The sequence below is a fragment of the Vulpes vulpes genome, chromosome 11, assembly GCF_048418805.1.
Source record: "Vulpes vulpes isolate BD-2025 chromosome 11, VulVul3, whole genome shotgun sequence".
In the NCBI taxonomy this organism is placed as follows: Eukaryota; Metazoa; Chordata; class Mammalia; order Carnivora; family Canidae; genus Vulpes; species Vulpes vulpes.
Window position 1 is genome coordinate 75,186,260 of NC_132790.1, and position 144,179 is coordinate 75,330,438.

Sequence of the window (144,179 nt, forward strand, 5' to 3'; positions counted from 1 at the left end):
AGTTGCCCGTAACACAAGCCGCATACTGGTCATACACATGAGGACCATGTATTTGATCCAAGCTACAACAGAAAGATCAACCAATTTGAGAAGTATTAATCGAAGATTTTTGAAATCATCACCTTTGGACGGTAATAAAATGCTGAATAGCTTGAATCAGAGGTTGTAAAGTGTGTTCCCTGGACCAATAATATCAGCATCAACTGGGAACTCCTTAGAAATGCAAATTCTAAGTTTCTACCAGATGTACCGAGTCAAAAACCCTGGGGGTGGGCCCAGCAATCTGTGTTTTAACATGCCCTCTAGGTGATTCTGCTGCATGTTTGAGTTTAAGAACCACTGGTTAGAATGTTTAAAGTCAAAGAATTATGCTCAAGCTGGAGGAAAATGAAACACTATTAATTAAGTGCAAATTATTCCTGCTAGAATGCAGAGCTGGAGCCCACGAAGATCAGACCAGGTAGAGAAAAAGAAAGAAAACTGAACTTGCTTTGCATATCTGAGTGATACGCAAGTGAGTGAGGCCAAGATGCTAAAGCCGAGTACTTTTAATGGGTGATCCTTTTTCTATCTTTCTCTGAAAGCTTACCCACAGTGCTATGACTCCACATTTTCAAGCATAATTCATTTCCCAGCCTACATTGTCGTCGTTGTTGTTGTTTACCAAAACAGGGTTGTGGTATAGGAACAGAAGAATATTTCTCTAGCTTTCCTCTCCACATAATTGCTGGATTTCTGGCTTTCCTACATTCCTACAACTGCTACTAGTAATAGCTCAGGAGGCCCTTCTTGGCTATTTTGTGTCATCTGTCCTTTTCCCTCGCTGCTTTCAATTCGTGGTACCCCTAGGACAGAATTTTCTCCGTGCTTCTGCTCCTTCTCAGGTGGGGTTGACGCAGTTTCAGCTTAGGATCTGGTCAACTTGGGCATTAGCTAGATCTCTGGCAAGAAATTCTCTCTGCTCCCCAGCAGTGCTACCACTGCTGCATTTTCTCACTGCGGGATGCCACCCAGGCTCACAGGACCTTGTAAGGCAGTCTTTCTCAACCTGTGTGCTTGCAAATCACCTGGGCCTCTTGCTGTCAAGCAGGTCTGATCCGGTAGGTTTAGGGTGGGCCTGAGGAGCTGCATTTCTAACAAGCTCCCAGGTGATACTGATGTTGCCAGTCCGTAGACAATGTTTTGAGAAATAAGGTTTAGAGCAGTGATTTTTCTGCTTTCACAAGGATTTCTCCCCAGGTCTTCAACACAGCTGAGGGAGCATAGTTGTAGGGTGACCGACTGCCCTGGTTTGATGGGGATTGTCCTGAACATCCTGAGTCCTGGGCAAACCCAGGTGATTGGTCATCCCAGTAGTCATAAACCACTTGGAACAGCCCTTATCCTTCTCCTCCCTACTCTCTCCCCACTGGACACTTGTATCTTGGGCTTCTAGACTCTTTCTAGAGAAAGCTGCTTTCCCTTGAGGCTCTTCATTTCTCCTCCACATTATGCCCTACCCTTTGCCAGACCTGTCTCCACCAACCCTAAATACAGAGCTGCATTTTCAGCCAGTGTAGCTAGGTAGGCCAGGCATTAGGAAGAGTTGCCCATCTATCTTGGTATGGAAGGTTCCATTTCATGCATTCCCACAGCTGGTCAGGACTAAGAGGCCTCTCTAAGATCAATTAGGACCATATTTGACAGTCAACTCATGTGTTTTCACAGAAACTTTCTCATCCTGCCTGGTCTCTGTAGACCAAGCAGGTTTCTCTGGCGCCTGGGAGCAATGCCTGCTCTGTTTCACCTTTTAGCTGATAATGTGGATATTATCTGGAATCAGGAAAAATCAAAATCTTTCACTCTGGGGCTTGAAATACAATGTGTTTTCTAGTATTTCCAATGGTGCTTTTCTACACTGAAGCTATAAATTCTTTTAGGCAAAGCTTCATGCCTCATCATCCTAGAAATACAGCTCTGATTATATCCATCCCCAGCTAAAAACCTTCATTAGCACTGAATTTACAGCAGAAAAATTTCCAAACTCCGCATGTTAGTACAAAGCAATGGTTCTCAAAAATTTACCTTGCACCAGAATGAACCAACCATTGGGTACCACTTGACCTTGACCAAAACCAAGAGGTACTGACAAAACAGATTGCTGGCCCTGCCCCTGAGTTTCAGATTCCGTGGGCCTTGGTTGGGACCCAGGAACTTGCTTTTCTAATGACTTTTTAGGTGATACTGTTGCTGCTGGTCCACTGCATTCCACGCATCCACCCAGCTAGGGGTTACACTCCTAACACCCAGCTCTACCACATATTTTCAAAGACAACCCTTTATTCCTTGTTCATATTATATGTTTTCCCACTCTGTGCTTTTGTTTTGTTTCATTCATTTATTTACTCACTTACCCTCTTAGTCTGCTCAGGCTACTGTAACAAAACACCACACCTAGATGGCTTAAACAAGACATTTATTGTTCACAGTTCTGATGGCTGGGAAGTCCAAGATCAAGGTACCAGTAGATTCAGTTCTTGGTGAGGGCCCTCTTCTTGGCTTTGCAGATGGCTGCATTCTCACTCTATGTATCATCACATGGTGGAGAGAGAAAATGCCGGTGTCTCCTCCTCTTCTTGTAAGAGCACTAATTCTATCATGGGGCTCCCTCCTCATGACCTCATATAAACAGAATTACCTCCCAAAGGCCCCACTTCCTAATACTACCACATTAGGGGGTGGGATTTCAACATATGAATTTGGGGGGGAAGCAAATGTTCAGTCCATAATAATCATGGATTCATTCACTCAGTCAATGGCTCACTGTTTTATCAAAAATCCCCCCTCTTTATTGACATATAATTGGCAAATAAAAATTGTAAATATTTTAGGTTCATAGTGTGATTTTATTGATACACTTCATCAAACAGTTTTTTAAAGACCAATGTAACTGATCCCGTCAAATCCTCTCATGGAGCTTATGGTACAAGGTAAGAGAGAAAAAATTTACCATTTTCATTCACACAGTGCTTCAGGGTTTCCAAAGAGAACTCACATGCAAGCTCCCCTTTGATCTTCTCCAGACCCCTGAAAGACCAATGGAACAGAGATTATTTTACACATTTCACAGATAAAGAAATTGATGTCCAGGAAGTAGTTCAACCAAGGTATTGCCAACCCATGTTTTTCCAGTCCCATGTTAGTATTTTTTTCCACCCAATCACACTACTTCAGTCTTGGTTCACTGTATCCCCTCTCCCTGCAGCGCAAATTGTATTTCTTCTTTAAAGCCTAATCTGTCACTATCTCCTCCATGAAGCTGTCTGTGATAACTCTAGTTAAAATAATTTCTCCTTCCAATAAATGAAGACAACACTTTGTCTCTCTACTGGCATTTTTAAAAAATATAGAACTTCTCTTTCTAGATCCCAGTCTCCATGAGAATAGGATCAATACCTCACTCTTCTTTATGTCTCCCATAGCACTCAGCTCTTAGCTTATAGTATATGCCCATTGAAACTCTAAGAAATGAAAAAAGAATAAAGGTTGGAGATGAAAATTCTACCTACTTTCTGAGTCAATGGTTATATTCATTAGATAATCAATGAAGAATAATATATTTGAAGACAAAAGTAGAGTTCTGTGCTATCTCTATTCTCTATCTCCCTAAATAGCAGTAGGGAGTGAAGTGATTGCAGGGTGTCAGGTGTTTTGTGTTATGACATTTTGCCTTCATAACCTACCAGATAAATACCATTGCTCCTGTTTTCAACTGGAGATACTGAAGCCCCCAACTGTTTAACAATTCCCCCAAATTCAGACACTGGTGGCATGTTAGAGAGGGGACCATACCCAATTCTATTTAACCTCATGTGGCAATTATGAACACATGAAATCACCTCTAGTTTTACTATAATTTTACTATAATTTATATTTACTATATTTTACTATAATTTATTATATTTATAATTTATAATATAAATTGTCCAGCATTTATCTACATAAGAAATGAATTCATTGTAGTAATAATCTTGAGGTCATCTTTTAGTAACATAATCTCTCACCTTATTATTGCCTTGTCATTGATTCACCATTTGTTGAATCTTTTGATCCATTGCAAAAGGGGAAAGGAATTTCACTAATACCATGTGACCAGTCATCACTAATTGTGAAATGCTGGCCTGTCACTTAGACAGTGAATCTCTCTTAACAAGTGGTATTGTGTTATAACAGAACATGCCTATTAGGAAAGAGAGCAGGAAAGGTTTGTGGTAAATCCTGGAAGAAAGTGGGGATGGGGTAGATAAATCCAGAGATAGATCCAGTTCCATGAATAACCCCAAAAGGAACAATGACTTTAGCAACAACATAAAGCTAAGATATTAAAGCAATTTGTTAGACATTTACCATATCATAGAGCTGAGAATTCTTAGAGTTTAACCAAAGGACATTGCTAATGAACATAACAGGGCCTTGACATAGGCAGGTAGGAGACAGACAGCATTTGGGAAATAGATAACTCACCTAGGAGGGCTCATCCCGGGATTCTGCAGCCAAAGTCTTACAAGAGCAGAGACCTACAACATCCTGAAAACCAGATAGACACATCAAAGGTGATTGTTCTCACAAATGTATGAAATACCAAATTGCATCCTTTCCTCTTACAGGTACTGCAATATTTTACCTGGCAAGCACCTGTTAATTTTTAATTGGCAAGAGTTATTGCAAGATCTTACCATTTCATTAGCCATTAAGACAACTAACAGTAAATCTTGGCATCTAGACTTTTTTTTAAAAAAACAATTTCAATGAAACTGTTTCAAGGAATGAAGAAATTCCATAAAAATCTTCCAAACTTTTTGGATCTGTCAGGTGGAAAAAAGTTTCAAAGCACATTTTCAGGCCCCCGGAGTGTTCAATTCAGAAAACTCAAGATACGACAAATGTCCCATTTCATAAACAACCTTCTATTATTATTCAGACTGTCAGATCAGGGAGCCAGTAAAAAGTCATTCATCCAGCAAAGGATAAAAATTGGGGAAATAGATAAATATTTTCTCTAAATCACTGACGATTATGTTAATATAATATTGGCTTTGAGGGGCAGTTTCAATCACTCTGGTCCTCAGAGATAAGACACAAGCAGGGAAGCTGAACTTTTCTAAAATAGAAAACATCAGACATTTGATTATCACTGCTTCTTGGAAAGGGTTCAGAAGTGCTTCCTCAGCCAATGGATCTTGGTTCCTAGACATCTCTGCATTGGGGAATTCATAGTAAGGACAAGGATCTATATATAGAAACAAAACCTGTTGCTAATGTGCGTGCATATCAAAGGACTGGCAGGAGGGAATTGTCATTCTGTCTGGTCTAAAATGAGGTTTCTTTGTAAAATAACAGTAACCATACTAGATCATGCTTACATATTTAACTTTCAAACACAGTTCTAAATACATTTTAAGCATATTTAATCTTCACAATCACACTATGAGATAATTACTATCATTATCCTCATTTTACAGGATAAGCTTGGAAACTTAGAAACAAAAGTTCAACAACCTGCCCAAGGTCACACACCTAGTAAGTAGTGACACAGGCAGTCTGGCCCCAGAGCCTGGGCTCTTACCCAATATACTCTACTGCTTTTTCATATATATATATATACAGTGGTATTTTATATATGAAGCAAAATTATATATATATATATGTATATAAATCACACATTAAAATTTTGAGAAAATGAAATATGGAAGAAGAGAAAAGGAAGATGTGCTACTAATTTCCATAATTATCATTAGCTTTGGGGATATTTGCTTTCAATCATATTTATATGCATTTTTTATCTGTTGTAATTCTAGGATTTTGATTCTTTTCATATTATATCAGAAATATTTCCTATGCTATTAAAAGTGTTCATGATGTTTATTTTTAATACCTGCATAATATTACATAGACTAGATATATTACTCATTGGCAAGTCTCCAGTTGTTAGCTATTTAGGCTGCTTCCAACAGCCCAGGGCAAATTCAAGTGTAGGCTGTGGAGCCAGAGAGCCTGGTTCAAATGTTTGTTTCTCTACTCACTAGCTATGTAATCTTGAGCAAGCTACTCGACATCTCAATGTTTCAGTTTTCTTATCTGTAAAATGAGGATATTAGTTGGTAACTACCTCTACCTACTTGGGTTTTTGTGAGAATTAATTACAGTAATTGAAGTAATGCACTTAAACATTGTCTGCACAGGTATTAATATCCTAAGTAAGTCTGTAGTGAACATCTTTATACATAAAATAATTACATTAAAAAATTATTTCCTAGACATAAGATTACTGAGTCAAAAGATATGAATCTTTTTTTGTTCTAATATCTAATTTACATTGCCAAAGCAGTTCCAAAAAGTGTTATATAGATTTATATGCCACCAGTTATGTAAGAAGAAACGATTTTCCAGCATAGGTTTAACATTAAACCTTCTATTGCTTTGTGTTCCAGTTCATCAATCTGTTCTTCAGCTGTTGCTGTTTCTAATCTGCTCTTAAACCCATCCATTGAATTTTAAATTTGTCAGTTCATTTCTCAATTCCAGAATTTCCATTTGATTTTTATCCATAATTACCAGTAATACGCTGGAATTCCCTGTCTTCTTGCCTAATTTTGTTAATTTATTAGTCACAGATATTTTAAAGTCTATTATCTGGCCTGTAGGTATGGCTAGTGATTTTATTGCCAGACATTATGTATGAAAAATTGTAGAGATAATTTGAGCATCTGGGTGATCATGTCTTTGTCAAGTGGTATTTTACTTTAGCTTCTAACAGTTAGGAAAGTGAGATCTCTTATGGATTCTCTGCACTCTGGGTTCTCCACTTCTCAAGCCCTCTCTGTCTTGAGTCTCTGGGATGCTTTTAAACAAATATTTGCCAGATTTTATGCAGGTTTTCCACTTTCTCTCAGAGGATAAGTTGATCTAAATGAAAATAATCCATAACAGCTGGGAATGTAAATCCTTGACATTAATTTTAAAATAATTGATTAAACCTAAATACAGCTTATTTTTGTTTGAGTGTATATTCAATTGATTATTACTAAGGCTGAATGTTTTTGTTTGCAAATGTGTTATATTTCATCTTTTGTGAAATGTGATTTTAGTCTTATCTCATATGTTGACTAAATACGATTCTATTCTTATCTCATGTATTAGTTCTTAGCTGTGGAGTTTGTATGAGATACTGTTAATAATATGATTACTAACCCTTTTGTTATGTTCAAATAATTGTATCTAGCCTACTGTTTGTTTTATTCCTGTCTTAATATAACCAAACCTATTTTATCTTTACTTTGCAATTTGTTACAGCATCCTAAGCCTATAAAACAAATTCCTTTAGGCTTTCTATAGTTTGAGTTTCGCTACTTTATTATACGTGTACCATGAGTATATAAATTGATTTTTTTCAGTTAATCAGTCCATATATTATAAAATATTTTCCTTTCCCATTGAGTTGTGTTCTGACATTATGAAATATTTCATTATTATATAAGATATAATTTATTTTGACCACATATTTTGCCTTTTTATTTTAATGCCAGTATCACATGGTTTTAATTATTATAACTTTATAATATATTTTAATATTTGATAAGATTTGTCTGTCTCCATTACTTTTCTTTCTCAGAACTGATTTCTACTATTCTTGCCTACTTTCTTTTTCCAGATTTATGTAAAAATCACATTCCTCTCACCATTACCTCAAAATGTGAAAAACAAAAGACACATTATTACTAGAATTCCCATTAAGTCTATACTTTGGAAAGAATTAACAATTTTAAAAGTGTTATTTTTTAAGCCAGAAACCAATATTTTGATTAATTTAATATTTTTATAGCTCTCAAAAAGTTTTATTTACATAGGTAACATATTTCTGTTTACGGTCAGAGTTTTATATATTTTGTTGCTTTGTAAAATAAATCTCTCTTAGAGGTTTACATTTAAGCTAATGGTTGCTAATATTTATAAATATTACTGATTTATGTTAATAGTCATATGTCTGTAATATTTTACTAATTTATTGTCTATTCTTATTTTTGTTCACTTCTTTGGGTTTTCAAGCTATAAAAATATTTTTCCAGTCTATTTTTTTTTCTTTGTCTTTATTTTTTTTCTTTTGTCTATTTTTTCATTCTTTATAGGTCTTTTTTCTTTATTATTTTTTTTTCTTTTTTTTTGTCTTTATTTTTTTTCTTTTGTCTATTTTTTCATTCTTTATAGGTCTTTTTTCTTCATTATTTTTTTAAAGATTTTATTTATTTATTTGAGAGAGAGAGAGAAAGAGAGAGAGAGCAAGGATACGAGTGGGGTGAGAAGGAGTAGAGGGAGAGGGAGAAGCAGATTCCCCGCTGAGAAGGGAGTCCCTCTCAGGGCTCCATGCTAGGACACCAGGACTATGACCTGAGCTGAAGGCAGATACTTAACTGACTGGGCCACCTGGGTGTCCTGAGGTCCTCTTTCTTTAGTATGTTTTATTATGCTGATAAGGGCTTTAAAAATAATGTTTAATAACATTATTATGACAGAACCATTATGCCAACTTCTACCCCACCCCTGTTTTTAAACATATATATTTCTAGTATTTTTACATTATTTTAATATTGACTATTAGTTAAAAATATTTATTATGCTAAAAATAGTCTATTTTTTCTTTTTATCACTTTATCAGGAATAAGTATTAAATTTTATCCAATGCTTTACAAAACAATCTATGAAAATAACCATTTATTTCCTATTTAAGAATATGAAATGTTCATTAGTTTAGTTTCTAACTTTGTTAAGTTTTGCACTGTTTGGGAATACATTATTTTCATTTTTTTGCTACAATGAGCTCTATTGCATTTTTAAAAAGCATGTTAAATTATTTTAGATTTATGCTTATTTAATGCATTATTTTTCAGTGCCATTATTCCTTTATATTACATTAATAATAGTTATAAAATAGCCCTTTTTGCCTTATTTACTTTTTTTGAAAAAAATTCTGTTTGTGACCATGTTAGGCTGCAAAATATTTGCCCTTTAAAAAAGTATCTCCATGTCATTTTTCTTTAAGTATGACTCTTAAGCACCACCAAATCATAATACTTTCATTTTATTTATTTATTTTTATTTATTTATTTTTATTTATGATAGTCACAGAGAGAGAGAGAGAGAGGCAGAGACACAGGCAGAGGGAGAAGCAGGCTCCATGCACCGGGAGCCCGACGTGGGATTTGATCCCAGGTCTCCAGGATCGCACCCTGGGCCAAAGGCAGGTGCCAAACCGCTGCGCCACCCATGGATCCCCAATACTTTCATTTTAATTTAATGTGAAGATCTTTCCATTTGAATAGAAAAATTTAAGACATTTATACTTGTCATAATTTCTTAAGCTTGATTGCACTTATTTCATACTTTCTTTTCAATAATTCCTTATTGTTTCCTTTCCATTTTGTCTTTTGAACTGTTTTGTTTATTTTATCTCCTACAATTATTTACAAAATATTCTTCTTCCCATTCAACTAGTATCTATATTAAATTATTCACAACTATCCTCAAATGCATTTTTATCCAATGATTTAAAAATAAAGCAACAGCGGTGCCTGGGTGGCTCAGTCAGTTAGGCATTGGACTCTTGATTTCAGCTCAAGTCATGATCTCATGGGTTATAAAACTGAGCCCCATGTTGCGCTTTCCTGGTCACTGAGGATTCTGCTTGAGATTCTATCCCTCTGCTCACCCTCCCCTTCTCCTTCCCTACCCCTAGTTCATGCATGCACTCTCTCTCTCTCTCAAATAAATAAATAAATCTTTAAAAAAATAAATAAATAAAAATAAAGCAACAACCTCTAATGCTTTTGTTTTCTCCATCTCCTCTTCCTCACTGTGGTTATTAGTTACAGACTATTCTTTTAAAAATTTAAAAACCTCCTTTTAGGATTATTTTATTAGAAACATTTCCCCCTTAGTAAAGAAAAACATCTAGTCACTAACATCAATTCTTAATTCACTTCAATTTTACCTATATTTTATTCCTTTATTACTTCGTCTTGACCCTCAATTCTTAGTCAGCGCTAAGCTTTTTTTTGGAATTTCCTTTCTTGATTTTTTAATATATCTGAACGCTTAGTGATCTAGACAATAGCTCTTTGCAATTTTTGCAAAGTACTCTTTGTTGTTATGCCTTTCAACACCTTCCGAGTTTAAATATATTCTTCCATTGCTTTTATATATGAGCCAATAATTGGCTATGCATAATACTTAAAGAATCAAGCTTGTTTTGCTTAAAATTATGTAAAAGTTTACCTATAGATTAGTTATGAAGTTTTTCTTCTGTATCTCTAATTTCTGCAAAACAGAAATTTCATCTACTGAAATTTTCATTTAGTCATAATCTATTCTTATTTTTACCTGTTCTTGTTTAATTAAAAACAATATAGTCCCTCCTGCTATATTGTTATAATTACATTCCTAAAAAGCCTCATATTATCAGAAGGTTATTATAAAAACAATTATTTCAAGGAGAAAAGGGGCTGGGGCTAAGTAGTTTCAAATGCACAATAATAAGATAATTTCACCACCGTAATTTCAATAAATGCATTTTTATATTTCTAAGTATTTTAAACTCAAATTGTAAGTAATAAGTTGGTCTATCAAAACCAGTAAATATGATTCTCAACATTGCCAATCAAGTAATGTAGGACTTAGAGTGTAAAGTAAACCCAGATCTTAGATAATGGGTTACTAGGACCATAAAATAAAGTATCTCACAGTTTGTAGCTCTCCAAGGTAAAGAAAAATCTATAATACCAACTGATCAACCAGCCATTCAAACAAATCTATTTCAAATATTTTTATTAGTAACTGGATTTCTACATATATAACTATAGTTCTAATTATGCCATCATGTTAAAGCCAATAATAGCATATATAATGCAAATGAGGTACCTTAATGTATCCATGATGCTGTCTCCAATTCCATCTATAAAAGTCACAGGAAGTGGGAAAAATGATTGAACTTGCATATGGAAACAACCAGTTTCTGGTATACTTCATGTGCTAATATATGTTCACTGTTCCATTTTCAAAAACTGCAAGGACATCCAACAGAGTGGGAGCCCAAGAGGAGAAGACCCCATGTCTTTAATGTGCTTCCACAAAATTCCTCTTTTCTAAGCTTGAAGATCAGCTTCTAGCATTTATAATATATTTCAAGTCATTGGTGCACAAAGCCCAAGAAGCCATCAAAGGGGAAGTCTTCTGCTTGACCATTAAATTTTGGAAATGCAATGCTGGCCAGTAAAGACTTATACTCTGCTAGCATAGGAAAATCCCAAAGTGTGTCAGGGCCAGCAACATAGAAGGCCATAGGAGCATGTTAGAGAGCAAACTGGAATTGATGAAGTGGACTCTTCATTCTTTCCACTCTCTAGAATATGCTTATTTCTTCTATTTTTATTGTTGATTCATAAAATTCTTTTTCAGGTGGTTCTAAATCCTTTAAAAGTAATTCACCAGAAGAATGTTCATATACTGCAACTTATTTGTGTCTTCCCAGAAGTTTCCCCAAATTGGAATCTTAAAATATGCATATTGGGATGAAAAAAAAACAGCTTAAAAACAGTTTTGTTAAATGTCTGTTTTTTTAATTTAATGAATGATTTTAAAAATTAGCTTTATTGTTTTTTAATTTACCATCTGTTAACTCAATAAATATGAGTTCTTAAAGTTAACCTAATTGTCTTGGAATTTGCTGTTTTTGAAGCTGATTAAAGTTATTTAAATTAATTTTATTGTATATCCAGACTAGAACAAAGCATGTCTGCATTTGAATAGATCTTGGCTAATAATTTACAAATAAATGTGCCCATTTTTAAAACAGACTAATTTTGTTTATGGTCCTTAATATATATCAGTCAACTAGAGATGCAGAGATGCTGATATTAGACACTTAAAGGGATAGTATATTAATACACTGAAATTAGTAACCATTAAAAACTGACCAACTCTGTCTTTTGTCTAATAAAGAGGAAGTGTAGAGAGAATATCAACTGGAATGCTATTTCTTTTCACTCTACATTCTCATGGATAAAAGGAGTTGCTATGTTTCTTAAATATCATCCTGCCTCTGGTCATAGTTTATTAACTAAGGGTGGTCACTGGATCCAAATGAGCCAATCAGACTCATCCCTAAGACTATGAAGACAGAATGATGGCCCTTTCTCTGGGTGGCTTGACTGAAACATCCATGGTTCAAGAGCAGGCGGCAATCATGATCTGCTATGTAACTGAGGAGAAGAAGGAACTGACTGTATTGCCATGAGAAAGAGAAGAAATATGGAGAAAGAGGAATGACTGGGTTCTCTGTAGCACTTGAATGCATTTATTCCTGAAACCGCACTGCACCGTTAACTTTGTATTCCACAAAAAGCTCGTGTGCTTTTCCCTTTCTGCTTAAGCTCAGAGTCAGTTTCTATCATTTATAAGTCAAAATAACTTGAACTAATGCACAGGAGAGGAAATCTCACTGGTAGTAATGATTGTTTAACCATGGGTTGTTAGGCTATACTCCTCTCCCTGCTTTCCTTCAGATGGATTCTTAATTTTAACATTTAATTTAGCTAGTCTTTCTTTTATGGCTATTGCTTCTTTGGCTTATCTAAGAAACTTTTGTCTATCTCCAAGTAATGTTTTCCTCCAAAACTTTATGGTTTTAGTTCTACATTTAGATCTATAATCCACTGGCAATGAATTTTTGTGTATGGTATGAGGTAGGGGTCAAGGTTTTTCATTTGTTTCTGTATGGATATCTAGTTATCCTAGCACCATTTGCTGAAAACACTTTCTTTTGTGTATTGGGTTACTTTGGTGGAGGTGGAAGTTGGGGAGGTGGGGTCATCTGAAGCCATCTGAAACTAAACTAATGACTCAATATTAAAACGTTGAGGCAGACTTATTTTATTAACCTTATTAATGAGTTAAGAAAATACAAGTAACTTCCTCACTTAAAAGAATGAGTTAATAATTCATCAGAATTTACTTCTTCTATAAACTTGCATGTAATATACCTAAAATATATCTCATGACTAATAGTCAAATCTGTTTTCTTTTCCATGCTGTTGCTGGTTTACCCCTTTCCATTGTCCATATAATATGCATCCATTTATGTTCCAAATATTAAAAAGAAGCCAGGCATACTAAGATCCAGGCTAGGACTATATCTATTACATGGAACAAACTACATATGTCCAAGAATACTAAATAAAACAAAACTGATAACCAAGTCAAACCAGGTTTCAACTGCTCGCCCTGTGCCTCCCTTTTCTGTATACCATACCTAGAACTTTTACTGCCTTTTCAATTGTATACCTCAGCTTCCAAGTTGTCTCATGAAGATCTAAAAGTAATAATATTATTGTGTGTTCGAGATGACCCCAAAATGATCTCAAAATCCATTGATTCTCAATGTGCAAGTCACAGATGACCTACATACAAATCATCTTCATGACACACATAAAAATATTTAATATTTGCCCAAAACTCTGGGATAAATGTATGAGGCAACTGGCTCAGAAACTCTGAGTATCCTAAGCCCTTCCCAGGCTCTGGTGGGTAGGCTGAAAGTACTTCTAGAAAATGTACTGTAGAGGATGGAAAATCTATAGGTTTGTCTAATAAGAATTCCCTATTTCTGGAAAAGTTATCCCCAATTTATCTTGGAGAACAATACCTCCCCAAATCCCAGCCTATACAGTTTGGCTGTAGTTCTTTTGCTGGAAACTTTGAGAAAGAAGAGTGTACTTTTGTTGGAGTTTCTACATCAAGAAGAATAGAAGCTTGCAGGGACTAGCTTAATATGGTAAAGGGAAAACTAGACTAAGAATAAAGTTAAAACAGAAGTTGACACAGAAGGAAGCAGAAACAAGAGATAGTTGGTGACATTACTTGAGCAGATAGATCTAACTATGCCTTAAGCACTTCTTACACTGCATTTTCCAACTTATGTGTGTATATGTTGATGGGAGTCAGATAAAAAGTGAAACAAAACTTTCATTTATGATTTGGATTTCTGCCTCTTTCAACCCAAGTTTCCTGAATTCATATGGATCACTGGATCTCTGCTTTATTTCTACCAAATCTGAATTTATGGACACGGAGCCAAGGAATCTGCATTTTAAAAAAGCATTCTGTTTAATTCCTATACACACTAAAGTTTGAGATCTACCAGCATGTGGGAATTAGGAGTGAAAAGAACAAAGATTCCCCATCTTGATGTTTGTTGACATCAACAAAAATAGTTATAGAATCAGAACTAGAGTCCAGTTCTCTTTTCTTCCTGGTGACTTGATCTCCCCAAGGTCATGCCCCATTACGTTTTTCCCTACTCCAACAAATTTTTCATCTAAAATATAAACATTTACTAATGGCAAAGATTCTACATTTGGGCAGCATTCATAGTATATAAAAATAGGAGGTGCTTTAACAATTTTAACATAAATGTTACTAGTGAATATGTTCTGGACTTGGCAAACATTTCCACAAAAGTTATAAAAGAGAAAAAGCATTCCACTATGTGTGTAGCTGTTTTAATAGAAAAATAATTTCTTCCAAAATCTTTCAGTAAAAAATAAATATTCCAGAAATAGAGGCCATAATTCTTCTCTGGCTTTGAGTCCCCTTGGCACTACAGCAAGTCACCCAGGAGTACTTGCTTCTTTCTACTCCACTTACATTCCAGTCAATTCACTTTCTATTCCTGTTTACATCCCAGGACTTCCTCTCTATTAGAATAATAATGGCAACAACATTAACAAAAGAAAACATAGTCTTTATTGACTACTGTGTTGAAGCACTGGCATTTGCTAACTCCAGGAGGTAAATACAATTATAATCCCCACCACACGGATGAGGAAGTTGAGGCAGAAAACTAAGAGACTTGATCAAGGTCATGCTAGTAAGTAGTTGAATCTGGATTAGAATCCAGGTGGTTGGACACCTAAGGCTGTTTTGCCTACATGTATATACATTTTGTCTAAATATATATATATTCTTTTTTTCTCTGAAGTTCACTTAAAATATTATAATCTGCTCATGTTTCTTCTTTGTATTCAAAACTCATGGAACACATAAAATGGATGGGTTTTATTGTCCATAAATTATATCTTAAGAAAGTTGAATTAAAAATTTTCAATTTGTAAAGCCAAATTGCTAAGAATTTAAAGACTTGATTGTCCAATGAATTGAGTGGCTTTAAGAATATGGATGTGCCCCTGTATATATATATATATTGTGTGTGTGTGTATAATTATATATGTATTATATACACATAATGTATAAAATAATATATATAAAATATATTAATATATATTAATATATATTAATATATTAAAATATATAATATTATAATATAATATTATATTATATTATAATATTTATATATATAAATATATAATATATATTATGTATTTATATATATACAGATACATATACATTATATATATGTATTATATACATATTATATATAAAATACTATATAGTGTTTGGCCTTCACTAAAAATATGCATAAGCTATACAAAAGGGTCTAGTGTACTTTTACAAAGCCTGGGAGTATGGACTTTTAGGGCCTAGTACAAGAATCATGTGTTTAGCTGGTATTCCTTTACAAGGTAGGATCAGTATGCTTAGTCCTAGATAATATTCTGATGCTGTGCTGATCTTTATGTCCTACTCTAAATGATTTATGCGTTTTTAAAAACCAATAATATTTACCACAGAGAGAAAAATTACCTATGATCAATATAAGATCATTGTGCTCTTGAAAAATTAACAGTCTAACAAAGGAAGCATATGGCATAAGGAGCCCTCAAAAAGTGTGCCCTCCTTCTAAAACTTTAACTTCTCCTTCATCCATTAGCTCTTGAAATATTTATCAGGTGCCCCCTATATACATGAAAAGTTGTATATTATAAAAAGGGCAGTGTTATTAAGGGCTTTGCATGATCCTCAAATGATATGATGGAGTATCAGCTATAGCCTCCAGACTTTTCCTTTCCACCATGCCACCAGAGAGATCTATTATTTTTAAGATTTTTATTTTTAAGTACTCCCAGCATGGGGCTTGAACCCACAACTCTGAGATCAAAAGTCACATGCTTCACCAACTGAGCCAGCCAGATCCCCTCAAAGTGAACTTTCTAAAGAGTTCTGATAGTATTACCCCAATCCTTACAATTTTTAATGACTCCCTATCTCATATAGTAGGAGACATTTGATTGTTGGTCTTTAACCTGATTTTTATCTGTACAGGTTTTCACCCCACATGTGTACTTTGAAATGTGGGTAAGTTCTCAACATTTAATATTTCAATTTTTCATATAAAACCAAATTAGCAACTTCTCCTTAACAATTTGAAGACCAGGGGCACCTGGGTGGCTCAGTCCATTAAGCGATGGATTCTCGATTTTGGCTCAGGTCATGATCTTAGGGTCCTGGGATGGACATCCTAAGTGCCTTTACTCATACTGGTCTCACTGCTTGAAATCTCCTCTATCCTCCTTCTTCCAAGAAGAGTCTCACTTTTCCTCAGGACTTGGTTCAATTCTGCTATAGAACTTTCCTAAATCCAGCAGAGTTATTTACTTCTTCCCAAGTGTTCCCACAGCACTTTGTGCCTCTACTAGCATTGCAATGACTTTTCTTTCTGTGTGCCCAACTGGAAAACGTATTTCTTGAAAAAAAAAAAAAACTCTTAATTATCTCCATAAACACGGTCCTTAATAGAGTATCTGGCATCAATAAATGAGTTATTTATTGAATGAACAAAAAGATGCATAAGTGAACGAACGAATGAATGAATACTTCCAAGAGAGTTTTTTATTTGTGTTGCAAAATTAGATATTTAAAATAAGGGAAGTAACTACTCAAGACAAAATTTCAAAATTTGATAATGATCATGACATTTTCAGATAACACCTTTTTCCCCCCAGATAACACTTCTTAAAAGTTCCTGTTCATGGCACCCTTTCTCGGAAAACAAGTCTTGAAAAATAAAATACATACAATATTAGGAAATACATATAGAGTGGCTTAAAATTGATAGGGTGCCACAATTTTGGGGGAAGGGATATGGGGCTGTAGTACTTCATTCAAAGAGAAGTCACAGCATGCACGTCTCCCTATAATTTGATGGCCTCTCTGGCGCTTACCCTGAAGAATGGAACATTTAGGCCACGAAGGAGCAGGGTGGGATCACTTACCTAGAGAATATTGGCGCAAAGAGTCACTAAGAGTATGTTAGTCCTTAAAAGTTGTGCAGCAAAGCTCTCTACTTTGGGGCACGAGGTAGGCAGCACGATGTGGCCTCATTGTGATGATTCAATGGAGCCATGCAACTAGTCCTGGCCAATTAGGTTGAAGCCCAAATGATGTGTGTCACTTCTGGCCATAGGATTTAAATGCCAGCCTGACACCCTCTGGAGTAATCTTTATTCTCCCCATAGCAACGTAAAACATTCAAGATGGCAACTGTTCTATCAGTCTGGAATCCTGATTGAGGAGACATGGAACAGATCAACTGACTTGCAGCGGACTCACCACAACCTGGAAAACAATTTTTGTCATTGTAGATAATCAAACGCTGGAACTGTTTGTTATCCTGGCATAAGATAGCCTCTCCTAACATAACAGATTTGCTCTGTTTGGCAGAACTAAGACTAGTGGTTGGAAGTTTTAGGGTTTATAGGATTTAGGAGTTTTAGGGTAGAAAGTTTGAGGGAAGTCTGCATCAATCTTGTTCAATTTTTAAAAATGTAATGAAGTATATAAAGATGGAATGAATTACTTAGGATTCTCTTTATTTATACACACGGTACGCAGTCAAGCTTTATTTACCCTGTGGTAACTAGATAAAATGCCTTTATGTAGGTAAGTGGCGAGTTCCCCCTCACTCCCTATGCTTGCCTTGATACCCCCTGAAGGTTTGGACAAATTAAGTTCAAAAATACATTCCAACCAGACATCCATCAGGATGTCTATTTCCTCTGGTCTATAGGAGAAAAAAAAGTATTTTCTCAAATATTCTTTTGATTCCATCCATTTACTGATCCATCAAGTTGTCTTTTCACATTTTGATGTCATCTTGCCACCAAACAAATTCCTTGAAGGCCAATACTGTTTTATCCCTCCTTGGCATCTTTCTCACACTATTTAGTAGGCAATATTTGTGGTTTATCCTCCTGGGAAAATAATCAGCTTTTGACACTAGTTATTATTATTGACCATTTGCTATGTCTCCGATTTGCTTGTCTTTCAACCATTTAAATCAGATTTGGACTTGTTAAAAAAAAAAAAATCTAGAAGCAGAAATATATTACCCTAATAACTTTCAGGCAAAATATCTTTTTCTTCTGGAAAAAAAAAAAAAAAAAGGCTTACCCTAGTACTATTGAATTTGTGGCCAATTACAATATTTCATTAACATCTTAATTCAGTAAGTATTTAATGTATTCCTACTATGTGCCAGGGGGCAGGGTTTACAAAAGAGTTTATCAAGTTATGTTACTTAATGCACTGTACGCATCATTACATAATTCTGTATTATAATAGAGCCTGTGAGCTCTCTGTTCAAGACTATTTAGGGGAAAAAAAGCAAATTCAAAAGGTTGGGGCAAAATGTTCCCTTGGTTTAACGCAGGGGAGCATATCACACTTTCGATTCAGGGGACTTACTTGATAACTCTGGGGAATAAATGAGTGTGTAAGAGTGTGTAAGGGAGAAAAGAACTATCCGCCCGCCCTCTTTTTTTTTTTTTTTTTTTTTTTGTATTTCAATTTCTGTTAAGCTTCATTTCAGCCTTTCAGAATTGGAGAATCAGCTGCCTGCTATAAGAAATTGCTAATAAGCAGTAATTAAAGACTGAGAATTTATTCTTTCCATTCCGAACCTGATGTCATTCCCAGATGGAGATATTGGTACTGGTTAGGCAATTCAGCATTTTGGTAAATTAAGGCAGGAGATTTTGTGTCTCTTGGGTCCTATGGATGCAGAAAGTGGTCCAGGAAGGAAAACTTGTATTTTGTTTTGCCCATGGCATTTATACCTTATTGCTTTGCTTTACAGAACCAGGAGTTGAGGTGGGCACTTCCACCTTAGAAACCAGGGGCTAGTTCTCTAAAATAACACTAATTCATAAACTTTTTATATTCTTATATCTTTGGAATTAAGGTCTCTGCATAAAATGACAACTGAAAAAGATGGACATTCCAGGGAATCCAATACCACTGATAGGAAAGAACTGGCATATCAGAAAGCAGCATGAATACAAGCGCTATCCTCCTTTATTTAGAAAAACCACACAAAAATACAGCACAGTTGATGTGCTGTTACCAGGACTTGAAAGTAGAATCAACCACTGTGTAAAAGATAAAATAAGACTGCACGAATATGAGGATTTTCCCAGCGTGCTTTATTCATAGACATCTGACAGAAGAGGACCTAACAGAGCTTTTAGGAAAAACTGAATTCTCAGCCCACAGTCACTTTCCAGGAACTTCACTGCAAACAGTGCTCTGCGCTGGCGGGATGGAGATCTTAGCAATCTCCCTCCTGCTTCCATAGTTTCCTTCTCTCTAAATACAATTATGTATGGGGACTTAATGAGAGAGCAAGCCTTGTGTGAAAGGAACTCAAGAAAGTGCAGCTTCTAAAAATACACCGAGGAGGCTCTACAGTCCTTATTGTTACAAACTGACGTTTTGCAGTTCAAGCTAGGAACCTAACAACTACACACACACCGAAGGGGGGGGGGGGGGAGTAGACTATGTTTCCTTTCTGTAATCCCCTTAACTTCGAGTAAACAGTAGTAATTTTCTGTTGTCATACTCAATGCAAATTTCCCAAAGACGACAGAACAGAAAACAAAAGACCTGTTAGCTTCCCAGGAGCTGGGTGGGGGCGGGTGGGGGCGGGGGACGGCTGGATGAGAGGGGCAAAGTTGATGGAGCTCTCCTTGTCTCCTCGGCCTGGGGTCCTGAACCTCCAAGTCACTCCGCCGTGGCAGAGGTTTCTGAAGTTTCATTCACCTTCGGGAAAGGCTCCCTTGCCCCTCTTCTCCGCGAGCCCCCCTGTCACTACAGGCTCATCACTTGCCTCCTCCTCTGCTTCCAGCTTCTTGGAGAAACTGGACCTCAGTTTAGGGGTCCTTTCCCTGCGGATTTTACAGAAGCGGCCGACAGAAGGATACCGCTTGGACAGCCGGGCAGGGGCGCGGGGCTGGGGTCTGCCAGAGCAACCCCGCCTTCTCCTTCCACCACGTGCTCCTCAGTCGGGGTGCAGCACTCCTGGATGGGGTGCAGCGAGGGGCGGGGACAGGGTGCGGGGAGATGGACCGTGCAGACTGAGAGCGGAGGAGGCCCCCTAAGGAGAGGTCGTCTCCACCGAACAGGAACGAGAGAAAAAAAACTGGCCCGCATGCCCCTGGTGGGGCGCGATAACCCCACGCGGGCTGGGTTTGGGGGTGGGGGTGCGTAGGGCCCTCTCACCTGACTTCCTCCTCCCCTGGCACACGCACTGCAATCGCCCGCTTCTCCACCCCCCCCCCCCCAAAAAAGCTCAGCCAAACAACGAACAACAGGAGGAAGCCGCAGGCGGCAAGAGGAGGGTGCGCGTGGCGGGGCCCGGGAGAGGTGAGGGGGCAGGGTCGGCGGCGTCGAGAACCGCGCCGCGCGCCCCTCCGCGCACCCCGGGCGCCCACACTTACCCCTAGCGGCGGAGGGTCCGGTCCTCGGCGCCAATCCCGGCGCGCGCCTCGCCCGCCCGCGCCCCTCGGGCCCGCCGCCCCCCACAGCCCGGCCGGCGCGGGGAGGGAGCCCGGGAGCCCAGCGCGGCGGCGGCGGCGGCGGCGGCGGCGGCGGCGGCGGCTCGGGCTCGGCTCGGCTCGGGCTCCGGCGCTCCGTGCAGCCGGCGGCCGCCGAGGCTCCGCCGCCAGGGGGAGAAGCCGGGGCGGGCGCTGGGGAGGCGGGCCGGGCCCTCGCCGCCCCGCCGGCCAGCCCGCTCGCACCAGCTCGGCAGCGGCGGCGGCGCGGGGTCCGCCGAGCCCCCGGGCGCGGCGCGCGGGGCCGGGGCAGCCGCGGCTGGATGCGCGCCCCGGGGGGCTGCGGGCTCCCGCGGGGGGCGCCCCGGCCGCTCCCGCGCGCCTCCAGACTGCGGGCGCGGCGGCCGCCGAGCGGAGAGCGGCTCCCGCCGGCCCCTTCCCCCTCCCGCCCGCCGCCCCCTCCCCCTCCCCCTCCCCCTCCCCCCACATCCCTCCCTCCCCCTTCCTCCCTCGGCCCCGCGCGCCCGCTCGCTCGCTCGCTCCTCGCCTGCTCTCCCCTTTAAACGCCCACTTCGGATGGGGAAAGAAGACAACTTGAAGTCAAGTTGCAATTAACTTCCGCGGCAGCCGCAGCTCCGCCGGCGGCGGCCCGGGAGGCAGAAGCCGCCGCCTCGCACGTCCGACGCCGGCGCGCCCGCCCGGGGAGCGGCTCCGGGTCGCGGGCCCGCACTCGACAGCCACCGCCGCCCCAGCGCCCATGCCTGAGTGAGTCCTGCGCCTTCGCCTCCCTTTCCACCCCCCCGCCCCCGCCCCCGCCCCGTGTTCTGGCTCCCGAGCCTCTGCCTCTCTGCTGTCGGAATCGACCCAAACTTCTCCGTGGCCCCCAGCCCCGGCGCCCCGCTCCCGCCGACGTCTGGCGGCCGCGGTCCGCGAGCCCCTGCGCTTCCCCCGCGCGCGGCGGGTCCGCGCAGGGGCGGGCCGGGGGGGCGTGGGAGAGCCCCCGGGACGGGCTCGGGGAGGCCATTCATGCCTCTCGGGTGGGGGCACCTGCACACCTGCCCGGCAGACCCTGGCTGGACGGACTCCCGCAGGTCATCCGAGCGACCGCTCCTCGGAAGAGAAAAGGGGGAGCCGAAAGGAGCGAAGGGAGCCAACGGGGAAAGGGAGAGGAAGGCTCTCCTTGCGCCCCGGAGCGGGGTCGGCGGAGAGCTGCCGGGCAGCGTGGGCTGGGGAGCGGGGACGGCGCCCGCCGGCTCCGAGGGAGCGCAGCATCCTTCCCCGGTCCACCTCCTTCCTCCTCCGCCCCCCGCCCGCGCGGCTGCCTGGGAGCGGCGGCGGACGGGGCCTAGGAAGTTGGTGGCAACTTCTCCATCCCGGGGACGCCCGGCGCCGGGCGCTCAAGTTGGAGCCGGGATTTGAGAGCCGCGGCGCTCCGCGTTTTGAGGCTCCGCTGCAGGTAGTGAGGTCGGCCCGAGCGACTGCAGGTCTGAAGTAGGGCTGGGAGGCAGGAAGAGGCGCTGCCCTCCGAGCAGGGCTGACGCATCGCAGGTGCGGCCTCAGGGCCCGCACCGGGTCTCCCTCCTGCGGTCCCGACCCGAGCGTGGCGGCCTTCTCCGGGCGCTTCCCTGCGGAGGCGCCCGGGGCGGCGGAGCGTGGGTTTGGGCAACCACCGTAAGGGGGACGAGGCAGGCAGGTGGCAGGTACGGGGAGCGGCACGCGCCTACCGGGGACATGCGCTGAGCGTGACTCTTGGGATGACCCCCCAGAAGGAGGAGAGGATCTCAGGGCTTTTGCCGGAGATCTTGGCCCCGACCTCCACTGGGGCGTTGCAAATCTCACGTACTAGTGTCAAGCACAGGATCGCCTCGTAAAAGTGCCCTGGTTGGCAACTTTGACCTCTGCGCCCTTCCTCGGCGAACTTTCTCCGCGGCATTCCAGATTTCCAGGCAATTGTTGTAAGACTTGGACTCTAACGTGGTTGTATCAGAGACAGGGAAAATTAAAAAAAAAAAAAAAAAAAAAAAAAGACGTCCTATTCTCAGGAGAGAACCGTTCTACCCGGACTGGCTGGGGTTCCCTGCTTGCATCCTTGGAGGCCAGGAGACCTGACTTTTCCAAGAGGAACAGAGGAGGGGTAAGAAACAAGTGAAAGGCGACTGGTAGGTGTCAGGTTTTGTCCTCAGCAGTCCCTAAAATCAACTTACTGAGGGAGTAACGCGTGCGATTGAAACTTTATTGAAATTTACACCCTATCTAAAGTGGATTTTTCTGAGGTGTCAGGAATGTAAGATTTATTCTCTAGTAAAACGTAGCTGCAAAAGCAAACAACAACAACAACAACAACAACAACCGTACTTTAAGACCGGAAAAAGCCAAGGTTTGAGGTGTTTGCTCTAAAAACCTTTAATCGGCTGTGGGGTACTAATGCTATGATTTAGCAGCAGTCCTTTATTTCTATTGCATATTATTTTAGTGGAACAGTAGTACATTCATATACTGGCTGCTCCAGTCTGCTGGCAAACATTAGCATTCAAGCTTACATTTTTGACAAATGTGCAGACAGGAATAGCATGAATAGGCATCTTAAATATTAACAACCTAAGCATCTGTTGTGAAACAAATTTAATATATTTACTCTGTTTTTCTCACATTGTTAGAAAAGGTTATAATAAGTGCATAATTTCAACTTTAGTTAGCAGAAGTAACTGGCTGTATCTTTCACTACCTCCCCAAGTGTTTAACACAGTCACCAGACATAAGTACTTTAATTAACTTGGTTAGGCACATTGTTAAATACACTTTAGACCGCCTGTATACTATGTAAAATGTAACAGTAGCAAAATACGTATCCTATTTGTGCACATTTTAAGTGACTCTGCATTTTATAAATGTACCAGGCATGTTTATTTTTCATCTCCATTTGACACTTATTACTTCATAGTTTTTCTAATGGAAACAATATTTTAAATGTAGAGCTGTTCAGTCATATGTAATACATAATATGTAAACAGTAGCCATAAAATACAAAGCATTGTTAAATTTAAGTATGGATACATGTAACAAGATTATACAAGAGAAACAATCACTGTTCAATTTTGTATTCCTTTCTGAATAATGAGTACAAATGATGGGTGAAATAAGAACAGATAAGGATTTCCCTCCTCAAGTACTAACTAGTGCCTTAAAAATCTGTGTGGGGTGGGGGTGGGGAGAGCAAGAGGGAGAGAAAGGGAAAAAAGGGGATAGAGAAAGAAGACCTAAAGAACTTTCAAAAGTCTGAATAGTTATTTCCAGAATCAATGCATTCCTCATTTTCCCACAAGCTGAAATATGTAATAAATAATAGTTCTTTGTATGTAAAAGTATTCACAAGGAATGCCTTTTGTTTAGTTGTTGTAATAAATTAATATATTCTTTGGTTGATAATCTACAAAAGTAGTTCTTTTGTCTCCCAGCATCTTAAACAAGAACAACAACAAAACGAGTGAGTATTGGTTTATTTCTGCAGAGAAGTCTGTTGCCAGCTATATGAACCTGTGACTGGATAAGCTATGGTATGCTGAGTGATGGTTAAGAAAGGCTACATTAAATTAGCAAAGACTGAAATATCTGAAGGAGATTTTCAATTATTTTTTCATGTGACAGGTTGTGGATTGCAAATTAGGCCTAAAAGGTCAGGTGACAGGCACCTGTTCCTCATTATTGTAAAAATCTTTTGGTTACAAACACTATTAAGCTAAACACAACATGGATATACAGCAGGGACTCTATAAAGCACTCTAGTGGTTTTTCATCTGCTCTGTAAATTTCCAAGAGGGCCATACATTGATATGCCCTTTACACAAACAAATCATTTCTTCCAAGACGTGTTGTCTTGAATGACTCTTACATTAGTACTTGGGATTGATGAAGTATATAAAATAAATGCATATGACTGAATCAATCTTCAGACCATGTCTAGGCAGGTTGTTATCGAATGCAAAAATATTATTTTTTAAGCCCTTCTCCTTCCTTTACAGCCCATTGTTTATTAGCAGAATTTGCCCATGTTTTAAATAGAAATCTCCCCAAGTTGCCTTCTGTCCTTTTTTAGATGAGTTCCCACTTTAAATAATGCCGTGAAAGATTTTGCTTAATACTTGTGTATAAGGAAAAAATTAGTTGCACTATATACCGTCATAGCTTTGTGGTAGATAGAAAATGGGAAGAAACCCACGTTTTACATGAATGCTGTGAGGAAGGGTATCATCATTTGATCTTCAAACTTGCCACCTTTTTTCAGGAGAGTTCAGTAATATTTCTATTAGAATTAAAGAGTGTGATTTTATTTTTATGAATGGTTTACTTTTGGATATTTCAGACAGCAGAGTAAGCATACATACTGAACGGACCTAAGGAGCACAAGGTTGTGAAATATTAAAGGTGCCAGTTGTTTTTAATTGGCAAAGGAGGAAGATTTTTGAGCAAATTTGGTAACTCAGATTATTAAAGTCTATATTTAAATATGTACTTTGCTTTAGTTTTGTATGGTTGATGCTTATTATATTTAGTATTCATTTTTAGCATTTGTGATCAGATTACAGGATAGTCATAACTCTTGCTTTTCAAATTGATTTGGTTTTCAAACTCCAAAACTCTGGGGTGAATTTAACAAATTGGTTTACCTTTTGACAGAACAGAGTTAAGTTAATTAATAGATCAGGCACGAAGAATCATCCACGGTAGGGTGTATTTTCTGGTAAAATGAAAGTTATGTTTCAGCATGATGAGCATCAGGCTTCAGTAATCTGTTCCTCGTGTGGAATGAACACTTCCTACTTCGAGCTAGCAGGCACCTACTGTTTATTTACGCTGCATTAAACTGACAGCTCAGCAATCAGAGGAAAAATATTACTTACCTTCCTGAAGTAAATACCAGTTTATAGGTTAGTGCACGTATTTATATTCCTGTCACCACTAAATAACGGCTCTGTCTCCATTTTAATATCTACCTGTACTGTAATCCAGGGCTTCAGACTCTTCCCGGTTGGGGGTAGGGGTCGAGCGGAGTTTTTCTTATCACTTACCAGTGGCAAAACTTTAAAGAAGAGTAATACCATCTTCTTATTTCTGTCGTGTGAGAACCAGTTGAAAGAAATGCTATGCACTTTTACTTTACATATCTCAACTGTAACATCAAAACCCCAAAAGAGTCTGCAGGCCACTTAAAATAGTCATCTTAGAGCAACCTCGGGACAAATATGTTCAAACACATTGAAATGTGTGTTTGCCAAATTAGCTTTCTGCAAAGTTCTAAATAGATTAAATTATCTGATTAGAGGATAACTTTGATAAAGTGTAGTACCTTCCAAGGCTTAGATTGAATGTTTGTTGTTAATGGAGATCTGCTAACATGAGTACAAAGTGGGGCTCATCGATTGATTGATTGATTGATTGATTGATACTGTTAGCTTTCCTCTGAAAATATTCTTGCCCCTTTTGTCCTCTTGTTAATCTGCCAATCTTAAGTGAGATTTCAGCTTTCTTATGATACAAATGCATGTTTTTTTTCTTCTTAAATTAAAAGTCCCTTCTTTTTTGAGCCTCCTGGAAACATCAAAATGCTGTGAAAGTTGAATTCCAAAACTTAGGTTTAACTGGGGAAAAAAATGCTTATTTTCACTTACATTCTATAAGTAGCTCTTACACCATCATCTACACACAGTTGTCAGTTTCTAATCACATATTCCATTGACATCAAAGCAGAATGGGGTCTTAATACAGTATATAAATCAAATCTGTTACACAAGGTTCTTCTTCAGTACACCAAAGAGAAAGTGTCTATTATGGTAATTTATATATCGTTCCTAAGTGCAATTCTCAATGGTAAGTCTATTTAAACTTGATGTCTTCATAGAGTGTGATCAACACATTAACACACATTATTTAGTACTTTTGAACTTATGCCAATGGTACCTTTTGCTGTTTATTTTTTTAAAGTCTTTTTTAAGATCAGATATTTCATTCGAGAGTAAATAGATACAGATTGTGTGTATATATATTCAGGGTGAGATTTAGTAGCAGAGCATTTCTCCAGCATATTGGCCTATTTTTATTCTTTCAAGTTATTCTGTATCACTTCCACAGTTGTTGCTGTCTGAAGGTTCATAATAGAAATTCTCATCACCTCTTTCAATGGACTTTCAAGGATGTAATTCAGTTTGTGTGATGATCTAGTTTAGTTATGAGAGATGAAAATTAGTTAACTGGTACCTCAGCACTTAGGTCCCTAGATTCTGCTGAAATTTATTCAGTCCAGTTATTTGACATTTAGTAGTGAAGTATCTTGTAATCAAAAATTAAGAGTTGGTTCAGTTTCCAGTGGAGGAAAGATCTTGCTGGATAAAACATTTAACTGTCCAATATTTTATTACACTCATCACTCATTTTAGAGCCCGTTTATTGTTGCACAAAATTTTGAGTACCTCGGGGTGCAGGTCCCCCAAATGAAACTGAAATGCTTGCAGAAGAAGCAGATGTCAGGCTGCACCTGGTCGTGCCTTTACTAGAATGTCTGTGGACCTGCCCTAGCCCCCCCTCCCCCTTCTCTGTACCCCTTCCCCCCAGGTGTGCAGGAAATGGAGGGCGTTGTACCGGGTGAAGTGGGTGGACTCTACCCAGAGCTATGACCTGATTTGTGACGCACCCTCAGAACTGCAGTAATGGTCCAGCTGCTTCACAGGCAACTGGTAACACCTCATTTGGGGATGCTTCTGCCTTGCTAGCAGTGCCAGAGAGAACTTCGTCATTGTCACCTCATCAAAGACTACTTTTTGAGAGCTCTCCTATAGGGCTAGATTTGGAGAGCAGCCTCTGATATTTGGAGGGTAAGTGCCAAAAAAGTTCCTATCAGTTTCATATGGAGCAGCAGGGCTACAGCCACAGGGAGGAGAGACAGGCATTTAGTGTTCGGGGGGAAGACCTCTGTGTTGGGATGTTGCTTTTTCTCAGCTGGAGATGATTTGGGACCAAATACTAACAAGAATTCTTCAGTGGGCATTCTTCTTTGGGTGGTGAAATATGGTAGGCAGCTCCCAGGAGAAATTATTAGACCCTCTTTCCTTGAGATATTTCAAGATAAGGTAGTAATCTGTTTGAGAGGGAATTCTTTAGATGCTGTTTTCCAGGAAGCCAGGCATACAGTAGAGTTGATTGCTGGAGGTTCCTTTCTAGTCTTGCTCAATGGTTTCAGATATGCCGTTAAGAGCATGTGAATGACAATTTGGCCTTTTAATGTTTATAATGTTAAGGACTTTAAGGTAAAAGAGATTTTGTGTTATAAATATTTTATTGTGATAATTATTATAAGTAAAATAGAACCCAGTCTATGCAGATATCTTTTGAAATGGAAATAGTCTTGAATATAGCGTATCCATAATTAGCTGTTTGATGTTGAATGCAGTTGAGTTTTCCTGTTCCAGTGAACCAGACGATGGAAATCACTGGGGATTAACAAGAGGGCTATGTGATTCTTGATAGAGCAGACCTTTCCCCATTCACTGATACATTTTACCAGTGAATGAAGAACTAAATTAAACTGCTTATAGTTCTAAATTTTAAAAGAATACATAGAATTGATCATATAATCGAGGTGTTTTTCTGTTGTATTTTCACCACCTGAAATGATACCTGGACATCCTGTTTAATGTTAGACAGATTTCTCCAGACTGCGGAAGGAAAGAACAATATTTTAATAACTATTCTTTTTTAAAAAAAAAATCTTAGAGGTGGGGTTTCTTTTGGGTGGTTTAAGAGGACTCAAAAACAATTTAGAACATTATCTTAAAAGTTAAAAAAAATGACAGCCTTACTTTGTATGGAGTCATTGTATTTTAATAATACTGTATGCTTATTAGTGTTATTAGAGCAGTAGACAGTTAATTACAACCTTTTTCGGAGACATGTTAACTGTATATTAACAGTCATGTTAAAAAAGAATGATGTATACTCTTACATACAAGCTGCTGCTTGCTAGACTCTTTTAAAAATATTCTTTTAGAACGTATAGAGTCAGATTTTTGGTCCAGAATCCTCAAAATGTTTTCTACAGCAATAGAATTTTAAAACTTTTCATGGGATATACAATTTTCTCCTTGCTTTTTTTTTTTTTTTTCCTTTTCTCCTTAATTTGTAATTATTATTGACTTGGTCACTTTTGCCAGTGGCATTAGAAATCATTGCCCCTCAGCAGTTTTAGCTTCCCCACATTGTATTTTGAGATGCCTACATTTTCTTATATTCTGATGACTTTGGCCAACATAAGCCATTAAAACCGTATTGAGCTGATTTAGCACCTCTTTACACTACTTTTTGTAGAATGATTTTAGTCACTGGTTTGTGTTTTTTCTTTAGCCAAGTTATATTTTCTTAAAATTCTCTGTAACCTAATATTTAAGATACATTTGAGCAATTGATCACAGAGGTAGTTCTAAGTCTATTTCCTTTTCCAAACCTCAGCCCTGGTTTTTGCTTTGGCTTCTGGCATGGCGGAAGAACAAAGGTGACTGGAACTAGAGTTTAAAGCTGGACTTAGCCTTACTCAGACCAATGCTACTAAATTGGTTAACTATTTGAATTTCCCTGGTTAATTTGGATGTGCAGACCCTGTAACATATTAATATATAACACCTTAAAGTACACTAATATTTCCACTTTATAAATTTGTAGCTGCTGCTGTTTATTTCTACAAGGTATTAAAAGACCACAGAAAAGAAATTCAGTGTAAGATACATGTCTGTGTTCTGTAAAACAGGAGAAAGTTCAGTTAGCATCCTTTGCGCCTTGCATTTTGAGTACTCATGAAAGATTTGCTAAACTAATGATAAAATAGTGACTTTTGCTTGTGCTGATAATGATTTAATGGGAAAAGAGACTTTTTTCTCTAATTTTCTGTTTTTGCTGGGGTTATCTGAACACTTAATCTATACATGTCCCAGTTTTCTGGATAATTGAATGTTTTTCTTCTTTAACTATGTGCTCTGTCATTTTTTGACAATATTTATCCTCATTGACCTTCAGGATTAGGTGAAGAATTTCAGTTTAGGTTCATGGTCCTTGGGTGGTTGGTGTAGTAACAAACTGTACTAGAGTCAACAGAAAGCCCTCCCCTAAGGATCTTGCAGTTAGGTAGGTCACCCATATAATGGTCTTCCTGATATCACAGGACCAACAATACTACAGACTACTGGCCCATGGCTGATTGACCTCTACCTGTTCTTTACTAAAATGAGGAATTTTTTTTTTCTGGATCCCGCTGAATAAATATCTGTCATGATTATTGCTTAAAAAGAAAATTTTCATTGTAGCTATATACGTTGCTTAAAAAATATATTAAGATTTAGGGTATTTATATTAACAAAGATTTCACTCCATTCCTTACAAATGATGCTAGATTTGCAATAGGAATGCATCTAAAGCATTCTGAAAAGTTCGATGAAAGTTATCTAAAAAACACTCTTGCTTTTTAAATTTATTTTCTTTTTGAGACCTGTACGGAGCTATTTGCAAGATAGTCTTATTTAGTTCCACAAAAGGAAGGATTCCTCAAGCGGTGCACTGCTGTGTGACCTATTACATTATCATGCACATTCTGTCTCTTTAAAAACAGTCTCCTCTATTTGCCCTATTAATTGTTGATATGTTGCCATCCACGAGACAAAAATTAGAGCTGTAATTAAATAATCATGTGATGCTCCTTAGTGCCAGTGAGAGCAAACTCATTTTTCCAGGCCCTGATGGTCACTGATTATTGTATTACTACTGGCTTGCTTTATTTTTTTTAATGATTCTCTATCTGTAGATTACCTAACTACTGTCCTTCTTTTCAAAATTAAAGAAAGTAGGGAACATTCAGCCAGTTAATTGGCTACAGGTCCTCAGGGATGTAAAGTAGACATACCTTTTTTTGCGTTTGGTCACCTGGTAGTTTCTTTGGGGAGGCTACATCAGTGGTGTGGTTGCCTGCCATTTAATTTACACTGGTGTTTTGGCTGGGATGGAGGCATATGGGGAATGCCAGGAGAATTACAAAAGGAGCCGGGTATTAAAATTCAGAAATGATTAAAATTGAAATAAAAGGATGCTGCTTCTTTGCCAGTACTCTGGCAGTCATAATGACACATAGAGATTAGTTTCCACCTTCATCTTTTCCTTCTTTCTCATTTCCTCTTGTTTATTGTTGACACATTTTCCTTATGTCTGTCTCCCGTCTCTGTATCTTTTTGCACCATTATGCATTCCTACTTCTCCCTCTTTTCTTAAGCATGGAGAAGCCTACTTAACCTTATTATAACAATAACAGAATAGGCTATTAATATTTAATATGCACATGATTAAAATTTCTCTCCCTTAAACATAGGTCAGCTGTATTATTATTAACCGGCATGTAATTTTTCATTTAAAATATTCTTATTCTGCCCTTGCTGTTTCTAAAATGTAGTCTACTTTAGTAGTGATTTAATACCTAATGTTTAGAAAACTGTAGTCGGCTAGTGAGAAAAGAACTTACCAGTCATGGATAATCAATTATGCATGAATTCAAATGTAACAGATGGAATCTGGTGAGTTAAAGTTTCTCTTTGCCTTAGTGGTTTTTTTTTTTTTTTTCTTATTTGTTTGTTTGACACCTGTCTCTTATATAGAGATAAACATCTAATGGGGCATGTGAGAAATTTCCTTATATCTTTATGTTCTCCTTAAAGTGAACTTGATTTTTTAAATTGCATTTGAGGGCAGAGAATTTATGTGGTCTTAAAGATGATCAGATTCTTTTCCATCACTTTATAGATGCAGAACTTGATTCTGCTTGACTTATAAAGGGTCACTCAGCAGGCTCTTAAAAGGAAGAAGCAAGACCCAAATCTTTGTTCCTTACCTTTTTTCCACTACTCTTCCCATATCATTTTTTCCTCTTTTGTAGGAGTTAATGATAAAGGTGTCACACTAACTCTGGGTTTTAAAGAATTTCTGATGAAAACTGTGGTAGACTAGAGTTAAATTGTGTGGTATTCTTTTCAATGGTGAACAAATGTTATCTGTGAACATGTATAATGTTATGCTACATGTATATTAGATATACATTCATTCATACTTGGATGTTGGCCAAACAATTGGATTCCCCAAATCTATTGAGAATGCCCCAAGATTTGGTTTATATCCTGAACTGCGGCATATGCCAGCCACAAAGATGCCTTTGCTTGCAGTACTGCAAATTCTTAGTGACGAAACCCCTTTGTGCAAAGTGAACTAAAAAGTTGTTTTTGAGAGACTTGTTACTTCTTTGGAGAGATAAGTTTAGTTTTCATTAAATATAATGTGAATCTGTGGGTTTTTTTCAGTTGTAGAAATAATAGAATGGTATTGTCCATCTTTAAAGCAATACAATTTCTAAACAGTTACAAGCTGGTCCCCATCAAAATTTTTCATAAATATGCTGTTTGTTTCTCTCCCAAGTGTATTTATATATATAAAAAACAATACAAATGAAAATAGTCTTTACAGAATAAATAAAAATAAATGATTAAAAAATAGCCTCAAGGCTCACTAGTTCTGTTTTTAAAGTTATACTGTAGCATTATTTATCAACTTTTTCCTTCATATCAGCTGGAAATTTGCATGTATATTTATAGTCCATGTTTATTATCTAATGAATTAAATTCCACAATAAACACTAGAGTTAAGAAAGAGGCAACTACAAAATAGGTGACTGGATATGTTCTAGCAACAGCTGTACTCTGCAGCTATATTTTAGTATTTTATTTATGATTTTATACATAATAAACATGTAATTTTAATTTGGCTTCACTATGTATTCATATTCCTTAGTCATGTATCCATCAGAAAAATACATATTGGTAGTTATGAATTCAGTGAGATCTAATTTATACATGAATTTCTAATACATTGAAAATTTCATCATTAATATAAAAATCCCTAATATAAAACCAGTAAGAATAGATGATAGGAAACAGAATATAGGACAATGTTTTATGGGAAAAGATGATATATATTATTATTAAGAGGTAAATAATCCTAATTACTATGACTACAAAGTGACTGATCAAATTAAATTGAAATCCACATGGGCTCTTTAAAACCAAAAAGTTCTATTCTTTTATTTAAAAAAATAGAATCTAAAGTCTTTATACAGAGCCAATTTATAAATTATTACATTGACTACATTTATACTGTTGCTGCACATCTATGACTGTACTGCATGCAAGTGTTTGACACTCTTAAGTGCTGTTTAATTGGGAGGGTCTACTATTTCATGAGAATAGTTAATTTTTTATTCATTTGAAAACATCCAAAAAGAGTTTTTGGACTTGCGGTGCTCTTACTTGTATGTTTTTGTCTATGTTTCTTTCTCAGCTTTTGCTAACGGGCCATAGTATAGAATAAAATCTGAAAAGAGAACCATTTTCTTGCATCAGAGGACCATCAAATTACCTACTTTGGGTGGGATCTTGGTCTCTAATTACCAATCCATGTTAATTATCTTTGGGTCAGGTATTCATCATATGAATTAATTATCTAGCATAGACTGGACTGTGGCTGTTGGCGGGTAAGGACAAAGCAATGGAAGGTTGGCGGTGAGGAGAGGTTTGTTCAGTATGTTGTAGCTCATTGTTTTACTGCTTGGCATGATACTTTCATGATAATACATATCTGCCAATTTTAGGAATATAGGGAAGATTCTTTTCCTTTAGCTTTTTTTTTTTGCTTTTAGTTATTTTATTGGAATAAAATACACATAACATAAAATGTTCCACTTTGACAATTTTTAAGTGTACAGTTCAGTGGCATTAATTACATCCACACTGTTGTGCAGCCATCACCACAGTCTGCTTCCAGATCTTTTCCATCATCCCAAATAGAATGTACCTTAGTTTTTCTATTTAACTTCTCCTTTGCTGCAGCAAATTTCAAGCATTATAGTAGTATTTAATCATTGTCCAGGTGTGATGCAGTTGTTTCTGGTGGTGGCTTTCTTTCCTAATGGACAACCCCTGTCCCGTGCCTTTTGGCAATGGGGATGGCAGTACAATATCAGATGTTGCCTTTGGCTCATACTCCCCAAAATGATCTGGACAAAGATTCAGGTATGTTGTAACCTCACACTGTTCCTCCCTCCAATTAAGCCAAGAAAGATTAGCAATAACATTCGCATCACTAAGAAGATTTGGTTGATATGTCTTGGCTAAAGGTTGATTGGGAACGGTTGCTGCTGTTTGACTTCACTGGAATTAAAATCCCCCGAGCTTCTCAAGAGTATAGCACAGCTGCAGGGGCCTGTGATGCCCTGTCATTGGCTCTTGGGCATGGACAATGTGAATACCTCAGTTCCGCTTAAGTGCAGGACCTAGTCTGGAAATAAGTTTTCAACTGTTCAAGGGGAAACCTACTTGAGGTTGGAGTTTTCTGGGAGAAAAATTCATGCTCATCTATGTTGAAAAAAGACTTAGAGGAAACCGGGATGGTTCTGGCTCCAGCAAATAACAGACTGGTTTTAGAGTTTTACTTCCCATGTGTAATTTTGTGGTTAGTCACTTATGTCTGTGATGATAAATCATATACCTGCACAGGATTTCTGGCACCTCAGTAAATCTCAAACAAGTGCCCAAATGCTAATTTATTGTGGCTCCTCACACAACATCCCTGTTTCACCAAATCAATGACCTAATAGCTTGCTCCCATCTTTTTTGTTTGTTTGATACAAGTAACTTGCTGCACATACATTCCTTAAATTGGAGGCAAGTGCTGGTTCCTAGAACAGTCTTAAGTTTGCCACGTGACCCCAGGATTGGATTAAAAAAGTTCACTTTGAAGATGTCCTAGCAGGTATATTTGACTTCCTATCAATAAAACATTAGCTTAACCAGTCGATGCCAAACCTGGATGTACATGGGAATCACCTTGGGGATGCCTGGCTCCCACTCTCGGCCATTCTGATTTTTTTTTGCAGTGGGGTGCAGCCTAGACATCTGGATTGTTAAAGGAACTCCTCAGGTCATGTCAATGTGCAGCAAATTTGGGAAGCCACTGAGCCAACTTCAGATCCTGGCACCCGGCTTTACTTCCTAAGAGTGCAAGAATATTTCTAAGAGATTCTTATGAGCACTCTCTCATAAGAACAGTTCTTGGATTCCTTTTCCTGTGATGACCTTGTGAGAAACTCCAGGAATACAGACATAAGTATACAGAATGCTTACAGATTTGCAGTTTGGAGGGAGACAGGTAGACACAGAATGTCACACCGAAGGACAGGTAGTGTGATGGAACACCAAAGGAAAGTAACTAACAGCTGGAGAAGGCTTTGGACAGAAGAGGCGCAATCAAGCTGCATATTAAAGGATATGGTAGGAGGGAGGTCCTCAGGTGAGAAGGGGGAGGGAGGGCACTCCAGAAGCAATGGGGAAAAAGTGTGGCAACTTGAAACTGTCAAGAGCTTTGGTAATAATATCAACACTGGAGGATCAACAGCAATGACAGGAATCCTTCTTATCCCTAGTCAGTTTTGGAGGTGAGTGTAGATAGAGATATCAATTTTGATGGAATTACTACCATTGTGCCCTGTCAAGGTTTTGATCCACACTGACATCTATGGAAGGAAAGGTAGCTTTTAAAAATTTTTGCTCAAATTTTTGCTAAAAAATATAGTATTTCTGGGTAAAAGGGCCAGATATCCTGTCAAAGTTCTAGAAGCCATCTATAATGGCTGTTCCTTTCCCTTATCCATTACTCCCCAAACTAGCTTAAGCATTGGCTTTTCTTTGCTCAGTTTTAATAATGACCCCTGTCTACTAAAGCCATATCTACAGACTACCAGTGGGATTTACATCCAACCCTAGAGTAATCAGGAAATAACGTTTGATCACTATCAGTCTGGCTATAACTGAAACCTCACTTATTAGGGGAAAAACAAAAACAAAAACCCTTAAGCCCCATATTTAGAGTCCATTATCATCTCCCTTTTTTTCTCCCCTGAAACATATCCAAGCCTTTTGCTGTTGTTTTCTGCAGTACACCATTGTTTGTTTGGTATCTAAAAGCCGCCCAGTTTGAGTAGGCATCTACTTTAAAATTTCCAAAAGAGCCATTTCTAATGGCAACTATGCTTCTTTAATTCAGGATGGAAATGAGGGTGGGATATGACTCTGTGGTTTTTAGCTTCACCTATGAGCTATTTAAATGTTCATGGAAAGCAGCATTTGAGGTAAATGCGTATTATTCCAAATGTAAAATAGGACCCTTTCAAATACAGACATGCCTAGAAAGTTGTCTTAAAATTGTGTTGCAGCAGCACACAAGCCTCATTCCATGTAACTTTACAGATCTACTGGCTAATTCTAAAACGGAAAATGATTTCAATTTGGACATCATTAGAATGTCTGAAAGCCATTCACCACCTCTAAGACTCTTCTTGGCTAGGTCCTGGATTTACTTAGGTGTCTTTTATAGTTCTCTGGGTAAGTGCTGTCCAATAGAACTTTCTGCAGGGGTGGAGGTCTTCTGTCATCTACGTTGTCCAAAACAGTGGCCATTAGCCACATGAGGCTATTGAACATGTGAATCAGGACTGAGGAACTAAATCGTAAATTTTATTTAATTTCAGTGAATACAAACTTAAGTGTTACAGCCACGTTTCCCCACAGGTTTACCTCCTGCTCACATCGGCAGACTCTAAAAGGAATTGTCATCGCATTTAGCGGTAGAGGCTGATTGCAGGTGACACCGTGAGCTTTTTGCCCTATATTGCAAGGACGGTATATGCATTCCTGGTAATATGTCAATGAGGAAGACCGTCTCTGCCCTCACAGGGCTTGCAGTCTAGGATGGGAAACATTTATTAAGCCAATAATTACTCAAATTGTTAATTGATTAAGACTGTGAGGACGGTTAACAAACGGGCAATGCAAGAGGCTCTGAGAAATGGGGCCAAACCTTCTTGTGACATTAGTCAGAAAGTTAATCAGAGTTCCATTTATTCACTGAGAAAGTAGAGCCTGAGGCACCTTCCCTTCCCCACATTCAATGCTGGACCCAGGGCTCTTAGAGTAGGGCAGCTAACATGTGCCATGCCATGAACTCCAAAGATGTGGGGTCTGTTTGATTTTCATGTATCTGCATATACTGCAAACTTCTGAATTTGATCAAGTAGATTCTCTCCTAAATTGTGCAGTTGTGATGATGTCAGTCACAGATAAGATGTGAGAAAAAGGGTGCAAATGTTTACAGGATATTGCATTTCCTCTCCAATATATGTTTTGACAAAGTTGTTTGAGTTCCAGCCCCACTTTTTTCCTCTCTGTTCTTACAAATTTGTATTTGGTCCATTCAAGAAACGATGTGGAAATCAGTCCTGACATTCCAGACAGACAAAATGAGACACATGACAGCAAAACATATGGCTCAAATAGACATCCTTATATGGCCAACACAGACCATATTCCCAGAAATTCATATATGGAAAACACCACCTGCAGCTAACGCCAAAAAACAAAGAGTTGACATGATAAAAAGAGCAATATGCTACGTAAATTGTGCTGCTCTAAGAGTGTAGAGAGATAGCCAACTGTATTTGAATTTAAAAAGATGAAAAAACAAAACAAAACATGTCCTTAGAAAGTGCTATGGTGGTAAGCATTGCTTTGCTAACACAGTCACTGGCGGAGTTGCCATATCTTAAAAGCGTTCAAATTCTAAATGCTTTCTCTGTGTATTACAAATGTATGTGCTATTCAGAACTCTGAATGTGTTTTAATGCTTTCGGATATCTGCCTGCATATTTATCTTAATATGGTGCCATCTGAAATATGCAGTAGTCCTTTCATTATTAAGTTTTTTTTTTAAATCCTGTGTATCTTTTACAATGTTTTATCTTTGCTACCTTTGTGTAGCCAGTTTGAATGCCTTCTCATGTGATAAAAAATTGATGCACTGTTTTAACTGTACATCCACATGTTAAATAGTTCATGTATTTGACTTGCAATATTTCATGTTCCTGAGGTTTTCTATTTTGATAGCTAGATTTATAAAGTTTATTTTAACTTTTTTTTTCAATACTTGCATCTTTATTGCCAGATATAAGATGCCTGAATAGAATTTATCAAAGTCTTTGCCCCTCCACCGTAATAGTTTATCCTCACGTATGCGTAGGAGGGTGATATTTTTCTCGTTATCTGTTTCTCTTCTTAATTTTATTTTAACCTGGATTTATATTGACCAATGCTCAGTGGTTATAATGAGTGTTCTAAAGAGGGAGATAATATATAGTAAATAAGTTCATCAATGTACTGTGCCACTTGGAGGGCATAAACCTTCGTGTGTCATTTTACTTATTTCTTATATACTTCTGAAATAAAGAATATACTTGAGGGAAAATCAGCATATATACGTGATTAATATATACGTAATTGTACTGTCTCAGTATTCTTTATAATAGTCATTATTAGATGTCTCTATCCTCATTTATTTAATCATTTTCCAAGGCCATGTCCCATCCTTATTACAAACTTAGGTCATGTTTAAGAATTAGCTTGTAATTCCTGGATAAAAGTTGCATGGATAAATTTTGTAGATTTTTTTTTAAAAATTTGCTGCTATTTGTCAATTTGCACAGCATACTAGAATGCACTGTTCCTACCAAAAACCAAGCAGGTTAGTGGGAAACATGTCAGGCATCACCAGTTTGAAGCAAATCTTAAAATATACGTCTTTGCAAACTCCTGATTTAACCTATCATTGCCATGGAGATTATTGATGATAACTGGTGATCTAGGTTTTCCATTTAAATACCAAACACCTTTCTAAAATAAGCTTGAGTACTTCCATCCACAATACCAACCAGGACACCTGTGCTACATTTTTGCCATGTTTGTATTTTTCCTTATTGATTGTGTTTCTTATACTTCAATTAAAAAAAAAAAATCCTCCTCATTTCCCGTTTCAGCTTTTAAAAATATGGTGTCATTTGGGCTTTTGGTAAAGATTGTCTTATATTTTCTTGTTTTTGATGTTGTGTTTTATTATCACATGTTCTTCATTTTGCTCAAGGCTTGGGTTTATATATGCCAAGATTCACGGTTGCCTTCCTCGATTTTGACTAACCTTTCCGGTTTGTGGGTGAAACTTAGGTGCCATTAGAGTGATATATTTTCATTGTGTTTCTCCTAAACTTGTTCTCCCCAGGAGGCCATTATTTCCTATACTTTATCTCCTGCTTTACCTTCTGCTTTCCTTAGATTTCTAATGTAAACAGTGTCTCTAAGAGTGTATTGGTAGCTTTAAAGAGCTTAATTTGCATATTTCCCTCTTATCTCAGTACTTGTGCTAACTTGTTGCTTTTTTTTATGTGTAACAAAATGTTTATCTGACTGATTTTTCTCTTTTCCCTACTAGTGCATTCTGAAAAATAATTCCTACCACGTTTTTGTTTTTGTTTAATGATTAACTGCCTTCAGGGTTCTAAGATGTTAGTCCTGAAACCCAAGCGATAAACGCTGCATCTCAGTTTCTAATGAGATTGTAATGTTCTTCATTTTTATAGGAACTGTATTTAATAGGTTATCTAAATAAGAGGATCATAGTTCTGTGCTAATGGCCGTGCACCTAACTGGGGGCAGCTTTCCCTAGATGTCAGAAGCACTGTCTGGTTACGACAGATGTATTCACCAACTCAAACTTTTCTTGCACCCGGTCTGAATTAATTTAGGAATGGTGGCGTCTTCTCCTTTGTGAATAACAAGTCAGATCTCTTTCAAGTGACCCAAATCTTGTTCGAATCCGCCACTATGAGCCACACGTATTTCTTCCTCCAACGTGTTCGTTCTGTGGCTCAGAAGTGAGGGAGTTTTGAACCTACCCCTGACTAGATACAGAAAGCTCTTACTCATCTTTTTTTTTTTTTTTTTTTTTTTAACGTTGGCTCATACTAGTTTGGGATTTTACCTCCTTTGAGGATAAATATTCGCGCGAGCTCTTCGGGGCTCCCGGCCTTTACGCCTGTGCAAATGTTTGTGCACCCTCCGCGCCGCTCGGGAGAGGTCTGCCCCGGTGTCCCCCTCGGGCCCCCCCCCCCCCAGGGCCCCCTGCCTGCGAGCCCCGAGCCGGTCACCTGCACGCGCGGGGCCCTCTCCCGCGGGGCCCGCGCGCCTCCCCGGGGGCCCGCCCGCGACGCTCCCACGTACTCCTTTCGGTGGCTTTTGCGCGCGTGGGTGGTTGGTGAGCGCCCCCCGCCCCCGCCCCCGCCGGCCCCCCTCCCCCCCGCCCCCGCCCCCGCCCCCGCCGGCGGCGCCCCTCCTCCCGCGCAGCTCACTCGCACACCTGCCCCTGCCGCCCGCGCGCCGCGCGCTCCCCTCCCCTCCCCGCCCCTCCCCTCCCCTCCCCGCCGCGGCGGCCGCTGCCAGGGAAGCCCCCTCTCCCGTCCCCTCCCGTCCCCTCCCCTCCGCGCCCTCCCCGGCGCGCCTGGCGGCGGCCGGCGCTGCCCCTCGCGCGGCGCCCTGTTATTCTGGGTATTGTGTGTAATAAATGTCGGGCCGCCTCACTCTAATCAAGCTCATTACAAATTCTTGCGCGCCCGGGGCCGGAAATCGTGCGCTTCCCCCCTCCCCCCCCACCCCTCCCCTCCCCTCCCCTCCCCTCCCCTCACTCATTCACTAGTTACTTGTCTTTCTGCTTTTTAACTCGCCGCCCCCGCCCCCGCCCCCTCCCCCAATCCGGCCCTCCAGCCCGGGTTTTAATCCCCGTCCCTCTTCCGCCTTCCCCTCGCACCCTGCCCCCCCACCCCACCCCACCCCCACCCCGTCGCCTTCCTCCTCCGCTCCGCACCCCCTTCCTCCTCCTCCTCCTCCTCCTCCCCCCCCCCCCCTCCGCCGCCGCCGCCGCCGCCGCCGCCACTTGCTCGCTCGCTCCCGCTCCCCGGACGCGGCGGAGGAGCCGGCCCCGCTGGGGAAGGGCTCGGGGCGGCGGCGGGCGGCCGGGAGGAGGCTGCGTGCTCGGGGCTGGGGCTGGGGCTGCGAGCGGGGTGACTCTGTATTAAAATGAGGAGGAGGAAGAAGCGGCAGCCACAGCGGCGGCGGCGGCGGCAGCAGCAGCAGCGGCGGCGGCAGCAGCAGCGGCGTAGGGGGCTGCAGCCCGGGCGGACGCGCGGAGCCGAGCTGGGCACGGCGGCGGCGGCGGCGGCGGCGGCGGCGGCGGCCGGGATGAGTCAACTCGTGATCTAATGGGGGCAGAGCCGGCCGCGCGGGGGAGAGCGAGCGAGCGAGCGAGCGAGGGAGAGCGAGCGGGAGCGGCGGCCCCGTCCGGGGACTCGCGCTCACACGCACGCACACACAAACACACGCACACGCCTCCCCCCGGGCCGCCCGGCAACCGCCGGCCTCGTCGCCACAACAGCCGCAGCCGCCCTCCGGCCCGGCCCGGGGCGCGAGCCTGAGGCCGGCGCCCGCGGAGGACGCGCCGGCGCCCGCGCCCGCGCCCCCGCCCCGCCCCCGCCCGCCCGCGCCCGCCCGCGCCCGCGCCCCCTGCGTTTCGGGGGACTCCGGCTCAGTTTTGCCGGGCGCTGGGCGTCTCGCCCCCGAGTCCCAGTGCCATTGTGGTGCTCGTTGTTTACCCCGGACTCTGGCTGAGTGAGCGCTCGGCGACTTTTTGGGGGGGAGGGGGCGGGGAGTTCGTCGCGGAGGCGGCGGCGGCGGCGGCGGCCGGGGGTGCCTGCGGGTTCCCTCCCCCTCCCTCCGCTCCCCTCCCTCCCTCCCTCCGCTCCCCTCCCGCCCCGCCGCCCCTCGCGCTCTCCCCCTACTCACTCGGCTCCCCGGGCGCTCGCAGCCCCGCGTCCATGGGCAGGGAGAGGGTCCTCGGGGCTGCTATCAGCGAGGGCCGGACCCAAAGTGGCCTCTCAGTGCCTTCCCGGGGCTCTAGCCGCGACCTTCTGCCCCCCCCTCGCTGCCCCTCGGTAGATGCCCTGGTTGCGGGGTGCGAGGCTGGGGGAAGAAAGTTTAAGGTTTGTTAATCATTAGTCGCAATTGTTGGGGAGGGGGCGGGGGCGGTCGGAAGGGAGGCGAGGTGGCCTTCCCCGCTCCGCGGTCTCGGGCTTCCTGGGGAATAATCTCGCAAGTGACAGCCCGAAGTAGACTTTCGGTCCTCACGCCGCAGACCCGGGCGGCGGGCGGGAGCCGGGAGCCGGGAGCCGGGAGCCAGGGAGGGAAGCGAGGGCACCTTTTTTTTTTTTTTTTTTTCTCTCTTTTCCCCCCTTTCCGGGAGACCTTGTCCGCAGTGATTTTTTTCTTCTTCTTTTTAAGAGAATCCTCAGTCACCACCTCGCCTCCCCAGCATCACCACAGTGTACAGCTCATAACGCGTTTTGCTTTGTTTTTACGATTTTCCCCCCAACGAATCACTTGTCAGATCAATTTTATCTTCTCCCTCCTCCCTACTTCCCACTCTCCCCTCCTCCCCCATCGAAAACCCCGTTCTCTGAGGTTAGACGTTTTACAAACCATATATGTTGTTTTTCGAATTGTGATTTTTTTTTTTTTTTTAACCCCCTCTCCCATGGCTACTCTTCTAGACGTTTATTTCTGCCCTTCCCCCGCTTAGGGGGGCGGGGGTAGGGGAAGAGAAAAATAATACAATTTCAGGGGAAGTCGCCTTCAGGTCTGCTGCTTTTTTTTTTTTTTTTTTTAATTAAAAAAAAAAAAAAAGGACGTAGAAAACATCAGTCTTGAACTTCTCTTCAAGAACCCGGGCTGCAAAGGAAATCTCCTTTGTTTTTGTTATTTATATGCTGTCAAGTTTTGAAGTGGTGAGTTTCAGGTCGGTTTTGCTAATTTCACTCAGTAAAACTGCAGTGTTTCTGTTTCTAGATAGTACTTTGCTTCTTTGTCTCTTTAAAAGGTCACAGTGAAAGCTTGGCCTGGATCGTGCCGGCCATATGGAATGGATAAGGGCACAATCTCTTAAAATGTGATTATGGGGTTCTTCGGGGGCGAGTGAGGCGATTCAGCCAGGAACTCGTTGAAAAAGATCCCACATTGCAAAAAAAAAAAAAAAATAGGTTGTTGAAGCTGGAATTTCATGTTTTTTCCTTTTCTTTTTGGAGGAAATAATAGCTGTGTCTGAGTTCACTGTTTTATTCAGTAATTATCATATATAGACATGGTTTATGGACAGGGAAATGGGATTTTGAGAAAGTAGCCTGCATTCTGTATGCCAACCAGACGTTACACTAAAAGGCGTTTTAAAATGTGTAACTCAAAAGAAACTCTTCAGCTTGGCATCTGTTGAGACTGTAGTTAGTTTCCAGGCTGTCAGTCCAGCAGGCCCCGTGGAGGCTGCTCTTTGCAATACCAAACTGAGGTTTGGTGAACTTTAGCCTTGGGCATAGAGTTTAAATGAGTAAATTGGGTGTTTTATGTGCATGTAATTTTGCTTTATAATGTAAAGCTTTTTACAAGATGACTGAGTGTTTAATAGACTCTTCTAGGTGGGTATTGGAAGGATAATTTTGCATGACCTATATGATGTTTTGATTGTCAATACATTAACTAAATTATAATCTATCACTTTCATTTGCTGTACAGCTTATAATGCTGTTAAGCCTCATGACTACTTAATATGTTTTGTAGCATTAACTTTGATGCTGTTGTCTACACCACCACCACCACCACCACCACCCCCCTCTTTTTTTTTTTTTTCTCAAATTGCCCCACGGGTTAAGTATTTTCTTTTCAAATCATATGTTTTAAAATTCATCTTCTGCTCTAGGGTAAGGCAACCAATTTCAGAAAAAGCAGCTCCATATTTTAATCCACACGAAACATTATAAACAGTGTTTTGAATAAGTTAATAATCATCGCTCTCTAATTTTGGCTTTAGACTGTAGTTTAATATAATGGAAAAGAGTAATCTTGATAAAAAGTGGTTAAAAGAGGAACATTTATTGTTAATGAACCTCATAACCAAAAACAGATGGGACCTCGATCAACGGTAAACCTTTAGTTCTCAGCGTGCCACCCTAGAGTACAAGGATAAATAGCCATTATTTCTCAAACTTTATAGTTCTTCGATTGGCATTCTTAAGGTTGCTTTTAAGCCTACAGATTACCATTGCTTCCCCCCACCCCCTTCACTTCTTTGCTTGACTATAATGGGCAGAGTAATCTATGGTTAAACAGGGAAAAAAATGCTTACAGAAAGGCCATGCTGATACAAACTGACTTTCAACAAACAGATCTCAATAGCTTCTTTGGTATAATATATATATTTTTTAAAGTACAAGATATGTTGAATTACCAGAGAGCTGGATATTGGGGAGCTCCATAAAGTACCATGAAAGTTTAGAAAATAATTCTACCGAACCTGCTATTACCAGTTGCAGTTAAAACTGCATTTTAGAAGTGACTTTGATATTGTACTAATTGCTTTATTATAAATATCAAAATTGATGTCCAGTGTATAACTGAAAACAATTATCTTTTATATTTTTTCTGAAGTCAGTTAAGATGTTGACTTCATTGGGTACCAAGGTTATTTTTAAATGTTAGTTATTGTGTTTTACCAAAATCATCAAGATTTTTTAAAAAAGTGAGTTTGGCCCTTCAATCTAATATGTATATCACAAAGTATTTTCAAGTTTTTTGCTGTTTAAACAAGTTAACAGTATTCTGTTACTAAGGGACACCTAAATATCAATGCTAAAACACATAGGTTGGAATGCTTCAGCATCTGGGATATTAGAAGAAATCCTACATTTCTTTCCATTTTCTTAAAGGTGATGTGATCCAATCACATGTTTGAACCAGGACTTGAGTAGATCTTTAACAGGTCATGTAATTCTTGAAACTTAAACAGTAGAAAACTTTTTCTGTGAATTAACCTGTAAAGCCAATGAGGTGTTTAAAAAGCAGTTACTTGCTACCTTTGCTACCTTCTAGTGAGGTAGTGTTTTGAGGTATACATATATATATGTGTGTGTATATATATATATATATATATATATATATATATATACACACACACACACACACACACACATATATTTTCCTCATAAGAATTAAACTATATGTAAAAATGTAAACATGCACTTCAGATTTAATTAATATTTTGGACTATGATAATCTTCCCATTCTTGATTAAAGGGTACTATTGTGTTCTGTAATGAGTTTCTAATTTTTAAAAATTGGGACTACATAAATATGTTGTTTTCTTTTTAGCTACACTTGTGGTAATTCTTGTTCTAAAAGTAAGCCCATTTCTCCCAACTTAGTTTTGTTGGCAGGTGACGGATCACCTTTTTATTCTAATATGCGTGGCTATAGTTTCCACAAATTATTCTGTTAACTTGAATGGAAATGTAATACTGTTGTCTAAAAACATAGTAATATCTGCATTATATGATTTGTCTAGTTAAGCAGTTTTACAAGTATGTTATATTTGTGGAGAGAAATAGCTACAGATAAAATATTTGCTCGGTATATCATCTATTACATAAGGGGGAAAGAGAGAGAGAGAGATCCCCCACCCAATTATAACATGTCTTCTTTTTAAATTCTGGCAGGTGATCTTTAGAGGGTAACTGAGTATGGATCATTTGAACGAGGCACCTCAGGGGAAAGAACATTCAGACATGTCTAACAATGTGAGCGATCCGAAGGGTCCACCAGCCAAGATTGCCCGCCTGGAGCAGAACGGGAGCCCACTAGGAAGAGGAAGGCTTGGGAGCACAGGTGCAAAAATGCAGGGAGTGCCTTTAAAACACTCGGGCCATCTGATGAAAACCAACCTTAGGAAAGGTAAATACCTTCCAGCCAAATCCTGGAAAGCTGCAAGCCCTTGTGTCTACTCAAGGCCACTTTGTGTGGGGGGTGGAGAGCAGAACATGTCTTTGTATATTCTTTTCCTTGATTCCCTTTCTGATGTGAAATTAGTTCCATTCCATGCTGCAGTGTCAGTCATGCTTAGAAAGTGTGGGCTCTGGGCTTGAGTGGAGCACCTTACCCTACTATATAGACTGGAGTCATTGGGTGTTTGGATGATAAGGACTGAGTGAAATATAATGGCTTTCATTACACAACATTACACATTGATAAGGTGTTACTGTGGTAGAGGATGCGTAGGTGGCTGTTGCTTAAACTAACCCCGATTAAGAATAAGACACTTAGATTGTTTGAGGACTGTCTTAGCTTTTTTCAGAGGATTATTAGTTGTAAGTCATTTTCAGAGATAACGGGAATCTTATGTGATACGATGTTGAAATTTTGCGATGTCCTATTTTATGGTTTGTTTTCTTAAGAGCAAATTTATTATTTAGTAGTGAAAAACCTGATGATTCTAGTTTATGGTTTTTGCTACAGTTGAGTATTTTTGATAAAGGAAGGGCAAACTCAGGCAAGTTTATAAAGGGAAGATGTGTAACCGTGTGACTCTACCAATTTTATATAAAATTGATGAAGTTTAACAACTTTGTGTTCAGCACTGCTATTTATGTAGATCAGTGCCTATACTGGGTATAACGTGTGTGTCTCATAATAGTCTTTATTTTGTCTCTGAATAACTGTGTTTAGGGTTCAGATTTTTCTTACATTTGCTAAGCGAAGGATAAAAATGCCATCTTTTAGCAACCGAGAATATTAAGTAGATAAAGTTAGAAGGCAGAGGAATTTCATTGTGTTTGATGCATAACATTTATCATACAATCATTTATTTTTTTCTTGGTTTGGCGAAAACAAAGAATATATTGATCCTGAAATGAACAGACACAGCAGTCCGTATTGTTAGATCTTTATCTATTAAAAATGGAAAAACAGCACTTCAGCAAATTCTTTGGCCTCTACTCATGATTACCCTATTTATTGATTGTTTGCCAAGAATGTATGCATCTTAAGAAAGCCAGGGTAAGAGCATTAAAAATATAATTTATTACGGCTTTTCAAACTGAGTGCATTAATATTGTACTGTGAAGCACTGGGGCTCTATAAAAAAGACTTTCTGACGCCTGCAAACATATAAGTTCCATAAATTCCTAAATAGGAGATTTCAGCTGTCTCTGGTATTATGTGATATTTGCACAGCAAACTTTAATGCCAGGACAGTTTTAGACAAGGATTCTACAGACTTCACTGCTCCTTATGGCAGACGTGCTGTTTACACAGGCTCATAAACCTTCAGCAAAAGCTTCTAAGACTGCCTCCAGGTTTAAATCATGTGGTATTTTTAGCATTCAGCAGTGACCAGTGCACTCCCCTTTTAATGCTGGAAGGTTATGAAGTTGCTGTAGTTGGAAGTCTTGCCAAACACTAGCACAAATAATCAGACAGTTCAGAGAAGGCTCCTGTTCAGCATTACTCACAGTATCAGGAAGACAAGGGTGACAAGTTTGCTAGAAGGTTTAGCAGCTAGATTTTTAATTAAATGATTCTATTGTCACTTTATCAGTAGCCACCTTAATTATCTATAGGGTATCTCTAAATAAAAGTCCAAAGTAAATCCAGTATGTTTCAACAGTTTGTAAAGCCTATAGTTAATTTTCATATGTCTAGGGAGCATATAGTAGAACACGTCTGTATCATTCTGTAAGAGGAAAAATCAATGCGTATGTTTTTGTTGTACTAACCCAACTCTTTGAAGCCATCAGAACAGGGGGAGGAGAAACCAAAGTACAGTAATTTCACTTCCTGCTCAAAATTTTTTTTTAAACATTGCTTTCATAGTGACTTATTTTAAAAATTTAGTTTAATTGTAGAAGGTTCTCAGCTTGCTTCAAACAACAAAATTACTAAAGCTTTTTGGTGGTGGTGTTTTTTTTTTCTTTTATTTTTCATGTATATAGTTTCTGTTTGACAGGTGCTAGATAAAAATTGGGGCTGAGATGAGAAAGCACTACTTAAGAAAAAGAGGTTGGGTGTTTTGTTTATTTGTTTAGGAAATTATGCCAAAGTACCTTCAAGCCAAGGAAGAAATCACCAGTTCGCATGTTGCTATTTTTGCTGTGGTCTTCCCAAGTCTTCTTCTGATCCCTGACAGGTTCTCTCTCTGGTATAAAACAGATGAATGAATGACAAGAATATTGGCAAGCTCTGCGGCTTGTTTTTCATGCCTAGCCTGTTGGGTACCTTCGAATGAGTTTGTGAGCTTTTCTAAGTAAACCTAAAGGGGTTTATTTGTCAGAGCTAGAATCTCTAGTGAACAGTTCACTAAGGCTTTGGTGAAGATGCACATGTAAAAATATGTAGCTGTTTAACTGCCGGCTTTTATTCAGCATAAACAAGAAAATAGAGCCTTTTTAAAGGGCATCACTGGTGTCAGTAGGAAATCCTGATTTTTAGCTCTGGTTGGTGTGCATTAGAAATCTCCAGAAGTTGGTAGGATTCTGTGAGTCCAGAGGGCAGAGCCTTATAGAGGCATTAATGTTATAGGACTAATTGGGGATCCTGGGTGCCCTGTTAAAGTAACCCTTGTCATCATTTATGCTAAAGATGATACCCTCCTGGCAGTTTGCCACAGTACAGTTCAGATGCATCTGCTTTTAACCCTTTTCCGTATATCACTGGAAGTCTGACAGTGCGCTGCATAAACACCTTGAGTACTACAGCATTCCGTGATTTCAGTTTCTAGAAGCCTCTTTTCTAACGGTGGTGTGGCCTGTGCTTATTAATCATCTGGCTACTGAGTTATTACATTGGATTAAAGTAAATAAAGAAAGAACACGTCAAATCTGTGTAGATCCCTTTATCCTAATATGTCATTACGAAGCCACTTTCCTTTTCTCTTTCTCTCCTAACACATAACAAAGATTGTTCATTTTAAAGACCTGTGGTTACTGGGATGTCTTTTTAGTCAGGTAGATTAAATGAGTAGCTGTAAAAATAAATCTTATTTATTTACATTATGCACATATTGAAATCATATTTTAAACATCAGTTTGGTTAAGTTTTGTGTTTCTTTTATGCAACTGTTTAGTAAAGATCTAATAAAAGGAAGAAAATGCTAAAAATGTTATAGTCAAAGGTAATTTGGACACAAACGGGAAAAGTTTAATATTAACAAAAAGCACGTAGGAAGCATGAAGGTGGGTTCTTCTGAAGACGCCTATAGTGAGTTCTGTTTGCACCCTGTATACCACTCACAGCAGATCAGATAAGACACTTCTCTCTCGTCAGCATTATTATTTGATCAAAAAGGTAATTCTGCATTAATTGATTTTGGAAAATGCACTGTTAATATTAAAGCAGAGCCCAAGTTATCTTGGGACCAAATTCACATCCTATTTCAATATTTCTCTTACAACTTTAAAAAATAAAAGAATGTATATGTTTGTGTGTGCGTGCTTGTATCCCTGTGCCCTGTCTGCCTTGGAAACACAGTCTCCCCTTCTCTCACTGTTGGGAAGATTTATTTTCATGGTTTAGTTTTTCCTCCCCCCAGATTGTATTTCTGAAGATTGTTGGTTTGCGTTTCTTTTTCTCTGTCTCTTTGATAGGAACCATGCTACCAGTTTTCTGCGTGGTGGAACATTATGAAAACGCCATTGAATATGATTGCAAGGAGGAGCATGCGGAATTTGTGTTGGTGAGAAAGGATATGCTTTTCAACCAGCTGATAGAAATGGCATTACTGTCTCTGGGTTATTCACATAGCTCTGCTGCCCAGGCCAAAGGTAAATAATGCATACGTGGGGTTGGAAAAATTGCTTGGCATCCTTTGTTTACTCTGCAGAGAAAGCACTGAATATTTTTATTCAAAGAACTGTAGCCTGTGTGTTACATTGGTTCCTTATAGACTGTGGGTTTAAAAAATTGGCTTAATTCAGTTTGGTTTAGTTAACACACATTTTGCTCGTGTGGAATGTCGAGGTAGATTTTTTTTTTAAATTACTTCAGCTGAATCATTAGTATGCTTATTGACCTTAATAATCTGCTCCACTGAGGACCCACAAGGAAGTGAGGAGCGTATTTGAGCAGATGGACTGTTGAGAGTCAATTTGCATTTATGACTGAATATCTAGTTCTGTTTCTTTTATTCTGTTTCTGATGGTTTTATGGGCTGTAAAGTATTTTTCAATGCTGATTCCCATTGCAATAGAGAATCTTATCTAAATCGTAAAGCCATTTAGAACTGGTTCAGCTATGTCTTATTAGAACTTCCTGTAAGTTAGGAAAATGTGGCCTATGCATAGGTTTTATTGATGGGGTTTTATTTCCAAAATAATAAACAACCCTACAGTCATTTACATAATTTCACAATTTGGAAGGCTAAGCTGTGAATATTTTCATTGACCTGCCTTTTAGAGGGAAGGGAATCATTCAAACAGAAATAACAATATTGCTTGTGGTGGGGGCAATGAAAAACAACAACGACGACGACGACAACAACCTTCTACTAGAAATATTATCTGAAAGGTAAAATATTTAGTGACATATTCTCTTTATCTGCAATAGGCCTAATCCAGGTTGGAAAGTGGAATCCAGTTCCACTGTCTTATGTGACAGATGCCCCTGATGCTACGGTAGCAGATATGCTTCAAGACGTGTATCATGTGGTCACATTGAAAATTCAGTTACACAGGTGAGTCAGGACAGCAGTTAGTTCTAAGGCAAAAGGTTCTATGTGCCTGATCTCTTGAAATAAAGCATCTCTGGTCAACCTTTGATTTTTATTTACTCTTAATGTTTCAGAAGGGTTAATCCAAATTGATTTTATTACTTTACCCCTTCTGCTTTATTTTCCTAACTTCAATGTATATTTAAAAGCAGCCTTCCCACCTGCCCCCCACCCCCGAATTTGTAGGTTTTGTGCAGGATATCAAAAGACAAGACTTTTTATATTTAGTCAATTAAATGATGCATTACAAGAAGGCATTTTACATAAAGTTTACTTAAGAGAAAAATATTTTTGCATATCATGAACAGTGCCATCTGTGTACATTTTGTGAAAGAATGCCTTATTCACTATTACCGCGATCTTATTTATTTATATATATATATTTTTTGCCATTTTAATTCGTATGAACAGAGTCATGAAAGGAAAACGGTTAATACGTTAATGCTTTTCACGATGGCTCATGAGAAAGCAGTACACCTTAAATTGTCTTCCCAAGCGCATCAGAGCAGGAAGGTAGAAGTAACATGAAAAAATAGCCACCACAGGCAGCTGATGTATAATTCATGCATCGATACAGCAGATGTGTTGTATAAAGTAATTAACTAATCGGAACAATCAGGAGACCGAGAGCAATCTCCAGATGCATCTGTTTGATGCGCAAAATGAAATCTGTCTGTCTTAAAGGAATGTTCTGCAGCGGGATGCAATCTTGTAATAATCCCCTTTCTAATCTATGTCTCAAATAGTTGCCCCAAACTAGAAGACTTGCCTCCCGAACAATGGTCGCACACCACAGTAAGGAATGCTCTGAAGGACTTACTGAAAGATATGAATCAGAGTTCGTTGGCCAAGGAGTGCCCCCTTTCACAGGTACTTAGCATAGCATGTAATAAATAATAAGCCATCGTGGGGAGCCTTGATTTGAGGTTTGATGGGGCCCCATAGTCTAAAGCAACTGGTATCTGAAGCAGGACTGTCAAAATTGCAAAGTGACTTGACCACTGGTGACTTTAAACAGGATGCTTGATTTATTCTGAACAGAGCCTTTACACTTTTTCTCCCTTGGGGAAAAGAATGAAGGAAAAGCAGCTCAGCAGAAGAGTGTGCTAGCTTGTTTTTAGATTCCTTTTCTGAGTGCTCTGAGCATGGAAGCTACATTCTCCTGAGTATCCTTACTTAAGAAAGAGTAAAGGTGGTATAACTTCCAAGAACCTTTGGTGAGGGGGAATGGCAGTGTAAGTATTAATGTAAAACTTTACCATGCTACCTAAATAAAAGTATGGTTTGGGGATATTTTGTTCATTACAAAAAGGGGAGAAAAAGAGTATTTAGTATAAACAATTATAAAAATAAGAAGTTTCTTCCCTGTAACCAGAGGTTGAGTAGTTGTTTACTGGGATTTTGTCACCAGTTTTGTGGCATTGGTTTACCTTTTTTGTTTTTTGTTTTTTTGGTTTTTTTTTTTGGTGGAATCTTTTCCTTTCCTCTGAGATTCCTGTCATATCATCAGAGATTCTTGAAATGAGACAAATATTTATTATTATCGTATTTGATATTTTACAATGAATTTTGGTGAAGCATAACTAAAACTCTAGGTAGAGACTACCCTGTTTCTAAATTTAAAACCAAACATCATTTTTGATAATGCTCAGCTGATTTCACATAAAAAAGGATGCTGTGAACCTGCTCTTAATGGGCTGCTTGTGTAGTCACTACGTAATTGTGTTTGAATGCCATCCCTCAGTGTCAAACCCAATGTGAGGTCATCCCATGATACAGTATAATTCAAGTATGATCTAACTAGATTTTTACCCCATTTTGAAGTTCTTTTTTAAGTTCAAAACGTAATTCTGAATGTTACTCTGTCAGTCACTTGAGCGTAAATCTTATGATTCTGCTATAAACATTTCTGCAGTTGAGATATTCTCAGAATGTATTTCTAGTGTAATGCTCGTGAGGGTACTAGTACCTTTGGTAGGGAGCTTGTGGGCTTTTGTGCTACTGTTTTATGGAAACTCCATACATCTCGGGTTACAGTCCCTCAGCTTTACTTTGATATTTGTTGTAGGAATAGAGCAAATGAATTAAGTTTATAATTAATTATGGCTTTCTGTATTCTTTTAAGATTAACTGTAGCCATAGAAAAAATATTTTCTATATTGCAAGTATCAGTTTCTTAGAATGCAGGGCAAACTCTTTTTGTTATTTTAGCTTATTTCCTTCTATCTTCCTTCTCTCACCCTTGGAGTAGAGAGGATGTGAATTTATAACCATCGAATAAAAGTAATTTAAATTAATTAAACACAGTTAAATCAATAGGATGATATAATGAAGCAGGTGACTCTTACATCTGGGACTTTGGGCTTTGCAGACAACTCCAGATAATATGTCACTTTGTTACTAGCGTTTGAAAATTTGAAATGTCCTAGAAATAAACTTTTTTTTAACTCCGAGGTAAAATATGCATAAACACCTCGTACAGGAATGCCATGTATCTACACGGTGCTAAATGTCCCGTTGATATTGGAAGTAAATTCAGGCAAAGATTTAAGGCATTTACTGTGAGCTGGAGAAGAAGATGCTAGTATGAGTATTTGCTGATAGAAGCAGTGAGAATTAATTGTTAAATGACCTCAACATTCAGCCAGTAAACTCTACCTCACTATAGCTTATAAATATAATTGTGAGTTTACTTAATGTTATCATGGGAAATGAATTGAATACAGACAATTATAACATTAAACAGAATGACAAAATGAAATTCGGGGCTTGGTTTTAGAGTCCTACATTGGTGAGTTTCTATAGAGAGTCCTCTGGAGGAACGTGCATCTGTGTGTTAGCTGGAGATCTTGCCGTAATCAATCATTGAGTGGCGAAACTAGGCTATAACTTCAACATCAGTTGTAATTACAGTTGTCCTTTCTTTAAAAATATCTTTTAAAAAAATGCGTAGTTTACCAGCGGCAACAAATATTTGAAATTAATTTAATGTTTAATATTATGAAAAAATACAACCTCTTCTTTTAAATGAGTGAGTTATTTTATACTCCACTGTGTCATCTTTTATTTCTTTCTCTAGAATGAGTCCATGAATCTTGATACTCCATTCAGAATGTTTTAATAATGAACTATTTTCCATTTGCTTCTTTATTTTCTTTTCTGTCATAAGTTATTAGTTAAAGAAGAGAAATCCAGGCTCTGTAAGGCCTAATCCCAAAATATATGCGAAGCTTGGCAGAACTACTCTTTCTTTCCCCTGTGGTTGAGAGATAGTGATGAAGATGGCTTTGTGAAAATGCCCAGCAAAAAAATATTGCCTCAGTCTTATACAAAATGGAACCAACATCAAGAAATGCTAAGTGTTAACACCTATTTACCCCTCTATGGGATTTTGATTTATTTACTTGAGAAAATTGAGCATACAATCTAGCATACACATTTTGCTGTACTTTAAGAATTCTGTTTAATATGATAAAATACCTCAGTAGCAAGTATAGCTGTAGGATCTCTCATGATTTGGCTGAGCAGAAAGTCCACCCTACAGACCCTGCTCAGCTCCCCTTACAGAGGTAGAGGCTAGGAGGGAATACCAGTGAGAATCCAGCAGGAATTCACCTGGGGTATCTGACAAGCTCTGCCTTAGTGCTCTTTGGAGGATTGCCCCACACTTGCTAGGCAGATGTCTTTGGAATCTTAGAACTAGGTGTTATCCTACCCAGATTCCTCCTTGGACAAATGAAGGAGCCAGTGGCCCTAGAGTTTGTCAAACTGCTGGTTAGTGACCGACCCAAAAGTCCTTTCCGAATGATAAATTTTAGAATGTGTTTTTTTTTTTTTTTTTTTTTTTTTTAGAATGTGTTAATTTTAAAATGAATGCTTATGTTGTCTTGCCGTAATGTCTGATAATATTTGCAAGGTTTTCTCCAGATGAGAAACTCTTCTTATAAGAGTGCATGTGGTTTGATTTATAACTATGCCTTTATTTGTTACTGCTTTGCTAAATCATGAATCTGCCCAAATAGATTGACATCCATCTATTAAGTTTTTGTACCACGTGTTTATTTTTGTAAAAACCTGTCAAGACACAAACACTTAGCTCCTTATGGATCTGAAGTTGGTCACTTTGTTACTCTCCCTTTTTTCAGTGGATGTGGTTGGATAAGGTGGGTGTTGTATTTTGAACTGCAAGTAAGGAGGAGAGAATAAATCAGGCTTGGGGACAAGAAAGCCTGTGGTCATGAGAACATTGAGAGTATGGATTCAGGAGGTAAAAGGGTAGTTAAATAAACATTTTGATTTATAATAAGGCATTTCATTTTCATTTTAGTTTTCCCTGAAGTTTTAGAAATTTAACTTAAGAACTGGATAAATATATATATACACTCAGTATAAGGATAGATTCATTTTGTTAAAACTACCATAAGTAAAAGGTCAGTTATTACTTCTTTCAGCCTAAAATGTTTCTTCTAAAAATGTTCAGGTCATATATTCCTAAGAAATTTTAATCTGATATGTACATTTTTCTCCACCCCTTCTCTATCATACAGGCGCACGTGCACACACTCACACACTCACGCATCATAACTCTCACATTGTTAAGGCAGTGGGTCACTTTCTACTTCTATTTAAGCTCCAAGCTCAAGTCCTACATGAAGTGAGTGGGAATTGTCATTTTTATTTTCAAGTGGCAAAATATATATAAGATATATTTAGGTTTGAACGTTCCATTGAGAAGTCATATTGAGTAGCATCGTTTTTCCTTTTCCTTGACAGCATCTAAGGATCTAATATATGTCAGATTTTTTATTAGGTATTGGCAAAATAGGTAAACCATCCTGCCCGCCCTCCTGATGCTTACCATTTAATAATACTGATTATATGAAACTTGGCAGTCATTGCCATAAACATTAAATAAACCTCTGTGGTCAGTTGATTTCCAGTCTATGTAATGCATACCATCGGAGCAACAGTTTAAAAATTCCCTATCAGGGGGATCCCTGGGTGGCTCAGCAATTTAATGCCTGCCTTCGGCCCAGGGTGTGATCCTGGAGTTCCAGGTTTGAGTCCCACATCAGGCTCCCTGCATGGAGCCTGCTTCTCCCCCTGCCTATCTCTGACTCTCTGTCTCTATGTCTCTCATGAATAAATAAGTAAAATCTTTAAAAAAAAAAATTCTGTATCAGTTATGCTATATGTGTATTAAACTGCACTTTGCATTATTGTTTTATAATTTTTAGACTAAAATGACATTTCTGAAAAATTTTAAATAAACATTAGTAATCACTTGTCTTAAGAATATCTGACATCAATATTCATATTTTGTACTTCATGTGAGAGTCTAACCCTATGAAATTTATTCACATACTTATTCAAAAATATGTATTGACAGTCTGCTGTGTGACGGGCATCCTATTTCTTATGTAGTAATATGAATGATATGCTTTCATATTTGAAATAATAATAATTTTTGTTTACTTTGATGTATCATGAGCAAGTCTGTCACCCTAAGCAGTATATAGTTTGTATCCCATTCTCAATTGAGGAAACCTGAGACATAGAGTGTTTAAATGAGTCCTAAGAGTTACACCCCTGGTAAAGCAGAGGGATGAGAATTCATACCCAGAGCCTGTGAACTTAATCCAATATCCTCCTTGGTCACATATAGATGGGCTTTTTTTTTTTTTTTTTTTTTTTAAGGCTTTCTCAAATTAATTTGATGTATTTCATAAAATACTTGCATCTCCCTGAAGTATTGGTAACTACTTAAGTTTTCCAATTGTGTTTATTCTCACTGCTGAAATTTTTCTTTAGCATAGGAGATTTGATTCTTTTGTTTGTACTCTGACTTGCATTATTAAAAGTATAGTTGTTTCTTGCCCCTAGTTTAGAAGTGAGAGGGTAGTTCAGACCACAGGGACTGACTTCTGGGATAACCTGGTATTTGAGAGGTTCCAGAAAGTTTTGAGTTTAGCAGTTCTATGGCAGTTCCTTTCTTGCCCATCCTGACACATCCTTCTGGATCAGTAAGTATAACTAAGCTACTAGCCTTTTGATTTGAGTCCCAGGGCAGTGTTAGGCATTTGCATTGGAAACATTGGGCAGTTGAATTTTTTGAATCTATTTGCAAGTAGGGACTTTAGTCAGCCACTAGCCTGATATGATGGATGAGGATGTAACTGGCCAGCTCCATTTAAAAATAGAGCGTTTCCTGTTTGAGATGTGCTTGTAGGATTTTGTACTTGCCCCTTCCCGATGTAATCCATAAATCTTGTTAAATATGTATCCTTTTTTTAAATTACAAAACTTTTCCCAACCCTTACCCTACTGACCATAAAGGAATCCGAGGTTATGAACATCTGCTTTGCCAGGCACTGATGTTCTTGATACTGATTGGATTTTATTACCATTTTCAGCAATTGTATTCATAGTGAGATCCATAAAGGAAATGGTAAAACCAGTCTTATTATATGGTTAGTAGTGTGAATTGCTGATAATTGTTTCTGTCTTCTTTTTTGAACCAGTTAATTCTCTGTCATATTAGTTATCTGCTTTGTGTTAATGCTAATATATATAGAATCTACAATAGAAGAAAAAAAATGTTCTCCAAATTTTGCAAGTTTTCCTTTTTGAATCTCATATATCAGGCTCGTTTTTAGCTGATTTAGATATATAAGGATTTTACTGTAGCTTGAAGTTCGCTCTCTGTAACCTTTCAGATATATTAATCAAAAAAGCCAAACTTAATAAAGCATCTAACTTAAAATGGATTGATCTCAAATATTTTATAGCTACTATCTTTTCACAATAGTAAAACATAAAAGAGTTTAAGCCATGCCAGTTTAGAGAGTGCTTAACAATGTGTAAGTACTTCATTTTCACTTAATAGATTTTTACCTGTGCTTTGTTTTAGATCTGAACAGGTTTCCTTTGACCTCAAAATCACTAATGCAAGGAAAATTACCATATCATGAGAGCATTTCCCCTATTTTTTTCTGACTTGCAGAATAATAAATACTGCCAAGGTTTAGAAGTAGACAAGGCCTGGAGAAAGCCTACCAAATGCTATTTTCTAATTGTTTTCTTAAAAAGTTAACCAAATCATGCTAATCAATCTGATTTTCTTGCTAAAACAGAGCTAGTTTTAGAGTGCTTTTTGAGTGTCTTTTTTGCACAATTACTACTTAAATTTCTAGTTGGGCTCTATCTGGATTTGCTTTTTAAACCTGCTTTATTTCATGTCAGATTTGGCCAAACACATTCGTAAACAAATAAACAAAAGACCTTAAATTCATAATAATCAAAACAAACAGATACACGCACCCATATTTTTTCCTGTTTCATTGGAAACTGCTTGATCATAACGTGCTCCGAGTATAAAAAACATAAGAGAGCCTTTAACATAACAGGAGAGAGCCTCAGCCCGGCTCTGCAGCTCATTGCCAATTGAAGTAAGGAACGCTCTGGCTGTTGGGACTTTTAAATCTAGACTTAAAAGTTATTTGTTCTGTTTAGCATTTTTAAAATGATTCTATTAGGAATTGTATGTGCTTCAGTTTTAATTTTAACTCATAATGATTGTAAAGCACCCTGGGATGCTTGCATGAAGGGCGCTTCAGAAATGTAAGATTGTATTGTGTTCTAATATGCAGTATTATTATGGGGTGCTCGAGTTTCATCATGGACAATTCATAAGGTTGCAGAATTCCTCATTGTAGAGAAGGTAGCTGACTTCCTTCAATAATTTTTTTTTCTTTCATTTTTACACTAAAACTTTATCCTTTTTAGCCATCATCTTTTTCTTTCTTCCTTAAAAATATTATCTTTTATTGCAATATTTTCCCATAAAAATGCTAACCTAATTTAGTTTACTCAAGGGGATTAAAGATTCAAACCAGATGATAGATTGAAAGTGAAGAAAAGATTAACACTTTGTTAGCACTATTTGAGATTTCATTCTTACCCAAATGAGAAGAGAGGGGACTTCATCACTGGGTACCACTGATTCTCCCAGGTTTGTTCCTTTCTATTGTCAATCCAGCATTTGTTCCCAGGCAGTTAAAAACTGTGGAGCTACCTGAAACAAGTATTAACTTGATGAGCCGTCACAATAGGATTTCCAGAGAGGTATTGAAACTCCTGGGTTATGTTGACATAGGACAGAGCTTGATTTCGTTTTCTTTTTATTTCTTAATGGAACTATTTCTCAAAGTGATGTATTTCTTCAACTTCATTCCGTCACTTTTATGTGAGTCTTTGTATGTCCTTGCTTTTTGCTGTCGCTTTAATGAGTGAGCTTGTAGCATTCATTACCTAGGAGTCAAGAATGTGAGCTCTGTCATCACCAGCTGTGTCAGCTCTGGGAAGTGACTCTCCATGCCTCAATTCCCTTATCTATAAAGTAGGAAGAGAATAGTACTGATTTTTCAGGATTGTTATGAGAATTATGTGAATTAATACGTGTTAAATATTTAGAACAGTTCTTAATTGTTAAAGTGTACCATAACTTTGGCTGTTTTTCTGCAACGATGGGGATTGAGAGGTTGAAATTTCACTTGGGGGTGCTGCATAGTTTAAGAAACTGCTGCTCTATAAAAGATTTTGATTACTTTTTTTGGAAACAACCAAGAACTTCTCGTGTGTAGAAAAATCAAAGGACTGTGTTATGGTCCATTCTCATCGGTGAAGACCACTTTTAGCATCATCCTTTGAATCCTTATAAAGTTCCTATGAATTTTAAGATGGAAGTGGGGGAAGGCTAAACTTTGCACTTTAAATGCTCATTTGTAAGTTTAGTAAATAAGGTACTCTTAGATTAGACAATGTCCAGAGAGGATAAAGATACCTAAGGAGACTGTCAACTGGGTGGGAGTTTGTCTGGTGTCCTTTTCTTGAACTCCTCTCATCCTCACTCCCTGCACTCAGGGCTCCATCCTGTCTTTGTGGATTCATCATAGTACTTTCCACACTATTCTGAGATAATGTGCAGACTCACTGGGCTTGATTTGCATTGTGATTAACTGTCACAAAGGGACTAAATTTGATTCATCACTGTAGTTGTGAATCTTGGCACACAGTAGGATCTCAGGAATATTCATGGAGCTGCCATAGCCTCATGGGATTAATTTCATGAACCAATAAACTACATCAGAAGTTTTATTAGTAGTATTTTATAGATACTCTGGTCTATAGTATTCCACTGTACAAAATATTTTTCCTATTTTACTTAATTCTGAATTTTCAATTAATATAACCAAGAGCAATTACTTCTGAATTTTTCTCTAAGTAACTTGTTATCCCAGGCTGTCCCGTCTTTTTGCTTATGTTGTGATAGTCTGGGATATATGTACAAATCTATATGTTTGTAAGCAGAACAGTGGTCTTAGAGGTGAGGTACAAGGGACCCAGAGATGGAAAAAATGCTGTGAAAGACCTAATTACATGTCACTGTTAAGCACAATCTTTTGAAATATATTTATATGCATGTTTAAAATTTTTCTTCTGAAAAAAAAAATAAAATAAAATTTTTCTTTTGTAATCTAATGTATATTTCAGCACAGCTAATACTTTTCATCTTGGCTCAGTTGTGTTATATTTGAGGTCCATGCTTTTTTACTGTTAGTTCCATTTGCCCATTTCTCATATTTAAAAAATAATATAAAGAAAGAAAATTTCAATAGCAGAATTAAATGATTTATATACAAAGATGTTGATGCTGCCAACGTAGTAATGCTAACAGTCTGTCCCACCCCGTATGGACTCACAATGTCCATATCTCAATTGATGTTCTAAAGTCCACATTTGGCATTGGAGACTGTTTAGAGCTATAAACACATAATGTGTAAAAGTCACCTGTATAAAGGCTCCAAATCACCTAAATTTAGGGAGAGCTGCAAGTGTAGATAACTGTTCAGCCATTCCAGAATGGGCCTCAGGGACTTGGTTTGTCCACCCTTCTGCATGAGCACCAGCTTAGCCAAAAGCACATACCTCCAGTGATGGACGGGGCTCATTATCTCTTGATGTCCAACCTGTGTAATACATTTTTGCCATTTTACTATAACTCCTAAAGAGATGATTACCAGTATGTGGCAGTTTCCAAAACTGTGAAGCATTTTCATAATATTGATAAAGATAAGACAGATTAATTTGATTTTTCTCTGTGACCTAATCCAGATGTGACATTGGTTTATATTTATCAAGTAGATACATGAAGTCTTGGTTAACAGTAATAACTAATAAAACACAGAAATCAAGGACATGATTTAGTCTTTAGCCTCCTGTGAAATCTTGGATCATATCTGAGGGGATCCATGGACCCTGTAATGGGCTTCCAGGGCTTTGTGCAGACCTAGAAGTTATAAGTTACTTTTGGGAGTATATGTGGTGAGACCTTCCAAAGGTTTCATGAGATTTCCAAAGAGAGTTTTGTGGTTCATAAAAAGCTGAAAGTTAGACTGTCTTTTCTCCCCAAGTTTCAGGTCGTAGCTTAAAATCTTAATAATTTCATATGAGGAGGGAATGCAGAGAAGGAGTATAAAATCTGTAAAGAGTTACGGAACCAAATTCTACTACAATTGACCTTTGAACAGCACAAGGTTAGCAACACTGACCCCCTGCACAGTTGAAAATCCACATACAACTTTTGACTTCTCAAAAAACTTAACAGTCTACTGTTTACCAGAAGCCTTATGGGATAACAAACAATTGATTAACACAAATTGTGCAGGTTACATATATTCTATACTGTGTTCTTACAATAAAGTAAACTAGAGAAAGTAAAATGTTAAGAAAATCATAAAAGAAAATAGATTACTGTAAAAAAAAAAAAAAACAACAACAAAACACACAAACCTGCGTATAAATAGACCCATACAGTTCAAACTTAGGTTGTTCAAGGGTCAGCTATATTTACTTTTGAAAAAAATGGATTCAAACTACTTCAGTCCCTTTACTCTGTGGCTTAACATTTTTCAAAATGCTTTATTTAGAACCCCTAGAACTGAACACAAATTTGCTATTTTTTTTTTCTGCTATGTCTAAATGCAGATACTAGACATTTCAATCTCCATAAAGGATGGGAGATCTAACTACACAAGGACCATCAGAGAAAAAATAAACACAAGCATTTCTCAAATTTGCAAGTTGGTACAGAGTGCCTAAAATTTAGAATCTTAGGAAACAATATTTGCTGTAAAATAAGTCATTGGATTTAGATTAATCTAGTGAAAAACTTCTGAAAACTTTATTTGGAGTGGTATGTTTAATAATGATGAGCGTATGTTTAATAATCACATTATAAGCAAGACACCACGGTGGTGGGGGGTAGGAACTTAACCATCCTAAAAATAAAACTGGTTGGGACATTTGCCGTGAGTACCTGCAAATGGATGATATGTCTTACAATTCAATCTTAAGTCATTGAAGAAGACCCTGTAGGATCTGTTTGGGAATACATGTAGATTTCATAGACTGTCAAAGCTGTTAGAAGGGACCTTGGAGATTATCTAGTTCAATCCCCTGCCTATTGCGCAGATGAACAAACGTAAGCCTCTATGTGCAGCTAATTTGAAAATATTGCGTGCACTTAGTCATAATACATCTTTTAACAAATATTTTCTAATTTAAGTGCTTTACTAACATATTAGTTAATTTGAATAAGAAGGTTTCAGTATAGTAAGAAAGATCTAGAATAGGTACTTCTACAAAAAGAGAGAATCTGGTCAAACGATAGTATCCTGGCCTTATGTGAAATTACTTCAATTATGTGGAAAAACCATATGAACTGTGAACCAACATTTCCTTTAAAAATTATGAATTGGATATTTAAATAATTAAATAAAATTTCTGTGCTTTGCAACAATTACATTTTCATCTTTAGGAAATGTAAGAAAATTAAAACAGATTTAGATGTGTTCTCTGTGCTTCCTTTTGTATTCTTTTGGAGCTTTGTTCTGAGATTCCATTTTTAACATGATACAAGGGTTATCTTCTGTGAAAATGCTGTTTTCAGGCACTGGGATTGATCAAGATGGCAAGAGCCATAACTATGACAACTGGAGTTTAAGTAAAATTTATAAGTGATTAGTCTCTTCTCAACAAATTGAGATTCTGAATATGCCCCAGTTGTATCTCCCAAGAGAATGGCTTAGAAAGCAATAGAGGATCCAGAGGGAAAGATTTGGGGAACATAAGCTAACATGCACAAACAGAATATTACACTTAGAAATCCTGCCATTTGCTTCTCATAAATTGAAACCCATTTCCCTTCCTTCCCACCCCCAAATACCAGATGGGGGACTACCTGTTAATTTTCAACAAATTCGCTCCATGTCACCATCTCATGTGGTGCCTTTTTTGTAGAGCTTATTTGTAGTATTCGATATCCTTTGGGATTAAAAGAAAACTCCATTTGCTGAGAATCCCTATTAAAATTGTATTTGAACATGAAGTTGATTCCATTTGATCCAAAATTAAAGTTTGACCTTTGAGCTTTTCACACACATATAAAAAAAAAAAAAAACTGCTGTGAAAATTCAGGCCATCGGCAGACAGGACATGGAGAAAGCAGAGGGACATCAGAGTATATGAAGTTACACTTCTCGAAAAATAAAAATGTAAAAGAATAGAGAGCCAGCAGTTTGACAGATTGTTCAGTAAACGCTCATTTTATTGAAAATTATAAAAAGGTGCTTAATGCCTCTGTGCCATTAATACAATACATAAAAAGGTTACTGTCAAGATTAGTGTTCCAGACCTGAAAATTAACTGTAGGGTTTTATGCATCACTCTGCATCGACTGAGAAGTTAAAGGTTTCTGTATATACATTTTACATATGCGGGCATTTATTTCAGAAAACAATTATTTTAGACTTTATGCCAAAGACATTAGCAGTAATGTGCTTTCATTTAAAACATGGACATAGCAGATATATATTACAGACAAGGTAGAAACATGAAAATCGCCTTATAGAATTAAACCTGAGCAAGATTATTTCCCTTGCTGTCTCTAGAGTATTCCAATTTCAAAACATACATTCCTTCCTACAGAAAAAGATATTCAGATTCCTTAGTTGAAATTAATTAGCATTCAGAAACCAGATAGCATGTTTTTGGGTATTCATGAGATCTCTGTTTGAAAAAAATGTTTTTAACTTGTAGAAATGTGTTGCAACACACAGATGGGAAGAAAAAGAAAAAAAAATCTCTTTAGCAAGCACTGTGTGTAAAAGGAATATTACATTTTGCACGCTCCTGATTGCTCTGTGTAAACAGTTTTTGACATCTGTCTTTATAGTTTTCGAGGAGAGGAAGACTTTGTTAAAAGAATCATTTTTATACAGCAGTCACCATTTCAGTCTTGCTTTACCTGTATTATGAAAGCAGATGGTCTGCATGTCTTTTGAATATTTATAACTATCAAAAACAATCTCTTGCTATTCACCCTTAGGCTTATGAGATGTCAGGACTGTTCTGGTTGAAAAAAATCATCCTGGGTGTTTACAGAAAGAGGATTACATTAAGCTGAAATGACTATACATTTTCCAGTTTAATATTTGTCCATCAGCTGTTTAATCGTATTTAGATAATTGTGTAAATAAGATGTTGTAGCCTTTGCCCTCTCTGCTGATGGAGCCTGAAAGCTTTAAGCATGGGTGAGCCACCATTTTGTAGATGCTTTTGCTACCTCCTCCCACCTCAGTTAAACCGTCAGCAAGTCCTCAGTAAGTTTTGATCATGATATCACAGTCCTGTTTAAAAATATATATACATAGTGCACAAAAAGTCAGTATGGAGATCAGATGAAATGCTAGGGAGCTGCTGGCTTCCGGGACAGGCTGTTTAGTTTATTAGAGTATATTGTAATATGCAAATATGGTACAGCACTTCAATTACCCTTTCAAGATGACATGGCTTTCTCTTTATTCTCCATGAGCACGCAGAGCTGGGAGGGTATTTTGGAAAACTTTTGGTATAGTGGGGGTTAACTGTTTTTTGACTGGAAGCTGAGCAATCAGAGATAACAGATTTTGCTGTGGTTGGTTGATTTGGCAGAAAAGCATGAACAGTTTTGGTTTAAATGATTGAATAACCTGATTAGCATTGTTTTGGGGTGGGTTTTTTTGTTGTTGTTAAAGGCACAACAAAGCAATTTTAAGGGTAATCAGATCACTGCCTTTCCCCAGTTGCTAAACCTTTTTTTTTTTTTTTCCCCAGAAGGCCTCACCTCTCCCTAAAACCCCTTCATTGGCTACTAAGATGACCAAGTAGAAAAATAAAATAATCTTCCTTCAGTTTCTAAATGTGTTCTAAATATATACCTACCGCGTATGTTATATTCTAGTAAGGGTTTGAAAGAATATATAATATTTTGAAAAATGATATGACCTCAACCAATTCCTTATGGGGTTTTTTTGTTGTTTTTGTTTTTCACATTTGAGGACCTGCAGTATTTGAGAGCAAAGGTTCAGAATGTTCTAACTATATCTAAGTCGGGCTTTAGAAAAATTCCACCCTTACCTTTTCACAATTAGAAAGGTTATAAATAATGTATTTGGCTGAAAAGGAAGCTCAGCCTGTGGCAGATGGTATCATTCTAGAGTACTGGGGTTTCTGTGAAGATGGCATTCTTTCAGATCGGAACTTCAGCAGACTCAGAAAGAACCGAAGCTCTTCATAGGGAGCAGACATGTGCTTTATGGATCTTAGAAAAGCTTACAACTTGGCTCCTAGGATGAGAATATTGTGTCACACTGGGGTTATGAGACCCACAGCCAATTTCTGCCAACTTTCAGATTGCGTTTCCCAACGCTGGAAGCTGTGGCCTATTCATTGGTTGGTGTACTGTGCAGCTTTTGAACTTGGGATCTGAGCTGACTTGAGTTTGGTCAGCCTGATTATTTTATTCCCTGCATACTGACATTCTGCATAGACCGGCCACTGAATAGGAAAACTTGCAATACAAGTTGTGCCTTTTTCAAAGTGCTTTGGAGAGCTTGTATAAATAGACACCGAGAGAGAGAACTGGAATAACATAACCACCGAGCACTGCGACTTCCGAGACATCTGTGTGGATGTATTTTGAAAAACCTGGGAAGGGATCTCTTGCAAATTAATGAACAAAGTTTCTTTAAACTGAGTTCTATCATGACAGCTAAAAATGATGCATTTAAAAGATTCATGTGACAAGCTGCCATTACCTTTGACCTTTTAGGAACCAAAAAAAAAAAAAAAAAGGATTTTCTGGTAGCCTGCAGTAATGGCTAATTTCAGTGACCTTTAATCCTTTGATTGATCACTTAATATGTGCCCAGCCCTGTGGTGGGTCCAGGCCTTTCGGAGATAAGACCCAAGACTCATAACAGCAAGAAGAGTGGTGGGGAGGTGCTACGTGCCAGGTGGACACCAAGTCAGAAAGGCTTTGCAGAAGTGAGGATACCTGAACTGTGTCCTGAAGGATGTGCTGCTGTTAGCCAAAGAGGGGAGAGGGCATGCTTGGAAAATCCAAGTCAAAGAAGTGGTGTATGTCTTCCTGATGCCTGCTCCCAGTAGAGGCCAGCTTCACAAGATACTGCCAGATTGGAAAATGTTGAAACTAATGGTGGAATACTTTTTTCCTTTGGTGTTTTTAGTTATCCCTTGACCCAACTTACAACTTAATTTACTTAGTATACTCTCCGTCCTCCATAAGAAAGTGTATTTGACTTAAAAATATATCACTTGAAAATTTTGATACTCTTCTGTTATTTAAAGCATAGTCTTTTGACTGATCTGAAATGTGATCATATAATAAAAGCCAGTGAGGAGGAGGAGGCAGAGGGTTGTCATAGTAATTAACATCTCTTAAGTCCATACTCGGGTATGTTCCCAGCTCTGTGCTAATTGCATAACATTCATCATTTTATTTATTGTCTATGTAAGTGTAGATACTATCTCTCTTTAGGTCATTATTTTTCTAGTAACTTGCCTAGTGCTTGGCACCTAGTAGGAGTTCAGTCGATATATGCCAAAGGAATGAAAGAGACTACCTGAAAGAATGGATTCTCAGAACAATCCTATGAAGTGAGTGCTGCCATGATTCCCATTTAGTAAGGGGGATTATGATAGAATGAGAGTCAGTTGCCTTGCACTAGGTCATATTGCCAATGTGCTACACATTTTGGACTTGAATGCAGATTTAACTATTCTCTTTCATCAGATGAATATTTAGTATGTGTTTAGTATATGTCAGACATTTGTACTGGAAAAGAATATGGAGCCCCAGAGCTGCATAAACTCACAACTTATTGTAGTCTGTTTAAACCAGAGTCTTTTGATTGACATAAGAATCCCAGGCATCTCTCCTTAAAAACATGGATTTTGGTCTGCCTACACCCTACGTATCCCCATCCTCTAGGAAAAATAATACCCTCCCTCTTGACTTTGTTATTTGTGTTATGCAAATAATAGGTGTTTCTTTATGATTCTCTCGGTTTAAGAACCAGTACTGAATATGATCTTTGAAATGCCATGTGCCCCAAAGATTTTGAAATCTCTTTCTTACCCTTGAAACTGATAGTGTAGTCAGATGCCATACTTGATTCTCAATAGGGATTTTACCACACACAGAAAATGTCCTCATGCAGTGGCCACATGAGCAGTTTAGTTGTACAGATTACTGCATGTTGTTCCAAAAAAAATAGAGCTTACCTCAAGTTACCTGAATTATGGAATATTTCCCGGCCCCCTGAAAGCACAGAAAGTCAGAGAATTTAAATAGTGGCATCGGCATGTGTCATAACCTGCGGATTAGCCTTTTGATTTACGTCTTGCTTAGGCTAATATTTACATTAATCAGAGTTTCTTAAGCACACACCACTTGACACAGTAGAAAGCATCCAGAAAGTCACTTAAGGACAGAGCCTTCCAAGTTAGGGTTAAACCAGGGCAGGAGGAAGCTTTGATGATCATGCACATATGGATATTATTTTCCACATATGGATAATAATGAACTACATAGCACTATTACATATGGGCTGTAATGTTATAAAAATATTTCAGATGGGTTGTTTTTCCACATACCATGTATTCTTCCTTTTGTCCCCCCATATATTTTCCACTGTTGGTCTACTGAATCACATTAAATTGAAGTGATCCATTTATGTATCTGTCTTACTAACAGATGGTGAACTTCTTATAGGCAGAGGCTGTGTCTTAATCTACTTTTGTATCCCTTGTACCTGCCAGGCACATAGTAGGTGTGCGGCAAAAAGCAAATTTCATATACAGAACTCATGGCAAACTGAAATAGACTGAATGTTTGTCAGAGCCTTTAGTAAAATTTAGAGAATTCCCATACATTTCTGAAAACTAAGACATAAACTACATCTAAAACTTATATGTACTATTATATTGACATTTAAGAAACTGCCAAAATGTCTAGGAATAAGAGTAATAATTTTTTAAAAATTGGACCAAAGTGGAAGAACATCACCTGTCATCCATTTGCAAAATCACCATTATCCATCAGCAATCTCAATAGTTTTATTAATGTCTGACTTTATTGATCCATTATTATAATAGAGTAAGTATGATTGAAGCTGACGGATTGTTAACTGGATCAGGTAATCTGGCTCTGGTTTTGGCAACCTTGCTAAGTATCTTTTTGTAGTCTGGACTAAGAGAGGCTCTTAGTAAAATTGCAAGCTACTGGATTAATGGCAGAGAATCACAAGCATATGAAGAATGTCTTTTTAGAGGAATAAAATGTGAAAATGACTATAATAAAGTAGAAAGTGTCCAAAAAAGAAGGAGAAAAAAAAAAAAAAAGAAAGTGCCTCTTAGGAAAGATAGCCATGTTTTACATAAATAATATAATTCTGGATTATCCTTCACTGGAGGTTCTTCAAAGATCCCCAGGAGCTATATATTATAGGAGTGTGTTCATGTTACAAAATTAACACTGATAATGGATGTCAGAAGAATCAATAATAACCAAAAGAGCTTTAAATTAGAAGTAGCTTAAAGAAGATAATGATATAAAAATACTTTTGTCTCCAAACTGGCTTTTCTGGTTGTTCCCTGCCTCCTAAACAATGCTGCCTTCTGTAAACTATTTCACCATAGACCAACTGAAGTCTGAAATGTAAGTTCTCATGTTACTCCGCATAGGAGTGGAAGAAGGATGAGTGGTGGAAGTCTAAGTATTCCTAAAATGCAGTTGGAGATTAATTGAACTGCTTATTAGGTAACATGGGCATTAAGGTTAAAAATAACAATGAATTAAATTACTCAAATTACCATATCCAAATTTTCTGGGAAGAAAACTTTTTGTTTGTTGAAAATGAGATTTTTTTTTAAAAAAAAGCAACTCAAAAATTATTTTCATTCCTGTCTTTATTTTTATATGTTACACTGTTAACTTTGTTTTCAGGGTTTTTGTTAAAAGCAGAATAAAGACAAGTAACAAAATAGGTCATTTTTTTTCTGTGGTATCCTCGAGAAATTTAGTAAGCGTGAAGTATGTATATTTTGGTTAGTTTGAAATTCAGAACTCAACTTTACTTGAAACTAGCAGTAAGACTATAGAATGTTTCTTTCTCTGAATGAGGATCTCTGTGACTAGTCAATTTTTTCCTTAAATATGGTTAGTTAACCTTTGAAGAGCGTTACTGTAGTTAATGTACCTCCAGTTGAAACCCAAATAATAGGAGTAGAAAGTGCAAGTGGTGTTTCCTAAACTTGATGCACACTCACATCCCCTGGGGATTTTGCTAGACTACAGCACCCAGAATTATGCATTAGGTTTTCAGGTGATGCCAATATTGCTGGTCCCTGGGCCATACTTTGAATAGCAGGGATGTAGAGTATAGCTACTTAACCTCGAAGTAGTGTTTATTTATGAATTGCAGTGGTAAAGTCATCTTCATGTACTTGGATTTATTGGGATCGGTGAAAGTTTGTCAGCCTAAGAATAAATGACATTGATAGAAGTTCCCTGAATACTAGAGCAAAGTCTGTTGGTTTGATAGCTTTATACTGGTCTCAGTGGGCTGTTGCTTTCTACTTAAGCATTTGATGCGCTACTTGATGAATTTTAAGAAGTTGAGGCTTTAGGCCAGAGTGCGAAACAAATATGTATTGGTACTCAGTTGATTAAAAAAAATACCATTTACACAATTGAAATCATTTTTGTGTTCCATCTTGTGCCGATATGTATTACAAATGTTTCCCCCCCCCCTCTTCGTGCAGAGTATGATTTCTTCCATTGTGAACAGCACTTACTATGCAAATGTCTCAGCAGCAAAATGTCAAGAATTTGGAAGGTGGTACAAACATTTCAAGAAGACAAAAGATATGATGGGTAAGCAAAAAACTGTTGCAGTGGTGGCTACATACCATTATGTGTCATTTGGGGGTTTATCAAAGTCACATCTAAAGCCAGGTCTTGTGATTGCCCAATTAGAGATCAATTTAGAATGTTTCTTTGAGGGTGGGGAGTGGGTATGAGTATAATGAGATAATTAAATTCAATAAATGTTTGTGTTTAAATCAGCCAAACTGACTTGGTTGTCAGACATGCAGGAAATCGAGGCGGGAGGAGGGAAGCTGTCATTTTTTAACATCTCAGTGAAGACCTAACCAGGCCTTGAATAACTAATATTAGCTGTGATTTCTCTCAGAGATAAATCATGCTTTTATGTGTTTTGTTTTTGTTTCAGAGAAAGAGAAAGTGCCTATTTTTACACCCAATTTTTAAGGAAATTAAATTGTATTTATAGTTTCCACAATTGAGATCAAGTGATTTTTATAGCTCTAATCCCCAGCCCCTCTAGATAGGCACTTCGGTGAGTGCACTGCTTTACCATCCATACCAGAGACATCATTACAACCATTTCTCAACTTTTAATTCCAGTGTAGCAGCCCATCTTTACATGTAGCTTCAGGTCAATATGCGTTATGCAGGAAATGCATTAAAAATTATCAGCAGTGTAAAACGACAGATAAAAGTTGTGTGTTGTACCTGAGCATTTAGATTATGATGTTTTTCTCCCTTTAGAGTTTGCTAGGGTTGCAAAAGCAAACACTGCGATCAAGGTTAATGTTTTAATTTCTATTAATGTTTTCTTTCACATACTTGTACCTTCCAAATAATATAAGAACGGGATGTTTAATATGCATAGCATTATGCTCTGTTTAAATCTGTTTCTCTTTCCTTCCATTGCATTCATTTAATAACAACAACAACAATAATGACTTCTCCTAAAGATTTTAAGAAACAAGAGAACCTGAATTTTGAGCATGTTTTAGCTTTTAATATTTGAAGCAAAGCCATCCATCTACCAAAACAGATTCTTTGCCTTTTATAGCTTAGAGCTGTAATGAAGACAATGCATCATTTTTGGAATAATTGCTTGAATTACTATTCCCTGTGAATGGCCCACTTGGGCTGATATCACTGGTAGAAATGGAAGGTTTCTTTCCCAATTCTTAGTTATATTTTGCATATATCAGTGATTATAGCAATATGATAAGTTCCTCTAAATATAAAGCCTGAATATTTAATAAAAAGAGAAATGATGATTAAAATCAAGCCAGAGTCTATACATGGGAAGCATGTTGTGCTATTTGGAAAAGACTCACCTATTTACATACACCAACCATGCTCGGCCTTTGCATTTAAGAGCATCAAACCAGTCTCTTCCTTGCAACAGCAAAGCATTTGACACACTTACAGCTGACTCTCAGCCAATCCACATTAGGGACCTAGCCAAGGGAGAAGCATTCATCCTGGTGGGTGATAATAAATTGCAAAATCGTGACAGTATCACCATTGTACCAGGATGACTCCCCGCCCCTTCCTTGAAAGATTGTCTTTAGCATCTGGTAATAGCCACAGCTTCTTCAAGAAACATTTGGGTCTTAGCAAAACTGGGTATACTGGCTTGCAATACAGTAAATCATTTGCTTCATTCTCTTGCAGATATGCCTGCCACACATGGTAGTTTGAATCAAATGAAGCAAACCATATAAGATACCCAGTGCTCAATACACTCAGTTATTATTACTTATCATTATGATCACTTTATTTATTACGTTGATTACTTCTTTATATGTTCATGGCTAGGTAAAAATTGAACATAGATAACACGCTGTCTTTTCCCTTTCAAACCTTTTGCCGTGAGTAAAAGTTAATATATATCATGAGAAAATACACATATATTAATTTTTTCTTTAGTGCATGTATTTTCTTAGCACTAGTTGCTATTAAGCAATCCGTGTTCTTCTAGAAGCTATTTTAAAATAGCCATTGCTTATAAGCCTTCTCGGAGTAATAAATAAGAGTGAATAATAGTTTGACTCCAAAACTAGTCACATAGACTTTGAAAATAATTAATTTTATGCCTTAAGTCTAAACCACATTATGAAATTAGACCCAAAGTACCTGAAGTAGTCCCCCTGTCAAAGTTTGTAATATTGTGCAGAAGAGAAAAGTAAAAACATAGCCATCATGAAATTTTCTTAGTTTAATTGGATCTTAAATTGCCCTGTGCCTACTGTCTCTATTTAGGAAATGGTTGGAAATCCTTATCAGTACCCATCACCATTGGCTTAACATGACTTTACTTTTGTCTACTTTAGTTGAAATGGATAGTCTTTCTGAACTATCCCAGCAAGGGGCCAATCACGTCAACTTTGGCCAGCAGCCGGTCCCAGGGAACACAGCCGAGCAGCCTCCGTCCCCCGCGCAGCTCTCCCATGGCAGCCAGCCCTCTGTCCGGACCCCTCTACCGAACCTGCACCCTGGGCTCGTGTCAACGCCCATCAGTCCTCAATTGGTCAACCAGCAGCTAGTGATGGCTCAGCTGCTGAACCAGCAGTATGCAGTGAATAGACTTTTAGCCCAGCAGTCCTTAAACCAACAATACTTGAACCACCCTCCCCCTGTCAGTAGATCTATGAATAAGCCTTTGGAGCAACAGGTTTCAACCAACACAGAGGTGTCTTCCGAAATCTACCAGTGGGTACGTGATGAACTGAAACGAGCAGGAATCTCCCAGGCAGTATTTGCACGTGTGGCTTTTAACAGAACTCAGGTCAGTTTTCTCTTTGTAATGGTTCTCTCTCTTTTCTCTCTTCTTTCTTAACTAGTCTTTTACTAATGCTTATTCTTTTCCTCTGTGCTTACTCATATTTAATCCTTTTTGTGGCGGGACCATATTGTCTATTCTTGCTGGTGCCCAAGTTTTGACACTCCTTTCCCAATCATAAACCTCCTTTACCAAGAAAGAACTATGTACAGATAGATCTTGACTCAGGAGCCTTGAAAGAATACATTCAATGTCAAATATATTTGAGAAGTTTCCTGACTTGGTCAAGGCCATTGGCAGGGCTCTGGGCTTCTAGCCTACTATCTTTCCTGTTACCCCTGTATCAAACATAAGTATGTAAATGTGCCCTGTTTAAGTTCCTCTACAACTTTCAGGGGAAAGAAAACCCAAAAACATGGTAGGACTCAATAGCAGTTTCTGCCATGTAATTTGAGCAGCCACTGGGGGAGGGGAAATACATATATGTATACATATGGCTTATTAACATAAAAGGTTTCTTAGCTTTGTCCTCTCTCCTCTTTACATTATTGTTTGCGTTCCTCCAAACATCGTTCTTTAGATCAGAAATCAGCAAATCTTTTTTGTAATAGTCCAGATAGCAAATATTTTAGGCTTTGAGGGCCATAAGAGCTGTGTCACAGTGTAGCATGTCAAGCAGCCATGGACAGTAGGTGAGTGGATGTGAGTATTCTGGTGTTTCAGCAAAACTATTTACAAAACAGGCCCCAAGGGTAGGTTTGGCCTGTGGGCCTTAGTTTGCAGACTTCTCCCTGAGATCTACATACACCCCTCCTGTTCACACCTTTGTCCTCCTGGGCAAATACCTGTGAAGATATTATCAGCAGGGAAGATGTTTAGAGGGACCTGGAAAAAGAGTGATAATATGATATGGGAAGGCCTAAAATGAAAAGTCCAAAACAAATTCATTCTATTAAATTGTGAATGAGAGGATTTTTTTTAAATCTCTTTTTTTGGAAATCAGTATGATATGTATAGTGTTTATTTTTGGCCCAGGCATACTAAAAAAGCCAAGAGAACATGTAACTTTGATTAGAAATGAGGACATTATGTCCTTTCAACTTTCTTGTTTTACCACTGTTCTTTTGTCAATTTGTTTTTTGGCCTGACTCATACTTTCCTTTCATATTTAAGTTTTTTTGTTTATGACATGATTATAAGAATGTGATTCTGGTACGAAAATAATCTAGTATTAATTCCTTGTTGGCAGTTTCCATACCTAGGAGAATCCCAGCGGTGACTTATTTTTGTCTTGCCTTAACTGGATTGAAAGTTAGGAGGCCTGAAAAAGCCTTTAACTAACTGGTGTTTATTTTCACTTTCTTTATCTGTTTTTTGTTCATCATTTGTCTTTTTTAAAGAGTAGTTGTAGAAGGTTATGTTTCAAGTTAAAATTGTATGATGTTACCTAGTTCTATATTTTTACAACATAAAAAATATGTTCATTATTAGCTGGTACATTTCATGACACCATATTCAATTGAGAAGTAATTATTTTGAAAATTAAGTGAATGAATGAATCAAAAATCAGCCTTCTAGACATCCTGTTTCTGGCAGCATTCTTTATTTTTGGAAATAGCAGTAACTGCTAGTATTTCTCAGTACTGGGCAAAAAATAGGTCTCTACATAAAAGATCAGTAAAATGCTTGTCAATTTAATTGAAAGCCCATGAAGACAACATTGACATAAACACAAATGAAATACAGATTTACTGATAAGTGTTTTAAAAATTGAACAATTTGTTATTTCTTAAAGCACTAAGGAATGTATTTTATATGGTGAAGAATGACAAGAGAGGTTAGCTGAGCAATGTGTGAAATTACTATCCATCGGCACAGTTTTTCTTCTCTTGGGTTATGATGTCACACTGTTACTCTGAAGAGTTGACCATTTGTTCTGCATTTGTTTCTCACATTGATTCCATGGATATCCCTAGGATTCATTGCTAGAAAGAAGGCAGAATTAGAATTCACTCTCTTTATACCATATTAATCTCTTTGAAAAGATAATTATCTCTGTGGTTAACATCAAAAACAGTGGCTTAAATTTTTCTGAGGGTGGTAGGGGAATGAAAAAAGTGACAGCTTTGATATCGAGCTTTCTTTATTAATAATTGCTAATTTAGAAAAGTTAACTACTAAAAATTATTTGGAGCCCTGGGTGATAGAGGGATTTGGGTTTAAACCTTTTTATTGGTAATTGGTATCTTCATTCAAAGTGGGAATATTGGTCATATTTGAAGCTGTTTGACTTAAATAAGAGTAATTTTCTATGTGTATTTCAGTGTTCACTTTTTGGGAACAAGCTTTTGAACATGGAAGCATACATGTGTTTTTGGTGGTCATACTTAAAAACCACACGCGCATGCACATGCGCGCACACACAGCTGCATTTATTTTAATGATTATACATTCATATGAATGCATGTAGTGTGTTTATTTCAAAGTGTATGCATTTCAATAAAAGCAGGTGCAGAGTGAGAGTGTATGGTGTGAGTGTGGAGTACGAAAATACACATGCTAATGCATATGTATAGACAAGGAGCTCTGCAGAGTTAAATCGCACATCACACATTTGTGTGCACTTATTACAATGTGCAGTTCCAACTCCAAGTTTTAAAAAATTAATGTAAAATATGTACAGCAAATGCAACATTATATGATACAATCAGATAAAGAAACTGGTACCCTATAAACAGTATGTTAAAACATTAATGTAATAGATAATGCTATCATGAATTAAGACTGTTTTAGTCATTGACAGCTCTGTGAAACTTTAAAATCCTAGATATCATGTTTTAACTCTTAACTATAGAATTTTATCATCATCCAAATTGGGTCTTCTAAAATCCCCCTCTTAAGACTTTCACACTTGACTATTAAAAAAAAAAAGTTTACCTTTTCTGAAAATTTATGGTGAAATTCATAAATTCCTTGTTCTAGGGACTTTTTCCCCTTCTGAATTGATGGGCATATGTTCTTTAATTGCTACTGAAGATACCAGCTTTTAGCATATGTCATTCATTCAGTTATGCCTACTTGATGTCTTTTTAATGGAAACCTATGGCTAAAAATAATTGCCAAAGCTTCTAGATTTATACTTTTCAGTTCACTTCTCTGAACTCAAATATATTCCTTTAATGCCTTTTTTTTTTTTTTTAAATAAAACCCAGAGTTTAACTCTGATCCCATTCTGTGGCTTTTTTCCCTTTTTTTCTCCCCCCCTCCCTTGTCTTTGGCACACTTTATTTTCCAGTAAAATAAAGAATGAAGATGGATTATTCAAAACTGATAACAGTAATGGACCATCATGTAATGTTTTATTGAATTTGAGTTCTGTAAATTATGTGGTGGAGAGAAATTTGCCTGCTTAAGTATAACAGAAATTGCTACTGTGTTCCTATAATTCTTCACAGTGTAATTTAAGGAAAGTCCACTATCCATATCACTATTGAATAAAAGGTAAAAAGGTGCTATTACCCCAACGTGACAGCTCTCGTTTAGCCTCCCAAGCGACAGAGATAAATGCGTCTGCTTATAACTTACTTGGCAGGAATCCAAGGTAGTAGGTGGAGTTGAAAATAGTCTTTCACCTGGACATGTGATTAAAAATTCACAAAACAACAGAGGCAGGTAGTCTTGAAGAATATTCTACGTATTTTCTTTTTAGAGACGGAGGTTTCATGAAATCATATTTTCCTTCTGAGGGCTTTGAAGTTCCATGAAGCTGATAAAATCTATTTGAATCAGTGATTATGTTCAAAGAGGAGACAAACGGGAGGCCAGACAGGCCTTTTGTTCAGATTGGCAGTCTCTTTCACTTATCTGCTGTTTTAAAGAATTCATAATTAGCTTTTGGAAGTACTGATAATATTTATTGAGGGTTTTTTCTTTCTTTTACAATTACTAATGAATTTTACTTGTAATAACTTGTAAACTCTTTTTGGAATGCAAAAAAAGGTTTAGGAATTCATCAGTAAGTTCACTTTTTAAGTGAAAAAATTAGTATTTTCACTTAACCCCTATATCATGACAGCACAGAATAATTTTATGTTTTTATATATAAGGCACATAGTGCATTATTTGAAGATGTAAAGTCTCAATGAAAAGCAGCTCCTCATTTCCAATAAATTTAATATTCATGAGTTGGTAACTTACCACGTAACACAAATTCTCAAGTTCTTTTCAGAAACAAAAATGACTGATGATTTTGTTTGATTCTGTTCAATAAATTCATTGAGAACTTATGGTGCACAGTACTGATGATATGTTTTAGTCCTGTGTTTTAGTATATTCTCTGAGATAGCAAGTAAGGTACATGATAACCTTGACGGTTTTTTAGCACGAAGAAAAAATTTTAGTAATAGGTACTTCTTACTCTTCACCAGGGGGTTTACTACAAATGACCTTGACCTAAGTCTGAAGAGTATTTTTCACTATAGGAGATAGGGAACAGAGGCCATGTATATCTTAAGTCCATAAATGTACCCATTCAAATAACAACTTGAAGAGGAACAGAACATACATTCCCATAATCAAAGTGTAATAGTCATTTTACACCTAGAATTATTTTCAAGTGACATGAATTTTTTTTGGGGGGGGGGTAATTAACATATACTAATCAAAACATTTTCTAACAATATTTTCAAGCATTTCCACCAGGGGGCACTCCCCTCATTGAAAGCCTGGGCCAAAAAAAAAAAAAAGAAAAAAAAAGAAAGAAAGAAATCCAAAGATTTCTAAAACACCTGACACTGTCTACACTGGCTGCTTTAGAGCTCTTTGAGTGTTCCAGGATTTGAAATATTGCTTTAGACCTTAACATATTGCAGGCAGAAAAATTGTACTTGCTGCAGTAGAATAATTAAGTGTAAATAAATGTTTTGCCCCTACAACACTTTATGCACATGCTTAACTGGGAAGTCATACCAACATCAAAATATGGGTAAAGGTGATTTTAAATTTTCTCCTGAAGGAACTTCTGTCTTCCACTTTAAACATGCAGGAATGACTTAATTTCATGTTAACAAGACTTGATAGAGAATATTATTATGTATTTTTTCATGTGTTTGCTTTCCTTACTAGAGTTCTCTGCTGCCTCAAACATTTTTAATAGAGTTGATACAGTATTCTGTTACTTGAGATTTATAAATGTCTAATTTCAAATTTCTGAAATCAGTAACATCCGAAATATTTATAAGATCTCTTTTGGCCTAATCCATTTTTTAAAATTACTGAACAATTAGTGCAGATAAATATCTTACGAAGTGCCATATAACTTTTCACTGAAGCCTTACCTTAAGTTAAAAATTACCATTAGAATTTACCCATGAGTAGCTTATCTTGTTCTTAATTTTTTGTCACTCATTTACAATTTTTTCCTTTTGTGGTCTGAATACACATAATTAATGTATGTAGTAAATGTTTATCAGACACTTATGTGGTAGGCATTGTACTGGGATGACAAAATGAATATTAGGTTATTATGCTCAAGGAATTGATAACATTGTATTTATACTATATACATTTCTGTCTCTTGATTTCTGTGTAGTTCATATATAATACTTTTCTGAGAACATCTTTTAATGTATAACATTTGGTGGTGAAAATTAGAGAGCAAGGACTATTTTTTTTATACCTCTTTTCAAGCATTTTTTTGAGACCTGTATTTTTCAGTTTCAATGTGACACATCAGAAACACAGTCAATCTAATTAGTTGGCCTTGTGCAAATTAAATAGCTGAATGATTGACTGCCTGTTTGACTGAATTTTAGTTAAATTGACTGGATGTTTTATTCTTGTATAAACACAGTTGCAGCATTACTTGTCAGTCTTATGAATGAAAGGACACGCACCCTTCATTCTTCAGTCACATTTTTTAATGGTGAAACTGAAAGTTCGGGTCCACTTTCTAGGTTTCGGATGCAGAGACCAAGTGAAAAACTAAAATTTACTCTCAGCCCCTGAGCCTATTTGAAGGTTCCTTTTAATAGCAGCCTATTAATTATTTTTAAAGTGGTCAGTGCTTTTATACTATCTGCACCTAAGTGTTATATTTGGGCAGTTATCCCTGAGGAATTAGGAACAAAACTAGGTTTGCACTTCCAGGAAATCATGAAAAAAAAATCCAAATGTTATCATCTTTAGGTTCAGTCATTTTGATATGACACTTTGCCTCTCCTTCCCCAAATATTCCCTTTCACTGTTTCTGCAGGGTTATTGGAAAGTGAAATTTGCAAATGACATAGAGGTCTGGACATTGTATTTGGAGTTATCTTGTGATAAACTGATATTCTGGCTAAATGTAGAAAGCAAATGTGTTTTGGTATTCCAGGCATTATTTCATGTGCAAGATGGAAGAGGTAAAGGCTGCTCAGGTCTTATCAAATGGGCAGAAAATTATTGTGATCCTTCTATTTCATGTAATTCTTTAAACAAAAATGAGGAAACCCATTCATTCTTGAAAAGCTTCTTCCAAAAATTAAAAAAATAAAATTGGTTGGCAATTAACACTCTAGTATTTGGGGAGAGAGAGACATCTTAAAGGCGTTTACTAGTGGTTTGTAAATTTCTTCTACTAATAAAGACTTCTTTTCCTTAAGAAATTCGGTAAGTACAGAATTTGATAGTATTCTTTTCTTGGGCATGCCATGATGGTTATGTATTTCAAATTTAATCAATGATTTCTGAAGTTCAAATTTCAGCCTTTTATCCAGAGGTATAAATTATAGTTAGATAGTATTTAGAATTATTCAGGATAGTCTATCTAGTTTCCTTAAATGGTAAATAGAAGGAATCTCTTGTCATTAACTTGAAAATTAAGAGATAACTTAAAATATTACCTATAAAAACGTGGCATGCTTTAGTAATAATTCTTTTTTCTAATATGTTACAATTCATTTTCTTTGAAAGTTCTACTTCTCTAGAAGTGGCTTTGTATCTTTATATATTGAGCTGTCGGCATTCCACTGCCTTTGTCTAGGCAGCTTGAGAACTATACAGTTCAGTGCTGTTGTATTATGAGCATTTCATTTATTCTTAACTTCCCTCGATCGTCTCTCTGTGAAAGATTTCATGGCAAGTTAAGCTACTCAAAGGAAGGGGACCAATTAGGCAGTTTCAGTTTGTGTTACATGTAAAGCAGATGCTTAATAAAATTAAGAATACAATTGAGGCTCTCCTCTCTACCACTTCAATTGTAACTAATATATTTCTGTGTAGAATTAATGTTTCTGTTCATTTTCTAAACAGAGTGGAGAAGGAAGGGGAAGGATCACCGCTGACTGGGCAGAGCTCAGGAGCAAGCTCACCCTGTGCCTTTCATTCCCTACAGGGCTTGCTTTCAGAAATCCTCCGAAAGGAAGAGGACCCCAAGACTGCATCCCAGTCTTTGCTGGTAAACCTTCGGGCTATGCAGAATTTCTTGCAGTTACCAGAAGCTGAAAGAGATCGCATTTACCAGGATGAAAGGGAAAGGAGTTTGAATGCTGCCTCGGCTATGGGTCCTGCCCCCCTGATAAGCACACCACCCAGCCGTCCTCCCCAGGTGAAGTCTCCTGTCCTCTTTGCCCTCCTCCTCCCCCTCCTCCTCCCCCTCCCCTTCCTCCTCCCCTTCCTTCTCCTCCTCCTCCTTCTTTTTAATGTCTGAGGAAAAATCTCAAGAAATTGGAAAGATAGATGAATAGATACCAATTTTTCTAAAAATAATAATTCATAGAGTTGCTTGAGGAGAATTTGGTCCCCAATCAGTGATTCTGATATAAAAACAATAAGCTACTAATTAGAGGAAAGAAAATTGCTTTGTGTTGCTTCCTTTTGGGGGTTCTTTGGGGGTGAAAAGTAGTCTTTAAATGGGATGTTTGTCGCTACTACTATTATTAAGTAAAGAAATACGTTAAATTCAATAGGGAAAAAAAAGTAATAAAGTCCATTTTATCCCTATGAGTTTTAGAACTGCCGTTTGAATAGTAAATAAATAAAAATAAATAAATAATTCCATTTGTATTTATGCTTTCCAATACGAAGTGCAGCTGGTACCAATTACACATCATCTCGTTTGTAATCTTTCATAATTAAGTTTAATACAATCCTTGAAGGCAGCTTTAAATGGGGCTGATAAGGAATTCCATCCATATTCCCAGAAATGGGCACATTTTCTATTTCCCAAATTTTCACAGTTTTCAGAAAAGATGAAAGTCATAATGCAGGTAACTGTATGTGTATCTATATTCTTATTTTTTTAAAGCAAGTTTTAAAGATAGCCTTATAATTATTAGAATTCAAGAAGTTGACTTGCAGTACAAATTATTAGATAAAAGTTTGATAGAGGATTAGACTTAATATATTTCTTACACATTTAATTTATTGCACATACAGCTCTTAAAAATAAGATCTAAAACTGGATAAAAATTGAATATGGAACAAAAATTTAAAGTATTCATGTAATACAATGTCTTCCTGAAGTTGTATCTTGATGTTATTTCATCAATAATAAAAAAACAAAACACAACACCTTCCCATGTATGGAAATATGAAAAAAGCTCATTCAGCACTAAAAATGAAACTGCCACAGATACTTCATCAATAAGGAATAGACATAATATTCAGCCACTTGTTGAATTTCTTAAGCTGTATATTGTAATGTTATGAACTGAATCTTGTAGAAATGTCCGAAGTCAGTTTTCTCCCTTTTACAAGTAACAGTTTGGTCTTGATGTCTAGGGCACAGACTATAAGGAAGTCATTGCTGTAATTGTGGGTAAGAAAGTCAAGTGTCTCTAGCAGAGAAGAATGATATCTATGCGTATATGTGTCTATCTGTCCACGAACACAAATATTGAATTTGATCTCCAAAGCCTTCCATAATATACTTCTTAAGAAAAAGAATGAAAAATATATATATATAGTATATAATGTATATACACACACACACACACACACACACATTTTAAGAGTGATTAAGGGAAAAATATTGTACTTTGGACTTGGTTTAACATTAAGTTTGTGGTGTTTAGAGTTAATACACCATCATTAGTTAACTTTGCTTCTGCAATCATCACAGAAGGCCTCTGGGCAAAGAGTTATTTTACTTATCACTTAATCTGCAAATACTAACAAAAGAATTGCTTACTTAAGATCAGTATGAACTTCAGCATTGAACTCTCTCTTCTTCTTCTTTTTTTTAATCTATCCAAATATTTGACTTAGTTGTGCCTTAATACAGTTTTTGTTTTCTAATTTTTTTCTGATTGCAATGCTTTTGTTTTTCCAAATGTGATTCTGGTGTCCGTGTTCGTCAAGTTTGTTCTTTAGCCACATTTACATTAATTCTTAGATGGTATTTCTTTTCATACATTATTAAGAAACTCTTGAATAACTCTCCTATATATATGTCTAAAGACTACATCTGCTGATAAGTGGGATAGAAAATATAATTTATTTTGGCCTGCATTATTGATTAACTGGTTGAGCCACCCTTAGCTTTGTTTGTTCTGAGACCAAGCCCTTAGCTGGGATATCCAGCCAACGATGAACATGTAAAGTATGTAGGTACCACAGATTCTTAGTGAAATTCTTTCAAAGGAAAAAAGTTTCTGTTCATGCAGTATTACTGGCCATCTAACTGAATTCCTAAATGATTATCTGATGTGTGTGTAATTTTATTTCACTGCTATAATATGCATCTTCAAGTATCTTAATTTGCCTTACCATTGAGAATCCCTTTGCATTACTTAATATTATTATAATAGAGCTCACAACCAGTTTGTTCACCTTTTACTCTCCAATAGTGACTTTATGAATGACATTTTAAGAAATCTTTAATGTATTTAAAGTATTATCAATGTAAAATGAGTACTTAAGATTTGGACAGATGTTTTTCAAGCAGTCAAATTAGTAATGTTTTACAGCAGTTGATTAAATTCTTTTAAAGGGGAACCAATATACTATACTTAAGGTTTTAATGTATGTTTATTACAAATTGTTAAAACGGAAGGGGAAAAAAGGACAAAACCACAAATATAGAAACAGACTGTAAAAAATTCTTTTTCAATTTTATATTTTAACAAAGAGGAGTCTATCACTGCATTTCATTTCCCCTTAAATGAAGTGATTCAAAAACATATTTTGAGACAAGTCTTCGGCTTGGATTGGACCCTGATTTCTCTCTAAAGACTGCTTTTTATTATTTTTATTTATTTATCTTTGAGTAGGCTCTACACCCAGCATGGAGCCCAACATGGGGCTTGAACTTATGACCCTGAGATCAAGACCTGAGCTGAAATGAAGAGATGCTTAAATGACTGAGCTACCCACACACCCCTAAAGAACTGCTTTTTAAAGGCAGAAGTCCCTTGTGTCTCACAGGAGACCCAGATCACCTTTAGGCCCAAGAGAGCTGGATTCTCTTCCAGGTCTTATCCTGTAGAGTTGAGGTCATACAAAAGATGATTGAGATGTCCCCCCTGGGTCAGACTGAGGACCTACACTATTGAGGAACTGAGATTCTAAATTATCTTTAAGAAGGGACTTCCTTGCTTTTTGTCAGGCTCCAAGTTTTATTCCAAGGAATATTCCCCCTAGGAATAAATTTCTGACCAGCCTCAGAAATTACTACACGTCTTAGCTGACTCTGGCATAGGTGAGATGCCTCTGGTGCAGATCTGTCTCTTGAGCTTCAGTGGGGACAACAGTGACATGAGCTTCGTCCTCTGTCTGCGGCAACAGGCTCCGGGCCTGACCTGTTTGCTGAAAGTCTATTTTCATAACTTACATGTTCTAATTCAAGAAATAAGAATATCTTGTACTTGATAATGGTTCACAGTTCTCTAACATCTTTATGCCCATGAATTCACTGAATCCTCATACCAACCTTTTGGTTGGAAAAAGAGGAGAAAACGAAATTTAAGGTTTAGTCAGTTTTCACATCCCCTATTAAGTGTCTTGTTCTTTCTCCTACCTCAGGCCACGTCCTCAAAACACAAACACTTTAGAAAGGGGAAAATGAAACTTGGGGACTTTTTCTGTTTGTCACAGATGGTGGGAAGTTTTATTTTTAGATTAGGAAGAGGAACACATATGAGAACCTTCTGATAGAATACGTTAAATGTTTGATAGATGATCCACTTTTGAAGGCTTTAGACAGCTGGGCATTTCTGAAAAGATGGAGAAAATAGCCTTTTCCAAATTTTGCTCGTTGAAAATGTTGGGGAAACCCAAGCCCTCCAAAGCTACCTGGTCCTAAAGGCTTCTTTTCTTATTATACTTAGCTAGTTTTATGGATGAGTTTATTTAGAGGAATTTGATTAATAATAATTAGGGATTATTTTTCTGGGACTTACCTGTTCTACAGATCAGTTTTAAGTTGACAATTTCTATTTAGATGTGTGCTTATTCTGATTTTATTTGTGTGTTTTAGTGTGTGACTTTTGGAGTTAAGTTAGCAATTTCTGTTTCCATAAGGACTGTTTGGAAGCCTGTAATTATCAAGTTATAACTTCTCCATGAATTACATAATGACATTTTTTCGTTATATTTTTAAATCTCTTTATGTAATTCTTCAGTTTCTTCTAAAGGAAGATGGGATATTTTATAACAGTGCTTTAGAAAGTGTAATAAGTTCATATAAGCAATGTGTAATTAATCTAGTAGCTGCACCCTTCTGCCTCTTTCCAACAAAGTCTTCTAGAATGTAATGAAACATAGGTTCAGTTATGGGCAGGAACTTAACACTTGCTAAAAATTTTGTTAGGAATCTTGGCCAGCATGATTTTAAGATCTTATGTGCTCATAAAATGTTTCCTTTTAGCAGTTTTTTTTTAAAAATACTAGAAGATTTTTTAAAGTTCATATATGGAAAATAATACTATTCCAAAAAAGAACAGGAAGAAAAGTATAAAAAGATAGAACCATGATATTCAAGATAGTATTTAATAATTTGAAAATGGGGACCATTTTCTATTACCAGTAAAAATGCCTCAAAATAGCACATTTCTTATATAACATTACCAAGAAAACAATTATAGTTTTATTCTTGACAGATAAATCCAGGTTGGATTTGTAAAATGAATGACAAAACCGTTTGCTAAAAATTAGACATTAATGAGCCAGATTTTGCAAAGGGCCACTAAAAAGCAGATCCAGCATGTCTTTAAAAAGTTAGAATTTTCCCAAATAAAGAAATCCTGTATAACATCATGACTTCAGTATAGTGCAGTAGTTTCTAAAATAAGCATTAGCATTAGACAGACTTCAGTTTAGATCTCATGTTGCCTTATGAATAAATTCTTTGTTTTAAGAGAGTTTTCTCGATTTTAAAATGGAGCAATAATAGTACTTACTCAGGGCTTTTGTGCAGGTGAGAGCTAATGTACCTGAACATGATGCCCAGCACATGAGAGACAACTAATAAATGCCAGCCTTTGTTATTATCATAATTATTATCAAAACTATGTCAAACTTTAATTGCGTTTATGTGTACATAAGTACCCATGTGCTTGCAGGGAGTTCCACCTCCATCAAGGAATAGTACATTCACCAATCAGGACCACAGTAGAGTTCATTTTGTGTACTATATATGTAGTATGTAGCATGTATATAGTATTTAGAGTTCATTTTCTAGTATGATTTGATGCATTCAGCGATCCATGAAGAAACAAAATAGAATTTTCATGGAAAATTTGTGTTCTGCTGCACAATTTTAGAGAAATATAAAGCAGACCCTAGTGCTTGTACCCCTGTCCTCACATGGGAGGGTAAATAGTAGAAGCTCCAATTCCTAACTACCTCCCCGGCGCCGCCGTAATGATGGAGTAGTACACCCTACCTTGATAAAAGCTATTCGGAAAGCAACTGCATTTATTTTACCTCCTGTGCTATTTGCGGAGAAGAGCTGAAGAGTAGTTTGTTTTGCCTGGAATGAACTACTTTATGAATTTTAATGTGTGATATAATATTAAAAGCTAAACCAGGATTAAAGAAGATTTTTTTTGTACTAAGCTAAAATAGTACTTAGTAGAGTGAGGTATAAAAGATTTTTGTTTCCATTTTTACCTGGGGAAAAATTCAGCTTTCATATTTTTGAAAAGCTGTCCAAGTCAGTTCCCCTTAAGCAATAGCTTGTGTTTAGGAAAAAATGTGATTCCAGAATTCTAATAGCTTATCTATGATAAGATACATATCTGAGCCAACAAGATGATAAAGAAGAGCTTTTCTAAATATTTTTTAAATGAGTAATACAGAGTTTCTTACTTTATATTTAAAAAAAAATTGTTGCTCTTACTTTTTTTTAATTCTTGGATGTTTCATGTGTATTTATTTTCCACTTTTGATTGTGTTGGCTACTAGGAAACAGTTATTCGATTTTTTTTTAATGATTTGAATTTCTTGCTTTTTGATTCAAGTTGTAATTGCTTTATTAAAAAAATTAAACCAAAGAAATTTTTAGAAACCAAATCACAGGGTTGAAACAAATGATTATAGCCCACCTCAAAGATAAATTCTTAAACACAGTTTTTGCGAAAGAATGAAAATTATTTTAAAAACATACTGAAACAACAAGTTTCCAAAGCCTGTTCTCTTAACCATTGCTGAGCAGACTGCTACCAAGGAACTATTTCTTCCAATGCAGTGGACTTCATGCCTCCATTTCCATAACATTCAATTTTCAAAGCGATTGAAATGGCTTTTCTTTTCTCTTTCATTTAAGCAGTGAGAAAAATAGGTATTAAAAGAGACCCCATGGGGTGATCAAATCTATCCCTCTGCCTCAAAGCAAGACCACCCCAGAGCAAAGTTGCGAATCTCACCAAAGCAACTTTGTAGGCAATTTATGGTAATGCGTTAACTCTTCTGGCTCCTAAAGTGGTATTTAGCAGATTATTGCTTCAAAGCCCTGTGAACGTTGTTAGTGGCCTCCAGTCGTTAATATACCTCCGTGAGTGCATTTGCTTTCTGGAGCCACAGAGCCAGAAGGGGGACTCTGGAAACTTGCCATACCCATCTCCAGTTCATAGGTTAGCAGTGGCAAATGAGGCCTGACCATTGGTCACTTATCCTGCCTTACTTTCTGTCTCCTTACTTGGGCCTGTGGTCCACCCATTTCACAGCATTATCCTTCCAGGGCTTCCAGGGCTAAGGGTAGTGTCAAGGTGGAGGAATCTAGCTGCTTCCTCAAGATAAGAGGTGAGTTATTTTGCTAACTGGCTAGAAGTTAGAAGGTGTGTTTTAAAGATTTCTACTAACTCTTTTAAGTGCAGAGGATCAAATGGCTTAGGATAACCTCTGCCCGCCTTTTGATACCAAATGAAGTAGATCCATAAGACTGGTAGCATGACTAAAGGGGGTGTGTCATTTCATAACAAAAGAAATCATTCATTTATTCCAAAATGGACTTCATTTTCTGTTGCGCATCATGTATGTCAGAAATTGTCCAAGATGAGAACAGAAGCCCAGGTTCTGGAAAGGATCCTAAGAAATGTGGTCCACAGTGAATCATTTGGCTGGGAGTAACAGGGTCTTGCATCTGTGGCAACTTCACATATTCACCAATTTCCTAGTAAAAAATCAACTACATAGTTCATACATAAACTTTCCAGGCAGGTTCACATGACTCCATAATAGAAACTAAATTTGGAGTTTTAAAAATTAATAATAGTATCAATAAATTTTGAGGTTAAGATTTTATTTTTACCCCAAAATTGTGTCATTTTATTGCTGATACCTGCTTATCATTATTACCAAAGGCACAGATACTAATTTTTCACTCAAGATTATTCATTTTGAATATATTTATAAAGTCACTGATTCTATAATTTGTGTAACTTACAGTAATGTTCTGTTAAATATTGTGAAACATTTCCTTATTGTCTGGTTCTACAAGTCAAAAGGAAATAGTTATATACAGGGGTGCCAGGAAAAGATGAAATAATTATACAGAACAGCTTGGACATGCACGTGTAAAATGCAACCAGCCTTTATGATAATTAAGCAAGGCACTCTACCTGTTTCATGGATGGATAGAAGATTTAAATATGCAGCTCTGCAAATGGCTTTGTTATGGAAGATTTTTTAAATGAAACATAAGAGGAACAGGCATAAAAAAAGAGTCTAAAATTAAAAAGGCCATAGTATGTAATAGCTATTAGTGATGCAATTGTCTATTAGGCACTGGGCACCCAGTGAAGATACAGCACTGGGCATTATGATTTTAATTGTGAAATTCCTTTGTTAGAATTGCAATGGACAGTAATTGGGAAACAATTAGTTTAGGGTTTTCAAGTCTTTGAAACTATTCTGTTTTCCAGAAAACTTACTTTATGGCATTCTAATTCCTGTTTGTCAGCTGGCAGTTGCTGTCTTATTACAGATGCAATCACCTGTGACAATGTGACTTTCTTAACTTAAGCAATCTGATCTCCGGGTAATAACTAATGTTGAATGACTGCACTGTTGATCACCTTGATCATAAAAGGAGCAACCATGTCCAGTTTGGATGCTGAGCCTGAAAAGCTTCAAAACAATTTGGCCAATGAAAAATGACAGTCATGTTCAAATTGTTTTGTAGGTGAAAACAGCTACGATTGCCACTGAGAGGAATGGGAAACCAGAGAACAATACCATGAACATTAATGCTTCCATTTATGATGAGATTCAGCAGGAAATGAAGCGCGCTAAAGTGTCCCAAGCACTGTTTGCAAAGGTTGCAGCGACCAAAAGCCAGGTAAGAACCTCTGTTAGGCGCTGAGAATGTTGATCCGCAACGCTTGTGAAAATTTCATTCAGAGGGGTGTCTGTTCAGTATGAACGCACATCACTGAGAGGGCACAGTCTCCAGGATTATTGACAGAGCTCTGTGATGGACGAAGCGTTGTTCAGATTCAGGCGGGAGGTACATGGTTTTGTTTCCTCCAACACCTACTCTCCAGACCAGGGATTTCTCAGGATATCTCTGGGTCAGTTACTAGTTGTTTTCTGAAGAGTATCATAAGTATAGGCAGTTTCTCAATGTGGTCGATTGTACTGGTACAAATAACTTCAATTACTATTGTTACATTATTGCTCAAATGACCTTGATTTCTGTCCCAAAATACTACAAACATAATAGTTTCTTCTGTTCCAACTCAGGCATCCACAACTATTAGGTGCACTTACGAAAACAAACTGGCACTCCCACCACACATACCTTTGCACGCTAATGACCTTAGTTTTTCCATAGATAGAAGATATATAAGCCATACAAATTGATTACAATTAGAAAAGCTGTCCAAATCTGATGAATTGTAAATGAATAGGATTGAATCAGAGAAGTTGCAAGTCCCTACCAAACAAGATAAGAACATAACAAAGGAGAGATAATGAAGTTCTTTATAATTTTCATATACTGAAAATTTATGCTCATCCAAAGCAGGGTCATCTATAGGAACAAACATAATTACTTATAAACCTTTGTTGGAAGACAGGAATACTTTTTAAAGGGCCAGAAGAATGCTAAACTGCCTTCTCCTTTACAACAATATTTGGTAACATTACCAAGGTGGGAATTTAGAGGCAGTCAAGGGCTCAGGTGAGTTTTTAACAACTTGCAGTTTTAAACAAATATATTTTCCCTATCATTAGTGAACTCTCCTTTATAAAAGGGCCTGGCTGATGTCAACTTCTGATAAAAATATACAGTTCTGAGAGTATTTACAATATGCTGCATTTACTATACCATACTTTTTTTTAGCTCTTCCTAAATTTTTTCTCTATCAGCATTTGTAATGGCACTTAATAGGGGTTTTGCTTTAGATAAGGTTGTTCTTATTTAAGTGATAGGCTGGGTGAAATACTTAAGGGATATCTTGGAAATGTTATATAAAAATGATTAAACTCAAGCTGTGGACTGTAAAAATTATAGCTTTATAGGCCACATGCCTGCCTACCCTTCAATCACTGTCAAAGTGATAATTTCTACAATAATATGTTTCTTTTATTGTGAGATTCTAAACATCAAGTGCTGTTTAAACATTAAACTGAATTGTTTATGTTAGTGCTGTACTCAGTGTGTCATACATCAGGCCACCGTAATCTCTCATGGAATGTAAAATTCTGTCATGAATCATGGCTTGTATATCGGAAATTACTGTAATTTTGATTGGAAATTACAGGGCTCTTGAAATGTTTCTAATTATGATAGAATGTTAGAGCCGCTTCAAACCTGTGTGCTTCTTCAGATGTCTTCATTTACATGCCAAGACTATGCATTAAGGAGAAATGTCCTGTTCTCACTTTACCCCTCACCCACCCACCCTGCACATTCTTGTTTTGGGCTATTTAGTCTAATTATGATGAAGATCTTGTATTCAAACGTATATTATCTTGCCTTTCTTTCTGATCCTGCATCTTTTCTGACCTGTCCAATTAAATTTATCAAGAATAACAGACTGTATTGTTACAGAGCCACTTTCTCCAAATCCCGAAAATGGATAACCAGGAACTAGGCGGGTATTATTGTAATAAGGGTCAGCCTTAAAATGAACAAAAATAAATATTAAAATTCCTCCATAACTGTCATTTAATTGCTCATCATCTGTCACTTAATTCAGTGACCTTTCCTGCCTCCCCATTTATAGCATAGCTACTTTCAGTTTGCCGCCCCTTTGCTATCTTCATTCTTTGTTTCTTTTAAATGATATCCCCAAATCTGCCCACCTGGGCTGTTTGGGAACTGTTCATACAATGGCAACAACGGGTTGGTAATTTCATGTGAGTGGTGTTCTGGTAAGTTTTTTAAACATGCTTGTTCTTTGGACCCCTGTCCTACAAAGCTCCCCATTTGTCTCTTCCAGCAGCGTCGATTGGCATCTTCTGTGTCTCTGCCAGGATGGTGTTTCCCAGAACCTCTAAAGCTATTAGCTAATCCCCTCATTACTGATTAAGAGAGAATCCTAGGAGCCAGTTGTTGGCTGTGGGGTCAAGCATACCATTAACTTTCATTCTTTCAGATAGTTATTCCTAACCACTAATATCCTGTAACTTCCTAACAGAGGATTTTTATACTTTTCTCTTTGTTATTCAGTTTAGGTGTCAGTGCTTCCCTCATTATGAAAATATGTAGAAAGATTGGCGATTACTTAAAAATAAACAGTCCAAAAAGTCTACTTATCACTGAGTGAAGGAGTCTGACTTATTAAGGGAAAGTAGTCATTTAAGTTCTCTTCTGCCAATGATTTCTGTGAAAGAAACAGGAAAAACTAGCAAACGAACCAAAAAAAAAAAAAACACCAAAAAACAAAACTTCAAATCAGACTAACCTCTTCCATGGTCAAAATTTTTAACTTCTAAAAGAATTATTTACTTCTGAGATGTATGTGCCACAGATTGTCAGAGTGAGGCAGAGGTCCCTGAAAATGAAGTGTATATGAAGAGGAGAGAGCTGGAGTCACTTTTATTTCACCCCATCTTGTTCCAACTGCTTCTGATCCTCTGGGTTGGCTTATCGACTAGCGCCATCCTTGTGCTAGACCCCACTGTGCCTAATGTATGACCTACATTTAATTCTCAGAATAACCTTTGGATCTAGCCTTATTTTCTTCAGTTTATACATGAGAGTCACTAGACTAATAAACAGTAGAGCCAATCCAAGTTTCTCAATTCTCTGCCTCAGCCCTATTTTAGTATTTCCACAGGGTTCTAGGAGCTTCAGCACTTAAGTAATAGCCGCTCTGGAACAGAGGAATTAGGGGTATTGGACTAAGTGCTAGAGGAAACGGTGCGAGCTTTCCTTTCTTCATTGACATTTTCATGGAATATGGGTTCTTATAAGCATAGGGTCCTTGGAATCCAGGCTTTTTTCACATCCACTTGGGGTGAAAGGAGGTACATGGTAGAGGACTCCGAGTAGCCTATGGTCCTATCTGTATCACTGATGTTATAATACTGAGAAATTATTTAACCTTTTTAAGCCAAAGATTCTTTGAATGTGGGAGAAGATCACATGCTACAATAGATGCAAAAGAGTTTTTAAATTATACAGCACTCGACACAAATGGATGATGTCTTATTATGTGCTAAGCAAGAGGCTCAGGTCTCTACACAGAGTAGCTTATTTGTTATCTATGTATTTATCTCAGATACTTTTCATTTTGGACTAAAAGGTAAAGCTTTAGGTGGATACCCTGAATGGCAGGCTGCATAAGCATTTTTTAAGGTCTCTACAGTCCCAGAATGTTATGAAACCAGACACATCACAGTCGTGCTATGTACTGACTAATGCACAAAGTATTTTCAGTAAAAGAAACCAACTCTGTGGATGCCACCATTTCACATGTATTATATCTTCTCTTCGATGAGTAATAGAAATGAGATTGTTTTTAACTCTCCTAGAAACGCCTGAATAAAATATGCGAATAAAAACTGAAGGTAGGCTACTTTTTGTGCTTGGGTAGGAAAGCAGGCTAATGCAAACTTTAAAAAGATGATATGCTTTAAACATAATGTGAATAGCTACAAATGAATACACTTTATATTCTGAGTATTCAAATAAGCAGCAGTTTTTCCAAGTGAATCATATTGGAATTTTATCAAACATTTAGTCTGATAACATTCAAATAATTATGAGAGCAGAATCCGCTAATTTTACTGTTTAAAAAAAATAGTTGATTTGGGTAATAACCATTACGGTATCAAGGTTCAGTTACTGTTCATTGGTTATAGTGTTTTCATATGGGAGATGGAAATGGAATTTTTTCCTTAATGGTGGCAGATGTTGGAATCTAATTTTATTCCACAGCAAACCCCCTGAGAGCTCTGAGACTTAAGGTGTATGTCCAGCAAGGGGACATTAGCAGCGCCATAGGCCTCGCCTTGTACATCGAATTGTTACATCGATTTTCATGTCTGTAGAGGTGGAGCTTGCAGATACAGTAAAGCAGGAGTAAAGGGCTTTTACAGAATGGCGCTGCATTGCCACTTGTGTTTAGAAAATGATTTCTCTCTAGTGCTTTACTGAACAGGATATTTCTTTTAGGTAAAGCAACTAGATGATGAAAATTCTATTTGACTGAACATGACTGAATATAATCTTTGGCAGTCTCTATCCACTAGTCCTGTAGAGTTACAGGACTCTTTGGCTGCTAGTGCTCCAGCTAGTTGCTAGGTATGGTTTTTTAGTGCTTTAAAAAAAAAAAAAAAGTGGATTTTTGCCTCTGCAGAGATAGCACAACCAGTGGAAGAGACCAAGTAATTTAAAGACTTTGGCCTTTTTTCCATTCACTTTTCAGCACTTTTGCCCTTGAGATTTAAAGCCTTTTGTGAGGGGGAGAGGAGTGAAGGAGGTGGAAGAAAGAAGGAAGCTCCAGTGCATCTTTTTGACCTTTGGGTTTGGAAATTCTTCCAGAGTGATTGGACTGTCTTAAATACATGTAAGATGATAGGTCACGAATCAGTGGGGCCGGAGATGGGGCAAAAAAAAAAAAGTAATTTTCATTGCCGGGAACAGGAGTGTATCGTGACAAAACCCAGGGAAAAAAAATCACGGAACCACGATTGCGCTCTGTATTACAGCTCGTTAGTGAAGGCATCCTTTATTTTGTTAGAATTAAATTACACTTCAGGGAAACTACACTTTGAAGCTCTATGCTGATTCATTCTTTTGGAATGTTCATGCAACAGACTTTGCTGCAACACGATTTCACCTGTGTAGCCTCCTATTGAAGACACAAAGGAGGCCCCTGCAGATGTGAGAGTCACGGTTTCTGTTATTCCTGGTGCCACATCCTTTTCTGGGAAGCTGTGGATGATCTTTACATCCTGTCCTCACAACCCCTTCTCTTGGGCAAATCCAGTTTTCTTCAGCCAGGGTCTGAAGAGAGAACTGCCTCATTACACACTCTCCATCTAGTGCTTGTATCTTATTTTTATTTTTAGTTATTTATTTATTTTCCGGGTAGAGGTAACTTTGGAGAGATGCAGCTTAAATTGACCTGAATTGACTTCCCTGGAGGAAGAAGGGCCAGAGAAGTACTTTGAGGGATGAGCAAGGAGAGAGGCAAGACAACCTCAGGTGTAGCCACTTTGGCAGCCTGCCCCGGTGCAATTTAACACCCATGTGGGATGTCCTGAGCTGCATTCTTGAATAAGAAGGATGTGGACTTCCATCCGTCATCTCCTGCTTAAGGTGTCCTATGTTGATAACCATCTAAAAATCTCTTATGTGTAAATTAGTGGGAATCCATATTGGATTTAATTTTCTAAAATGCAGACCTATCTTTATATTTCTAGGTGCTTGCTAAAAGGACTATTGAAAGAAGTGGTTTTAAATATACAAATATTGACATACTCTAACAGTTTAAAAGGTACATGACTGTATGTTACACGATGTTTTAAGAGCTAGTTAAACATGTGGATCAGAATATCAGCCTGTCTACATTTTAAAGACAAGCCTGTGTTTTACAAATCTAGGGTTTGATTAAGGGGGCCCAGGATTATTCAGTAGAACACTTACTTGCTTATTATATTTTGGGCTAGAAAAGCATGTAGAGGGATGTTTTTCCTTCTATACACTTAATGTTACCTATTTTAAACAAGTTGGACAGAAGATTTTCAGTTGTCTTATTGCCCCTTTCAAATCATTTAAAATTTTCACTCTTTTTCCCTTACATTTGAAATTAATTCACTAAAATCATATAAATACTTTTTCCTCATTGACTCATTTAATAAGTTAACTGTTAGAATATAGTCATAACTCATGAAGCCCATTTTCTCCATCTTGAAAAATGTTGCAAGAAAATTTTAGACAATATTTGAAAGGCATCTGTTTGTGAATATTGGGCCTGGTCTTTGAGGAGGATTATTCTATGAGGAAGTCCAAGGAAGGTTACCACAAAAGTGGGTCACTTTTAAAGTATTGCAGCACATGCATTCTAAAGTATGAGTACACCAATGATGTATTTGTAGACTCTTTTTTTAATCAGAGACCACCTTTTGTTCTAAAATATTAGTATAAATTGAAAGGTACAGAGGAAGAATATTCTGTGGAAGTTCCTCTTTCTGGAAGCTCCTTTACAATATAATCAGTTTTGCCAGGTGAAGAGTAAGTTCTTCAGGACAGGCTCAGGCATCCACAAGATAGGAGCAGGGAAGAGAGCAAACCAGTGGGGTTTAACTCTAAACAGCAGTTAATCCTCAAACTGAATGTAGCTCGCTTAAACTTAGCACATAACCATAACACTGATATAATCCTTCAGCAAACTACCAAGTTGAAAGAAAAAGTGTTTTCTCAGAAGTCTCAACAGTTGTCTTTTATGTTTTGGGTAGTAAAGGTAGGTTTTATTTTAGCTTTATCTTCTTTTTTTTCCTCATATGAGAAATGAAAATAAAGGCCCTGTAAAATGAATGAACTATGAAAATGCATTTATGCAAAATGACAATAGAAAAATAGCTCTGGAAGAAACTGCACCATTAAAATTTCACATCAATGAAAGGTGCTAAGAGAAGGGTGGAAGAACTTATGTTGCTAATACGAATCTCATGTGGATTTTTTTTTTTCTGCTCTGCCGAATACCTTCAGTATCTTAAAAAGTAACCTTTAAGATGATTCATTTTTATAAGTATAGTTGTTAAGCTTTTACACATGCAATTCTTTTGCATGACAAAACACAACAATGTCATAGATGCTCGTGTAAAAATAAATGTATATATTTTAGAGATTAGTAGAAACATAGCCATTCAGTAATTTATCATGAAATACCTTGTAAAATACAAGTTCCCTCCTCATGTGGAGTTGCCATACAATTGTTAAATTGATGAAGTTGTCTTTTTTCCTAAGTCTTCATCTACTTCTGTTGTATGTTCATAGAGAATCTATTCTCCTTTGATGGCTCGATTCAGCAACTCCAGTTGCCTTTGTGTATTTTTTTAACAATTCCCTTTTCAACCAGTATGCTTCAGGAATTGGGCTTCAACGCACTGTTTCATAAACTGCCAGCCTCCTCGGCCGCCTCACTGCCTCTGATTCCGTAAATCAGATCATAGGCAGCATGCTGTCATATAATAAGGTGTCTGATCCTTATTACCAGTTTGTTGATGCACAGACTCCTTCAAATTGACCATTGCAACACATGGTTTCCCCTGAAACTAGCTGTGATAATTAGCGTGGTTCTAATGAGACAGAATGTCACTGATCTTGTGCTGAACTGTCGAGTATCGGCGCTACGGATGGGAACTGTCAGAGCCTGCCATCTGTGACAGCGCTTGGCATATTCCAGTGGCAAGGTAGAGCATGCTCAATAGAGTATTTTCAAACAAATGGCCCTTTTCTTGATGAGGGCTCGGTGTTCTGCTCAACGGGAAGAATGTTTGCCCCAACTTTGGCCCACGCAACACCCATTTTGAGATCCAAATGCGAATAAGCATTTAAATCTCTGTTCTGTGTTACGTAAGAGAAGAATCTTTTGTTTAGTAGGTGAATTTTAAGTGGCGTCCCTTGCCCTGATTTTTGACTCTCCCAATTGCCCCATGTCGTCAGGTAACAGTAAAGAAGTCCTTGACAATACTTTTCCCAATTTTAAAATCGCCTTGTTTAAAAGAGATCTGTTGGAAGTTGGGATGGCTCCTGGTGATGAAGCAGTCTGATTTGATGGGGAGAAAGGAAACGAAAGAAATAGCTCCGAATGTGTATAGGAATACCCAAGTTGAATAGAAGAATTAAAATGGACAGGACATTTAGATCTGTAGGCTCCAGAGAGAAGTAGAGATTTTTTTTGCTAGAGTAAAAGTCCAGCGCTGCTTATCATTCCAAAATATGCTTTGTTGCTTTTTATTTCCTCCTCTCTGGCAGACCACACAGGGCTTGTTCTGAAGAACATTTTCACTAATCTGATCAGGCAGCCAAATACGCCGGGAAAACTGCTTTAATGATCCCACTAATTACCTCAAGTCAATATGAACTGTATTATTAGACTGAGGGAAAATATTCCATTAGGTCTCCCCCTTGGGAGTTTCTCCGCTTTGTGATGTCACTGAAGCCTTCACCCTCTCGCTTGTAATTAATTTTATTTACACACGCAGGCACGCACAAGGTCACACCTGCACAACCGGCGCTGGCCAGGGAGCTTGTGGCACTCCGGCTTAATCAGATCTGTCATAATTACCATTCTGCATGTTTCTGACACACGCTGTGAAATATTTCAATTTAACTGCCGCTACCAGCACAACCAGATGTAGTGCGAGTGTGGCTGCATTGGAAATATTATTCCTCAGGATAAACTCTCTCCTCCTCCTTTTTCCTCCCACCCCCCCCCCCCCTTTACAGCTAATGTGGCACAGAAGCTGATGTATCCTGTAAATCTTGAATGCAGCGCTAGATTGATAACAGGCGATTAGACAGTTTAACCACAAACAGCTTGTTCATTTTTCACAAATGAAAACCACATGTGGTGTAACTAAAATTTCAGGCCCTTTTTTTTTTTAAAGAGTTGGGGGTATGTATGTGTGTGTGTTGAAGATGTGCTTAAATAAAAATAAAATGCAATGAAAAGAAGTTAAGTGTCTATAAAAATGGAGAAGTTAACTAGGTTTTTCCAGGTTATTTTATCAAAATCCTCATCAAATCCCATCTTTCCACTTTCACCAAAACTCAAATGAGAAAAAGATTCTTCATTGGACTTTCCATTATTTTCTCTAAGGTTTAGTTTGGGTGGGAGAGATAATATCCCTTTGATCTATCCACTTGTATTTTTTTCAGTACTAAACTATTTATTTGAATAGAAGTTCTGAAAGAATATTTACTGTTGGGCATGTATAGTTTTTTAAAGGTCAGCCTCCCTATTTTTTTAAAATGAAAAGTTGTTAGTGTATGGTCATATTGCAGACAATTCAAAAACAAAATGGACCAAATCAGAAAATTTAGTTCTTGGGGATGTTTGTTGATATGCAGAATCAATCTGAAAGGAAGAGTTGAAAAACCAGTGAATTCTGTTTCCATAGAAATTTTGGAGCTAACCTGTCAGAAAGTACAGACTCAGTAAGTAACCATATAAGGCCAGAGTTATCACCAGTCTCAGAAGAATCCAGCCATAAAATAATAATAATAATAAAGTATTGGAGCCAGAAGAAGGCAAACAAGCTGGTAGAAAACTAAATTTAAGAGAGGAGAAAGAAAGGATCAGTGGTGATTTAGAATCCTACCTCTAGAGAAGATTCACCACAATCCACTTTAGAGAACATTTAAAACCATAGCTATAGCCTAGTTAAATGTCTTTTAATGCCGAATAAAATACATTCCTTTCCTTTTATCTTTACTTTTGTTTTACTACTTCAGTAATGAACCTCTCTTGGAAGCTTCCTAGGATTCTGTGGTGACTCCTGTTATCTGATGCAAGGTGCCATTTCCCATAGGCTAGTGGGTCTTTTACTCTTCTTCCCTTACTTTAGTTATTTTCCCTCTTCTTTAGTTATCTTCTCACATTAACAACCCCCTCCCCAAGAGAAAAATAAAAGCAAAAAAAACCCTTCACTTCGCAGTTTTTCACCAGGACTTTTTTCCCCCGTACCCTGGCTATTTTCTGTGTGTTTTAGGTTTGCTCCATGAAATCTTCCAAATTTGAAATTTCACACTTGTCTGCCTCTTCATACCTTCTTCTGGCCTGAATATCATTTTAAAGAAAAAAAAAAAGTATTTGCCTTTTAGTTAGAACCCTTCTCCCATCTCAGATGCTAAGCAGTTCACACTGTTAATAGCAAGTTATTAGGTCTGTTTCTTCTCAAATTCTTCATCCGCTTTTATAGTCATTTTGCAAGGTGCAGATATTGTGGAAGATTTGATTCAATTCCCACCTCAGTGATCTGCCACAACACTGTTTCCTGTTGAATACAGGTATCTCCAAAAAATAAAATAAAAAATAAAAAAAGAATACAGGTATCTTCTCAGAATCCTTCTTAACACAAAGGTGGAGGCACCAGTGGTCACTAATCATTAGCTCAACCCACCGTTGCTCAGTCACTTGTATTTTAGGATTCCCAAGAAGAGATTTGAGATGCACAGCATAGTTGTATGGGGATGAGTCCAAGAAATAAGAAAAGTGAAGATAAAAAACAAAAACAGAAATTATACCTTATAACTTAATTGCAACTTCCTTTAATGACCCTGAAGTCTTTGCACAGCTACTTCAAGGTATGTTAAGGATAAGCCAGCATGCAAATTGAATCACATTTTTGCAGTCATTGGTAGAGCTCACCACAGAAAGGAAACTTGACTTGTTCCTTAGCAAGGGAAAGATTTCATGAACATTCTAAAAAAACCATCCACTAGTTTTCCATGTTAGCAAACTTTTATTTTTGTATGTTAGAATTTCTTTGTTCCCAGCACACCTGGTGGATACAAAAGGGAACAGAAAGGAGAGACAAAAAAAGTTACTGTTTAGGTATTGGTATTGTATGTATGCAGTTTGAGTACAAGGGAAGAGCATGTCTTTAAATTTAATTAGACTATAAGAATCCCATTATTCAAAACAAGATCATAATTTTCTTTATGAACCCTGCTAGATCCCTATCTGATAAAAGGACAGTTTTCATGTATCTGGTAGCAGATCATAGTTGAAGATTCAGTAGAAAGTAGTTCACAAAACTTTATCCTGCCTAATGCAGTCCACTTTCTTTAGCCCTGTGAAGTTGTTCTTCTGCATTGCTTTGGATCCTCATGAAAATATACAGGAAGGAGAATTAAGGATTTGCCATTGTCCGTCGGGCCCACTGTTTGCATTTTTCATTGTTGAAATCATTCATATCATTTACAATGTAGCTCACTGTTTTATTCCAGAGTGGACAGGAATGGGGAGGGCATGTTCCTGAATGTCTATGTCATGTAAAAATAGGGTTATGGTAGCTAATTGATAAACTCACAGATAAATATATATTGTTGGGCATGTATAGTTTTTTAAAGGTCAGCCTCCCTACTTTTTAAAATGAAAAGTTGTTAATTTAGGCTGTATGGTGATATTCCAGACAATTCAAAAACAAAATGGACCTAATCAGGAAATTTAGTTCTTGGAGATGTTTGTTGAGATGCAGAACGAATCTGCATTCATTGAAAATTGAAAACCAGTGAATTCTGTTTCCATAGAAATTTTGGAGATAGCCTGGACATAAACTTCATCTTTCAGAGAAAGCACTGAGGATTGCAAAGAGTTGGTGCTCCCAATTCCATGGCTATCATGCTATACAGCCCCAGGCAAGTCACTTAACCTCTCAGGCTCTGAACTGCCCCTTTAGGAAGTTAAAATAAATAGGTTGGGTCAGATTATGTCTAATGTCCCTGCAGTTCCAGGTTCTGTGAGTTTGTTGCTGAAACAGGTGCACGATTGTGAAAGAGGGTGCTATTTTGATTGAAGGTACTGACGACAGGTGTGTTAGTCTGAAAATGAGTCACAGAGGAGGTAAGGTTTTGAATAATGAAAGGGTTTAGTTTTGAAGGGGGCAAAGTGCTATTTTGGGTTCTGTAGCCAAAAAGCATTCGTAGGTGGGATATAGTGGGGAGAATTGATTGATTGGGGTGCAGTACATGAACTTCATGTTACATAGTGTGAGGTGAGTTGAAGGTTGATGTAAACTCATCTGAGACTGGGTATTACACACCTGGATGACCTCTCTCTCATTAGCAAGGACCTAGCAGAACCAGTATAGTATAGAGATGAGATGAGCTGAATTCAGTTGGGGAATGGGCTTGGCTTAATACATGGTGGGGCAGTGGTCACCACAGAAACCATGTGACTTGACAGATTGCTAAAGAATTTCTTCCTTAAACACATTTTTCTTGTTTGCTTGTTTTTTATTTTAACTGATGCCTGAAATTCTACCTTTAATGTTTTACTGTTTTTGGACTGGTATAAGTCCTGGGAAGGATAACACATTAAAGAGGAAAACATATTCTTGGTCCATGAGAAATCCCAGGTTTGGAAGAGATTAGTGAAATAAGAAAAACGAAGCAGGGAATGACAGCTCAGTTGAAGGAATATCTTGAAGCCCATATTTGCAAGTTCATAAATTGGTACCTGTAGCATTTAATAGCTGCTGAGGACTGCCCGTTCCCAAATGTCTCCTTTAAATGTTTACCCATTTACTAATGGTACCAACACGACTGCTACTTGTTATGGGTGCTACTTGGCTGGTTCATTGATGGAGTATTTGGTGGTTTAAATGAAATGCAGATTAGCTAAAAATAAATTACTTTCAATAAGGTCAAGGAAGTGAAGGCTGTAAATAAAATATACATTCACAAACAGACAAATGCTATTAGGAAATCCAGCTCAGTCCATGCCAAGCTGTTACTGTCTAAATTGCCTTCTTTCTTCCTGGCTTGCAATTAATTTTTGCTTGTGTGTTTGGAGATTGGGGGAAGGGTAATAGCCTAATGGGTAATGATTTTATTTTAGTATTTTGATTAAAGAGACTAAATAACTTGGACCCTGGATAACCATAAGGACTAAAGCCTTATCCATCAAGCTTAATTTCTAGACAGAAAGTTGTGTTATATTTCTGGATAAATTTAGCATTGTGCTACGTATAATATATAGCAAGGAGATGGCTGTGTGGGAGTTATTTTCTACCAGTGCCCCCCCTTACCATCTTCCTGTTCACTTTTTTTCTTTCTTTAGCCCTCTATTTGACTAGACCCCTTCTGCCCTGTCCTCAAATCCTATAACCATTTGCTCTTTGAAAAGTGGTGCTGAGAGCAAGGACTATTATTTGGTTACCTCTGGTTTCCTAACTTTTGCATAGCTCCCCATGTCATTCTTTTATTCCTTTCCCTGCTGCTGTCTTCTCTCTGGCCTGCTACTTATCTGCTTCTGTTTGGGAAACCCATGTGTCTTTGGAAAACCTCATTAGTGTTCCTCTTCTGACAGACATTTCTCAAAGGATAATCTACTAATCTTGACTACCCTTACAGTTATTTGGATGGTATGAAGTTAATTAAATTAGAATATGGTTGCTCTCTTCACCATTTTATAGGGTATAAACCCATTTTTTGAATTTATAGTAGGACCAGGGAAAAACAGTGAGGAATATATATGCTAGTACAGTTGTTAATCAAAAATTTTTAAGCTGTCAAACTGTTCTATGAAGGAAATCTCCTCCAGCACTGCAATAAATTAATCAAAGTCTTCTCTCATTTTGGTCAACTTGAGGATTGGGTGAGGGTGGGCATTCTCAGCAACCATGGCACTGTTGAGATGCCCCAATGGAAATGTGGGGCTCCCCAGGACATAGTCTGGGAACAATTGTACTAGTGATTAACTATTTTCCTCCAACCCATCTCTAACAGACCATGTCCATTAGTGGCAAAAAACCAAACCAAAAAACAGGAAATCTGTTTCATGAATCCATAAATACCAAAGTTTTCTAAGCTAGGAACATATATGATTCTAGAACAATATTTGAAATATGTGTATGTGTGTTGGCATATCTATATGTGTATATACACACATGTAGTGTGGTAGGAGTTCTTAACCTGTCTCCTCCCTCCCCCAAAGGGGTCCATAAACTCGGAAAGAGAAAGATACCTTTATTTGCACTAACATGTTACTGAAATTTGACATTTTATTCAGTTATCAATATGGGCAACAAGTCATAGTAGTATTAACAATACATATGAATTTGTCACCAGTAAAATTCACAAATATTTTCATATCATGGTAAATTATTGCAGATATCTCAAAATATTATCTTTGTTCATCACTACAAAATTATAGTAGTTATCAGATCTCTCGTTAGATGTTATTTAGTGTGTTAATAAAGAAGCATTTATATTACTATATCACAAATTTTTGATAACTGTATTTCAGCATAATTGGCTTTTCTTCATAATCTTATTTTATTTCAGACATGCAAAAACATTGTTCTGGAAGGCATCATCTGTGGGCATTACCAGCTTGCCAAAAGGGTCAATGGCAAAAAAGAAACGAGATAAATGATTAGATAAATTATATGTGAGGGAAAAAATTACGTTTTCTTTTTAGTACATTAGCTGAAGAATTCTTAAATTTACCAGGGAAACATTTGTTACTTATTACTTTATAGTGTGCTTATTTTTCAAGTGCCCTTCACTTCAGAGCATGTAAGCAGGGGTTTAGATTCATTGTAGTAACATTTAAAACAACAGCAAAAACAGAAGCCTTATTGGCAGCCTTTTCTCCAACATTCTGATGCCACATATAGTGCAGGACTTTGTGAGAGGAGGGCCCTTTGCCCTTAGACTAGAGACTGTGTCAGGGGGAATTCACCTTTATATCAACTTACAACTGAGGTATAAGCTGTTTTCCCCTCACCGGATTGTAAGTGCTGGTGGAAGTGACTCCCTATTATATCTGTCTCTACATCTCCTCTTAGTCCACACAGTAGTAGGTGGCACATAGATGGCAATTAATAAATATTTGTAGAAGGATAAAATGATCCAGAAGCACATTTCATCTGCTTTCAATTTTGCCCTCACAAAACTCAGCACATTCCTAAGGGAGTCTGGGTGGGACGAGAGGGCCTCTGTCCTCAGAAAGACAGAGTAGGGTCAGACTCCTGTCCTCTTTCCCCAGGGCTCCTCTTGGAGACTGCCTTCTCCAGGTATGAAAAGGATCAGTGGTCATGAGAAGTGACTGACATGGCCTGTGCAGCAATTCCCAGCCCCCCTTGTCTCCCTTTATTGGTAAAAATTATAACACAGCCATTGTCACTTGGATCCACATGATGCTTCTAGAAATATTTATGGTTTCTTTTTTTGATGTGTCCTTGTGAATCACCAGATCAGAGTCCCTCATTAAGACAACCTGTGATTAGTAGGTTTGCATGATGGATAAAATGATGTGGGTTTTGGCCACAAAATGTGTGTTACTTTATCAGCAAAATCATAAGCAGCTCAGGAGCTCATAATGACCCTGCCCATTTGATTGTTCCTCTTAGGATATGAGTCCCATAAGTTTTACAATCCCGAATTGCCTTCCCCCAGTTTTAAACATTCTTTGTTCTCTTTCCTACAACATCATAGAGGGAAGACTTAAATTTTTAATTCCCAGCCCCTAAAATATGCATAATGGGATGTATAGTTCATTCTAGGAGATATCTGCAGTGTTTAAAAGTTTCATATAAATCAATTAAAAATGCATCGGCAGAAATATTTGTTAAAATAACCTGTAGTAAATTATTTTTGTAAGTAAACAAACTACAGTATCAGGTAAAATCATCACCTAAAAGTTGTTCATTTTGTAAGTTCACACTTTTATAAGTTTTTTTTTTTTTTTTTTTTGGCACATGGCATATGTGGAGATTCAGCAACACTTTTTTCATGATTTTGAATAGAAAAATACTGCAAAATTTTAATAGTGACTTTAAGATGCATCATGATAAGAAATTTACTTCATAACATTGCCGTATAAGAGTATTTATTTGGATTGAGGGGTTTGAGAAAAATGAAGTTTCTCATTCAGCTTCTTTAAACAATCAGATGTATTTGCTTTTGACAGAAGCCTTTAACAGTGCTTCCCTGCCTCCTTAAACCTAGTAAGCTGAGCTCAGTTTGAATGTTGTTTTTTTGAAATGCAACATCATTATGAATGCAAGTTGTTGGACTTTGCTACAATACAGGATATCTTCAGGAATAACAGAGATGTATACAGTTTCTTGCCACTAACTAAATGGTCCAGATTGTGTAGTTTTTATACCTTTCTCATTCTCCAAACTTAGTGCCACTTCAGTGTTACAGAGAATTCTTTGCTGCATTTTTACACTTACTCATTGAAGTGTGAGCCTCAGGGCATGTCTAGGCCCCTTGGGTGAAAGAAAGTGAAGAGTATGCCATTCAAAGGGCCATTTGTGTGGACATTTGTTTATGATAAATGTAATTCAGCTGAGCTGGCGGTGGCCTGGATTAAAGAAACCCATCAGCGTTAGTTCATGGAAGAAATACTGAGGGCCTGAACCAGAGCAATAGGAATGGAAAATAAGGAACTAATTCAAGAAACGTTCTGAAGGAGTAGAATTGGCAGGAATTCATGATTGTTCTCTTATAAAGTAAACAGACGAGAAAAATCAGATTTTTAATCTGAAGCTCTTTGCTATTTTTTTTATTAAAAACATACAGCTGCATTTATTTATTTATGTATTTATTTATTTAGAAAAATAAAATGCAAGCATAAGGAAGAACATAAGAAATACGTATAATCTCAATTAACTAAAGATAGGCTGATTTATGTTCTTTGTATACATACACATGTATGTGTATACATACACATATACGTGTACACACTTGTATGTGTGTTCTTTATACATGCCTGTATGTAGACATACATGCATACATACATGTGTGTACATTTATATATATGTACATGAATATGTCTTATATTTATTCATATGCTATACATACCTTTTAATTCCCTACTGAGATACATTTAAGTTATATTCTACTTTTGCTATCACAAATAATGCTAACATGAACATTATTACAGTTAAATATTTGTATACATCTTTTAATTATCATTTATTTTGGATCAGTTCTCAAAAGTAGCATTACTGGATCAAAAGAGGCTTTTGTGTTTTAAAGGTGATTACTAGACATTTCTACATTCAACATTTCCACATTGCCTTTCAGTAAGATTATACCAATTTATACTTTAAATAACAGCCTTTCAGCCCAGGTGACTGGGTGGGTGGTGATGCTATTAATTGAGTTAAACTACATCAGAGGAGAACCTAGTCTGTAGGAGGGAGATACTGGGTTCAGGTTGGGACGTGATAACTGAATTATTTTCATTAACTCCCTAGATAGTCACATTCCTTTGGATTATCTGTGTGATGATAACAACAGTAAAAATAGTAATGACATTCATCATACCGTTACTGTGTGCCCATCTCCTTGCATGAGTTGTCTCATTTAATTCTTGCAACCCTATGAATAGTGGGAAAATTACCCCCATTTTATAGAGGAGAAAACTGAGGTCTAAAGAATTTGAATAACTTGACCAAAGGTACAGAGCTAGTACATAATAGAATAGGAATTCAGGTTAAAACCCAGGCTTTCTTAACAAGTGGATCTTATAAATACAGTATGTAGAGGAGGTAAGGTCACAGTAATTAAGTATTCTCAAAGTCCAGTATGGTAAAGAGCTCTAGCAAAAGAATGGTGGGCACAGTCAGTTCAAAAGCAACTGGTCTACTATTTTTTCCTGGTACATTGCTAATTCATCTCCTTTTTTTCATTATCCACCTCATTTTAAACATTGCCCATTCTTCAAGGCCAAGCCAATATCACTTTTCATCAGTAAAGACTTCCTTGACTATTCAAACCATCTCTTGTTCACTACCACCTGGATCCCACTTGGTGTCTGTCCATCATTGACCTTTATCATGCACTGCCTTGCCCTGGTGGTTATTTTTGAATGCTTCCCAAATATACAGAGAGCCATTTCGAGGCAAGTGCTTTCAGTTAAGTTCATCAGACCTTTTTGTAATTATCATGGACCAGGCACAGAGCTGAATGTGTTCTATTTCATTTGTACCAGCCACAATCCTGCAAAATTAATACTGTTATTGCCTGCACTTTGTAGAGGAGGATCTGAGGTTCAAAAAGGTAATTTGCTTAAGTTCACATGTGTAAACGCTCTATTGATATACTGAGGTGCCTGATGATGACTTGAAGGTGAGTTAATTTTTGCATGGGCAAGAAAAAGGAAAAAGAGCTCTCCTGTTAGTGTGAAGAACAGAGAATAGAATGTGGGGAAATGTTGGGCAACAGCTAATAAATAGTCCCGTGAATTAGGATATGATTGCAATTGGGAGCAGCCTTCAGGGCAGCTATAGAGAGTGTGAGCATTTTCTCTACAATAGGAAGCCTTTGAAGGTCATTTTCAGCAGATAAGATAACTTTGGGCAGTTTGAAAGCAGAAGACTAGAGCAATGATTTTCGTCCCACCATCTCTTTTCCAAGAATGTCTCAAAGATCACTAGGAGTATTCAAGAAAGCTTAGTTAAACTTGTAACTTACCTGTCAGGAAGTTCCATAGGCTAAATTAGACATCATATTTATCTGCTTCCTGTAGGCATCACAACTCTATATGATAGCATTTGTTCTCTCATTCTTCATCAAAGCTCTAGTCATCATTGGGGTACTTTTTTCCTCTGAGTTAAAAGGAATGATTACTTAAAAGCTTTTTTGTACAGAAATTGAAATAATTGTCCCTCAGAAGTAATTAAAAAGAATGTTTGGTGCCTTAGAGCATAATTTAAGAAAGAAGGGTCCCAGACTGACAAGTCATTGATGGACAAGGGGAAAGGAGTAGATGATTCTTTATGATAGAAACAAGAATAAAATTGATGAACCTTGGGAGTGCTAAGTTTTCTGTTTTTTATTGACAGTAACTATGGAGAATGAGGAGAGAATAAATACTTAACAAAGGTATTGGGGCACCTGGGTGGCTCTGTCAGTTGAGCATCCAACTTACTCTTGGTTTCAGTTTAAGTCATCATCTCAGGATCTTGGAATTAAGCCCTGCCTCTGGTTCCATACTTAGTGGGTAGTCTGCTTGAGATCCTTTCTCTCCCTCTCCCTCTGCCCCCTCTCGCTCCCTGTCTCTCTCTCTCTCTCTCTCTAAACTAAATGGATGTATATTAAAAAAATATTAAAACTTAAGATATTAAGGTACAGTGTGTATAAATCTTAAACAGGAGCCAAATCATATTACTGAAGCTTATATAATGTCAAAAATACATCTTAGGTTGAGGGGAAAAAACAAAAAATTCTTTTTCCAAGTCCATATTTAAGCATCAGACATGTAAGCCAGATTTTTGTTTCACTTAAGCTTTGAAGAATCTTGAAAGCAGGTTAGTTTATGAAGTATAAGAAAAAATAAACATTTAAGTTAGATATCTTCCAAATCTAATGTTTTTAAAGGAAAATTCAACCTTTCTTTGGAATTCTGTTTCATTCAAATTACAAGATTATTTTCTTAATGTTATCTACAGTTGCATGCTTTTTTCTTCATTCCTCCATTTTCCCTATTCAGATTCTACCTCCTGAAAATATTCTTACTGTAAGATCTCCTTGCCCGACAACCTTTTTAAGTAAGAACCATTTTTATCTACTCTGGCCAGATTGTCATCTGATAATCTTATTATGGATCAAACAATCTGTAGCAAAAGAAAACACTATATTTATATGTGCCATAAAGTCAGTGGCTTTGAGAAGGTAGAAAAGAGGGGAACATAAAAACAATTTAATGGTGGGGACCTCTCATTATGTTATAGAATAATCTGCTTTGGCAGAGGTTTTTCTTCTGAAGAACTTTGTTTTTTTACTTGCTCAAAATTTAAGCAAAATTGCATAATAAAAATTATTTACCAATGATTCTGATTATTTAAAATTCACTAAATTTTAATGGGAGCTTTTCCTCAAATTGTATGAATATTTCTTTTTGCTAATAAGAAACCTCCAGGAAATAAAAAAGATAGAAAAACCAACCAAACTCCAGAAACTGTTTAATGTGTTTAACCTCTTAAAGACAAAGTAGCAAAAATGAAAAATTTACGAGTAGCCATTGTATGTCCTATTTCCATAATATGGAAACCCACAGATTTTTGGCTAAGACACTGAGTACCTTGTATAACCTGGAGAGAGTTTAAAACAGTACCAGTTTAGAAGTTTAAACATTGTAATAATTTTTAAATATCATGATTGGGGTCTTTTTATCTTTTCAGCAAATGCAAATATTAGAAACCATACCTTGAAAATAAATATATTTGGGGGATACACACACACATACACAAATATCCCATTTAAATATGTTTCTTTTTAAGTAGGCTCCATACCCAACATGGGGCTTAAACTCAACCCTAAATATGTTTCTTTTAAAAACCCATCTTTAAATAAAGTGGATGTGATGTGCTACTTTTAGCATGAAAATTTATTGGTACGTCTCTGTTCAAACTTCCCATGTTTTCTTTAGTAAGATCAATGTTAGCAGGAAAAGTTACCGCGCCTGCCGAGATTCTCTTCACTGTACACAAAGTAGATGTTATTAAACTGGGGAGAAAGATTAATGTATTTCCTCCTAATTCCATAGAGGAGAACATGTATCTTTATTAATGTTAATGGTGGGGACCTCTCATTATGCTATAGAATAATCTGCTTTAGCAAAGGTTTTTCTTCTGAAGAACTTCATAACATTTAAAGGTTAATATGTTAGGTAAAGAACAGTATCTTAAGATAAGCGTTTTTATTACAGGACATGATGGGATCGTTTTTATTAAATTATATGATGATTTGAATGGGGAAGAAGAAAAAGTGCATCACTTCTTGCCCTCAACTTTAATGCGTTTAATCAAATAATGACCTTCTGGAAAATAGTTAATTTTAAGCATTTGGAAAGATCAATACCACTTTGCCACCAAAAAATGGCCTAGACGATGAAATTTGATGTGTTTAAAGTATCCTTTCACCCTCTTAACTGAGTAAATAATTTAAAATGCTTTCAATATTGCTTTCCCACTGTTCTGTTTCTCACTGTTTGAAATGTGATGATTGTTCTTGAAAAAGAGGGTTGAAGTTGGTACGGGAAGCATCCGAGCCTCAAACCTGGAAGCGGAGTTGTACCTGCCTGCACAAGGCCCTGTGTGTGTGTGTCTCTGCATTAGGGTGCCCAAAGAAGTGCTGTGTGTTAAGACTGTATTTGAGGCAGAGTGTATTAAAAACATAAAAAGTGTGAAACTAGAATGCTTCTGGAATGTTAAAGGGATAGCTTAAAACACTGCTAGTCACCGTGCATCTTTGTGATATCTTTAAACCTTCATGCTAAAGGTGAAAGATTCTGCAACTCTGACAATTAGAACCCATTTTCCCCCCAGCTTATAGAACATTGATATGAAATTACCCTTGAGTGCCGACAGCTTTGTAAATAAAAAAAAATTGCCCTCTATTAGCATGTTTGTGGGCAGATTAAAAACTGTCTTCATTAGCATAAGTAACACTTACGGATTCTTTTAAAAGTAGAAAATTATTTGCTGAATGATAAATTGCTAGCTTTATAGTTAGTTGTTGAAAATGTACTCATTCAAAATGCCTGGTGTAGTTTAGTCTACAATACTGAATTTTTGTTGGAAGTACTATTTAATGGATTATGTACTTAATCCTTGTTCCTACTACTTGCTCAAATGTAATTCATGCTTTCCACTAAAATGTTTGTATCAAATACGTCCCTATTTAGATTGATTTCTTTTAATATCATATATTATTATACTATATGCCCCAGAGATTGGAACAAAATACTCCTGCAAATAACACATAAAAGATGAGGGTGAGGGGGAATAAATACAGACTATAAAATGTTTTGCTTTTTAGAACTCAAATTATCCTTCCGTTTCTTAAAATGCATTTTTCCTTCTTCGTTGCAGGAAGAATTGTCATTTTCTTTCTCTTTTTTTTATAGCTCTTGGGTTTAAAATGTATATGTAACAATAATATATACGTATCTGTGTATTGTGTGAAAGGACTTTTTTTTTCTTAGAGAATGTTGAAACCTCTTTTCCCCCGGAAAACTAGTTGTGCTCTGTGCTCCCAGCTCTGTCACAGAACAGACCCTGGAAGGGTTCTCTTTTTATGTGCGTGAGACTGTAGAGGTATAATAAATTCCATTCAGGAAAGGAGGTTACTTCTCTGACTCAATTAGAATCATTGCGCACCCCTTCTCCGTTAAAATGTTCGAAGTGAATTGACTTGAATTAATTGTTCTAAAAGGAGTGGAGTGGAAATCAGGGATTGAGTTTGGTTGGAAATTAGCAGCTGAGAGATGAAGGTGCCAGGATTTTTATTTAAATGTGGTACAACAAGATTCTGTCAGTAAAGCACATCATTAGAATATTGAGTTTAGAACTGCTAATTTTTCCTTTAAAATGAGCATACAGTCATGTGTTTCATGGACCATAATAAATTGCCATTGTGTTGTCATTGAGTTTGTTTTGCTTTTTTTCAGTACTGGTTTGGCAGTCATTCTGCATTTTCTCTCTTTCCTTTTTTCCCCCCCGATCTTACTTTTTTTTTTTTTTTTTTAATAGATCCCTCACCAAAACCAGTCAAACGAATGTTATTTATTTCATGCAGTCTTAGGTTTAGCATCTTCTGCACCATTTTCTTGCTTACGGTAGCAAGACATTTGCAGATGGTTCTTGGTTACTATAAAGTACATAACAGTATTTCCTTTGTGGCAGATGGATTTAAGACTTTTAGTTCTCAATAAATGTAGGTTTACAATACATAACTTTACAGGATTTGTGTTGTATATAACAGGTTTGAACATATTATCTCAGAATTCATCTGCATGGCATTTTCAGCTTATTCAGGGTTCATGCCAGTTTTTTTAAGTAATAGGGGAGCGCTGTGATTGATAGCAACAGCTCAAGGCGTGATTTTGAATAGAAACAAAGGGTTTAGAACAGAAGGTGTCAAATTAAACTTCGTCAGTTTGAAAAGTAGTAACATCCTGAAAGTTTTACTAATTTATTTACATGTGGCTACTGTTTATATTTTGCCCTTTTTATATGCAGTGTAATGTTGCTTGGCAAATTTACTACATTTAAACTTTAGGTTGTTCCTTGTACCATTTTAGTTTTCTGAGAATGGATCGGTCTCATTATTTTAAGGCTGCTACTCTCCTGTCTTTTCTACTGTACAGAACAGTCGTGATCTAATTTGATTTGGGGGGTAGCTCACTACTCCTACCTATGGTCTTATAATATTTCAAGTCCCAGAGACCACTCTTAAAAATGTAATTATATTCACATTTTGCAACAAAGTACTGCATTTCATTCCTTGTCTCTCTTCTACCAAGTGAATCTATACATTTATCATTTAAAAGCCAATATAGTACTTAGGAGAATCATCATTATTTGTCAGATATTACAATATTCTGACATGTTCATTGTCTTACCAAGTTTGTTTGCTCTAAGAATATCACTTAGGAAAAAATGACCTAGAAAAAGGTATTGGGGAGTTAGAAAGCATTTGGCTTTTTTAGTCACTTTGTGCAAGACATAGATCAGATTACTGTCATCATTAATAGAGTCTCAATTGATAGGATTTGAGGTAGTCAGAATATTCCAAAGTATTTAAATAGTATTAGAATGAATTAATCTTATCTTTGCCAGCATAAATTGGGAATGTGCCAGTGTCTCTGATGACAAAAGAACTAGTGTGTCAAAATGTCTGTTTTCCATTATTTTTTAAGAGATATGCACATCAAGAAAAGCACTACCCCCCTTTTAGTTCTTTTTTTTTTTTTTTTTCTTTTTGGAATACCCTTGTAGAGCTAACAGTTCCCAGCTGCACCGTTAAATATTTTTCTAAGAAGCATCTGATTTCAGTCTCTTAAAATCATCATGTCTCTTGAAAGGCTAGCAGAGACATGCTTCAAACTTATAATTCATCAAATTATTTTTAGATAAGGAATTAGAAGTATTATTTAAGGGCAGAGGTTAATAGCAAACTACTGGAAATGTTATGTTAGTCACGGGCAATTAATAAAAATAAGGATCCATCTCATAAGTATAGAGACACAGAAGTGACAATATGAGCAAAATATTTGTTGAATGAGTCAGGGCTCTTTTTCTGAAATATTTGTTAAACCAGCATGAGTGTGATTGTTTAGGAATTAGCTATCATTATTAGCCATTTTAAAAGAACTAATGATTTTCTTTTCCAAAGAACATCTGTGATCCACATGTTTTTTCACATATATCCAAGTGCTAACTGATCTGTTACTTTAAAAAGTTTCTAAAGGATTGGAAAAATTATTGGAGTTTTTCAGCTCTCTCCAAGAAGCTTTTCTTATGTGAATTGTTCTTAATTTAACTTTAAGCAAATTTTAGCTACAAGTGTTTATTTCTTTCAAAAAAAAAATCTTAGATACTCAATGTTTGGCACTTACTGCAATAGGATACAATACTAGCTAAGTACAACCCCCCCCCCCCCAACAACTTTTCTGTTCTGTTTTTTATGAACCTTCTGACATTTTAAAAGGTAAATAGAATTGTAGCAGTTTTGCTCTATTTAGGCATGGGAGCTTGTCAATTGCTATAACTGAAGAATGGAGAGAAAGGGGAGGAGGAGTCATCTCAACCATAGCTAATAGTCAAGCCTACAGGAAGACAGATATCTAAAATCTGCACAGCATCCAAACTTAGAGGTAAAGTGTAAAGAAATAGCTGAGATTTGGAAAGTATAAAATGTTTTCATGGCTCAATCCAGATAGCAAATATTTGCCAATAAGAGCTAAATAAACAACATCTCCAGGGCACTGTATGCAAGTGGGTCTCAAATACTTCAAATACTCAAATGCAGTTTGAGAGTTAATATTAGACTCCTATAAATAGAGCTAAAATATGACACATCATCATATTTTTCTGGAAATAAACATAGAATTGCCATGGTTAGAAAAGAAGCATATTCAGTGACATGCTAATCACAATTATTATTTTTTTTAACTATTATTCTCTCAGGTAAATGTTCAGTTTACTGCCTGCGCTCATAGCCTTGAATTGCACATTCAGTGGCGTTGAATAAGTGCATGATTGCATGACTATCCCCTTGTACATATTTGTTTAATTATAGGACCTGTTGAGTAGAGAAACAAATATCTCAGAAAAATTAGTAGATCTCATGAGGTTTAGCAACAGTCATTCACCCTTGGCTGGTCAGTAGTGGGCTTTGGGAAACTGATGTTATCAGCTTTCCAGCTTTCCTTTTAAATTCTCTCAAGCCATTTGGGGGAAAGTGGGCCTTATTTCTTTTCACTGTATATTGCAATTAGAAGGGGAAGGAGCATTTTCTCCAGTGGTTCAGTTTCAGATAAAGGGAAGAAAAGTCATATCACTCTCTGGTCTCACCCCAAACAACAATTGCACAACACACACAAACTCTCTTTGGCTAGTTCTAAAAATCAGATAATAGAGAAACTGCTCATTCCACTCCTGTCCAACTCATTTACTTGGAATTTCCAAGAAATTCCTTTATTTTTGGTCAAACCACTAAAGTAGAGCCTAAGAGGGAATCAGGTATGTATGACTTTATGAAGGACTTGGAAGGAGTGAGGAAGGGTAGGGAAAAGGAAGGGGTCCAGTAAAAATATGGTCTCAGGTAGTCTGTATTGATGAAGGAAGGCAGGGCAGAAGGGCATCTCCAAAGAGTAGATTGAAGGGTTGAATGAGTTGTCACTTTGGAGGAAGAGGGCAGGGACATTGTACCACTGGTAAGCCAGTCATTCACCACCCCAGCATGAGGGGGTCAGGTGAGGATATGGAGTACCTGTCCACTCATCTCCAGGTAGAGATGACTCCAGATATTGCTCCAAAGAAGTGTAGCTATTAGCAGGCAGCATGGCAGCAGAAGGCAGTTGCTTTGCCAGTGAGGGGATCTGGGTTGGGACTGTCTCCCTCTTACTCTCCACCCCAATGGCGAGTGTTCATTGTGGCAGCCGAGATGAAGGATGTTTGAGATGAAGATTCGAAAATGTTAGAGAATGTACTTGTTAGACCACTCATTTCTTGATACTCTGAGGATCAAAAATGGGGCCTTAGGGGAGTCATCAGAGAGGTTCAGGTTTTGGTATTCACTGGACATTTCCTTCTCTCTTAACTCAGGAAATCTATTAAAATTCTTGTCTGGTGAATCATATGTTGCACACTGCAGTGGGCAGGAAAAAACAGGCTCTGAGATGTCTTTCTGGAAAGTTTTTGGAGAAGTCTTCTAATGCCCATTCTGATCATTATGCTTTACACTGGACAACATTCTTGCTCACACTACTGCCTGTGTCCTTTCTCTCTGTGTCATACACACATACACACACACACATACACACATTTACACATAGTTTCCTTCCTAATACAAAAAATCATAAACTTAGGGAATCCTTTCAGAAAACAAATTATTTTAAAAATCTGTCCTATCTCTTCTTAAATACCTTCAGGCTCTCAGATGGCTGCTCATCAGACAAGAACGTTGGGCAAGACAAGAAGCACATTCAGCTTTGCCTTTCTCCTATTTCACATATTGCAAAGTCCGTGGTAAATGTGTCTTGCCCTTGGAATCTTAAAAAACATGACCCTCCTTTAAGATGCAAATCTGAACATTTATTAGAAACAGAGCCTGCCTTCTTGACAGCCACAGCTATTCTCCCTGAACAGGTTAAAAAACATTTTTTTGAGATTGGAGTGTTTGGAGCTTATGAAGAAAGTTAACTTTACAAGGTCTTTTCTTTTTAGCTCTTAATGGAAAATATCAGCCCCCCCACAGGCATGAACTGACCTATTATGCCCTTGTCTCTAAGGGGTGGTTGTGTGAGCTGTTACGCTGGAAAGAAGATCCTTCTCCAGAAAACAGGACTCTGTGGGAGAACCTCTCCATGATCCGAAGGTTCCTCAGTCTTCCTCAGCCAGAACGTGATGCCATTTATGAACAGGAGAGCAACGCGGTGCATCACCATGGCGACAGGCCGCCCCACATTATCCATGTTCCAGCAGAGCAGATTCAGGTTCGTTTACCTTGGCCAATTCAATATAGCACTAAGTAAATAGAGCTTTAAACTTAGCAGGGAAATTAGCGTTTCTCTTCTTCCCGCCAGTCTAAACATAGGCTTTAGCAAGAGATAACGATACACTGCCATCTTGCTCAGGGGAATCAAAGGAAAATTAGCACACTTTTTCCAACATGTGTATTGTGCTCCTCTTCCTTCATCTCCCCACCCACAATGTGGCAGGAACCCCCTTTTTTACGCTTCTTGTTTGCCAAGTGTGTCTTTGTTAGAATCGGGTTGTTTCTTGTGTGAGAGCTCAAATTTTGTTTTTGTTTTTTAAAAATCCATTTAAGAAATACCACCGATTCCTTAATGCCTACTAATACTGCCCTTTAGGAAAGGAATTACTGCTGTTTCCGTAGAGGTGATTTGTACAGTCGCAACTCTATATAACCTTGGATACTGTCCAAAAAGAGGAGGGGAGGGAAACCTAATTGGAATCTGGTTTCTGACTCCTTGGCCCTTCCTTCACCTTGTAGTTGTCTCCTGACACCCTCACAGAACACAGGTTAGGGGTGAGTCATGTCTGTTTGTCTTTCCTTTAGAGCCCCTCTCCCACCACCCTTGGGACAGGAGATTCTAGAGGCGTTTTCTTACCAGGCCTGCTGACCCCTGCACCGTGGCTCGGTGCTGCTCCTCAGGTGAGCGGGCACAAGTTACAAGTTACCTATACCAGCAAGAGAGGGGGTGGCATAAAGACCTGCTCCCTTGGTCAGAATTTTCAGACTTGCAAAGGACATACTATAACCGTGGTGGTGGCCAGAGACCACTGTGCCAGCGGATTCAGCCTTGTGCTTCTTAGCTGGTCATGTCATGGAACTTGTCTCCATTCATCCACTGAGGGAACTCCCCGATGAATCTAGATTGGAAAGTTCTGGCATCAGATAGTTTGTTGGTGCTCTATGGCCTTGATTTCAAAGGAAGCATATTGAATGAACTGGAGCTGTAGAACGTATTTCTGTGAAATCCAAGGGGATGTTTTTAGCTTTTCCCGTTAAGAGAAAATGCCACTGCCTTCCAGAGTCCTAAAATTCTACTGTCTTTGTTGAATCACCTGCATTATTTCTTGGTATTGCTGTGGGGGCGGGTGGAGACTATATATGTACACACACATATATATGGGTAGCTAAAACCAACAATAATAGGGTTATCCACCCACTAGGAAAAAAAAAATCCTTGAGTATGTATTAAAGATAAATTGGAAAAGAGAATCCCTTAGGATATCAAGCACTGAAATCATCAGGAAAGCCTAAAAAACTTACTGCTTGGCAAAAACAAAGAGAAAGGTATATATATGTTAAGTAATAAAAATAGTACTTGTTTGAAAAGGTAAATTGTTTTTAATAAAACTGTTTCTTAGGGGGATAAAAGGAAATGGTTAGGCACAGTCTAAATAAAGGCTCTAATATTTTGCCGCTCACTCAGGTTGATTTGCTTTGATGATAAGAATTATGGATATAGAGTATACAGTATGTGCATGTGTCACACATTTGTTATGTATAATTGTGTATGGAAATTACTGCACGTGTACAGACACTAATTACGAAAAAGTGTCTGTATACACTAAATTTAAATCCTAATCACATCTGAGTTTACTATAGACAAAACAATTTACTAGCCGTTATACGGTGCATCAAACTTTTATTTTCCGGTAAGAAGAAAAAAAAAAACTTGCAGTGTCAGCCTAGTGCAATTTGATAAGAAATTGTATGTGTATTAAATCGGAACTGACTGGTAGGAAATTCACAAACGTGAGAATCTCAGAAATCCTTCGGAGTCTTAAGGGATAATGCTGAAGAACAGGCATTTATCCATTTTATTTGGAATTTAAATAAACTTTATCTTCTTGCTCCTTGCTTTAGCCATGGATGAAATGGGGTCAAAACACAGGTTTCTTTCCCCCGCGCGGGTCTGTAGCACTCCTTTCTAAAACGTCTTTGAAATCCTTACTCCTCAATCTTCATTTAATTTTTAAAAATATGTGCTTATTCATGAGAGACCCAGAGGAGAGAGAGGCAGAGACACAGGCCGAGGGAGAAGCAGGCTCCCTGCATGGGGAGCCCGATGCGGGGCTCGATCCTGGGACCCGGGGTCACGCCCTGAGCTCAAGGAGGTAGATGCTCAACCACTGGGCCGCCCAGGTGCCCTTTCAATCTTCATTTTAAATCTCTGTTAATTATTTCCATCATCATTTGCTCTGCTGTCTTCGCCTTCGGATGCGCATCCTTCTGGTGAAGGTTGTGGCTCACATTTTCGGTGCGCTGAGTTTTCATTCCGTGAGCCAGACCGAAAATGAAGGGTGGGGAGGCTCCCCTGACCTCCGATGAGGAAGCAAGCCCCCCCTCTCCCATCAGTCACCCTCCTCCCGTCACCCCCTCCTCCATCAGTCACCCCTCCCCCATCAGTCACCCTCCTCCCATCAGTCACCCCCTCCCCCATCAGTCACACCCCTCCCCCATCAGCCACCCCCTCCATCAGCCACCCCCTCCCCATCAGTCACTCCCCTCCCCCCAGCAGCCACCCCCTCCCATCAGTCACCCTCCTCCCATCAGTCACCTCCTCCCCCATCAGCCACCCCCTCCCCGCATCAGTCACCCTCCTCCCATCAGTCACCTCCTCCCCCATCAGCCACCCCCTCCCCGCATCAGTCACCCTCCCCCATCAGTCACACCTCTCCCATCAGTCACCCCCTCCCATCAGTCACCCTCCTCCCATCAGTCACCCCTCCCCCATCAGCCACCCCCTCTCCCATCAGTCACCCTCCTCCCGTCACCCCTCCCCCATCAGTCACCCTCCTCCCGTCACCCCCTCCCCCATCAGTCACCCCTCCCCCATCAGTCACCCTCCTCCCATCAGTCACCCCCTCCCCCATCAGCCACCCCCTCCCCCATCAGCCACCCCCTCCCCGCATCAGTCACCCCCTCCCCGCATCAGTCACCCTCCCCCATCAGCCACCCCCTCCCCGCATCAGTTACCCTCCCCCCATCAGTCACCCCTCCCCCATCAGCCACCCCCTCTCACATCAGTCACCCCTTCCCATCAGTCACCCTCCTCCCATCAGTCACCCCTTCCCATCAGTCACCCCTCCCCCATCAGCCACCCTCCTCCCGTCACCCCCTCCCCCATCAGTCACCCCCCTCCCCCATCACCCACCCCCTCCCCCATCACCCACCCCCTCCCCCCATCAGTCACCCCTCCCCCCATCAGTCACCCCCCCTCCCCCAGCCCTACTTGCGCCTCCCTCCCTGCCTCTTATCTATTTGACTTCCTTCCCCGCTGCCGTGGGCCATCTGGCGGGCCTCCCTTTTGGTCCCGAATGTTTGCCCGCCCCTCCCGCCTCGGTCCGAGAAGCTACAGGTAGACCCCCGTGTCCCCCCCTTCCCTCCTTCGAGGTGGTTTCGCCCGCCGCCGCCGCCGCCGCCGCCGCCGCAGGCAGAGCTCTGACTGTCCGCTTGTCTCTTTGCAGCAGCAGCCGCAGGCGCAGGCGCAGCAGCAGCCGGCGCCGCCGCCCCCGCAGGCGCAGGCGCAGCAGCCCAGCGGGCCCCGGCTCCCCCCGCGGCAGCCCACGGTGGCCTCGCCCGCCGAGGCGGAGGACGACAACCGGCAGAAGACCCGGCCGCGGACCAAGATTTCCGTGGAAGCCCTGGGCATCCTGCAGAGTTTCATCCAGGACGTCGGCCTGTACCCGGACGAGGAGGCCATCCAGACTCTGTCGGCGCAGCTCGACCTCCCCAAGTACACCATCATCAAGTTCTTCCAGAACCAGCGGTACTATCTCAAGCACCACGGCAAGCTGAAGGACAACTCGGGCCTGGAGGTGGACGTGGCCGAGTACAAGGAGGAGGAGTTGCTCAAGGATTTGGAGGAGAGCGTCCAAGACAAAAATGCTAACACCCTTTTCTCGGTGAAGCTAGAAGAGGAGCTGTCGGTGGAGGGGAACACAGACATTAACGCCGACCTGAAAGACTGAGCTCAGAGTATTATTTTCATTCAGCAGTGCCACTGGGATTGACTACCGGAAGGAGAGGTCACCTTGTATCTCAGAAACCCTTCGTTGTCCACGGTTTGGCCAATGAAGCTTCGGAGACTTGCACAAACAGGAAAGTCGAGAAAGGATGATACAGACTGCACTAAATGTTTTACTCTGTTTTACAAACTGCTTGGCAGCCCCAGGTGAAGCATCGAGGATTGTTTGGTATTAAAAGTTAGAATTTCTGTTCACGGGACACATCGAGGTGAGGTGTGTACCCCCGTAGGCATGATACCAGTGATTTTTTTTTTTAATTTAAAAAAGAATTTTTTTTTTATTATTATTCTGGAGCCTCAAACAAGCATTATACCTTTCTGTGATTATGATTTCCTTCCTTTAATTATTTCTGTAACACTCCACACTGATCTTTGGAAACTCGCCCCTTATTTTAAAAAAAGAAGAAGAAGAAAAAAAAAAAGAGTTTGTTACTCTATTGTATGTTACAAAAGAACTATAGACTGTGGAATGCAGTTTAAAGATGACATATGCCAACAAATGCCTTGTATTATATGGCACTGCCGTAATTCAAATTTGTTTTTATTTTGGAAATAAAAGTTCACTGTAATTTTTTTCATTCTCATTGTTACATGATTTTTTAAAAAATGAAAAGAAAATGTGAAACACAATTTAGTCCTCATTATTTATTTGTAGATCCTGCAGCATCATGTTGTAATTAATTTTTTGGAAGTTTCCGTTAAATGTAATATTGCTTCTCTTGTTACCATACTGATTCTTTTCTATTTATAAATGTATTTTGATGGGCAGTAAAACAAAGTGTCTTAAAAGTTTTAAATAGAGAAAAATGTGCTTTACACAGTTGCCTATAAAAAGTGCTCTATGTTATCCAAGCAATTCATACTATAAGCTTCACTCTTATTGTTGTATGCAATTTTTACTATCATGCAAATAAGCTTAGGTAAATAAAACTAATAGATCACCTTAGAAAATTATGCAATTAATGTGAAAATAATTGATGTTTGCAATGTGTCTTCCTTTGGTTTACAATCAATTTTAAAGCTACATCTGTATAAAATTTCTGTATAAAGGTGTATTTCTTTTTTATGAGTTTATGGCTATGAAAACACCAGCTATTTTGTTACAGCTGGCTGTTTTTATAAGTGTATCACAATTTTCTTTATGCAGAAATGTTCTGATTAGGAGTGGTTATTGACTGTAACTACACAATTAAAATTGTTTGTATGGTATGACATGGTAGGGTTTGTCTGCTTATGTGAAGTAACTTTAAAGAGTCAAAGATGGCCCTCTCAGTTAGGTGCATGTTACTATTTTCTTGATGATATTTTACTGACTTTAAAAAGAGCGATTGAAAAGTCACTTGAAACACTGTAAATTTAAATCACAAACACGTGCTCATTTTTTAAGTTTAAAAGCGAAGACCATAACCTGTTGGGGGTTAACATTTTGCCTAATAAACAAGAGATAGCAGGATGGTCGAAACACCCACCAACAAAAACATAAATCTAGTCTCTAGGAGTTACATACTTAGAATGAATTCATCTGCATTTTATTTCACAATATTTAATTATGGCAACACTTTTTTTGAAGCTAATGTATAAATATTTTAAAGGCCTTTACCAGTAACATAAAGTAAGTAGGGGAAAAATGGACCTTCTGTATAAAAGCCTCTTAGCAATGTATTTTTTTAAGTCATGAATGGAATATAAGTTAATAACTCTGAGCTCATTTGGTTGTGTATGTCATAACTATAAGAACTAAATGAAGAAAATAACACACCTGGAATTTAAACACAGTCTTCAGAATTCTTGCAACATAAAACTCCATACACTCCTAGATACAAAAATGAGGTGTGCTAATGGTCATGGAATGGATTGAGGCCAGTGTTGCAGTTTTTGATTATTATTTCTTTGTATTCACTTTATCTCTTGCTGCTTCTTTTTAAGATTTCCTAGATGTTAATAGGGGTATCTGGGTTCCTTGATAGTTGGTTCTGAAATTGTCCAATCTCTTCATGCCTAACATCTTTCCAGGCACTGATGAGCTCATTGGTAGGCAACTGGGCTGCTTTAATGTTGAACTTTTACTTAAGAAACTAAAATGGCATCATTGAAGACTCCCAATTCAGCTGTAAAAGTACTATTTACTTTTGAAGCACAGCTGAACTACTTTGAAGGCAGCTGGTTTGCTCTAACAAAATTGTATCGAAAAAAAGTTTTCAATTCTTTTTATTAAATGAGAAGACAACTTTTAAACATTCTTGCTCACTTCGAGTTTGGAAAACCATTTGAGGAAAAGAAATTTAATGTAATAGAAACTAGATTTCATGTATTTAAAAAAATGAGTAGAAACTAGTGTGCCATGAAGTTTTTTTTTACCAAATCCTTTCTTCCTCTCCCCACCCCGCCCCTGGGTTTAGAGGGAAAAGCTAAAGCAAGGAGTAGTCTTATTATTTTAACCAGCCCCAACAGAATATAAGGTGCCAGAAATTTAACTTTTTAGAAGGAAAAATTGGATTGCCAATACAATTTTGCCATTCCCAATAACCTAATTTCTTTTGAAATAACATTTTGAATGCATTTGATGAGCATGTGTAAGAAATCAATACAATACTAATAATACTCTCACTTGGACCCTTTTACTTAAACAGCATCATCTTCCTAGATATGATATTTTAAGCCAAAAACAAATAAATAAAAAGCACAGATCAAAAAGCAGTGATGGTCATGATGGAGTGAGCAAAATTGTTTTCCGGGAAGATGGCACAATTTGGAGATGATTTGTTTGGGTCATCTTCCACATTGCTCCCCCAATGTCATTTAATGTTCATACCAGTCCTCTTACTACCAGTGGCTATGGTAAAACTCCTTGAGCAAGCTTCATTGTGTCCGCGTATTTCAGAAACTTTTAGAAGCTGGGCATGACATAGCGCTTTGTGCTGTTAAGACCTTAGCAGAGTCAGGTAGTTTACGGGTAATATTCAACCTTGTGCATCTGAATCTGTCATAGATTCCTTCCCTCAGCACTTTGCCACTAATTTGTATTACACTCTGTGGCCATATAATACTTGCACATTATGCAAAAAATAATGTTGACAGTATCTCCTTGGCACGTAATATGCAGAGTTGACACATAACCTTTGAAAACCAAGGTAACTAATATGTGTGCCCTAGTTGTATGGCACTTGGTTAAAATATCTGTACATATTATGTATAAAATGTGTATTGATTAACATTTAGTACTAAGGAATTCTGAGCTTAAAAGAAGTGGTTTTTTTTTTCCAAGTAGTGATATCTATATCTAACTGTGCTTATCTAAAATATATAGCTTGAGTAGAAGACATTTTCAAATGGTTCAGCATTGAGTAAAAATGACAATCCCATACATTTCATTATTAAATTCTGCCCTATTCCCTATTGTTATCATCAGCTGATATTAAGGTCCTTGATTGTCACAATATTATCAATAAATGAGGTATTCTGAACTGCCTGGTGATATTTTCAAAAAGAGCAATTAAAATGTGTATACCCTATTTCTATAGTCAATAAAAAAATAGAACTACCTGGCTGATGCAAGCCAAAAATTTGCATGATAGTGTGGAAACCAATGAAGGTCCAAAAATATTAATCACGTTTAAAAAATATCAAAAGATACTGGTACTATAGTTTACTTACAAATGAGTATTTTTGACTTTTAAAGGGGGCATATTCATATTATGGATTCAGTGTTTCTTCGGAAGCAATCCTTTTAATGTAAATACTAAATACTTGCATGTCTTTTGACAAAGGTTAAATTACAATCTATTAACATGCACATTTTTGATAAAATATAAAGTACCCTTATTTAAAAAAAAATGTGGTGAAAGGTGTATGTCCAGAATACTATTACCTGTTAAACAATACCAAATGTTAAATAAAAATAGTTTGGATTTAATGTTTAAAAGATGAGCAACATTTTTAAGCCTTTCTTACATTACCCTACTTATATGAATCATGTATTCCCAAATTTGATTTTACCAAATAACTCCACTAAAATTCCATCACGGCTTCTTGCCTTATACCAGGGTGTGTACGAAGTCCCGTTCTGTCAGCTATTTTCACCTGCAAATATCCCTATTGTGATCAAAAAGTGGGAGACGTGGGCCCCCCCGTTCTCTACGATAATGTTTGATGAGAAGATGCAGTAAAACAGTATCTTATACTTGTTGCCTTGCCAAGTAAACAAACTCTAAAGTGACCTATTTTGCACTAAATTAAACATTGAACACTGTATCTGTGCTATTAGTTGATTTTTTTACTGCTATTGATTATGTGCTTTATGTGCTATTTAAATACATTTTCATTACAGTGACAGAGTCAAATTCATGTCTTTACACCCCTATAAAGAAATGTTGCCCCATGTGCTGCCCTGATATTCCACTCACAAAAGAAGAAACAGTACCTGTCAAACGAGGATGTTGAGAACTTTCAAATATGTAATGTCTGTTAATTCATCAAGTCTGTGGCAGAGCGATGCAAAATGAGCATTTAGTTCAGAGCATGAACCTGTTCGATAGCCTCTTAATGTTTCCCGTTCTAATTTCCAGATTTTCCCATATCTCTTTCAAAGGCTTCTTCCCTTCTGAGGCCCCCTTACTAGCAGCACACTCAGATATGCTGAAAATGAGAACAGCAACATTTGTAGGATGCTTCGTTATATAAGGTAGTGCTGCAAACGTGTCTCCATTCCATTCCGAGGCTCTGACAGCAGGCTCTGAAACTCCCTCTTCAAAGACCCAGGAGGGGAAACTCAAAAAGGGTAACTGATCTGTGCAGCACTTAAGTGGCCTCATCGATTTCAAACCCAAGCCTTCTACCTATGCATTCCTGTTGCTACTTCTCCTTAATAAAAGCTTTTTCAAATGCAGAGAATGTAAAAACGTTCATTGCAATTCAAAATTTTCAGAAATCTAATGTACCGGGTATTTTACTAATATGAAAAATTCTGTCACTAATTCTGAAATCCAGTGTATGAAATATTAACCCCCAAAGTTTGCCTTCCTGGTATAAGAGCCATATAACCAAAATATTTTTTTCTAAAAAAAAGATACACTTTATTTTTTTTTAAGATTTTAGTTATTTATTCATGAGATACACAGAGAGAGAGGCAGAGACACAGGCGGAGGGAGAAACAGGCTCCATCCTGGGACTCCATGATCACACCCTGAGCCAAAGGCAGACGCTCAACTGTTGGGCCACCCCCAGGCGTCCCAAAACATACACTTTATCATAGGAATGTTCAACTATACAAAAAAAAAAGAATAATGTAACGAACCCCTGACGTTTCATCCCCAGTTCAACCATTGTAACATTTTCCCATTAGTAAGTACTTTGTGAAACTCATTAAGATGAAATTTTTATGAAAATATTCAAACTGTTCAGTGGTTTTTGCCCATAATGATATTCTAACATTATCTTACTTTTTGCAAAGTAATGAATTTTCTGATTTCTGGAGAAAATATTGAAAAGAAATTTTTCTCAGAACTCTCTGAGAATTTTCAAGAAGCCAATTTTAGACGGAGAACCTGTGAGAATTCCACAAATATTTGTAACATAAAGAAAAGAGACAAACCAGCCTCTCTTTATTTATAAACAATACGTGCTTTCATATCATTGTTGAAACTAAAGTACATAATTTTCAGTTATGCATAATAAAATATGTAATTAAGCAACATTCCATAGTGGATTAAAGAATTAAAAGCTTCAGGTGCAGAAAAGAATTTGTTGGCATTTTCTTTTTCAAGGTGGTATTTTGAGGTGTTACTTTTCATTTTCCTTTGACATCTTATACACAAATAAATAGACAGAAACAGGTGAGAAGCAGAGAAGTGAAGAATTGGCTCTACTACAATAGACCTGAAAAATAGTGAGGTAGCATATTTGCAACGTGCCCATAAAGGCTAAACTAAAAAGGACAGAAATCTTAGCTTGGGGAGAAAAAGAAAATCTCTAAACAAGGGTGTGCATTTCAAGAAATAGAAATAGCATAATAAAAAGTTAACTGCACTCGATCACTCCTATATTTGAAACTATATTAAATTAATTCATACGCCAATTGGTAGGGTCCAGTACACTTATTTTTCAAGGGAAGAACTACATTTAATTAATAATCCTGTGCTATGTACACTGAAGTTCATAGAGGCATTTGGCACCTATCCCATTTTTGAAAAAGAGTAATACATCAAACAAAATCAAACCACTCAAATGTAAGAATGTGTCACAATGAATCTGAAAATAAATTATTCTAGGAGACATTTAAGAAAAAATAATAATATGGAGATGAGATGCCACATCTAACATCAAGAAAACTTCCTATCTAGTATCTACTGTTTCATATAATGCTTTAAACTACAGTTATAATCAACTGTTTGAGAACAAGTAAATTCAGTATCATGTACTTCTATTCCTCAAATCCTGGCATAGAAATGCATGTTTGGTTAGTAAATGAATGAGATCAGACAATCTAGGAGAAATATGAAACAAGACCCATATCCCATGGACAGTCCTTTTAGTGGGGCTTTTTAAACTGACACTTGTAAAGAGCCTTTTGTTAGCCTTTAGTATCTCACAGTCCTGTTGAAATACGACATTTTTGTATTTGTGTGTGTTTTTATAGCACATCTTATTACAAAAAGAATTAGCTAAGACTTCCATAAGTACTGCAATAATATAGGACAACAAAAGAAAAACTACAACAAAATTAATCTAAAATTTGGATAGAAAAATAACAAATTGAAAGGTATGTTTGACAGAGAAATGCATATCATGAGATCCTACACAATTTATTAGAGCCGGCTACCAACATTTTTAACAGCTTTATTAAGTACAATTGACATTCAATAAAACTGCACATGTTTAAAAGTATACAATTTGATAAGTTTTCACACACACATCTAGATAGGGGTGTGTGTGTGTGTGTGTGTGTGTGTGTGTGTGTGTGTACACCCACACAATTGGGAGCACAATGAACATATCCATTATCCCAGTAGTTTCTTTGTGCCCTGTGGTAATAATCCTTCCCTCCCACCTTCCCATCCTCATTAATCACCATCCCCATGACACCACTGATCTACTTTCTGTCACTAACTTAGCTCGTATCTACTAGAATTTTATATGATAGAAGAATTCAGAATGCACTCACCGTTGTCTGCCTTCTTTCACTAAGCATAATTACTTGAAGATTCATCCATGTTCAGTTGGTTTATTATTGAGAAATACTACCTTTTGTGGATATAGAGGAATTTGTTTTGTCGATTAAGTGATTGATGGATTTTGGGGTTTTTTTCCAGCTTGGAGCTGTTACAAAGATGCTATGAGCATTTCTTTGTATGCTTTTCTATGGACATATGCTTGCATTTCTTTTGCATAAATTCCTAGAAGTAACTTCTCATACCGTAGGTATTTAAGTTTTTGAGAAACTGTTTTCCAAAGTGGTTGTACTGTTTTACAGTCCTACCAGCAGTATATGGGAGTTCCCATGGTTTCACATTTTCACCAACACTTGATAAGGTCAGACTTTTTAATTGTAAGCATTCTAATAGGTGTGTAGTGATACAACTTTAATTTGCATTTCTGTAATAAATTGCATTCCCTACTTAATATCTTTTCATATGATTTGTTACCCATATTTCTTCTTTTATGGAGTGTTTGTTCTTTTACTCATCTTTTTAATTGGTTGTTTTCTTATTATTGAGTTTTGAAAGTCCTATATGTAGTTTGGTTATAAGTCCTTTGTCAGATATGTGATTTGCAAGTATTTCAGTCTATGGCTTATGTTTTCATTCGTTTAACAGTGTTCTCTGAAGAACAGAAAAGTTTTTTGGTGAAGTTGAATTTAACAATTTTGGTTTTGTCTTTAAAATTCTTGCTTTTGTGTAATATGTAAGTAATATTTGCCTAATCTAAAGTCACATAAATTTTCTCCTCTCTTTTATTTTAGAAGATTTATAGTTGTAGGATTTATATTTAAATCCATGATCTATTTTGAATTAATTTTTACATATCATCTAGGTATCAAGGTATGGGTCAAAAAATTTTTCTTTTCTTTTTAAAATTATTTTGCATATACATTTCTAATTGTTCCAGTACCATTTCTTTAAAAAGTTATTATTTCTCCACTTAATTGCATTTGTACTTTTTAAAAAAATCAATTGACCATATGTGTGTGTGTGTGTGTGTTACTTCTGGAATTTCTATTTTATTTATTTATTTTTTTGCTCTTGATTAAACTTTCCACTGAGACCATGCTGTCTTGATTACTAGCTCTAGATGTCCTAAAAATCAAGTAATCTAAGTAATCTAAGGTCTTCAAACTTTATTACCCTTAAAAGTCGTTTTGGTGATTCTGGATCTTTTCATCCCCCTGTGAATTCTAGGTTCAGCTTGTCACTTTCCACAAAAAAAATATCTACTCAATTTTGATTGAGATTCCTTCAATTCCAAAGATCATTTTGGGGGAGAATTGACCTTTTAACAATATTGAATCTTCAGATCCATGAACATGATATTTCTCTTCATTTATTTAGGTCTTCTTTCATTTGTCTCAGCAATGTTTTATGGTTTTCAATGTATGGTTCTAGCATATCTTTATAAGATTTATCACTAAATTATTTCACATTTTTTACTCCATGCATATATTTTTAGAATTTTTTATTTCCAATTGTTTGTTCCTAGAATATAAAACAGAATTGATTTTTTTTGTATATTGATCTTTTATTCTGTAACCTAGCCTATTCTCACTTAATAGTTCTAGTAGCTTTTTTGTAGATCCCATCATATTTTCTACACAGATAATCATGTCCCATAAAAATAGTTTTATATCTTCTTTGTAGTCTAAATATCTTTTTTCTTTTCTAGAACACCCAGTACAATGTTGAATAATAATGGAGAGAGAAGATATCTTTGCCTTGTTCTTGAACTCAAATACTAACACTATTCTAAGCCACTTACAAAACAATTCACTTAATCTGCATATCAGCCATATAAGGTAGATATAGTACTATCATTATATTATTGATATTAAACTGAATCACAGAGAATTTATGTCACTGGTCCTAGTGAATATATCTCTCAATAACTCTTTCATCTCTCAAAATGTAGCTATAGTTTTTGCCTTGGCACTCACCGCTTTATCCTTACTAAAGATTCATACCCTTAACATTCAATTCTTGATTAGGTTGATAGGCTATGCTACAAGATCCTACTTGATGAAAATTAAGTTAAATATGAAAAGGGAGTAGGGGGACAATTGTGCAAAAACATAAAACTAAAGGAAAAAGAGAAGAGAGCTAGAAGAAGGAAGAAGGACTCAGGAAGAGAAGGACGAAGATATTGAGGAAGATATAGGAAGACTTTGGTTGGCAAGTGAGATTACTCAAAGGGTAAGCATACCTCCTGCACATTTCTTTTTTTTTAAGATTTTACTTATTTATTAATGACAGACAAAGAGAGGCAGAGACATAGGCAGGCCTAGGAGGGAGAAGCAGGTTCCATGCAAGGTGCCTGATGTGGGACTTGATCCCGGGACTCTAGGATCATGACCTGAGCCAAAGGCAGACGCTTAACTGCTGCACCACCCAGGCGTCCCCTCCTGCACATTTCCATATTATGAGCAAAAAAGAAATTCTGGAAACCACATGTGAACTGACTTTTTAAAAAGAGTTTATTTATTTGAGAGACAGACTGAGAGAACAAGTGAGGGAAGAGGCAGAGGGAGACAGAGATAGAGAAGCAGACTCCCCCACTGAGTAGGGAGCCCGATGTGGAGCTCCATCCCAGGACCCTGGGATCATGACCCAAGCCAAAGGCAGATGCTTAACTGACTGAGCTACCCAGGTGCCCCAAGAACTGACTTCTTTTTTTTTATTTTTAATTTTATTAATTTATTCATGAGAGAGGCAGAGACACAGGCAGAGAGAGAAGCAGGCTCCATGCAGGGAGCCAATGTGGAACTCGATCCTGGAACTCCAGAATCACACCCTGAGCCGAAGGCAGACGCTCAACCGCTGAGCAACCCAGGTGTCCCGTGACTTCTTTCAATCATTCTAGAAACACTGCCTTTTTTAAGTTCGGTGCTTCTAATAAGTGCCCTAATTTTGGAAAGAGAAAATATTCTATAATATTAGAGGGGATCTAATGGCCATACCAAAGCCCTAGATCAGACTTCTGCAATCTATGGCCCATTGCCCAAATTTGTCTTGCCACTTGTTTTATAAATAAAGTTTTATTGGACTACAGCCATGTCCATTTATTTATATTCTCTGTGGCTGCTTTTATGCTACAACAGTAGAATTAGAGTGACTGTGAAAGAGACCATATGGCCATCAAGCCTAAAATATTTACTCTCTGGCCCCTTGTAGAAAATGTTTGTTAACCTCTGTTGTAGATCATTAAACTGTACCAAAGTTTGCAAAGGTAAAGAAATAAAGCAATTTTCTGAATAACTCGTGTCAAAACAAAATAATCATTTCAGTATTTTTTAGAAGAGTTAGAGCATATATCAAGAAACTCATTTGTTCTCAACTCCAGGATCTTATTTGATGTGTACAAAGAACCTAATTATTTTGTTTCTACTAGTTACCTCATTGGCCTACACAAGAGCACAAGACTAGACATCCCACACCCTGTTGCTCACCAGTAACTCTTTTATAAATTTAGAAAATTATTGACTAGAAACTTCACCCTTTTTTGATAAACTCAAGAAGTGTTAATATTCTTGGCAAAATTGTTTTTGCACTAATTGCCACATCCATCTGCTCTGTGAGATTGATTAGACTGTGAGAGCATTTGCTCTCTCCTGCAATCAATGCTTTCCTGCCCCAACAGAAAGCTAGATCTGTCTTATTTCCATCTAGAGAAGGACACACCACTGACAACTGTAAGCTTTTCCTTTGAGGATTTGAGATTAAATTGGCACTTGGCTTGATGGCCCTTTGGGGAATGATTCAGTCTAGAGAGAATTCTGTTGAAGTAAACCAAAGCCACAGGAACTTAAATGATTCCTTTTTACATAGAGAAACTCAACCATTTCAGAAAGCTTATTTCTGTAGATCCAGTGATTGGGTACCATGTCCTGGAGAAACATTCTACTGACCATTGGAGAACCTAGGAAGAGCAAAGGGCCCTGTCCTCATCATTCTGCAGAGACTGAGTAATGCTACCAGTGTGTCTAGAGGAGAACAGCTGCAGAGCCTAACTCTACGTGGATTGGGCCCAATATTTTATTTATTTATCTATTTGATATTAAAAATACACCTATTATAACCGACTCTAGGTAAAAACATGAGGAAAGACATAAGAAAGGCTTATAATAAATATCTATCCAAAAATAGCAAGAAGCTTCTGCCCTTATGTCCTTCTTATGGACCTTGTTGCAACATCAGATTGGACAGTTATCCCAGAACCTAGGTATGTGTAGTGCAATGTCCTACATAAAACAAGCAACTTGATTTTATAGCTCAAGTGTAAAAAGATACTTGTCTCTGAAAACCCATAAAATGAATCTGGAGCGAATTTCATTAAACACAATTTTATATTTTCCTTATGATGGGCCAGGTAGTTTGACTTTAAAATCACCACTGCCAGAGAGGTAAACTAGAGCAGGAGCTCCCACATGCCTCTCTGTCTATTGGTACTTATGTAAAGTTGAGTTTTCACTGGACCAGAGGGAGTGGAGCTAAGAAAAAGAGACTATTTAGAGAAATTTTTTTTATAATGTGATATTTGTACACTTTGAAGGACTGTAACATTTGAGATCTTTGATTTTTTAATTTTTCATGGTAATACATTTCTTTTGTGAAAAGATGGTGATATATTATCAGAGAACCATTTGCTTTTTTTAAACTATTTTGTGTGATGTAATGAATAGAAAGCAAGTTTATTGAGACTACTTTTTAAAATCTTTTATTTTGTTTTACATATCCATGAAATCCTGAGAACCTTTGAATATTATCAGCAGTTCCCAAACCTTTTGGTCTCAGGAATTCTTTATACTTCAAATAGTATTAAGACTTCTATTAGAAAATTGATTAGGCATACTTTTCTATATTCCTCCTGCTAAGTACAATAAAAACCCTGGTAAGCACTAAAAGACTCCTAAGGTGGCAAGGAGAAGGCAGACCAGGTAGGGAACTCAGGACCCAAAGAACAACATAGTAGTATATTCCTTGTGTTCCCTTTTTGCTTCACATATCCCAGATACGGAGCTAAAGAAGGCAGAAATCCAGGAACACCATTAGGCATAAACAAGGTTCTGACAACCTGTTCTCTCTAGCCAGAAGAAAAGAAAAGGGGCAGCCTAGTAAAGCAGAAAACTTTTAGACAATAACTGCTCTACACTGCCACAGGAAAAACCTGTACCCTACTCCTACCCAGGCCAGCAAAGTTAAGTGGAGAGCTTAGACTTTCACTCTCAAGAGACTGTAACCAGGTGGGGTGGTGTCAAAGGAAGTCTAGTAGATGGTCAAAACTTTTATCACTCAGTAGTGATACAGCATCCCTCAATGCCAAAAATGGTGTCAGTGGATGCTATGGGAGGAGTGGTAACAAAGTATTCCTACTTCTCCCAGCCAGGCAGATATCCCTGGAGTATTAGTGGGGAGTTGGAACTCCCCTCCCCACCCAGCAAGAATGAAGAGAACCCCTCCAGATGTCAACCCCTCCAGAAAGCCAAGTGGGGTAGCAGGACTTTTACCCTCACCTGGTAATAGTCAGGAGGTATTGCCTCTTCCCTTGCCAGATCAGTGCCAAAAAAAAAAAAAAAAAAAAAAAAAGCTAACACTTAAATAAGGACTTAAATAAGACCCAAGACTCAAATAAGATCCAGAGGCTCAGTAAAATATCCAAGTTTCCGTTAAAAAAAATTCCAATCATATGAAAACCCAGAAAAATCCCAAAGAGGATGTAAAAAAGACAATCAACAGATACAAACACTAAGACTATAGAGGTATTAGAATTATCCAACACAGATTTTAAAGCAGTCATCAAAATGCTTTAATGAGCAATTACAAAGAAAAAAGTAGAAAGTTTCACCAAAGATATAAAAAGAGTCAAATGGAAAGATTAGAACAAAAAGGTGCAATAACTGGAATAAAAAACTGAAGGTAGGAGAAAGAAGGCAAGGCAAAAATGGCTACAAATTTCCCAAAAGACATAAATTTACAGACTCAATAAGCTGAGCAAATCCCAAATATGATAAACTCAAAGAAATCCAAGACACATTATGATCAGACTTCTGAAAACTAAAGACAAAGAAATTATCTTGAAACTGAAAGACAGACATAACACCTCATATACAGCAGGAGATATTTTGAAAATCAGCAGATTTCTCATCAGAAACCATGTAGACCAAGAGAAAGTGGCACAATATTTTTCAGTACAGAAAGGTCAATACAAAGATTAATGATGTGGGAAGGAAGGAGGTGTAACTATAAAAGGTCATCATGAGTCCTCTTGTGCTGATGGAAATGTTCTGTACCTTCCTTGTCTCAAAGACAATATCCTTCCTGAGATATTGTGCTATAACTTTACCTTTGGGAAAAACTAGGTAAAGAGTGCATAGATTGGGCAACCCTGGTGGCGCAGTGGTTTAGTGCCGCCTGCAGCCTGGGGTGTGATCCTGGACACTTGGGATGGAGTCCCACATCAGGCTCCTTGCATGGGGCCTGCTTCTCCCTCTGCCTGTGTCTCTGCCTCTCTCTCTCTCTCTCTCTCTCTCTCTCTCTGTGTCTCTCATGAATAAATAAATAAAATCTTTTTTAAAAAATAGAAAAATAAAAAGAGTGCATAGATTTCTCTGTATTATATCTTACAACTGCATATGAATCTATGATTATCTCAAAACAAAAAGCTTAGTTAAAGATACATTATTAAATTATAAATAGAACTGCCATGCAGTTTAGCAGTTGCACTTTTGGGTATAAATCCGGAAGAATTGAAAGCAGGGTCTCAAAGAGATATTTGCACACTTCTCTTTGCAGCAATACTATTTGCAATAGCCAAGAGGTTGAAGCAACCCAAATTTCCATTGATAGGTGAATGGATAATACATATATATATAATATATATACTTGTATGTATATATACATACACACACACTGGAATATTATTCATCCTTTAAAAAGGAAGCAAATCCTGTCACGTGTTACATTAGGCTAAGTGAAATGAACCAGTCACAAAAAGAAAAATACCGTATTTAAACACTCACAAGATGTGTTTAAAGTAGTCAAATTCATAGAAACATAAAGTAAAATGGTGGTCACCAGGGGTGGGGGCGGAGGAAAAGGAGAGTTGTTGTTTGATAGGTACAGAGTTTGAGATTTGCAACATGAAAGAATGAAAAGAGTTCTGGAGATCTGTTTCACAACAATGAAAATATACTATTGACTGTACACTTAAGAATAGTTGGGATGGTAAATTTTACGTTATGTGTTTTTTGCTACAATAAAAAAATAGGAAAAGAATTAAAACACATTATAGAAGACCTCAAAGAGCTTTTATTTATGTAGATTATATCTATTAATACTTAACTATATTTGGCATAAAAACTAACACATTTTAAAAATACTTATTTACAAACTTATTAAAATGTCAATTATAAAGTCATTACCTGTTAACATAAATAATATTATTTTTCTTTAAAATTACCATGTGGGGTACCTGGACAGCTCAGTGGGTTATATTTCCAGCTCCTGATTTCAGCTCAGGTCTTGACCTTAATGTCGTGGGTTCAACACTGAACTCCACACTGGGGAGGGAGCCTACTTGTAAATAAATAAATAAATAAATAAATAAATAAATAAATAAATAACCATATATTTGAAACATAATTATTGAAAATATAGCATTGTTTTACATTTTGCAAATCTCTTTATATTTTTTTCCCTCAGAAAACAGCTGGATTATCTACTTCTGCAGTCTCTTGCCATGTTATATATCTCATACACTCTGGAAAACTGCATGGCACACTCAAGAAAAAATAAGTAAATTAATCAGATAATGTGACATTATTATTATTATGAACATAGTGTCAACATTGCAGACCACTTAAAAGATCTCGGGAACTCCTGTAGGTTTCCAGATCATAATTTGAGAACCGCCAAACAAGATCATCATCTCAATCAGCCAGGACTCTGTGGGAGGTTGAGTTATTAGTTACAATTCCTGGCTCTCATGGGGTAAAATTTACATCCACGCCCTGGCTATGGCCAAGTACATTCTCTCGCCCCTTGATTTTGGAGTTGGCCATGGATCTGCTTTGGTCAATGAAATGTTAGTTGTCTTGAGGCAAGCAGAAGCTTTAAAAGTCTTGAGTAACTACTTCCTCTTCAGCTGAAAGCCCAGGAAAAATACACATGGATCAGATCTGAGTCCAACTCACAGTGAGGAACCAAGCTCAGCCAAACACTCAGACTGAAGCAGAGCCCAGCTGAGCCCACCCCAGATTAGCTGATTTTACAGTGAAACAGCAGACTCATGACCATAAGAATAAATATTTATTGTTAAATGCCACTGAGCTTTTGAGTGGTTTATTACACATTACTGTGATAATGGCTAATTGAAGCCTAAATCTTACTAGTTGAATAAAAGGAAACCCATGAAGAAATAGCTATTCAGTCAGGAGGAAGAGAAAACAAATGGACAATCTTATTCAAAGAATTATGACCATGAATCCTGTCTAGAATGAGGTCAGAACAAAAGAAAATTCATTAAAAAGCCCATATATTTAAAGACAAATTCTCTGATGAGAGAAGTCACAGGAACTGTTACTGAAGGAAACCTGGAAGAAACTCTTATTCCTTTCTTTTCTAACAGGTGGCTTCACAGCTCAAAATTGACAGTCTTGCTTATCGACCCAGAAAAAGGAATCTGAATATCGGAGGTTGTGAGAGAGGAGAAGAAATGATGTAGAGGATGTTTGCCCAGAAATTTTCAGTGTCTCAGTGCATTCTCTCTATTTGATGTTCTATTTGTTGTGTTTTCTTTTTAGAGTACATTAAAAAAGTTACTCGACAAATATTTATTGAAAACTTCCTATTTTGTTTTGGATCCCCATGAAAGCAAACCCTAAGACATGGATTTGGGTGACAGTAATGTATTATAGACTCAGAAGAACCAGGTGGAATGAAGCTCAGGATCACCCTCCTATGGGTGGAAAGACTGAAGTATTTATCCACTGATTCTCACCTCTCTCATTGGTGCCACATTGGCTTTGGGTTTGTTAAATCTCCATCACTATGGTAGTTATTCTTAATATAGCTTTATTGGCAAAAATGCCAATACAGCAGAAGACCCCAGGACTACTAGAAATGTGATGGGGTATAACAGGCTAAAGGAACAAATTCCAGATAACTGCTTACCTGGGAGCATTAATAACCCACATATTGATTAAGGCCATGGCTTTCACAGAGTGGTCCATAGAGGAATTCTGTTGGTGCTTTTTAGAAATGCAAATTCCTAAATCTCTGAAGGTCTTGAGACTCTTACATCAACAAAATGGCAGGAGATGCATTCATATTGAAATTTACGAGCTATAGATTGAAATGCCCCAGTCCCTAAAGTAAGATTCTGCTAACAGGGATGGCAAATTGGATAAAGATAATTATTTTCACTCTTAACAACTTTATACTAGATGCTACTAATTTGAAGATTTAAGCCCCACCCATGCATATCATTGTACCTTTTATTCCATTCTATTGCCACCTCCACAACTCCATGCGGTTTGGGAACAGTGTGGTGAATATACTAGGACATCTTGTAACTGATGACAAATAAATCATGAGTGGGAAAGCCTGCAATGAGGAAAATACTACCATAATATAGAGGGAAATCTCTCCCAGGGCGCTCACTTCAAAATTTTATTCCTAAGAATGTTTTATGCTTGCTTAATTCTTTGAAAAATCTTATCCAATCATGAAACTCCCTTTCCTACTGGCTAAAATGGTTAGGAGAAAGATGAGGTGGAATGAGAATTCTATGCACAAACCAAAGTATATCATCCATGTGACTGTCTAAACAATATTGGTTTCCAATATTTAAAATTATTCTTTCAGGGGTGCCAGAGTGGCTCAGTCAGTTAAGTGTCTGACTCTTGGTTTCAGCTCAGGTCTTGATCTCAGGGTGTAGAGACTGAGCTCCACATAGAACTCCATGCCTGGTGTGGAAACCTACTTGGAATTCTCTCTCTTCCTCTCCCTTTGCCCCACCCCTCCTCATATGTGCTCTCTCAATAAATAAATGAATAAAACAAACAAACAAACAAATAAATAAATAAATAAATAGTCTCTTTCAAATTTTTCAATTGAAGATAAATATAAAAAAACAAGTTTACTTTTATTACAAACATATGCTGGGAAAGCATCTACACCCATGTTGCTTAGGCATCATAGTAACCTGATTTTAATCTATTCCAGTACATATATTCACATTTAGAATATTTGTTTCGCTGGAATGGAAATTGTTGATTACAAAACAAGTCAAAAATTGAAGAGGAGGACTAAATTGGAGAGAATAAAAATTTTACAAAATATATCCTTAGACATAATGGAATTAAATTAGAAACTGGTAACAGAAAGATGATGGAAAAATTTCCAAACACTTACAAATTAAACAACACATTTTGCAATATAGCCATGGGTCAATGAAGAAATCTCAGGAAACATCAAAACCTCTTTTGAAGTGAACAAATACAACATGTCAAAATTTTTAGGAGCAGTTGAAATAGTGCTTAGAAGGAATTTTATAGCATTAAGTGCTTATATTAGAAAAGAAAGAAGGTCTCAAAGAAATGTCCTAAGTTATCATTTTAGAAAATAGAAAAGGAAGAATCAAATGAGGAAAACTGAGCAGGAGAAGAAAATAATAAGTAGCAGAAAACAAAGAATTGAAAACTAACAAAAAACAGAGAAACTAAATAAAATCAAAAGCTGAATCTTTAAAAATATCAATAAAATTGTTGAAAGTTTAGCAAGAATGATATAGAAAGAGACAAAAATTACCCACATCAGGAACAAAAACGTGATGTCACCACAAACACAGCAGATGGTGAAAATATTGTAAGAGAAAACAATGAACAATTTTGTGCACATATTCTACAACCATGATAAAATAGACAAATTCCTTAAAATTTACAAACAGCTAAAATTCACCCAGGATGAAACAGATAACCCAAATAGCCCTATAATTATGTAAAAAACTGAATTCAGAGTTAAAAAATATCTAAAAATAAATTTCTAGGCCTGGATGACTTCACTGATTAATTCTATCAAACATTTAAGAAAGAATTAATAATACCAAATGTATACAATCACTTCTACAAAATAGATGACACTTCTTAGCTTGATTAGTGAAACTAGCATTCTCATATAAAACCAAACACATTAAAACTACAGACCAGCATCTCCCACGAACATTGACCTTTAAAAAAAGTATTAATTGTATTTGGCAACACACACAAAAAAAACAATATACACAAACAAGCAGGTTTTATCCAGAGATTGCAACATTGCTTCAATGTTTGGGAATCAATCAATGCAGTTCACCACATTAGCAATCTAAAGAGGAAGACCACATGATCATATGGATACAGAGAAACATTAAATAAAATTCTACTCTCAGCAAACTAGGAACAGAAAGTAATTATTCAACCTGATAAAAGGCATCTACAAAAATATCTACAGGAGCATTATGCTTAAGTGTTGAAAGGCTGAATGCTTTCCACTTATTATTAGGAAAAAGTCAAAGATGTCTATTCTCATCATCCATATTCTTTTCAATAAGGTAAGAAAAAGAAAAAGATATAAAATTTGGTAAAAAAAAAAAAAGAGGTTAAACTTCTCTACTTGCAGATAGTATGGGTTTTTTTATGTAGAAAATTCTAAGGAATCTACCAAAAAACTAGAAACAATAAATGAGTTTAGCAAAATCACAGGAGCAATGTGGAATTGGAAACTAAAATTTTAAAAAAGATAATTTACAATAGTGTTATACAGATCAGATGTTCTGGGGCTCTCTCTTGGTCAGTCCACTCAGATGCAATCTGAGCAGAAGACATTGATAGGGTAAATTTCTTTGTTTCCTTTCTCCTTTCTTCATACAGTTGTGTGTATGTGTGTGTGGGGGAGGTGTTTGTTTTTTCTTTTTTTCTTTTTTTTCTATTTATGTTTTTTGATACCTTTTGCTGTCAAAGATACATTTTGGGGGACCTGAGAAACTTCAATAGATAATGTAAAACAGAAGAAATCATGAATAAGAGAGCATTCACTAGCTTTTAAAATTTTTTTAGAGAGAGAGAGTAAGCAGAAGGAGAGGGAGAGAGAGAGAGAATCTTAAACAGCCTCCACATCCAGCAAGAAGACCTATATGGGGCTCAATCTCACAACTCTGAGATCATGACCGAAGCCAAAATCAAGAGTCACTGCTTAACCAACTGAACCACCCAGATGATCCAGAGAGAGCATTCACTGGCTTTTTAAAAGCTGGTTGTCAAGTGACCCAGCCATCTCACTCCTAGATACTCACTCAACAGAAATGAAAGCATGTGTCCACACAAAGACTTCAACATAACTGTTCACAGTGGCTTAATTCATAGTAGCCCCAAACTTTAAACAACCTAAATGGCCATCAGCTGAATGAATGGAAAAATGAATTATGGCACATCCATGCTATGGGATACGACTCAGCAATAAAAATAAATGAAGTATAGGTACATAACTACAATGTGGCTGAATTGCAAAAACATTATACTGAAGGAAAGAGCCAGATATAAGAGTACATACTGTATAGTTCAATTTATATGTAATTCTAGAATAAGCAAAATCTGATCAACAGCACCAGGAACCAGATTAATGATTACCTGACACAACAGGTTGGGGTAATGGACTATAATGGGGCATGAGGGAATCTTTTGGGGTGATGGAAGTGTTCTATCAATTATGGTGATAGATACTTGATAAATAAAATTTTCCAAACTCATTGAAATTATTCCACTTCAAATAGATGCATTTGAATTTATGTAAATTTTGTCTCATTACAACATTTTATTTTATCATCTTCTGCTATCTGGCTTAGAATCATCTTCCTTCCTTCCTCCCTCCCTCTTTCCTTTCCCTTTTCTTAATTTCCCTTCCTTTCTTTTTCTTCCTTTTTAAACTCAAATGCTTCTCAAGCTGCAAGTGGTTCCACTAATCTTGGGATAATCAGGAAATCAATATCCTCTGGTCAGCATCCTGGAATATGAAAAACAGTCTGACGGCATGTTGGAACTATCTGGAGTCAAGTGTGATGAAAACATGCACTCAACCAGCTGAAGACATAAATCATCTGTGTGCCCATATTTCTGAAATAAACTCAAGCTCAGTATAAAAGGGTGGACAGGAAGGCAGCGGCACTCTGGCAGAAGGCAAGCCTCTCTATGTCCAAAGACTGTAGAGGAAGAAAAGTGTTTTGGAGGCAAAGGTATTTTTGCCAACAGTGATTGTGCTGTTTGAACCATTCTAATAGAATAGATAAAAGAAAGACAGTACTTCCTCTTAATATCACATCTGGGCTCACCACCAGGATGAAGAAAACGAGAGGGGGTAATTTCTCTTCTGGAACACTATGGCTACAAGTATGACTTTTTAGCTCTTGCTTTATATGGTTCTAATGTTTGAAATCTAATTTCTAAAACAAAACTAAACCAAAAAAGAAACTGAATTTCTATCTTAACATGAACTTTATTTGGACCAATGAAGGATTATTCCTTCAGAGAGAAAAACCTCTGCTTGGTTCATTGTAACAGTCTTCCTCTATTTTTTTTTTTTAAGATTTTATTTGTTCATTCATGAGAGACAGAGAGAGAGTGAGACAGAGATAGAGACACAGGCAGAGGGAAAAGCAATCTCCACGCAGGGAACCCGACATGGGACTCGATCCCAGGTCTCCAGGATCAGGCCGTCGTAGGCCAAAGGCAGGCGCTAAACCACTGAGCCACCTGGGCTGCCCTATTTTTTTTTTTTAAACATAGAGATCAGAGCTCCTCCAAGGGACAAACTATTACACAGCCAAAACTTCAATCAAATAAGTTTCTTGACATTATTGAAAATAGAAATTAGAGTAAAATAAGCTTTCTCTCATTTGTCAAGTAATTATGTTTAAAGGCACAATCTAACACCTACGTCTTCATCTCAAGTTCACTAAACAGACAGGAACCAGGAAGATTGTACCAGCGCATCCATGTAGGTGCACAAATCATTTGGCTGTGACAGACAGGACAGATTATTACTACAAGTCACGATGATAAGATCAATAGTGTTCTGCTCTAGCTCAGTGGACAAAGTCACATAGTGGCTGGATAGTTTGGCCAAACATCCTGAGGAAGTTGGCACAAATGTAAAAGGTATATATATAATTTATTATATACCTTTTACATTATTTATATACAATATATATTATATATAATAATATATATTAATTATATATATAATATAATATAAAATTATATATAAAAATATAAAAAATACATTTGTGCCAACATCCTGAGGAAGTTGGCACAAATGTAAAAGGTATATATATAATTTATTATATACCTTTTACATTATTTATATATAATATATTATATATAATAATATATATTAATTATATATATAATATAATATAAAATTATATATAAAAATATAATTAAAATATAATATTAAATTATATATAATTAATTATATATAATTATAATATATATAATTATATATAATGTATATTATATATATATATAATGGTTTCCTGCTCCCATAGCATAGGCTTATGGCTTTGTCTTGAAGCAATAGTCACTGAAAGTTTGAAATTTCCATTTACTTACATTAGCTACGTCCTACCAAAGAATAGCCAAAAGTTCGGTAGTCAAAGACCTAAAAATGAACAGAATGGCATTATTTGCTAGAATGACATTATTTTCTAGACATGGAGAGAAAACTGTCATTTCTGTTCAAATAAAATTATTTTTAGTTGTATAAATAATACAGTGACCAAGAAAGTCCTTTGAAAAATAAAAGCCTAATGTCACCATGCCTATAGGACTATTTTCATTTTGTGTATTCTTTTACTATTGGCCCATAAGAATAAAATGAACTTTATGAAGTCTGAGCTTGCTTATAATTTTGTTTTAGGATTTTGTCATTTGTCAGTTAATTTTCATAAGGCCTAAAGCTACTATTCTTGAAGAATTTTCTTAGCTGGAAACAGACATATGGATCATTTAATCCAGATTTTTAAAAGTGTTTTATCTGGGTTTTAATAGGTATTAAATTGGAAAAAGGATTCCATAATTAAATAAGTGGGTTGATTTGTGATCATGGTCCATAGACTCGAGGAATGGGTGTCGATATGGCATATTTGATGGCAGGCCCCTTTCAAAAAGAAACATCTCATAGGATTTGTGCTTCACATAATTTGTTCCTTACAAAACATTATTTAGATCAATTTTTCTATCAGGAAACTGAGTCCCTGAGACATGAAGACTCAACATCACACAGTTAATTTGTGATAGAGTCCAGGCCAGAATTTATAAATAAGTTTGCAGAAAGAAAACTTCATTCTCCATTAGTCTTCTGACTGAAATATTCTCACGCTGCCATCCAAAATTCTCAGTGATGGACAATTCTGTGAGTATATTCTATATCATGATATCTGTCTGTGGAATCAATGGTACCAATGGAAGTTCTTTTTATCTTAGAGAAAGATGAGGTGCAGGAGATAAGAGTGACAAAACTTGGAATATATATTAAAAGCATGGTACCAGGAGACGTGGAGCCCTGGTGAGGAGATTAGTAACATCATTGCCTAAATAAATGTACATGTGTGCAGATTGTTTGTTAATAAGTTCTGTACACTGGGGCAGCCCTGGTGGCTCAGCAGTTTAGCGCCGCCTTCAGCCCAGGGCCTGATCCTGGAAATCCTGGATCGAGTCCCATGGAGGGCTTGCTGCATGGGGCCTGCTTCTCCCTCTGCCTGTGTCTCTGCCTCTCTCTCTGTGTGTGTCTCTCATCAATAAATAAATAAAATCTTTAAAAAAAAAAAAGTTCTGTACACTGGGAAAACAACAAATATTAAGATGGTACACTAGGAAAATTTTGAGGAAAACATTCCTTTAGGGCTGTTACTTCTAAACGTCCTAAGATAAAACTGTTAAACATTTCTACAATCAACCATAATTCTCAAGGAAAAGAACTGTTTTAGTGAAATGATGGGCTTTTCTTAGTCATATATATATATATATATATATATACAGTGCTTCAATTTTGATTCTGAAATTAGGAATATCTGGTCTGGTTGCCAGATTCGGCCAATAAAATCCTACTATATTATAAAGGAATGTAATATTGGCATCACATATAACTGTTAAACTTTCTATCGGTTCACATATTCAAGTTATCTAAGAGCTACACTACTGGTAATGTCTTAGTTCAAAATACTGTTCCCTACCTGATATTGGTTAGGGTTATTTCTACCTGTTAAAAAACAAGCAAAATAAAAACTCCTTTTTCTCTCATTCACCAGTTGGCAGTTGATATTTCCAAAATAAATTCATATTTCTTTGCACTTAAAACTTGATCCCTATGGGTCTTTATACAACAAAGACCTCAACAGTTTTACAGGCAAATGAATTTTCTTTCTCTTTCTTTTTTTTTTTTAAAAATTATTTATTTATTTATTCATGAGAGACACAGAAAGAGAGGCAGAGACATAAGCAGAGAGAGAAGCAGGCTCCCCGCAGAAGTAGATCCTGGGACCCCGGGATCAAGACCTGAGCAGAAAGCAGATGCTCAACCACTGAGCCACCCAGGTGTCCCAAGCATGGATTTTCAAGTACCCAAAGTTTTTGTTCTTGCCCTGTCGACCTGGACTGGAAATTCTTCCACTTCAGAATCTCTGCTGAGCATTTCTGGGAGCCCCCCAAAGAGGCTGATCTTTAGCTGGCAGATACCAGAGCACTAGAGATTTATAGCTGGCTTCTGGTGTAACCAGCTGCTATCAAGTCCTTAAATTTGATACCCACATGTGTGCTGACCAATCAGGCTGCGGGCTAGGGATTGCTATTGCCCCCTCTTCCTCCTACCTGCTTTGCACAGGGAGCTGTGTGTCTCAAAAATTCACTCTCAAATTTTACTTCCGCCACGGTTGATGGAGTTCACTGTGAAAAAGTCTGCCTTCTGTGCTCCCAGCCTGTGTCATGGCAGGCTGTATAAAGAAAGAGAGAATGACTCTCGCCCTCACTCCATGTCATACTTTGCCACCGAGAACCTGAAGCAGATTTTCTTTTGCCCAGAGCTTCACAAAGTCTCTCATGAAAATAGTTCTGTCTGATTGCAGCCTGCAGACAGTTCCCCAGACACCCAATCCTAGCTCCAAGGACTGGGTGAGTCATAGCTACTACATTACCCCTTCCAGAGTATTCATCTCTACTCTGCATTTCCTGGACTCTGACCTCAACCAAATTCCTCCCTTCTCAACTACTTGCAAAATGAAAGTCCCCTAGAATATCAGTGAATGCCACCTGATACTGGTGGTGACTTGGGAGTGCGTATTGTTCTCACTAGTTGCTACCTAGATCCCAAGTCAACCTAGAAAAATACCCCTTTAAGCTTATTAAAAAGCGTCAGCCCTTGGAGGAAGAAATGTGCACATTAGTATATAAAAAGACTTGCATAAGTAACAAGGGAGAGTGTGGAGGGGTGGGAGAGCTGGGATGAAGCCATCTGGAGCATTTATATCGAAATAGCTGTTTCTTGGATATTTATTGAAAGCATCGCCTGTTGACAACATAGACTCCTCTATCTCTACTGAGAAATGACTCTCTTCTTAATTCTATATAGAAAAAAAATACATCAGTATCTTTTAACTTTGTATTAAATGTCAAGTAATAGACCAATTCAAGTAATAGACCAATACCTTCAGATTTAGGGCTGCAACACAAATCTAACCTTTACTGTTTTCAGTTTGAAAACATGGATTTGATGAAATAATGGAAGACTGATGGTTGAGCA

General features: G+C 37.5%; 1 protein-coding gene and 1 long non-coding RNA gene across 10 annotated transcripts; one reads left to right on the forward strand and one right to left on the reverse strand.

The window, feature by feature from the left end:
* Positions 1-2,438: 2,438 nt before the first annotated feature.
* On the reverse strand, positions 2,439-41,792 carry LOC112925607 (uncharacterized). Of its 2 annotated transcripts, XR_011995256.1 has the most exons (4): positions 41,654-41,792; positions 4,504-4,566; positions 2,990-3,066; positions 2,439-2,563 (listed from the first exon to the last, which is right to left on the reverse strand). It is a non-coding gene; the product is annotated as an uncharacterized lncRNA (long non-coding RNA). The 2 variants fall into 2 exon arrangements; XR_011995255.1 differs by lacking the exon at positions 2,439-2,563 and having other exon boundaries at positions 2,933-3,066.
* Positions 21,402-120,363, forward strand: SATB1 (SATB homeobox 1). 8 transcript variants are annotated; one of them, XM_072726754.1, is made up of 13 exons: positions 41,617-41,850; positions 42,552-42,651; positions 45,406-45,640; positions 49,327-49,503; positions 50,285-50,411; positions 51,194-51,317; positions 69,675-69,786; positions 72,066-72,520; positions 79,887-80,099; positions 88,116-88,271; positions 114,880-115,083; positions 115,671-115,766; positions 118,592-120,363. In XM_072726754.1, the coding sequence occupies exons 3-13, from the start codon at positions 45,430-45,432 to the stop codon at positions 119,093-119,095; spliced, it is 2,379 nt and encodes a 792-aa protein (XP_072582855.1). In that variant the 5' UTR covers positions 41,617-41,850; positions 42,552-42,651; positions 45,406-45,429; the 3' UTR covers positions 119,096-120,363. The 8 variants fall into 8 exon arrangements, with proteins under 8 accessions (XP_072582857.1, XP_072582859.1, XP_072582858.1 ...); XM_072726756.1 differs by lacking the exons at positions 41,617-41,850; positions 42,552-42,651 and adding an exon at positions 21,402-21,578; XM_072726758.1 differs by lacking the exons at positions 41,617-41,850; positions 42,552-42,651 and adding an exon at positions 27,607-27,679.
* The last annotated feature ends 23,816 nt before the right edge of the window (positions 120,364-144,179 follow it).

Coding starts and splice junctions, on each gene's coding strand:
- SATB1 (XM_072726756.1), top strand. CDS start 45,430: ATGGATCATTTGAACGAGGCACCTCAGGGGAAAGAACATTCAGACATG. Junction 49,504..50,284: donor CTCTGCTGCCCAGGCCAAAG/GTAAATAATGCA, acceptor TATCTGCAATAG/GCCTAATCCAGGTTGGAAAG. Junction 115,767..118,591: donor GGCTCGGTGCTGCTCCTCAG/GTGAGCGGGCAC, acceptor GTCTCTTTGCAG/CAGCAGCCGCAGGCGCAGGC.